The sequence below is a fragment of the Astyanax mexicanus genome, chromosome 12, assembly GCF_023375975.1.
Source record: "Astyanax mexicanus isolate ESR-SI-001 chromosome 12, AstMex3_surface, whole genome shotgun sequence".
Lineage (NCBI taxonomy): Eukaryota > Metazoa > Chordata > Actinopteri > Characiformes > Acestrorhamphidae > Astyanax > Astyanax mexicanus.
In genome coordinates this window covers 5,769,626-5,893,248 of record NC_064419.1, presented here as the reverse complement: position 1 = coordinate 5,893,248, position 123,623 = coordinate 5,769,626, and the positions used below count along the sequence as shown (strand labels likewise).

The window sequence follows — 123,623 nt, the reverse complement described above, 5'->3', positions numbered from 1 at the left end:
CGCCTAGCAACACCCTAGCAACCACCTAGCAACCACCTAGCAACACCTTAGCAACCACCCCGGATACCATAGCAACACCTTAGCAACCGCCTAGCAACACCCTAGCAACCACCTAGCAACACCTTAGCAACCACCCCGGATACCATAGCAACACCTTAGCAACCGCCTAGCAACACCCTAGCAACCACCTAGCAACCACCTAGCAACACCTTAGCAACCACCCCGGATACCATAGCAACACCTTAGCAACCGCCTAGCAACACCCTAGCAACCACCTAGCAACCACCTAGCAACACCTTAGCAACCACCCCGGATACCATAGCAACACCTTAGCAACCGCCTAGCAACACCCTAGCAACCACCTAGCAACCACCTAGCAACACCTTAGCAACCACCCCGGATACCATAGCAACACCTTAGCAACCGCCTAGCAACACCCTAGCAACCACCTAGCAACACCTTAGCAACCACCCTGGATACCATAGCAACACCTTAGCAACCGCCTAGCAACACCCTAGCAACCACCTAGCAACCACCTAGCAACACCTTAGCAACCACCCCGGATACCATAGCAACACCTTAGCAACCGCCTAGCAACACCCTAGCAACCACCTAGCAACCACCTAGCAACACCTTAGCAACCACCCCGGATACCATAGCAACACCTTAGCAACCGCCTAGCAACACCCTAGCAACCACCTAGCAACACCTTAGCAACCACCCCGGATACCATAGCAACACCTTAGCAACCGCCTAGCAACAACTTAGCAACCACCTAGCAACCACCTAGCAACACCTTAGCAACCACCACGGATACCATAGCAACACCTTAGCAACCGCCTAGCAACACCTTAGCAACCACCTAGCAACCAGCTAGCAACACCTTAGCAACCACCCCGGATACCATAGCAACACCTTAGCAACCGCCTAGCAACACCTTAGCAACCACCTAGCAACACCTTAGCAACCACCCCAGATACCATAGCAACACCTTAGCAACCGCCTAGCAACACCTTAGCAACCACCTAGCAACCACTTAGCAACACCTTAGCAACCACCCCGGATACCATAGCCACACCTTAGCAACCACTTAGCAACACCTTAGCAACACCACAGCAGATACCAGCCAGCACTGCAATCACACTCGCAGTTTCTGTAGGAACTGCAATCTAGTTATTATTATTATTATTATTATTATTATTATTATTATTCCACCTGTTTTTTGTCCGGTTAACTAGTGCCGCAGTTTTCGAAATATCGACTTCGTTCAAAAGAGAAAACGTGCGTCCATATCGGGAATGGTGGGCTTGTATACAGCTTTCCGATCGGACTTACGTTTTTCGTAAAAACTTCGTAAGTACGCGTTTTTTTGCCCATTGAAAATGAATGGCCAGAACTTTGCACGCCCGTGGACGTCGCAATTTTTGAAATACGAAGATGAAACCAATTGAGGACCTGTAGAACTTATTGAGCTCTTTCCGAAAATATGCGTTACGAAAAGTTACGACGTACGGATTTCGTACGATTGTCGTACGAAGTGGCCCCATTGGAATGAATGGGGCCAATCGGAGGACGGCAGCTAGATCGAAGGACAGGTAGCTAGAACTCCAGTACTGTGAGTGTATGGAGCAGCTATGGGATAAAACAGCATTAGGTCAAAAGTTTGGACACCCCGGCCCCCCAGTACTGTGTGTAATGGAGCCACGGGTCAAAAGTTTGGACACCCCGGCCCCCCAGTACTGTGTGTAATGGAGCCACGGGTCAAAAGTTTGGACACCCCCGAACGGCCAGAGCAACCTAGCGTGCATAGCTGATTGATGTATTTGCACGTTGCGTAGCAACGTGCAAACACCATTTAATCTAATTTATGCATATACATCACCTAGCAACCACCTAGCAACACCTTAGCAACCACCTAGCAACACCTTAGCAACCACCCAGGATACCATAGCAACACCTTAGCAACCGCCTAGCAACACCTTAGCAACCACCTAGCAAACACCTAGCAACACCTTAGCAACCACCCTGGATACCATAGCAACACCTTAGCAACCGCCTAGCAACACCTTAGCAACCACCTAGCAACCACCTAGCAACACCTTAGCAACCACCCCGGATACCATAGCAACACCTTAGCAACCGCCTAGCAACACCTTAGCAACCACCTAGCAACCACCTAGCAACACCTTAGCAACCACCCCGGATACCATAGCAACACCTTAGCAACCACCTAGCAACACCCTAGCAACCACCTAGCAACCACCTAGCAACACCTTAGCAACCACCCCGGATACCATAGCAACACCTTAGCAACCGCCTAGCAACACCCTAGCAACCACCTAGCAACCACCTAGCAACACCTTAGCAACCACCCCGGATACCATAGCAACACCTTAGCAACCGCCTAGCAACACCTTAGCAACCACCTAGCAACCACCTAGCAACACCCTAGCAACCACCCCGGATACCATAGCAACACCTTAGCAACCGCCTAGCAACACCTTAGCAACCACCTAGCAACCACCTAGCAACACCTTAGCAACCACCCCGGATACCATAGCAACACCTTAGCAACCGCCTAGCAACACCTTAGCAACCACCTAGCAACCAACTAGCAACACCTTAGCAACCACCCCGGATACCATAGCAACACCTTAGCAACCGCCTAGCAACACCCTAGCAACCACCTAGCAACCACCTAGCAACACCTTAGCAACCACCCCGGATACCATAGCAACACCTTAGCAACCGCCTAGCAACACCCTAGCAACCACCTAGCAACCACCTAGCAACACCTTAGCAACCACCCCGGATACCATAGCAACACCTTAGCAACCGCCTAGCAACACCTTAGCAACCACCTAGCAACCACCTAGCAACCACCTAGCAACACCTTAGCAACCACCCCAAATACCATAGCAACACCTTAGCAACCGCCTAGCAACACCTTAGCAACCACCTAGCAACACCTTCGCAACCACCTAGTAACCACCTAGCAACACCTTAGCAACCACCCCAGATACCATAGCAACACCTTAGCAACCGCCTAGCAACAGCTTAGCAACCACCTAGCAACATCTTAGCAACCACCCCGGATACCATAGCAACACCTTAGCAACACCTTAGCAGATACCAGCCAGCACTGCAATCACACTCGCAGTTTCTGCAGGAACTGCAATCTAGTTATTAGTGTGATTGCAGTAATGCAATCACAGTATTGATCTTCTTAAGTCTGTTTCTTATTATTATTCCACCTGTTTTTTGTCCGGTTAACTAGTGCCGCAGTTTTCGAAATATCGACTTCGTTCAAAAGAGAAAACGTGCGTCCATATCGGGAATGGTGGGCTTGTATACAGCTTTCCGATCGGACTTACGTTTTTCGTAAAAACTTCGTAAGTACGCGTTTTTTTGCCCATTGAAAATGAATGGGCAGAACTTTGGACGCCAGTGGACGTCGCAATTTTTGAAATACGAAGATGAAACCAATTGAGGACCTGTAGAACTTATTGAGCTCTTTCCGAAAATATGCGTTACGAAAAGTTACGTCGTACGGATTTCGTACGATTGTCGTACGAAGTGGCCCCATTGGAATGAATGGGGCAAATCGGAGGACGGCAGCTAGATCGAAGGACAGGTAGCTAGAACTCCAGTACTGTGAGTGTATGGAGCAGCTATGGGATAAAACAGCATTAGGTCAAAAGTTTGGACACCCCGGCTCCCCTGTACTGTGTGTAATGGAGCCATGGGTCAAAAGTTTGGACACCCCGGCCCCCCAGCACTGTGTGTAATGGAGCCACGGGTCAAAAGTTTGGACACCCCAGAGCCCCAGTACTGTGTGTAATGGAGCTATCGGTCAAAAGTTTGGACACCCCAGAGCCCCAGTACTGTGTGTAATGGAGCCAAGGGTCAAAAGTTTGGACACCCCAGAGCCCCAGTACTGTGTGTAATGGAGCCACGGGTCAAAAGTTTGGACACCCCAGAGCCCCAGTACTGTGTGTAATGGAGCCAAGGGTCAAAAGTTTGGACACCCCAGAGCCCCAGTACTGTGTGTAATGGAGCCACGGGTCAAAAGTTTGGACACCCCAGAGCCCCAGCACTGTGTGTAATGGAGCCACGGGTCAAAAGTTTGGACACCCCAGAGCCCCAGTACTGTGTAATGGAGCCACGGGTCAAAAGTTTGGACACCCCAGAGCTCCAGTACTGTGTGTAATGGAGCCAAGGGTCAAAAGTTTGGACACCCCAGAGCCCCAGTACTGTGTGTAATGGAGCAACTGGTCAAAAGTTTGGGTACCCCGGTCAGCTCTGCAATCACACTCGCAGTTTCTGTAGGAACTGCAATCTAGTTATTATTATTAGTGTGATTGCAGTAATGCAATCACAGTATTGTTCTTCTTAAGTCTTATTCTTATTATTATTATTATTATTATTATTAGTGTGATTGCAGTAATGCAATCACAGTATTGTTCTTCTTAAGTCTTATTCTTATTATTATTATTATTATTATTATTATTATTATTCCACCTGTTTTTTGTCCGGTTAACTAGTGCCGCAGTTTTCGAAATATCGACTTCGTTCAAAAGAGAAAACGTGCGTCCATATCGGGAATGGTGGGCTTGTATACAGCTTTCCGATCGGACTTACGTTTTTCGTAAAAACTTCGTAAGTACGCGTTTTTTTGACCATTGAAAATGAATGGGCAGAACTTTGCACGCCCGTGGACGTCGCAATTTTTGAAATACGAAGATGAAACCAATTGAGGACCTGTAGAACTTATTGAGCTCTTTCCGAAAATATGCGTTACGAAAAGTTACGTCGTACGGATTTCGTACGATTGTCGTACGAAGTGGCCCCATTGGAATGAATGGGGCCAATCGGAGGACGGCAGCTAGATCGAAGGACAGGTAGCTAGAACTCCAGTACTGTGTGTAATGGAGCAGCTATGGGATAAAACAGCATTAGGTCAAAAGTTTGGACACCCCGGCCCCCCAGGACTGTGTGTAATGGAGCCACGGGTCAAAAGTTTGGACACCCCGGCCCCCCAGTACTGTGTGTAATGGAGCCACGGGTCAAAAGTTTGGACACCCCCGAACGTCCAGAGCAACCTAGCGTGCATAGCTGATTGATGTATTTGCACGTTGCGTAGCAACGTGCAAACACCATTTAATCAAATTTATGCATATACATCACCTAGCAACCACCTAGAAACACCATAGCAACCACCCCGGATACCATAGCAACACCTTAACAACCACCTAGCAACTGCTTACATCACCTAGCAACCACCTAGCAACACCTTAGCAACCACCTAGCAACCACCTAGCAACACCTTAGCAACCACCCCGGATACCATAGCAACACCTTAGCAACCGCCTAGCAACACCTTAGCAACCACCTAGCAAACACCTAGCAACAACTTAGCAACCACCCCGGATACCATAGCAACACCTTAGCAACACCTTAGCAACCACCTAGCAACCACCTAGCAACACCTTAGCAACCACCCCGGATACCATAGCAACACCTTAGCAACCGCCTAGCAACCACCTAGCAACACCTTAGCAACCACCCCGGATACCATAGCAACACCTTAGCAACCGCCTAGCAACACCCTAGCAACCACCTAGAAACCACCTAGCAACACCTTAGCAACCACCCAGGATACCATAGCAACACCTTAGCAACCGCCTAGCAACACCCTAGCAACCACCTAGCAACACCTTAGCAACCACCCCGGATACCATAGCAACACCTTAGCAACCGCCTAGCAACACCCTAGCAACCACCTAGCAACCACCTAGCAACACCTTAGCAACCACCCAAGATACCATAGCAACACCTTAGCAACCGCCTAGCAACACCCTAGCAACCACCTAGCAACCACCTAGCAACACCTTAGCAACCACCCCGGATACCATAGCAACACCTTAGCAACCGCCTAGCAACACCTTAGCAACCACCTAGCAACCACCTAGCAACCACCTAGCAACACCTTAGCAACCACCCCAAATACCATAGCAACACCTTAGCAACCGCCTAGCAACACCTTAGCAACCGCCTAGCAACACCTTAGCAACCACCTAGCAACCACCTAGCAACACCTTAGCAACCACCCCGGATACCATAGCAACACCTTAGCAACCGCCTAGCAACCACCTAGCAACCACCTAGCAACACCTTAGCAACCACCCCGGATACCATAGCAACACCTTAGCAACCGCCTAGCAACACCCTAGCAACCACCTAGCAACACCTTAGCAACCACCCCGGATACCATAGCAACACCTTAGCAACTGCCTAGCAACACCCTAGCAACCACCTAGCAACCACCTAGGAACACCTTAGCAACCACCCCGGATACCATAGCAACACCTTAGCAACCGCCTAGCAACACCTTAGCAACCACCTAGCAACCACCTAGCAACACCTTAGCAACCACCCCGGATACCATAGCAACACCTTAGCAACCGCCTAGCAACAACTTAGCCACCACCTAGCAACCACCTAGCAACACCTTAGCAACCACCCCGGATACCATAGCAACACCTTAGCAACCGCCTAGCAACAACTTAGCCACCACCTAGCAACCACCTAGCAACACCTTAGCAACCACCCCGGATACCATAGCAACACCTTAGCAACCGCCTAGCAACACCCTAGCAACCACCTAGCAACACCTTAGCAACCACCCCGGATACCATAGCAACACCTTAGCAACCACTTAGCAACACCTTGGCAACACCATAGCAGATACCAGCCAGCACTGCAATCACACTCGCAGTTTCTGTAGGAACTGCAATCTAGTTATTATTATTATTATTATTATTATTCCACCTGTTTTTTGTCCGGTTAACTAGTGCCGCAGTTTTCGAAATATCGACTTCGTTCAAAAGAGAAAACGTGCGTCCATATCGGGAATGGTGGGCTTGTATACAGCTTTCCGATCGGACTTACGTTTTTCGTAAAAACTTCGTAAGTACGCGTTTTTTTGCCCATTGAAAATGAATGGTCAGAACTTTGCACGCCCGTGGACGTCGCAATTTTTGAAATACGAAGATGAAACCAATTGAGGACCTGTAGAACTTATTGAGCTCTTTCCGAAAATATGCGTTACGAAAAGTTACGTCGTACGGATTTCGTACGATTGTCGTACGAAGTGGCCCCATTGGAATGAATGGGGCCAATCGGAGGACGGCAGCTAGATCGAAGGACAGGTAGCTAGAACTCCAGTACTGTGAGTGTATGGAGCAGCTATGGGATAAAACAGCATTAGGTCAAAAGTTTGGACACCCCGGCCCCCCAGTACTGTGTGTAATGGAGCCACGGGTCAAAAGTTTGGACACCCCGGCCCCCCAGTACTGTGTGTAATGGAGCCACGGGTCAAAAGTTTGGACACCCCAGAGCCCCAGTACTGTGTGTAATGGAGCCACGGGTCAAAAGTTTGGACACCCCAGAGCCCCAGTACTGTGTGTAATGGAGCCACGGGTCAAAAGTTTGGACACCCCGGCCCCCCAGTACTGTGTGTAATGGAGCCACGGGTCAAAAGTTTGGACACCCCCGAACGGCCAGAGCAACCTAGCGTGCATAGCTGATTGATGTATTTGCACGTTGCGTAGCAACGTGCAAACACCATTTAATCTAATTGATGCATATACATCACCTAGCAACCACCTAGAAACACCATAGCAACCACCCCGGATACCATAGCAACACCTTAGCAACCGCCTAGCAACACCCTAGCAACCACCTAGCAACCACCTAGCAACACCTTGGCAACCATCCCGGATACCATAGCAACACCTTAGCAACCGCCTAGCAACACCCTAGCAACCACCTAGCAACCACCTAGCAACACCTTAGCAACCACCCCAGATACCATAGCAACACCTTAGCAACCGCCTGGCAACACCTTAGCAACCACCTAGCAACCACCTAGCAACACCTTTGTAACCACCCCAGATACCATAGCAACACCTTAGCAACCGCCTAGCAACACCTTAGCAACCACCTACCAACCACTTAGCAACACCTTAGCAACCCATCTGGATACCATAGCAACACCTTAGCAACCGCCTAGCAACACCCTAGCAACCACCTAGCAACCACCTAGCAACACCTTAGCAACCACCCCGGATACCATAGCAACACCTTAGCAACCACCTAGCAACCGCCTAGCAACACCCTAGCAACCACCTAGCAACCACCTAGCAACACCTTAGCAACCACCCCGGATACCATAGCAACACCTTAGCAACCGCCTAGCAACACCCTAGCAACCACCTAGCAACCACCTAGCAACACCTTAGCAACCACCCCGGATACCATAGCAACACCTTAGCAACCGCCTAGCAACACCCTAGCAACCGCCTAGCAACCACCTAGCAACACCTTAGCAACCACCCCGGATACCATAGCAACACCTTAGCAACCGCCTAGCAACACCCTAGCAACCACCTAGCAACCACCTAGCAACACCTTAGCAAACACCCCGGATACCATAGCAACACCTTAGCAACCGCCTAGCAACACCCTAGCAACCACCTAGCAACCACCTAGCAACACCTTAGCAACCACCCCGGATACAATAGCAACACCTTAGCAACCGCCTAGCAACACCCTAGCAACCACCTAGCAACCACCTAGCAACACCTTAGCAACCACCCCGGATACCATAGCAACACCTTAGCAACCGCCTAGCAACACCCTAGCAACCACCTAGCAACCACCTAGCAACACCTTAGCAACCACCCCGGATACCATAGCAACACCTTAGCAACCGCCTAGCAACACCCTAGCAACCACCTAGCAACACCTTAGCAACCACCCCGGATACCATAGCAACACCTTAGCAACCGCCTAGCAACACCCTAGCAACCACCTAGCAACACCTTAGCAACCACCCCGGATACCATAGCAACACCTTAGCAACCGCCTAGCAACACCTTAGCAACCACCTAGCAACACCTTAGCAACCACCCCGGATACCATAGCAACACCTTAGCAACCGCCTAGCAACACCTTAGCAACCACCTAGCAACACCTTAGCAACCACCCCGGATACCATAGCAACACCTTAGCAACCGCCTAGCAACACCCTAGCAACCACCTAGCAACCACCTAGCAACACCTTAGCAACCACCCCGGATACCATAGCAACACCTTAGCAACCGCCTAGCAACACCCTAGCAACCACCTATCAACACCTTAGCAACCACCCCGGATACCATAGCAACACCTTAGCAACCGCCTAGCAACACCTTAGCAACCACCTAGCAACACCTTAGCAACCACCCCGGATACCATAGCAACACCTTAGCAACCGCCTAGCAACACCTTAGCAACCACCTAGCAACACCTTAGCAACCATCCCGGATACCATAGCAACACCTTAGCAACCGCCTAGCAACACCCTAGCAACCACCTAGCAACCACCTAGCAACACCTTAGCAACCACCCCGGATACCATAGCAACACCCTAGCAACCACCTAGCAACACCTTAGCAACCACCCCGGATACCATAGCAACACCTTAGCAACCGCCTAGCAACACCTTAGCAACCACCTAGCAACCACCTAGCAACACCTTAGCAACCACCCCGGATACCATAGCAACACCTTAGCAACCGCCTAGCAACACCTTAGCAACCACCTAGCAACCACCTAGCAACACCTTAGCAACCACCCTGGATACCATAGCAACACCTTAGCAACCGCCTAGCAACACCTTAGCAACCACCTAGCAACACCTTAGCAACCACCCCAGATACCATAGCAACACCTTAGCAACCGCCTAGCAACACCTTAGCAACCACCTAGCAACCACTTAGCAACACCTTAGCAACCACCCCGGATACCATAGCCACACCTTAGCAACCACTTAGCAACACCTTAGCAACACCACAGCAGATACCAGCCAGCACTGCAATCACACTCGCAGTTTCTGTAGGAACTGCAATCTAGTTATCATTATCATTATTAATAATACATTATTAATGTATTATTAATTTTCCAATACCAATGTGACGTGAGCCTCTCTGATACATCAGTGAAGTGTGCAGTGTCCTGCTGGTCCATGGCTGGGTTTTGAGGACACATACGCTGATGGTCCTCATCTGTTCACTGTTTCTCACCTGGTTCTAACTGTGTATAACAGGTAATGCTTCAAACTCATGAAAGCATTTTGCATTTTTTGCATTTGGGGAAATTTCAGTATCATAAGCTTTATAACTCTAGTACAGTCTGTCAGTCTTTTTCTCATACTGTAGAATATTGTTTCTGACTGTTTTTTGGTTCTGGGTGAATTACTTGCCATGATCTTGCCGTTAGCTGTCGTGAGTCTTCAGAGGCAGGGGTGGATAAAGTACAAAACTCCAGTACTTAAATATAGACATGAAAATACTTAAATATAGACATACAGTGAGACAGATCCCTTTATTTCTGCTGTAGACTAAAAACACTTGGGTTTGACATTAAAAGATTAGGTAGCACTTTAAAATAAGGCTCCTTTACAATTTACGATTTATAAATAGTGGGAGTATATGGGGAATGTATTAATGGTTATTAATTAAGTTGTAAATAATTTATAAACCATTAATAAGTAGTTACAACACATAAAACCTATCCTATTTTTATTTTATTTTATTAGTCAGCATTAACATATCCAATAAAATATAGAAAGTCAGTTTAGTTCTTTTTGTTATATTATGTTAATATATATTTTTGGATAAATGAACAATCTGGGCAGGTAAAGTTAACAACAGATATGTTAATGCTAAATGATAAAACAGACAAAGTAAGATAAGCTTCAAAAATGATCTGAAGTTTAACAGTATAAAAGAAGGTGAAACTGCTTATTAATAATTTTTATGTATATAATAATATATATAATTATTATTTATTATAATAAATATAATATAATTTATGTTTATATACTATTTATAATCTAATTAATAACATTAATTAATTCCTTTATAAACTATTTACAACCCTTTTTATAAAGGAGCCTTATTTTAAAGTGGTACCAATATTAATATGAGACTAAAAAAACAACATTCCAGTTTTTATTTCCAGAGATATACATCTGGATCTGATACACAGTTCAAAAGATAGCATTTTCTATCTGAACCCACACATTTTAGGTAATACTTAACTAAAGGCATAAAATAAACGTTTTGAGTTGTTTATTCAAGAACAAATTCAGATCGAGGACTTTTACTTTGTTACTTTATCCACCTCTGATTAATAAAATAATGAGCAGAGACTGAGAGCAGTTTAGTGTTGTTTATGGAACTGATCGGAAATGCTGAAATGGTTCATAATAAATGAAATTATTATAGTCTGTCTGGTGCAGCAGTGAGTCAGTCAGTCCATCACTTTGCCCTGTTTAATCCTCCTTTGTTCAGTAACATAATGATGCGCAGTTGTAGGTGGGGCTTTCATATTGAATCAGCATACAGCAGACAGACAGAGAGACGCCTTGTTGTCAATCATCAAAGCCTGGATGGTTTATCAGATATTTCATATCAGCAAGAAAAGCAGATCATAAAATGTCATTTGTTTTGGCAGATTCTGAGTAAACTTTGGGCTTCCCCCGAATCAGGCTTTATGTGAAGCCTACCCACATACAAGCTTTATCCTGTATATTATTATTAAATAAGATATGTTTTTGGGAAGGGGCTCTAAACTAAAGTGACAGAGAAATACTGTTTATCACTTCTATGGCACAGAGTACCACATATATTTCAGACTTTAGTACAGAAACACTCAAAAAACACTTAATAGAGCCTAAAGATTAGAACCGTTTTAAAATTATTGTTTTAGATTAAAGAATACTGTTTTTTGGTGTCATAAATAGCAGCACGTACAAATTCAGAGACAGACAGTTAGTACTGGATTATACAAACGTACATCAATCTTATGATCAATAGATTAACATTTGGTCTAGATTACAATTATTGAATGATTATTATAGTGAGTTTTACATGCTTCTGGATTGGGCAAAATCATGCGACCACATATCATAATTTGTTTAGTAAAAAAACTATATTATCAATATGAGCAGGATAGATTTGGTTAGAAGTTTTAATTATTTTATTTGTATTATTTTTATTATTTAATTCTGCATTTATTTGGTTTATCAATGTGTGAATGAGCATTTCTGATTGAGTTTGCTGTATTAATATCTCCACGTTAGCAGTAGCTCTTGTATCAGCACCATTAGCAGTGCCTTAATTGCCTAGCTGACCAGCAAAACATGTTGTGGTCAGAAAAACTCCCTGGAAGATCTTCCAGACACATTTTTTGTAACTTGGTTTTTAAGTTTACACCCACATTAGTCTACTTAAGTTTTCTCCTATACTAAATAACTAAATAACAGTGCATTTACCTATACTTTGGCACTTAAAGCAACATTATGTGAGAATTGTTTTTTTTTTCCTCTGCATTTCTGGACAAGCTGAGAGATCCAGAAGCAGAAGAAAGCATGTGAATTGAATCAATAATATTAAAGTAATTTTGTAGAAATTTACACTAATATGCAGTGTTACACAGTGCTGGAAGCTCCGCATTGCAGTCAGTGGCGTATCAACATGATTCTGAAGCTGCTGTTTTAAAGCAGCATTATGTAGCATTTTTACCCTAGAATTTCAGCTTTAGTATCTTGCTGATTCTCCATTGATTGCAGTAGAAAATAAGGCTATGCTATTGTTGCTAATTCATGCTCAGCACACTATGTTACTTTGGTGAAGCTGGCTGGAAAGATCCTGTATTATTACTGTGTTATTAATTCTTGCATAATGCTGCTTTAAAGTACAAATTTTAGCTAATCTTGCTTTAAGTATAATTGGTATTTCATAGTGAATACTTTAACATCCACTTCTTTTCACATACAAAAATCAGAGTAAATGCTGTTCTGTGTGATGCAGACACGTTAACAGTGTTATAGTGTTATAATAATTGTTTTGCACGTTTTTTTTCCCTATTGCTTAAATTTAGTGGTTTTGCTTGCCATTTTAAGCCAAACAATTTTGGTTGCTGGATAGTCTGTTCATTCCTACTACATTTAAGTGTTTGTCACTTTAGTTTAAGACCCCTTTCTGTCAATTTAGTTCAGAGTACTTAAAATACTATAAAATAAACAAGTGTATTGGCATAGCTGTTCATACGTTATCAAATATTCAAGTCCTCTACTTACCGCAAGTCAGTCTCTGTATACTAGGAGATGGTGTTGGTGGTTATTGTTGATCACCTGAGATACACAAGTAAAAAAGTTATAGGAGAACTTTCTGAAACATTTACATTTATGATATTTAGCTAACACTCTTTCTCAGAGTGACTTACAAGGTTATTCTCATTACAGACAAGAGCCAATGTAGTGTTAGGAGTCTTGCCCAAGGACTCCTATTGGTGTAGCGTTGCATTCAGTCACCCAGGGCGGGAATTGAACCGCAGTCTCTCACGCAATGTGGTAGTTAGCTCACCGGCAGGCAGTGGTGGTGTTATCCACTATGCCACACCAACCACTGATTGAAACTCCATGTGTTGATTGGTCAGTTCCAGAAAGTGGCCATCTGATGCTTATTGCGATATGTTAGATAACGTTAGTTTTTAAGGAATTGTGGTGGTCTGTCATTGGTGCTTTGGAATGGTGCTATGTCTTCCTTTTCTCTCATAATCTCAAAATGTAGTACTTTTATTTTTATCAAAACTTGCTTGAGATAAGGATTAATATGAGAGCTAAACACAACAGAATTACAGAAATACAGAATTCTATGGTATGTATGGAATTATTGAGGCATATTTTTGATGGGGGGGGTGGGAATGGATATATAATCAAACCTTGGTAGAGCTGAAACACGAACGTGTTGTTATTTTTGATGTGACCTTTATTATTATTTGTATTATTGTGGTTATTATTGTTGTTGTTGTTATTAACTATGATTTCTGTTGTGCTTAACATGTTACACTTGAAGTGTGCTGAATTATCTGAGCAGTTTAACCGTTATTGTTGTTGTGTGTAAGCGCTATGGAAATAACATTGTGTACTGTAATAATGTGCATCTGATGGAATATATGTCCCTGAGTTTTTATTTAGAGCAAACGTTATGAAAATTATACGATGAATAAAGAAGTGGTGCGGGAGAACAGGAGAAAGTTGGGCCTTGTCTTGCTTGCTTTTCTTTAATTGTCATCTTGATAAAAACTTTCTTAACTCATAATAAATGTCAATGTAGATTAATGAAATAACTTTGGAGCATTTCTATTGGTCCATTCATAATATGTTGGTTATAGAGGTGACCAACTTGGTAGCATAAAGGGCAAATATGTGTACTGGGGGGGTTACTTGCTGTAGCTAGCACTTGGCTAGTAAAACTGTGTATAAGCTTATTTTATGTCGGTCACTATTTTGAAAATTAAAAAAAAAATCCTGCACGAAATTGAGGCTTTGGTGGTAAGAATCCTGAAAGTGCTGTAATTCTTATCAAAGGCGAGAAATTAATACATATTTAAGCCTTAGAATAAAATTTCAATAACTAAGGATATATTTACAAAATTCAATATATAATTCAGCTATCCTTCCAGCTGCAATACATTCTGTCCTGACGGAATACAAACCAGAATATGTCTTAATTAAATAAAGCTCAACATCATGGAAATATTCTCTTTTATAACTATAGGCTAATAGTTCTGTCAATTAATTACTTTGCTGATCTAGTAAAATATTTCTAGATGTGTAAACTCCTTCTATGATGTATTAAGTGATAAATGAACAGAACAAACTTGAACTTGGAACTTTATACAAACACAAACACAGTTTTCTAACATTTTGTGTCACTTTCTCTAAATGACTGAGACAACCTGACCATCACAACACAGCCTGCCTCACTTGTTCTGACTGGAAAAAAAATAGAATATTAGCTTTAAAATAACCCAATGTTGTTGTCAATATTTTACCTAACAGCTAAAGCAATTATCATTACAAAGTGCTTGTACATTATCCTAACATTTAGGCTATATAACAACAATTTATCCCATTTGCTGCTAAATGTATTTTAATGTTTGGAAATGCTAGCTAACTAGCTAGCTTTAGCTGTTTTAGCTAATAGAGGCTGCTAAAACATTACCTTACCTTATTTTTTACGGACAATAAGACGCACTTAAAATCCTTTAATTTTCCCCAAAAAGCCACTCTGCTAAAATACAGAGTTATACAGGAGTTTCCGTGTTTCTCCAGCACTGAGACTGGAGCAGTATTAGCATTAGCTGCTAACCACGCTAAGCTCTAACTCTTTCGCTGCTCAGAGGAGAGTATTATTTTACTCACCTTTACTTAGAACCTGAAAAGAGGACCGTTTTTGGAAAATAGAAGAGGTCTGGTCAGCCTTCTGAATTTGAAAGAGAAATGTTATTTAAGAATGACATTTTTAAATCAAAACTTACAGCCGGAAAATAGTAATTCACTAGTTTTATGTACAATGTGTTTAAACTTCTAAAACGGAAAGCATTTTTAACTGAAGAAGACTGAAGCAAACGCAGCCTCAGAGGAAAACATTTCCATTTAAAGCTTCTGCTGATGATGTTCTTTTCTCTACTTCTGCCCCCAGGTGTTTAACGTATGAGTATGACGCACAAGTGATGAGTTGAAGATGGGGTCATATTCAAAGCAGAATTGAAACAGGGCTCAGATCTTCAGAATGTGGCATTTTACATTGAGAGTAGTAAAAGCAGTAGTATTATACAGTTTATTTTCACTTCTATCTACAGTATGTCACAAAATATTTTCATGGGACAAACTGAAGATATGACTGTTACTTTGATACAATATAAAGTAGTCAGTGTTTAGTATAACAGTATAAATGTATTGTGCCCTCAAAATATCTTAACACACAGCCAATAATGTCTAAACCACTGGCAACAAAAGTGAGTACACCCCTAAATGAAAGTGGCCAAATTGTGTTTAATTATCAATTTACCCTTTTTTCACAGTGTCATGTGACTCATTAGTGTTACTATGTCTCAGGTGTGAATGGGGAGCAAGCCTATTACATTTTGTGTTTTGATTAATTCTTTTATACTGGTCACTGGATATCCAACATGGCACCTCATGGCCGGGTTCAAGGTGCCATGTTGACAAGAACAGGCCTCCCCGAGGTCGCCCAAAGAAGTTGAGACCACCTAATATCAAGTCAGCCTAATATCAAGAGGAGGCTTTAAAATAAATAGGCATATGAGTGCTGCCAGTATTGCTGCAGAGCTTGAAGAAGTGGGAGGTAAGCCTGCAGTGCTCAGACCATACAAAACACACTGCATCTGTTCTGTCTGCATGATGTAGTCCTAAAATAAAGCCTCTTCTGAAGCTGATGCACAAGAAAACCGGCAAAAGGTTTTGGTTTTTTGAAGACAACGGCGTGGGCACATGGCGTGAAAAATAGACTGTTGATGGGGTGTAAGATAGCAATGAGCATCACATGCATCTGTTGTGCAGGATGTACATGTTGTGTATGATACAGTGCTTTAACATTAAAAGCTGTGTTGAGTTATTTTAAAAGCACAGCCAATGTATATACTGTTATACAAAGTGTTATATCTTCATAGCTGCTTTATTAATGTTTAAAATGTCCTGCTTTATTAATGTTTAAAATATTGATACAGCTGATAAATAATGTCGCTTTAACTGAGTAGGTTATCAATGCTCGTAATTGATTGATCATATATGTCAGAGATTTACCGACCTAGGTATTGTTACAGGTCCTCAGCTTCAGGTGTGAAACTGCTTGCTTTTGATCTTAACCGAAAGTGGTGAAAGAGTGGAGTGTATGTTGGGCGGAGCCTCTGTGGTTGCAACCGCCGGTAGGAGTGGTCCTGCTGCCGGGCCTACGCTCTCGCAGCTTCACCCTCCTACAGCTGTACGCTGATCTGAGGTCAGCCTGGTGCTTTCCACTCTGTTTAAACACACCTAAAAAGAACACCACAGCTTCTGCTCTCGCTTCCTCTTTCTGTTTTCTAGCTCTCCAGACTACTGAAGTTCTGAATTAAATACCTCAGTAAGGTTCTGCTTAGATCCAGCCGGCATTTCAACGTTTATTAACAGCAGAATCAACATTGAATTATATTTTGATTCTGAAAAATGAATCAACTTTGATGTCATCATTGTTTCAATACCTTATTTTCAACATTTTATAAACTGTAGATCATTACACTATCTTTTTCATCCCATATTTAACCCTCCTAAAAAGCATGTTTTTTTCAAGGGTTAATGATTAAGATCATGGGTTAAATGGTATATAAAATATATATATATATATATATATATATATATATATATATATATATATATATATATATATATATATATAATTGATTATTGTTCTTTATTTTATGTGTGATTGTATGACTACTGGGCTTTAGTTATCATGAGTGGTCTTATGATCAAAATATAATAAAATGCTAATAAAATCACAATACTAATGATATTTAGAAGAAAAATACATTGTGTTGATTTCAAGTAAAAATGTTAACATTGACTTTAAGTATTTTATTAACCTTTTTACAGGTATAAAACAAAATTCTCCTGATCTATTCATCATGATATTTAGATGGAATTGCCAGATTTGCCTTAAATCACAAAGTGAAAAAAAAACTGAACAAAACTAAAATGTAGATACAAGGTTTTTGTATGACAGTTCCAATATTGCCATATTTGGAATTGCTTACACAGATGTATAAACAGTCTATTTTCACACCTTGCACCCACGGCATTAAAATAGCTTTGGAGTTTAGGAATAAATCTACATTGAAGGGTGTGACGGTCTGGAATTGAGGTGTGTTCAGGTAAATATCTGGCGGAAATGTGCAAAGATATCAAAGGTATTCCCATTCCTGCTATGTTCGTATATAAACCAATAGGGTGTCAGAATGGTATATGTTTATACTTCTCTACATCCAATCACAATCAGATTCACTCTATCTGGATGGAGAGATTTATCTGGATAGGGTTTTTTTTATGAATGGTGAGAAGCCAAATTTTAAACAAGCTAAAATAAAAAAATAATCATTTAATTATTTATTTTAAATTGAAGGAATAGAAATTTCAGATAATTGTTTAAAAAATGTAAGAAGTAGAAGAAAAAAGTAATCTGAAAAATAATCACTCCAGTAAAGTATAGACAACTAAAATTTCTACTTAAGTTAGATGTTAAGTAACAATGTTTTTGTACTTCACTGCTTGACACCTCTGGAAATGTGTGTGCTTTAAAGCAGCTGAGCTCAGTAATTCAGAAACTCTGCTGTTACTCTATTAGTCGACGTCCTGAATGCAAGAGTAAACAACAAGTCATGTTCTCACACTCGTTGCTCTCTCTGGGTGTGTATCTGTGTGTGTATCGTTGTGTGAGAGATCAGTTGCAGTTCTTTTTTGATGTATGCATGGGGGGAGTATGAGGAAGTCGTGGTGTGAGAGCTTGCCGGAGTTTGATTTGCTTCACTGAGACAGTGACAGTTTGGTTAAATGGTCTGCTGATGATGGAGACCTGCTGACTGCTGGTGTTTGTTGGATTTTTTTCCCATGCACAAACACACACAGCTACACACGCACACACACGCGTACCGTTCCGTCCATAGGGAGGACCCTTAGGGGTGCGGAAGAGGAAAGTCTACAGGGGACCACCTCAATCCTGGCACAATGGTAAGTGCACCTCCATCATTAGCTTCCTTTGTCACTGGTCCTTTAGTTCAAGATGTGCTGTGTGTAGTTCCTGCAACTGTTACATTCTGAGTACCTTTCCTTGTAATTTAGCAGCGAAGATGGTACCTTAATATACGGTAATGTATGGACTGGATGGTGGTCCCAAAATTGGTTGTCTCATTGATTCTCATTCTAATTGTTGCATAGCTATTTTATTTCATCAACTACTAAATCTAGTAGTATTTGCAGTCTCAACAATAAGTCTAATAAGAATAAACCCAATAATTAGCTTAATAACTGTATTAATAAATGATACAAATACATTGATAAAGTATCTAGGTTCAAAAACCTTATCTGAATTCATTTACCTGATTGTCTTACACAGAAAAACTGAAATTCACCAGAATATTCAGATTATCTCTCAGTCATCTGAAGCCTAGCAACACTTTTTCGTAGCATGCGACACATGCATATGGGCACAGCCCACTGATGCTATCAAAGATAATCTGACTAATCCTGTAAACATCCGAAAGTCGTTCACTTTCATCCAATGTAAGTGCAGCATAAGGTCCGTGAATTTTATCGTAGGTAAAACCATCTCAAAGTGGTCAAGTCTTCCTAAAATGTAAAATGTTTAAGGAAATGGTCAATTACGAAAAAACAGAAGTGTTGAAGACTGTGGACTGTGGAGGAGGTGGAACCTGCCTGCAATTCCTTAAATGGAAGAGTCGTAATATTTTTCTTTCCTGTTTTTGGTTCTCTACCGGAAGAGATGCAGCTGAGGACCTCTGGTGGGTCACTAATGCAGGTATAGGCGTAGGGTGTAGAACGCAGAATCGAATCATATTTGAGTCCACATTTAAAACACAATCGTCAAGTACGTTTTTTTGGTTATTATAGACTAAGAGCTTTTTGCCTGGTAAAAGCTGGGCCTGTTTTGGGCTTGGACCTAGTTTAGTTAATCTTAAGCCAGGATGTGTCCTGGGACTGGGCCATACCTGGTTAAAGCAAGGCCTGCTCCAGATATGGGCCATGTCCGATTCACCTTAAGGCAGGCTATGTCATGGGACTGGGCCATGCCTGGTTGCCTTGATTTGGGCCTTTTTTGATTCGCCTTGATTCAGCAGAATATGTCTGTAGATTAAAGCATGTCTTCTTTAGGCAGGATTTGTCCTGGTTTTGGAGATGTGTTTGGTTGATCTAAAGCCAGAGTTTGTTCTGGATTTGGACTGTGCCTGGTTTAGGGCAGGCTTAATCTTGGGACTGAGCTGTGTCTGTGTGAAGTCATGGCAGTTTGTCCTCAGTTTGTGCAATATTTAGTAGACTTTAAGGTGGAGTTTTCCTGGGTTTGGGCCATATTTGGTAGACTTTAAGGTGGGGTTTTCCTGAGTTTGGACCATATTTTGTAGACTTTAACGCTGGGTTTGTCCTGGTTTTGGAGCTGTGTTTGGTTGACCTTAAGCCAGAGTTTCTTCTGGATTTGGACTGAGTCTGGTTTTGGGCAGGCTTAATCTTGGGACTGGGCTGTGTCTGTGTAAAGTCATGGCAGTTTGTCCTCAGTTTGGGCCATATTTGGTAGACTTTAAGGCAGGGTTTTTCCTGGTTTTGGGGAGGTGTTTTGGGCAGGTTTAATCCTGGGATTGGGCTGTGTCTGTGTAAAGTCATGGCAGTTTGTCCTCAGTTTGTGCAATATTTAGTAATATTTAAGGTGGAGTTTTCCTGGGTTTGAGCTATATGTTTGGTAGACTTTAAGACAGGGTTTGTCATAGGTTTGGGTCACATCTGTCTGTAAAGGTAAAGATGTTGTTTGTCTAGAGTTTGGGCTGTATCTAGACTCAGTTTGAAAGAAGGGTGAGGGAGGGCAGGTACTGAAAAGGATGTGTGCATGCTTGCATTTGAGGTGCTTTAAGGTTTGTGAGGGAATTTCGAAACAGCAGCCTGGTAATGCGAGGAGGGAAGTAGAGATGTGTGTCAGAGGGGGCTGCGGTTTATATCTTTACACTTCCTCACCACATGTGTATTCTAGAGCTGCTCTGCACAACATTAGCAGACAACCAACCGCCATTGGAGACCTTCGTCTTCTGTACTAGAGGCCAATAAGGCCAACATCTTAGCTGAACCCAGGTAACTTAAACATGTGGAGGCTGTATGGTCCATGGTTCCCTGTGGCTCCCACATATGGGCCCCATCAGGGTCAGTGGTGGGCCCCATCAGGGTTAGTGATGGGACCAGAAAGGGTTAAACATGGGTCCCATCTGGATTGTGCACTGCATATGGGGCCTAGATTGAAACTCTGTGAGATTAAGGTGGAATGTAATGATTCGGGAAGTCCAACTGTGTCACTGTGCCCAACAATAACAACACCTGGTCAACCCCCTTCAGAATCCATGCCCACTTGAAACCCACCTAGCCAAAGTTTCATCCATGTGAGCCCAACATTAACACGATTGCTGGGAAGCTTTATTGTTGGGATCAAGATGGGCCTGATTAAGGTTAAGGCGAGGTTTGTCCTGAGAGTCATAATTTGTACTGGGATTAGGCTGTGTCTCATTATCTTTAAGGCATGGATTATCTTGGGTTTGGACCATTGTTTGGTTAATGTTAAGGCAGTGATTGTTCTGGGATACTCATGTCTCATTATCTTTAAGGCATGGGTTGTCCTGAGAGTCATAATTTGTACTGGGAAAAGGCTGTGTCTCTTTATCTTTATGGCATGGATTGTCAAAGGTTTGGGCCACTGTTTGGTTGGTAATAAGGCAGGGATTGTCCTGGGATACTTACTGTATTTAGTCCTGGGATTAAGGGCTGTGTCTCGTTATTTTTAAGGCATTAAATGTCCTGGGCCATCGTTTGGTGATGTTAAGGCAGGGATTGTCCTGGGATACTCACTGTATTTTTTTCTGTGTTTAGACTATGTCTCATTATATTTAAGGCATGGATTTTCCTGAAGGTCTAAATTTTTCCTGGGATTAGGCTGTCTCATTATCTTTAAGGCATGGATTATCTTGTTATTGGACCATTGTTTGATTAATGTTAAGGCAGTGATTGTCCTGGGATACTTAATGTAATTAGTCCTGGGATTAGACTGTGTCTCGTTATCTTTAAGCCATGGATTGTCCTTGGTTTGTGCCATAGTTTGGTTGATGTTAAGGCAGAGATTGTCCTGGCATACTTCATGTAATTAGTCCTGGGATTAAACTGCGTCTTTTTATCTTTGAGGCGTGGATTATCCTGGGTCTGGGCCATTGTTTGATTGATGTTAGGGCAGATTGGGTTTTAGAATACTTAATCTGTCTTGAGTTAAGACAGTGTCTTCTTGTGGACAAGGCAGGGTTTGTCCTGGGTAGAATTAACCCTGTTTAGTTGTTTTTAAAACAGTGTTTGTCCTGGGATACTTAATTTGTCCTGGGATAAGGCTGTGCCTGTTTGAGGTATTTTTCTTGCAGTTGGGTCATGTTCGGATAATGCAAAGACAGAGTTTGTCCTGGGAAAAGCGTACTAATTTTGTCCTGGGATTAAGAAATGTCTCATAATGGTTAAAGTAATAGATATAATTGATTTTGATTAAGTGCAGATCAAATTTACCAGTGTTAAATCAATTCTAGTAGTGTCATCACTCATGACAAGTGAAAGTAGACAAGATAAATGTGCATCGTAAGGATTTGGATAAATATAATATCTGAATCATTCGCTCTTTGACCTCAAACACACGTTTTCCATTCCAAAACCGCTTACACATCCATAGTTTCACTACCAGCAGGGATGACTGAGCGGATAGTCATCTACTGAACCAAAATAATGCAAGCTCAAACTCTTTATATTCCACTGCATGTTTATTTCTGCAGTCTTCTGCATTACTGATCAGCCAAATATACCAAATATGGGCAATAATAAAAGAGCATGCAGCTGAAACTGTGATGCAAGTGTGCACATGGAGGCTTAAAAGCATCATGTACACATGTTGTTTTCTTTTCCGCCCTGTTCACACATATGAGGTCATTTCTTTTATATATTTTCCTGTTTAGACCACAGTGTAAAACTGGTCTCTCACACATCTTAGGCCTAGTTTCACCTATACATGTCTTGTTGTTCTCTGTCTTCGCTCATAAAAACACACATTCAATCATTTTTTAACTATTTTGTTGCATTTCTAGTCTACTTAAAACAAAGCCTACAGGAAGCTTTTGCACAAAGTAGCATCACTTTTTATTTTACAGACGACTTTTTACTACTACTTCTTACATTTTGTCACAATTATCTGTACTTCCTACTTCTTACATTTAAAAAATGGCACCTAAATATTACTCCTATTTTATTTCAGCTTGTTTTCATTCCGGCTATTCATTGTTTAATAGAACCCCCATCTAGATAAATCTCTCCATCCAGATAGAGTGAATCTGATTGTGGTTGGATGTAGAGAAGTTTAAGCATATACCATTCAGACTTACTATTGGTTTATACTGTGATCCATTACACTTGCACACGTCATGCCCACACTTCAGTTTCTGATACTCACCATCAGTGTGTAGTCATTCCCCCCGGGGCTACCTTTGATAAACTTGTAGATCATACAGTAAATTATGATTAACTGTCTGGCCTCTAAATTCTAAATTAAATTCAAAGGAAAAGTAAAAAGAAATCATATTTACATATTTATTTGGAACACAAGATACTAAATAGAATTTTTGGGCAAACGAATTGGTATAACAAAAATAAAAAAGTTAGATCACCTTTCCTTTTGGTTGTAATAACTTGATGTTTTAATTTATGCTAAGTTAAGTTTTCATTACTTATTACTTTATGAAGTTTTTTTTAAGGCCATTGAAACCAGTTTGCTCAATTATTTGAAATAAATTACAGTGTAAAAGTTAAAGTAAGTATAAAAAAAAATCCAATTTGATTTAACTTAAACCTTTAATGTTTAACGTTTCTAATTTGAACATGCTTATATTGTTTTACGGTGTAGCTAATATATGTCTGCAGTTTAGTAGGTGTAGTGAATATGAGTTATGAATAAAATGCAAAAAATTCAGAATGAGTTAGTGTGGGATAAAGTGTGAGGATCGTCCAATAGGTGCAGTGTACTGTGAGACAAGCTGTGTAGGTGCATTTGCACATCTTTGGCAGCAATTGGTGCAATGTAAAGTAGCTGAATATAGCATTCAGTAAAAGAGGAATCCTGTGGAAAGTAACATATTGCCAAAAATATGACATTGCATTAAATTGCATGTAAGAAAAGTAAATAAATTATAAATTCTTTCTTTATCAATCTGTCAAAAATATTTGTGTATAAAATATGCAGAATATTATTTATATATATGTTATATATATATGTTTGTTTCCTGTAGGAGATTCATTCACTTATTTAATCCTACAAAAACATCAACGTGTGTCATATGACCAGTTGTGCCCAAACGTTTGTGTAATACTCTATACACATTTCCTGAAATTGGAAGATGGAAGAACGATCATAATTGGAATTTGAAACATCATGACAGTGTGTACTATTTTCCGCGTGAGTATTTGTCAGTGTGACAATAATAAAGTCATGAGTGAGGTTTCGAGCCACTGCCATCAGCATCTGACAGAGACAGCGGACAGTGACGTAACTTTCCTGTGTTTCCTGTGCTGATGACCACTGGCATGGTGGTGGTGTATGACGTGTTAGTGTGTGTTGTGCTTATATAATATCAGACACAGCAGTGCTGCTGGAGTTTTTAAATACCAAATTGTTGGACAGAGAACAGACCACTGAATAGAAATATGCAGCTAACAGCTTTTTGTTGGCAGTGTCCTGTGGGTAGTATTCTGTGAGCAGCGTCCTGTGGGTAGTGTACTGTGGGAAGCTTCCTGTGGGCAGTGTCCTGTGGGTAGTATCCTGTGAGCAGTGTCCTGTGAGTAGTGTACTGTGGGAAGCGTCCTGTGGGCAGTTTTACTGTTGGCAGTGTCCTGTTGGCAGCGTCCTGTTGGCTAGTGTCCTTTGGCTAGTGTCTTGTTGCCAGCATCCTGTGAGGTGTGTCCTGTGAGCAGCATCCTGTGGGCAGCATCCTGAGGGCAGCGTCCTGTGAGTAGAGTCCTTTGGTTAGTGTCTTGTTGCCAGCATCCTGTGGGTGGTGTCCTGTGGGTGGTGTCCTGTGGGCAGCGTTCTGTGGGCAGCATCCTGTGGGCAGTGTCCTGTTGGCAGTGTCCTGCAGGCAGCAGTATTATACTGTAGGCAGCGTATTGTGGGCAGGATTCTGTAAGCAGCATTCTGTAAGCAGTGTCCTGTTGGCAGTGTCCTGTAGGCAATGTCCTTTGGAAAATGTCCTTTGAGCAACGTTCTTTGGGCAGGGTCCTTAAGAAGCGTCCTGTTGACAGTGTCCTGTGGGCAGCGTCTCGTGGGCAATGTTTTGTAGGCAGTGTAATAACAAAGTTTGCAGAGAAACAGATACAGGACTACAGTCTGTAATTATAGAACTACAAATTTCAACCATATAAGATCAGTAGAGTTGATAATAACGATAGATCATTTGTGTAGGTATAAAAAAGTGGTTTTAATGTTATGGCTGATCAAACATTTCATATTTTACACTTTTTTTGTGCCAATGCTACCATATATTACACAATTTATGCCTCTCAGAAAGTCCTAAGCAGAACTTTAACTGTATGCAGGTCTCAGTTCAGTATTTCGGAGGGCCTCTTCTTTGCATGTACCCACTAGTGGCTCAGTGTGGCTGAAAATACATCCGCCTTCGACAAAAGAGGAACCACACGCTGTGTTTGTCCACTTCTCTCTGTCCGCTTCTTCAGACGACCGTCAGAGCGCTCACAATCTCTGAGCGTTTTGTAACTTTCTCCTCTGGTTTAGCAACACAGGGCATGTTTAACTTCCTTTAGGCGCTTTACAGCCAACTGCTCTCAGATGCTTCGTCTAGGAAGCTAATGAAGGCCACATCAGCAGTGCGCTATGCGTGAGTTTATATAGTTAAATAACATGTGATATGCAGACAGGTCTTGCTAATGGAGTAATGAAATAGGTGTAACTGAATTGTGGGCGGAGGAACATGGGAGGAACAGGTCTGAGACTCCTCCTCCTGTTAACCTAATGTTATATAAGGCCCATCTCTGCCTTTAGTGCCTTTTTTAATAATTTGAATTCAATTTTTTTTACCCCATTTTCTCCCCAAATTTGCATTGCCAATTACCCAACCCACTAAACCCATTAGGACTCCACCTATCACTAGTGATGCCCCAATGCCTGCTCCAATACATGTGAAGTCAGCCACCGCCTCTTTTTAAAAGTCTTACAGAGGAAAGCGCAGCAACTCGATTCTGATACATCAGCTCACAGATGCCTTGTGCTGATCCTCATCACCCTTTGGAGTGATGTGGGGAGAGAGCGACATCTACCCACCCAGAGAGAGCAAGGCCAATTGTGCCCTCTCAGGTCTCTAGTAGTTAATGGCAAGCTGCATGACTGGGATTCAAACAGGCAATCTCCCGATCATAGTTTTTTAGGGTAAAATTATTGCTAATCTTCTTTCAATTTCACAAACACAAACAAGTACACTACTGATATTCCAATAAAGTGATCACCAGTGATCACTCGATAACTTTACGCACCTTAACGTTTACAGGACGGTGTGCAGCCATGAGTCACATATTGTATCTGATTGAAGCAGGTCTGCTACATGGTGATGGAGGGGAAGTATGCTGTATTAAGTAAAGTACTTAATTAAAGTAACATCATCAACATGAGGAAGCCGAATATGACTCAAGTGGTCTTAAATAGAGATTTCAGTAATTAAATCGGGAGGGTGAAGAACCGCATTTATTTGTAGAATGAAGCCCCTACATGTCAAGGTAAACGCTAAAGCTCTCTCTGAGACACATCAGTATCAAAATACTGTGCTTTATGACTCTCAAAATATAAATTTTTTTTAGATCCTTTTCCTTTCGGACACACCTTCTCATTCTATGTTTTTTGTTGTTTCTTTATTTAATTTATTTTCTACATTGTAGATTAATATTAAAGACATGAAAACAATTAAGGGATACATATGTATCCCTTAAGTAAACATAGTAAACAGTAAAAAAAGAAGTGTTAGTCCTCCACGTGATCCAGTCCCCTGATCTAAACCTGATAAACTGAGATGGTGATTTGAGGTGATTTAATTCACAGCGTGAAGGAAAAGCAGCAACTATTGTTCAGCACCTCCAGAAACTCCTAAACTCCTTCAAGACGCTGAGAAAACCATTCCAGGTGACTCTCCCTCATGAAGACACTGAGATTAAAATCTCACCAAGAGCGTGCAGATCAGTCCTAAAAGCTACCATCAAAAATATGCTTAGAAGAATCCAAAGTATAAAAAATATTCTGATTCTGCTTGAATTGTGCACCAGGAGTAAAGGCATAAAGTTATTCAAAAGCAGTGTGTAAGACTGGTGGAGGAGAAAATTATGCCAAGATGCATGAAAACTGTGATTAAAAACCAGGGTTATTCCACCAAATATTGATTTCTGAACTCTGAACTTTATGAATATGAACTTTTTTTTTGCATTATTTGAGGTCTGAAAGCTCTGCATCTTTTTTGTTATTTCAGCCATTTTTCATTTTCTACAAATAAATGCTCTAAATAACAATATTTTTATTCAGAATTTGGGAGAAATGTTGTCTGTAGTTTATAGAATAAAATAACCATGTTCATTTTACTCAAACATAAACCTATAAATAGCAAAATCAGAAAAAAAAAAGATTCAGAAACTGAGGTGATCTCTTAATTTTTTCCGGAGCTGTGTGTGAGAATCTATTGACAAAAGAGATGATGTATTAGGTATTACTGTGTTAAAGATATTTATAGTATTAGTTTGATCATGGGCAGTAGATGGTCTAAAAGGATTGAGAATCACTGCCAGAGAAGAATTACTTTTGGTTCCCTAAAGAACCATTTTAAAGAGATTTTTAAAGAGTGTGAAGAAGTGGAGTAAAGAACTTCTTCCAAAAAACCTTCACTTTTTAGGTATTTTTGGTTACCAATTTATACATTATTTCATTATTCACACCATCACTCACACAGCTCTCCCAGCCGACATGTTCATGTGGGGCTCACATGGGGGAAACGTGGGCTAAGGGGGGTTTCAGGTGGGCATGAGCTCTGCGTGGGTTTGTACATGTGTCAATAATGGGACCCATTAGCACTTCACAAATGGGTCCTGTCATCAGTGCCCACATTAAACTCATATGGGCCCCATCTAGGCCCTATCTTAGCTTCCCTTGCAGTGTACCAATCACTCTGGGTCCCATCACTGACCATGATTCTGAGACCTAGCTAGGCTACCCATACAGGTCTCACATGGGTATGTAAGCTGGGCTATTACAAATTCTCCTCTTCTACAGCTTTTATATCAGAACTAATTTCCATTTCTCCACAGGCCAGTAAATACCACTGGCAGAGTCAGAATGTCAAGCAGAGCGGAGTGGATGATATGGTGCTCCTGTCCAAGATCACTGAGGACGCCATCGTGGAGAACCTCAAGAAGAGATACATGGACGACTACATCTTTGTATCCTTTCACTTCAGGATACCCAATTACTACAAAACCCTTTACATCCCATAGTCTCATAGTTTTAGTTGGTATTTTCGGGTCACTGGGTTGATAATGTTGGCTGAGGTTGGTTCAATCCATGTTCAGAACTAGCTGAGGGTGCTTTCACACCTGCCTTGTTTGGCCCGGGTCTTCTGACTCTTCAGTTTCGTCCAAACCAACATAACAGCATAGGAGATGCCGTCTGACCAAAAGTGGGGTTTCTCAATCTGGATTAACTAAGATGAGGTTTGGTTGATCTGCAGCTTGAAAACACTTCTTTTTTTGGAAAGTTCAGACTTTTAGAATACGTTGAGGCAGACCATCATCACAATAAACATAAGGGGAAAAAAGGGGGTTGTGCCGAAATCTGATTTCCTTTGGTGAGTACAACAGATTTGGCTGCCCTGCTAAAAAAATCCTGTTCAAGACCAAAGTCAGTGCAGTGTTTTCCTGGAAAATCTTACAGCACTTCATGCTTCCCTCTGCTGATAACTTTTATGAAGATGCGGATTTCATTTTCCAGCAGGACTTGGCACACTGCCCACACTGCCAAAAGTACCAATTGGGCTATAATATTCTAATTTTCTGAGACACTGATTTTTGAGTTTTCATTGGCTGTAAGGCAAAATCAGCAATGCTAAAAATTAAAAATTAAACACCTAAAATAGATCATTCTGTGTGTAATACATCTATATAATATATGAGTTTCACATTTTATAATCTTCTCCCTACACTGCATTGTAAAACCAAAACTAACTGAAGCAAATAAAGCAATGTATCAAACACAGGAACCTTTGTCTGGATCCTCAGAATACCATAAGTTTTCTGCACTGCATTTGATTATATTGGTCCTTCTAATGAAAATGTAGTGCTTAAGGTACTGAGAAGATACCCAGAGAAACGTTCTTCCTCAAAACACTGAACATGCCACCATTCATTATTAGCCACATTAGCATTTCTGACCAAACTACCTCTTTAAATTTTCACTTCCTGTCAGCTCAATACCAGTGTTCAAAAATACTGAACAGCTTCAGGATCTTCCAAGTAACAAAGTAAAAATACTTTCTTACCTCACTTAAGTAGAAATGTTGGTTATCTATACTTTACTAGATTAATTTATTTTTTAGACGACTTTTTACATCTACTTCTCACATTTTCACACAATTATCTGAACTTTCTACTTCTTACATTTTAAAAAATAGTCTTGTTACTCCTATTTCATTTCAGTTCGTTTTCATTCCGGCTTCTCATTCAATAAAAATACTATCAAGATAAATCTCTCCTCCATCCAGATAGAGTGAATCTGATTGTGATTGGATGTAGAGAAGTATAAACATATACCATTCCGACTCCCAATTGGTTTATACTGTGATCCATCACACCTGCACACGCCCCACCCCCTCCAACACTCCCCCAAGAACATAGCAGACATATGTAGCCTAGTATGAAGATAATTCATGCAGAGACTCAAGAGACAAACTCCAGTTTTACAAACGTCCAACTAAGCTTCTTTAATTTATTTACATTCTACTAAAATACATTCATTTTTAATGGGCATAAATGCAGCTGAAACAGAGAGGAGCCTAGTGCATCCCAAATAATATTTATCAACATTAACATTTTAATAATAGAACATTATAGTCATTATAGCGTTTAGAAAAATGTGTTTTGGGAAGGGAGTTAGTGCACTATAGCACTCTGTGACGTGGCCTTAGCTTTTGTCCTTAATAGTGTAATATATGCAGTTAATTATTAATATCAACGCTTTGTTTAAAACATTTAAGTTGTGATTAAACAAAAAAAATCGAATTATCGAAATTGGATATTTTGCTGTACATTTTCATTAAACCCTAAGTTAATTTTTTGCTTAAACTCACATGTAAGGAACCCAGAAATTTAGAAATTAATTTAAATCAAATTCAAATCATAAAATAAAAGATTACATGTTACTTATATGTATATACTTATTTAACGTATTAATTAGTTAACAAATTCTCATTAAACTAAATCATCAAAAAAAAAAAAAAATTCCAATTAAAGTCAAATTTCAATTAAAAAACATCCCACTGTATCCCGTTGCAGGAAATGCAGCTAAATTTAAATATGTTAATTACATTCAGTTTTAAAGATATCTTAATCTATTAATTGTATACTGAATTACTAACTAATTAGTCATTATTTAAACTTAATTACACTTCATTCTCACTGGTTCACACAGCCAGCGGATCAGGAGATGAGAGCGGTTCCTCTTTCCTGTCCACAGCATGTCTCAACATCCAGCACTGAGCAACACACACTTCCCCCTTTCACTCTGCTCACGCCTGTCACAGCTCACTACTGAAAACTCAGAGCTCAGCCTGGCTTTCCTTATCAATCAGAGATGAGTTAATTAAAGGCAACCAAATCCATCTAAAGGAAAAGGACTTTTTTTTTTGGAACTAAAAAAAGTGCTCAGATTGTTTTCCCTATAAACAGAGATTTAAATTGTGAATTTGAAATACACTGATCTTTTAAAGACAAAGAAATCTGGTTGTAATTTTAATATAATATTATTTTATGTATTTTAATTTAATTTAAATTTCCACAACCATGAAATTTAGGTTCAAACTCGGATAATTTATTTCATTTTTTATTCAAATTTGGCCATTAATATAGGTTAAAAGTGAACATTTCTAAACCAAAGTATTCAATTGTAAAAAAAAAAAAAAAAAAGGAAAAGGAAAAAAGTAAATATAATAAAATCATAAAGTCTGACTGTGAACTGCCTGTGATTTTACTTTATTCTTTTTTAAATAAAAAAAATATATATTAATTCAAAATCAGACAATGCACACAATGACTAGAAAATAAAAACTGTGAAATTAATAAATATAAAAAACACGAGAAATACCCTTCAAGTCAATGATTTAACATTTTTAACCCCAAAAATATGTCCATATAATTAAAATAAAATTAATAAAGAAACCTGGCTGTGATGAAACTAAAAATAAAACAGAAATGTGGATAGACATTTATGGCTCTTGTTTTAAGTAAAATGTTCAAAAACAAAAACAAAAATAGCATTATTATTTTAAATACATTTAAATTCATAAAATCCAGAAACATATTATTTAGTGTTTAAGAATATAAATATTGGCTTTAATGAAAATATGCTGAATGATAGTAGAGATACTGTACTGAATTTAATCAGTTTTATTCCCTGACTCTGTTCTGAAGACCTACATTGGATCTGTGTTGATATCAGTCAATCCATTCAAGCAGATGCCGTATTTTACTGACCGTGAGATCGAGCTTTACCAAGGAGCCGTAAGTCACTCACTGATCACATGACCATGATATAACTTACCAAACATACTGGACACAACATGCTGCACTTTATGCATTGTTACACATTGTATACATTGTATATTATAATTAAAACAGTAGTATAATAAAAATACAAATACAGTATTTCACAAAAGTGAATACACCACTCACATGTTTGTAAATAATAAATGTTTTTGAGCAGATTTTACTGAGCATCTGTGGGGCATCCTCAAGTGAAACGTGGAAGAGCACAAGGTCTTTATTATCCACCAGCTCTGTTAACACAGTGCTAAAAAATTATGGTGGCCACCAGAAAATATTGATACTTTGTGCACAGTTGGGCATTTGAAAACCACTTTAAAATAAGGCTCCTTTATAAAGGGTTTATCAATAGTTTATAAAGAAGTGAAATAAATATTATTAATTAAGTTGTAAATCCTTTAAAAACATTAATAAGCACTTACAACACATACATATAAAGAAAAACAGGGACAATTACTTTTTAAACATATCTAATAGTTTAGTTATTTAATATGTTATTAGAGTTTAATGAATAAAGTTATTAACCGATATGTTAATGATGACTGATGGAAAAGATGAAGTAAGATTAGTATCTACTAAAATCTGAGGTTTAACAGTATAAACAAATGTATGTGTTGTAACTACTTATTATTGGTTTATAACCAACTAATAATTAAAAACATTAATAAACTCCTTTATAACCTATTTATAAACCCTTTGACAAAAAAGCCTATGACATCATAGATTCACATATAGTTATTTGTGTTTACCCTTATTTTTGGACAATAAGGAGCACCTAACATCTTTTAATGTTAAAAAATGTTAAAAAATAGCAGTGTGCCTTAAAATCTGGTGCGCCTTATGTATGAATTCTACCAGTCAGGCATTAAGGAGCAGTAAAGCCACTCCAATAAAGTACAGTGATGTAAGTGTGCGTTTTCAGTGAAGTTTCTCCAGCACTAAGGCTGGGTGCAGCAGCATTAGCATTAGCCGCTAACCGCAGTGCTAGTTCTTTTGCTAGTTCAGAGGCGAGTATATCAGACTGTAATCTGCATGTTGGCAGAGCTAAAACAAGAAACCTGGGGCAAACCGCTAGCTGATAGCACCCTGGGTTACCGAAACACTCAGGGTTCCTCAGTCTAGTGCTATCGGGCAGCTTTTACATCCCTTTAGGGCTGTGGTTAGCGGCTAATGCTAATGCTGCTGCACCCAGCCTTAGTGCTGGAGAAACTTCATTGAGAACTCACTTTTAGACAAAGTACTTGAAATCTAAGCTTACTGTAAATAAACAGAAGCACGTTACTCACCCAAATAAATAGTTTTTAGGAGAGAAATCTGTGTAGATTAACATCCAGAGCTCGTTTGACTTTGAAATATATATTTTTTAAGAATTACAGTTTTGTTTTCTTTGTTTACGCTTCCCCCAGCTTCCCCATTAGAAGGGAAACATGGTGACACCCTTGCTCACTTCGAAGTAGGCATCCTTACTAGTGTCGCTTAATATGCCTTATAATCCAGTGTGCCTTATGTATGAAAATAGACCAAAAAATAAACTCAATAGAGTTCACATCCTCTTAAAACTTACTAAACTCACACACTCACTACAATCTCTCACCATCTCACCTTTGTGTGTCATCTTTTTTTTACTGTTGTCTTTCTCTCTCTCTCTCTTTCTCTCTCTCTCTCTCTCTCTGCAGGCCCAGTATGAAAATCCTCCTCACATCTATGCTCTAACAGACAACATGTACAGAAACATGATGATCGACAGTGAGAATCAGTGTGTCATTATCAGGTGATTTCCTTCGATTCAGCACTGATTGATGATTGATTGATTGATTGAGTCTGGATGGATTGTTGTTCCTTTGTTTTGACACACCAGTGGTAAGTTATCTAAAATCACAGAAGACTAGTCTCCAATCCAATGTTTGAATTTTAACATTTTAACAACATAAAATTACTGATGAATTCAGACAAAAATCGCATGAACAGTCTCAGTGTTTGGCTTAATAGCTCACAAAAAACAACATTTTCAGCTCAGCATGGCTATTGCGCTTGCGCAGATTTCCACATAGAGAGGGGCTCACAATATTTAAGCACCACTTCTAACAATTAGCGGTGACCCTATTTTGGTTATTTCAAACAAAAACTGCTTATGTTGGAAAATGTCAACTTTACAGGAGACGGAAAAAATAACCTTTTTACCTTAATAACAAAACAATGTATTCAATTATTTGCTGTAATTTTTAGTAATCGTTTAATAATACAATGAAATGATGTCAAAACCTACACTATATTGCCAAATGTTTTGGTAATTTAATGTAAAAATATCACCTTAAACCAACTGCCCTGTAATTTGCTAAAGTAAAATTCATTTGTAAAATTTGGTGGCTGGCAATTAATTTGTCATAAATATCACAATGTGATGCAACAACATAAGGAGGGTAAAGACCAGCACATGCCTCCTTCCACACATGTAAAGTCAGACTCCACCTCTTTTCAAACTGCTCCTGAAGATGCAACATTTCCAAGTAGCATCACAGCATGCTTGGAGGAAAGCGCAGCAACTCATTTCCGATACATCAGCTCACAGGCGCCTTGTGCTGATTGACAAGCATTGATAAGCAGAAAGAGCGCCATCTATCCACCCAGAAAGAGCAAGACCAATTGTACTCTCTCAGGGCTCCAGCAGTTGATGGCAAGCTACATGACTGGGATTCAAACCAACTTTTTTTTTTGTTTGACATATTATTAACTTTTAATGCAATGCAAAGTGTGACTAAGGTTTTTAAATGGGGTAGGTATGGGTTAAAGATTAGAGATGGGCATGGTAACAGACAGGTGTTGGTACAATGTCCAAGACTGGCATCCATTGAACATGCCCACTGCTTGGGTGTATGTGCTCACCACCTTGAACTGTTCTTGAGTGTTTTCACTATCATAGATGGAGTTAAATTCTGTATTATTGGAGGCAGTGATATAAACACAGAGCAGAACTGACTCAGAGTTTAGTTCACTTTCATTATTATGTATGATATGAGCACTTCCGGCTTCAGAACTAGTGCTTCGTCCACCAGGCTGGGTTTTCTTTTGGTTTCTGAGAAGCGCTGAGGAACTAAGTCTAAGCATCATTTCCTGTCTGATTAGCAGAACTGCTAAGCCTTTTGCTCACCACAGCTCAGTGCTGAAAGTCCACTGCTTCACTTAGCATAAATATGTAGAGTGACCTATGGAGAGTGACCTCTGACCCTTAAAGACCATCTAACAGGATGATGCTGAGTCATTATAGGTCTGACAGGTGGAATCTACACGATTTGAACCTCTGCCCTAACTTTCTGTAACTCTGTAACAGTAAAGCAATACCACATATAGACCACGGTGTGTGTGTGTGTGTGTGTGTTTGTGTGTGTGTGTGTGTGTGTGTGTATGCATGTGCGTGCATGCGTGCCTGTCTGAGAGGTGCACATATGACCAAGAATAGGCATATAGAAATGACTGTAACAATACCCCAAAGTGTTTGATTCATAAGAAAAGAAACTGCTGAAGCAGAACCGCATATCTCCAAAAAAACAATTATTTTTAATCAACTTTTAATAGAAGTCAGTGTAAAAAATTCATGTTATTTTTGTCATTTTGTCACATCCTTGCCCTGTTTCCCTGTTGTTCCCCCTGTTGTTTCGCTTCCTGCGTTTTTCTTTGTTAGTTTACCTTTTCCTCCGCCATCCCTGTCATTTCTCCACATGGCACTGTGTGTTCCTCCCATGTCTTTATATTAAATGTTTTTACTTGTGTTCATTTGTAGCTCCGCCCTCTCATTATCAGTCCCCAGGTGTTACTTGTTTCCTTTCCTGCCTTGTGTGTGTATATATGTTACCTTGTTGGTTCTTGTACGTTGTTTGTGTCTGTGATGATGCCAGGTGGGTTCTATGCACGTTTCAATTGCTTCAATGAGCCATTTGGATGGATCCCTTACTGTGACACCACAATAAGGAAACCTGCATAAAATCATATTGTATGTTTAGCTGGATGCCATTGACCTTCCATTAATGTGTGTGTTTGCAGTGGAGAAAGTGGAGCAGGGAAGACGGTGGCAGCTAAATACATCATGGGCTACATTTCCAAAGTGTCTGGTGGTGGACCCAAAGTTCAGGTATTTAAAAAACTCAAAAAGCTCCAGAATGATCTGATCAGGTTTACAGGGAGCTAGAACAACAAGAAAAGCAAATTATGGACCCTATTTTAGTGATCTATAGCGCTCTGTTGAAGTGTGTATCGTGCAGTTGGATTTAGGGCATGTCGGTGTGTCTTTGGTATCAAGAAAACACAAAAAATACACCTTGTGCAGCTCAAAATACGTACAAAAGACATGCATTATTCTCTTAATTATGGGTGTGTTCTGGGCGTAACGTAAAATAAACCAATAAATCAGTGTGTCAGTAGTCATTCCCTCTAAGAGCCAGGTGAGCTCTGACTTTGGCATGTTAATATCTTAACAGCGTGACGTTTTGTGCATCTCAGTAAAGGATACTGACCTGTGCATTTACACTGTGAGCAGTGAAGGTACACCATAGCTCACCATAGCTCATTTAAGGGAATAGCAATGTTGTAACTTTATTCTTTATTCTGTTTATTGTTGAGTTAAAAGTTGATTTTGCGCTCTGCAGTGCGTCCGTGTGTGTGAAGGTGTACACAGCGCGCTGAGAGCACGTATAGGAATGTACTCTGACGATTAACTGTTGTCAGGGTTTTAAGAAATTGACCTGAACACACCTCACTTCCAGACCACCACACCCATCAGTGTAGATTTATTACAACGAAGCTACTTTAAAGGCTTGGGTACATGGCATGAAAATAGACTGTTGGTGGGGTGTAACATAGCAATGAGCATCGTGACACGCTTTACGCAGGGTATAATGTTGGGTCCTATGAGTATTGGCAAATTTGCTGTGTAGTGTTACACATTCAAGCATTACACTAACTGAGATACTACATAGAAGGTGAGACATTTAAATAATTGAATGAACCGCCACTAATCAGTATCACATCAAGTTCAAACAGTGCTAGACTCAAATGTGTTTTCTTGTTTTTTTTCAGCATGTGAAAGACATCATCCTGCAGTCTAACCCTCTGCTGGAGGCCTTTGGCAACGCCAAGACTGTCCGTAACAACAACTCCAGCCGATTTGTAAGCTTCTAATTCATAACTGTCAAATTTTTACCATTTTCTAATTGTCTCAAATGTAATCAGTCAGTCAGTAAGACATCTTGATCTTGGTTCACTTCTTTAACATTGCACTGAAGCTACAAGGCTAATGTAGTGTTGGTACAAGGCTAATTAAATAGCATGGCTCTCAACAGCACAGAGAGATCTGGCTTTACTAATAGACATGTTAATGTGGTTTCTGCCACAGTTTGACTTTATCTATCTATTAATATCTATAAACATGCACTTCTGTAGAAACATCTGACTGTTAGCCACTAGCAGTACACAGATTCGTACATAGATATGTAAGGCCTGATATGCCAGTGTACGTTATTCAGTAGGTATAACACAATGCCGCTGACTCTCATACCGTAGAAGCGTATTGCTGCCAAATACAATAAAGCTAAATATCATTCATCATATTATTATTACGACATACTTCAGAAATATGAATAAACATAATGAGAACAATTATGAGAAATTCTCGTAATTATGGAAATGTATCTAATTATTTGTTTTTCCTGAAAACAAGATATCATGGCATATAATTAGATCTAATGTTGTAATTATTAAATGAACATCTCATTCTTATGAGATATTGTGTCATAAAACACGATCTTATGTTGTGATACTAAAATGAACATCTCATAATTATATGATATTGTGTCATAAAACAAGGTCTTATGTTCTATTTATGAAAAAACACCTCTAAATAAAGAGATTGTGCCATAAAACAAGATCTTATGTTGTTATAAAATAAACACCTCGCAATTATGATATATATATATATGTATATATATATACATATACACTCTAAAAAACAGAGGTACGATATGAGTACTTTTTTGTACTGAAGGGTACATTCTTCATAATTGTACCCTCAAAGGTACAATATTGGTCTTTACAGGGTCAGATTTGTTCCCTCTGAAGTACAAAGTCATTCCGAACAGCAATAAGTACAAAATTGTACCATTTATTCGGCCAAAAGGTACATTCAGTATTCTGTATCACTGCACTAATACACAATATATATTTTAATTGCACATTTTTTATTTAAAAACCAGACAATTTTGGATCATCAAGTTCTCGACACATATTTAGTTGATGATAATGTTTATAATTTTTATAATCTTTATTGGCACAAAAACCATGGGTACAAAAAAGGACTTTCACTGAAAGGTACTTTTTTGTACCTCAATATAAGGTACAGCCCCAGCGACAAGCTTTGTACTCTTTTAAGTACAAATCTGTACTTATATTTCTTAGAGTGTATATATATATATATATCATAAAGTGAAATCCTATGTGGTAGTTAAATAAAGAAAAATAGTTAAATAAAGACCTGGTTATAATGATATAATGAGTCATAAAACAACGATCGTATGTTGTAATTATAAAACTATGCCATAAAATAAGATCTTATGCTGTAATTATAAACAAACATCTTGTAATTATGATTATGATATTATTATGTCATAAAATCAAATCCTATGTGATAATTACAAAAAACATTTCCTAATTTTGAGAAAGTATCTCCTAATAATGACATCATAAAAACAAAATATGTTGAAATTTTTCATAATGCTTATGCTTATGAAAAACTTTGTGTTTCATTTTTACAACATAATATTTTTATGATAAGGTGTCTATTGCACATTTAAAGCAGACATGCTGAATATTTTTGGATTATACCTGGTGTAAAGAAAGAATACTAACTAAAATATATCCATATGGATACCTGATAAATGCATACATGTCATATATGTATATATATATATATATGGACAAAAGGAGCCCTACTCATTCACTGTCTGAAATAAAGGGTATTTAAATAAGTTTATTCTGCTTTTGTTGGAGTATCAGTCTCCACTGTTTTCACAAGGCTTTCTATTAGGTTTGAAGCAGCCTTTGTTGTTAGAATTTGATTGCATTCAGCAACAAGTGACAAGTTAGTGATTGTGACAAAGGTTGTTGGATGATCACCACTAAGAAACCTTAACATCCACAACTCCCCAACTCATCCAAACTGTGCTGGATGGAGCTATGTCATTCTAGAGAACACAGTTTGTACCCCTCTACGCCTGGCATTAGATTAAGCATTGTACCATATCTTTATATTTATCTTTTAGCGAGAGTTTATCTTTCTGTTCTATTGGCAACAGTTCTCTACAGGCACTGGACAAGCTGTGTGTATCAGAAATAAGAGCAACTTGCATTCATTCAATTAGCCAAATGCATGTATGTGGACATTATTACTGCAAGTATTTGCTTGGTTTCAACAGTCTGGTGTTCATTAACAGGGAAAATACTTTGAGATCCAGTTCAGCCGAGGAGGAGAACCTGACGGAGGCAAAATTTCCAACTTCCTGCTGGAGAAATCTCGAGTCGTGAGCCAGAACGAGAACGAGAGGAACTTCCACGTTTTCTACCAGGTCAGAGAGAGACTCAGAGTTATAGTTAGAACAGAAAAAAGAGAGTAAAGTTAAACGGGGTTTTCACACTGGACTAAAATAAACCCACAGCTTGTGAAGAGTTCGTAGCAGGATGTGAGCAGTGGACCAGCTCTTCACTCTGATGCCTGCAGATCAAACAGACTGACAGCATCTCACAGTAGAAGACAAGTAAAAAAAGAGAGAAAGAGAGAGTCTTCTGAAAGTGTTCGTGGCTTTCAGTCACACCTTTACCAACTGATGTTTTGTAGTTGTCTTTATGCTCACAGTATTTCACACTATAGTAGAGCACCTACCTGCCGGCCTGCTTTCATCCAGAACACTTTTATTCATAACTATCTGCTCCCAAAAGTATTTAGTGGTCTTTATTTGCACATTAGAAATATTGAACATATCACTGGTTCGAATCCCGTTAATGTAGCTTGGCTTAGCCATCGGCTGCCAGAGCCCTAAGAGAGCACAACTGGCCTTGCTCTCTCTGTGTGGGTAGATGGGTGATGTTGATCAGCACAAGGCACCTGTGAGCTAATGTATTGGAACCTCTGAGCACGCTGTGATGTTAATCCGCAATGCTGCATCAACAAGAGGCGGCATGTGCTAGTCCTCACCCTCTAGGTAAACCATCCTAGAACAGGGTCAATAAGGTAAAGAACGAGGGAGGTACAGCTGTCTAGAACAGTCAGGAATTAGGTAAAGTATTGTAGAAAATTGTAAATGAGATTTACCAGTCTAGAACAGTGTGCCTGAGGAAGCGCATTCTAGAACACTATGAAATAAGTAAAGCTCAAAAACCATGTGAATGAGGTAGAGGATCCTAGAACAGTGTGAAGGAAATCGATCATTCTAGAATGGTGTATATGAGGTAGAACAATCAAGAACAGTTTGAATGAGACAAAGTGAAGTAGAGCTTTCTAGAACAGTCAGAAATGAGGTAAAGCATTGTAAAGATTGTGAATGAGGTAGACCAGTTTAGAGTATTCTAGAACAGTTTGAATGAGGTACAGAACTCTAGAAGGGTGTTATGGAGATAAACCTTTCTAGAAAAGTGCTAATTGTGTGACTAGAACATTGTGAAAGAGTTATACCATTCTAGAGCAGTGTAAATGAAGTAGATCATTCTAGAATGGTGTGAATGATGTACACCATTCTCGAAAAGTGCGAAAAACCATTCTAGAATGGCGTGAATGAGATATATCATTCTACAATGGTGTGTATGAGGTAGACCGTTCTAGAATGGTGTCAACAGATCATTCTAGAACAGTGTGAAGTAGAATGGTGTGAATGTTTTAGAACAGTGTAAATGAAATAGACCATTCTAGAAGAGTGTAGACGAGATAGATCAGTCTAGAACAATGTGATTGAGGTACATAATTCTAGAACAGTGTTAACGAGATAAAGCATAGTAGAATTGTGTGACTAATGTAACGCATTCTAGAGCACTGTGAAAGAAGTAAAGCTCAACAATCGTGTGAATAAGGTAGAGGATCTTAGAATAGCGTAAATGAGGTTGACCACTCTAGAACAGTGTGACTGAGGTAAAACATTCTTGAATGGTGTGCATTAAAGCAGACCCTTCTAGAATTGTGTGAATAAGGTAGCCCATTCTAGAACATTGTAAATGAGATGAGAGGCTGTTCTAGAAAGGTGCGAATGATGTAACCCATTCTGGAATGATGTGTATGATGAAGACCATTCTAGAATGGTGTGAATATACCATTCTAGAACAGTGTAAATGAAGCAGACTCTTCTAAAATTATGTAAATGAGGTAGACCATTCTAGAATTGTGTGAATTGACCATTCTAATACATTGTGAATGAGATAGAATGGTGTGTATGAGGGAGAACATTCTAGAATGGTATAAATGAGATTAACTATTCTAGAATGGTGTGTATAAGGGAGACATTCTAGAACGGTGTGAATAAGGCAGACCATTCTACAATGGTGTGAATTAAGTAGACCATTCTAGAACAATGTGAATAAGGCAGAACATTCTAGACCAGTGTGGCTGAGATAGAACATTCTAGAACAGTATAAATGTGGAAATCTTTGTAGAATAATATGAGATAGTGGAAAACATTGCAGAACATTGTACATTTTTAGAGCATTTTCTGATTTAAGGACCATTTTCTAGAACTCTGGCTGAGTACGGTAATTAATTACGGTCTTCTGCTCTTGGTCACAGGTGATCGAGGGCTCATCGGCTCAGCAGAAAGAAGCTCTGGGGATCATGACTCCTGACTACTACAACTTCTTGAACCAGTCAGGCACCTACAAAGTGGACGGCACCAATGACAGCAAAGATTTTCAGGAGACGATGGTACGAATCGCCTTGGTTTTTTGTGGTTTATCTTGATTACTGAAGTGGGAAATTCCTCACTGAGGCTTTGTATTACAGGAAGCCATGCAGGTGATCGGCATTCCAGGAGACTGTCAGACGCAGGGCCTGCAGATAGTGGCGGGAATTTTACACCTGGGCAACATCAGCTTCATTGAGGCTGGCAACTACAGCCAAGTGGAAAGCACAGACTGTGAGTGTGGAAATCCAGTGATAATACTGGTTGAATGTCCTTGTGTCTTATTGGGTGGTTGTTTTCAACAGTCTGCTCAAGGTAGAGCATTCTAGAACAATGAAGCAATTCTAGGGGTATCTAGACACGCCTTGTTCTTTATGGTTGACCAACCTGGTCTTACTAGTCATCCTGGCCAAAACCAACCAGTTTGGTGCTACTGGTCATGGCCAGCTTAGTTTTGCTGGAAGACAATTTTGTTGGTCACGTTGGTCAACCATATTATACACCAGCCAAACCATCATACTCAAGTGGAAGCTGAGTTGTTCAGCTTGCCCACTTTAAGCTAGTCATGCCGTGTTTTTAGCAGGGTAGAATTTGTTGTGGTCACAGGATGTCAGAAGTTCTAGAAATACTCAAACCAGCTGCCCTCAAACCCACCATCACACCAGGTACATGAGTGAGGTACCAGGTAAATTTTACAGAAACAGCAATGTTACTTTTTTTTGTATTCATATGTTTTTATGCATAGCTAAGAAAAGTCTGGAAGGCGGTTGACAGTTGTCGTGGTTTAAATCAGTTAGTGGTGCACCTATTGTTTCTGCAGCCAAGATCAGCAATACACCATATATTTCACTTTCACCTCATTTCCATTAACATTATTGTTCTATTCTATAAACTGCAGACAACATTTCTCCCAAATTCCAAATGGAAATATTGTTTTAGAGCATTTATTTGCAGAAAATGAGAAATGGCCGAAATAACAAAAAAGATGCTAAGCTCTCAGGCCCTGGATAATGCAAAGAAAACAAGTTCATATTCATAAAGTTTTATAGTGGAGCAATCAATATTTGCTGGATTAACCCTGGTTTTTAATTACAGTAATTACAGTTTTCATGCATCGTGGCATCATGTTCTTCTCCGCCAGTCTTACACACTGCTTTTGGATAACTTTATGCTTTTACTCCTGGTGCAAAAATTCAAGCAGTTCGGCTTGATTATATCCCAGAGGTTTCCAATTTGGTAAAATCAAAGAAACGCAACTCTTATTTTTTTCCAGAGTCGTATATCGCTAACCTCTGTCACTACCGACATGACAATAGACAAGTCTAATTTCAAGTTTCTTTCTAGAGCTTCTGCAGGACTGTGATTTTTTTAACACATGCAAACCAAAGTTTTCTACCCTTGGTGCTACACAGACATGCATTACATAGACTCTGCAGTATATCCTGTCAATACCTTTATCTCTTATTTAATTACATGGAACTCATTTAACTCATTTGTTGCTTTGCGAACGCAGCATTTCCTTCAGGAAGTGTGTATCTAGCTGTTGTGTGAAAACCGCAGAAGCAGATTGAATGAGGTCATTTCCATCAGCCTAACCTCCCACTCACCCCTTCCATCAAATAGCATCATTACTTTTTAGACTGGAGCCACTGCCGCATGCTAATCATTTATTTTGCATACATCTAATTATTGAATTATATAATATTGATTATATCAGTTGTTAAATTGAGCAGTGTTTGCAGCCAGTTAGCTAGGACTGATAACAGAAAGCTAAGCTAAGGTCTAGCCTGTAGCTGGCTAGCTAGTGTGTTCCAATGTACAGCCAAACAGTTCCCTGGGCTGGTTATGATAGGGTTGCATCACTTAAATTCACGTTCTTCATCTGAAAAATCATATTAACTCTACTTTAATCTAACTCCAAATTACTAATTCTCAACCAGTGTCCCTGTTTGGACACACCTCTTTTTCAATGCATTTTCTTTATTTTCATGACTATTTACATTGTAGATTCTCACTGAAGCATCAAAACTATGAATGAACACATGTGGAGTTATGTACTTTAAAAAATGTTATATTCTAGTTTCTTCAAAATAGCCACCCTTTGCTCTGATTACTGCTTTGCACACTCTTGGCATCTTTCTCTCAATGAGCTTCAAGAAGTGGTCACCTGAAATTAAAAGTTTTCCAACAGTCTTGAAGGAAGGAAGGAGTTCCCAGAGGTGTTTATTAGCACTTGTTGCTCTTTTGCCTTCTTCACTCTGTGCTCCAGCTCACCTCAAACCATCTGGATTGGGTTCAGGTCTGGTGACTGTGGAGGTTCAGCTCATTTTTCGTTAAGTGCATAAAACTCCACATGTGTTCATTCATAGTTTTGATGCCTTCAGTGAGAATAATCTACAATGTAAATAGTCCTGAACATAAAGAAAACACATTGAATGAGAAGGAGTGGAAGTATAAGACATTAGGGGTTTCTAATAAAGTGGCCAGTGAGTGGAAGTATAAGACAGTAGGGGTTTCTAATAAAGTGGCCAGTGAGTGGAAGTATAAGATAATAGGGGTTTCTAATAAAGTGGCCAGTGAGTGGAAGTATAAGACAGTAGGGGTTTCTAATATAGAGGCCAGTAAGTGTAAGTATAAGACAGTAGGGGTTTCTAATAAAGTGGCCAGTGAGTGGAAGTATAAGACAGTAGGGGTTTCTAATAAAGTGGCCAGTGAGTGGAATTATAAGATAATAGGTGAATATTTAGCATTAATCTCTGTTCTCTTGCTGTTGGTCAGTGTTGGCTTTTCCTGCGTACCTGCTGGGTATCGATCAGAGCCGACTCCAGGAGAAGCTGACCAGCCGGAAGATGGACTCCAAGTGGGGCGGCAAGTCCGAGTCCATCAACGTGACCCTGAACCAGGAGCAGGCCTGCTACACCCGCGACGCCCTGGCCAAGGCCCTCTACGCCCGACTCTTCGACTACCTGGTGGAGGTGAGGGTGTGATTAATGACTGTTATTACTGTGCATTTCCTGTGGAACTGTATTCAAATTTTAAATAATGACCATTTTTTCCTTTTTTACAGGCCATAAATAAAGCCATGCAGAAGCCTATTGAGGAATTCAGCATTGGAGTGCTAGATATTTATGGATTTGAGATTTTTCAGGTAAGCTGATTGATTTATTACTTTTGGAAGTACTTATCGTAATTGTTTTATATTGAAAACATCCTAAAATAATCACCTAGCTATAATTTTTTTCCACACAAAAACATATGACAGTTGTTATGAATATTTAAAAATTTATGTATCATACAGTCAAGCAGTAATTTAATTTAATTTAACATTTTGAAAATATTGATTGAACAGACAAAAAAACCATTACATTTTAACATTTTAATAGTCACAAATTGTAGATCATTTCTAGCTAGCTTTATGGACTTAGCTAAAGGACTAAAATACTCAATAATTATAATAATAATAACTCAATAATGAGACTAAACAATTATGCAATTATGCAAAGTCTTTATTAATAAAAAGTAAACTTAAACTATAGTAAAATCTCATCACTTACCGATTGGGCACAAGCCCTAAATGGTGGAAATTAGTTCAGTGAAAGTAGTCGTCATCTTGGAAAGATAATAAAGAGTAACTAAACCCCCTGATTTTAGCTGACTCCACACTCATCTCAGATTTGAAAAATGGGAGGGGTACTGGGTGATGTATGGGTTTAGGGGTGGGGCAGAAGGGAGAGCTGATTGGGCTGAGCAGTGTGCCTCTGATAGCAGTGAGATGCATGCATGACTATAGCACAGTTGAACCTGAGAGGGTGCTGCAGAGGCAGAAATAAATGCAATAAAAACGTTTTTTAACGGTTAGGAAGTGTGAAGTCACACTCTTGATATACTAAAGGGGTAGAATCAAATGATCTGATCAGCTGAGGGTGCTGGCGATGTTACCACAGGTGGCCAAGCAGCATCAGGACAAGATGATTTAGGATCTTATTTAAGATAGGATGACATTCAAGTGATCCTGACTGGTGCTATGTGCCTCTCTCTTTCTCTCTTCAGAGGAATGGCTTTGAGCAGTTCTGTATAAACTTTGTAAATGAAAAGCTGCAGCAGATCTTTATCGAGCTGACTCTAAAGGCAGAGCAGGTAAGAAATATTGATGTGATTTCTATTATTATGTAACAGACAGTTCAATCAAAAAATGAGCTAATGAGATTTTCTCATATAAGCAAATAATGGCTACAGGCAACTGGATGCTGTAAATATCAGATATTTCCCATGTATTTACCTAACAGTTAAGTAAGTGAACGTTTAGGGTTTCTGATTGTCTAAGGTGAGTGTTTCTAATAAAGTGGCCAGTGAGTGAAAGTATAAGGCAGGAATTTCTGATTAAGTGTCCAGAGAGTAGAAGCTTAAGGTCAGTGTTTCTAATAAAGTGGCCAAGGTAGGTATTTCTAAAGTGGCCAGCTGAGTGGCAGCTTAAGGTAGGTGCAAATAAAGTGAACCTTAAGAATTTATGTCATCATTAGTGCTGCCGCATGCTGATGTAAAGGAAGTGTCGAAATATACAATATACATATTTATTATTCTATTTCTATATGTTACACTAAAGATTGGTTTCCTGGATAAGGATTAAGTCTAGTACTATGCTATATTCACTTTTCAATGTGAAATCTCTGTTCAAAATGTTGTTTAGTATAAGATTAGGCTTGATCCCTGTCTGGAAAACAGAATGTGCCTATATATATCTCAATATTAATTAATAACTTAGCATTTTAACAGACTAGTTAACCTAAACCTAACAGTGCACTTCAGTGTTTCATTTAGGTCTTGTTGTTTATTATTTTTATAGCACTTTTGGTCATGCTAAAGTCTCTGTGTATTTCTAACAGGAAGAATATGTTCAGGAGGGGATCAAGTGGACGCCTATCGAATACTTCAATAATAAAATAGTGTGTGACCTCATTGAAAATAAACTGGTAAGCTCACACATTGCTCATTGCTTTACTCTCCTGTCCATCAAAGCATCATTTGAGGATTTAGATTACTCAAACGCTCACACATCAGACACTACGTTCTCAGTCTCAGTGCAGGTTTTTAAACAGATCACAGGAAGTAGAGCAAAAATCGTCTCATAACTTTGACCCATTTTCTCTCTTCCTTCCCCAGAACCCTCCAGGTATAATGAGTGTGCTGGATGACGTTTGTGCCACCATGCACGCCACGAGTGACGGGGCAGACGATAAACTACTGCAGAAGCTGCAGGCGGCAGTGGGAACTCATGAACACTTCAACAGCTGGAACTCAGGCTTTGTTATCCATCACTATGCAGGCAAGGTGGGGCATTTAAACATGGCCGATCTTTTTAACTTCAAAGAAAGTAGTATGTGAACCCTTTGGGATTACTTGGATTTCTGCATAAATTGGTCATTAAATGTGTTCTAATGTTGATCTAAGGCTTGATCATCTTGTAAAGATGACTGCAAGAGCACAGCGCAGAATGATCAATGAGGTGAGGAAGAATCCTAGAATGTCAGCTAAAGACTTAAATAAATCTCTGGTACATGCTTACATTTTTGTTGACAAATCTACAACAAGGAAAACATTAAACAAGAATGGAGTTCATGGGAGGACACCATGGAATAAACCACTGCTGTCCAAAAAAAACACAGCTGCACGTTTAAAGTTTGCATTTGCAAAAGAGCACCTGTATGTTCCACAGCAGTACTGGCTAAATATGCTGAGGACAGATGAAACCAAAATAGAGTTAATTGGAAGGAACACACAACGCTATGTTTAAAGAAAAACAGGCACAGCTCACCATAAATAAAACCTCATCCAAACTGTGAAATATGGTGGAGGGTGCATCATGGTTTAGGGCCGCTTTGTTGCCTCAGGGTCTGGACGTATTTTACTGTCCTTAAAAGGAAAAATGAATTCCCAAGATAACTAAGACATTTTGCAGGAAAACTTAAGACCTTCTGTCCGCCAATGTTGTGTACCAAATAAAACCATGCAAACATATATATTTTTGTGTGTTATTAGTTTCAGCAGACTGTGTTTGTCTATTGTTGTGACTTAGATGAAAATCAGAACACATTTAAAGATTAATTTGTGCAGAAATCAAAGTAATCCCAAAGGGTTCAGATACTTTTTCTTGCAATTGTAGTTAAACCCTTGGCGTATGCATACACAGGAAGCCACTAGGAAGGTGTTTCAGTCTTCAGTATTGGAAATATTTTGAGTAAAAGGTGTTAGTGAAATTATTACCTGTGGTTTTCCTTCTCGCCCCAAATTAGGTCTCATATGACATCAATGGCTTTTGTGAAAGAAACCGAGACGTTCTTTTTCCTGACCTCATTGAGCTGATGCAGAGCAGCGAGCAGTGAGTATTCTTCTTCATTTAACCCACACCCAGACCTCACATTCTTTTAGGTACTGTACCTTCTCTAAACTACAGCAGACAGACCATCACTGATTGGTGGAAACTTCACACTAGACCTCAAGCAGTTTGGACTGTGTTTCTCCACTCTTCCTCCAGACTCTGATCCCTTAATTTATAAATGAAATGTAAAATTTACTGATGATCAGTGATGGTTTGGAGAGACATGTCTCAACATCTGCTGGTGTTGATCCACTGTGTTTTATTATCAAGTCTAAAGTCAGTGCAGTTTTGTTTTCCCACACAATCTTACAGCAGTTAATGCTTCCCTCTGCTACTGACAACTTTTATGGAGATGCGGATTTCATTTTCCAGCAGGACACTGGCACTCTGCCCAAGTACCAAAGTACCAATTGGTATTATATAATATTATAATTTTCTGAGACAATGATTTTTGGGTTTTCATTGTCTGTGAGCCATAATCATCAACAATAAAAATAAATAAACACTTAAAATAGATCACTCTGTGGTGTGCAATACATCTATATATTATATAATAGTTTCACATTTTGAACTAAATTACTGAAATAAAGTAACTTTTCAATGATATTCTATTTTTTTGAGATGCACTGGTACTCTAGTGCACTATTCCAACAGGACAATGCTCGTCCACAGACTTCTCAAGAACTTGCCTTGAAGACACAGATACTATGCCATGGATACACTCATCAGCAGACCTCTCCCTGATTGAAAATGTGTGGAATGCTATTGGTAATATTGATAATTGTCAAGCTGCATAGGATGGATTATAACAGGACACCATTAGGAAGATCTGGAACTCCATTTAGAGATGTCTGGAATGTGTCGTTACACAAACGTTACACACTACTTGTGTGTGTATGTGGAGTTCAATAAATAATTATTGCCCATATCAGTCTAAATGTTGAATTATTTAATCGTTTTTCATGGTAACTTCCTTTTGAATAACATTGCTATCCAACACTTCCTTCACTGGGTGTAACTTAAGTTTATAAAAAATGAAAAATGAAAGAAAGAAAAATATTTTTCACACAATATCATAACCGACACACAATAATATGAACGTATATTAAAATCAAAGGCATTTCTAATGAACCGTTACTCTAAAACACTTACTCTAAAAAAAATGCCACTTTCTGATTACAGGTAGGCCTACGACTTTTTTATCAGATTCGTGTGGTTTACAACTGGCTTTATATAGTGCAAAAATAAAACCTCACCCTTCCATTGAGGTACAAAAACCCAACAGTTCTATCGAAGATCTGTACAAAAGTCTCAGTGATGCATCTTTTCTCTTTCTAGTTCCTTCATCCGCAGCCTCTTCCCTGAAAACCTCAACACTGACAAGAAAGGAAGACCCACCACAGCTGGAAGTAAGATCAAAGTAAGTCAACCAATTGTAGGGATTATTCTGATCTGTTTTGTCATTTTCTGTTTTCACCTACACTTATTTTTACAAATAAGGTGCTTTGGGTTCTTGAGTGGTTTTGCAAACTAAGTTGCTAAAACAATGGCCCAAGGATCTAAGGAAGCATGCCCTTGTCCTCAGTGACTTAATGTTGGAAACTGGTGGGTGGGTTCATTGTCTGAGCTAAATCTGGGAGAAATTTGGGTAAAAAGAAAAATGGATGGATGGATGGATGATAGATAGATACTCTATTTATCCCGAAGGAAATTTAGGCATCCAGCAGCAACAACACAATACAATAAGAAACATATTCAGTAACAGTAACAGTCAAAAGTTGGACAAACATCAAATTGAGCGGTGTTATTTAGAAAACAAAAATGGCTTTCAGTTAGCGCTGCGGTTAGTGGCTAATGCTAATGCTGCTGCACCCAGCCTTAATGCTGGAGAAACTTCACTGAAAAATCTAAGCTTACTGTAGGTAAATGGAAGTGCTTTACTCGCCCAAATAAACAGTTTTAGGAGAGAAATCTGTGTAGATCAACATCCAGGAAAGCAGGCATGAGTTATTCCACAGATTTACTGACCCAGTTGCTCTACTCCGCAGAGGCAGGCTAATGAACTGGTGGACACACTGATGAAATGTACTCCTCACTATATCCGCTGCATCAAACCCAACGAGACCAAGAGACCCAGAGACTGGGAGGAGAGCCGGTGAGTTACAGCCAACCCTGCTTCAAAACCCACTTTCTCTTACTGTTCAACGTCTAATGATCATGCTATTGAAATATATAAGGTCTGGACTCTGTGGTGACCAATCAATCTATGAACATGATGCTCATGCTTCCTGAACCCTCTGCACTTTTTCACAATCTGAGCCCCATGAATCCTGGCATTGTCATCTTGGAATATGGACGTCCCATTAGGAAAGAAAAAATCCATTGATGGAATAACCTGGTCTATATTCAGTATATTCAGGTAGTCAACTGACCTCATTCTTTCAGCACATACTGTTGCTGAACCTAAACCTGCAGACCAACTGCAGCATCAACCAACCCCACATCATAGAACTGCTCCCACAGACTTGTACAATAGGCAGTTGGTATGATGGATGCATGGATGCATCACTTCAACCGCCTCCCTTCTTACCCTGATGTGCCTATAACTCTGGAACAGGGTAGTCCAAAATTTATGCTCCCTACCAATTTGAGGCAGTTTTTGCTGTTTAACCTCACTTATTAGTGGTTTTCCTAAGGCTACAAAGCTGTTTAATCACAATCACTTAAGTTCCTTTTACATTGTGCATGTGGAAATGCTCTTACTTTCACTATTAACCATATCCCTGAGTTCTAGAGTTTTTTTTTTAGATCCTAGTAATCACAGATCACGATCATTCAAGTTTTTTTTTCAGACCAAATTCCTCTCACATTCCTAACATCTTTTCCACAATGCAGGACGTGTCTTTCCAAATGGTTGTTTAACAAATTAGAAGCTACTCACTGCATCAGTTAGGGTTAAAAAACTGTGTTGCCAGCTAAAATATAATCACCTGTGCCATGCAGTAATCATCCAATGGGATATATATCTTATCTGTTTGCTTAGTTAAATCGAGGTGGTGACCTTTGGATAAGTAGTGTATAAAAAATTGGATAACAGGACAGTTATCCCATATCATTGCTTTTTGATACAGGGCGAAACATCAGGTGGAATATTTGGGTCTAAAGGAGAACATCCGAGTACGCCGTGCCGGCTTCGCCTTCCGCAGGATTTTCCAGAAGTTTCTACAGAGGTGAGTAAAACTGAGAGGAGGAGACTTAAATTTACCTGCCTCCTCCTCAGGTAAATTAAATGCAGGTGCTTTTCTCAGGTACGCCATCCTGACTCCAGAAACGTACCCATACTGGCGCGGACAGGAACAGCAGGGGGTCCTGCATCTCCTGCGCTCTGTGAACATGGACACGGACCAGTACCAGTTGGGCCGAACCAAAGTCTTTGTGAAGAACCCAGAGTCGGTAAGACCACACTTTTCACACATTAAGAAACATAAGCACAAATTTGTACTAAAAATAGTATAAAGCTTGTCGCTGTGGCTGTACCTTATTTTGAGGTACAACAGAGTACCTTTCAGACCTTTCAGTCTGTTTTTTCTCATGTTTTTGTACCAGTAAAGATTATAAATATTATAAACAGTATTATCAACTGGATATGTGTCATGAACATTATGATATAATTAGAATATATATTCTTTATTAGTACAGTGATACAGAATTCTAATGGACCTTTTGGCTGGTTAAATGGTACAAATCTGTTCTTCCTTCTGTTAGCAAAGACAAGTATGAAAAATGTACTTTCAAGTACAGAAAAAAAGTACTTATATCGTACCTCTGTTTTTTAATGTGTGTCAAAATATTTTTTGTGGAAATCTGTGGAAAATTAAACTCGTACTGCTCATAAAAGATGCATTTATTTAAAGGGACAACGTCATGGCTAACTGAACCTAATAATATTCAAAATGACCATTTACATGTTCATGCATCCATGGAAACTAAGATTTAAAATAGCTCATTTTACAGCCAGTTTGTGTGATGTCACAACAAACCTAACACATTTGCATGTATCTACTTATTCTATATTTCATCTATATGTCCATTCCCTTTTTTTTGGACAAATTAAGCTTAATTAGTGTTATTCATTAGTGTTAATACAGAGTTATATTTTTTTGTGGTCATTGTACATATATTAGAGATATAATAATATAAGCAAAATAACAAGCAAAAAAGGGGGGAGAAAAAAACCCTTTAAAAAAAACAAAGGGAATACCAAAATAGGCTGGAGGAAAAAAAAGACAAAATAAAAAAAGACAAACAGTTAGGAACAACAACAAAGAGAGCAGAAAAGCTACAAAAAAAGAAAAGAGACATTAATAAATATTTTTTGTGCCTTCTATATGGAGTTAAATAGAGAGAAAAGCGAGAAAATGGATAGAAAAAGAGAGGGAATAAAGATAAGTATCTGCCCAATCTGTGTGAGGCCTGCGAGGTATTTTAGAAATAGAATGAAAGTTGGCCCGCTGTTAAGCAGGTTTTTATAATGTGAGATTCAAAGTTTAAACGCTAGGTGTCAGAAACGGGCCAAAGAGTCTAAAAGTGGCGAGCGTTAAGTTCCAGCGCAGAAAAACGGGCCAAAGAGTCCAAAAGCAGAGAGGGTGCGCATTTCTAGCTCAGAAAAACGGGCCAAAGAGTCTAAAAGTGGCAAGAGTGTTAATTTGTAGCGCAGAAAAACGGACCAAAGAGTCTAAAAGCGGAGAGTGTGCAGTTATAGCACAGAAAAACAGGCCAAAGAGTCTAAAAGTTGCCGTAAGTAAGGAGTTTAATACTAAGAGACATCATGAAATGAAACATCAATTTGAAAAATCTTAGTTTATACAACACTGTCAAATTAGATAAAGACGGTGAGTCAAGTAAAATGGTGTGTACATAAAAATAATCAAGAAAAAGTATTATTTAAAGTAGTAAATTTCATTATTTGTTTTATTAAAGAGTCTGTGGCCCCTGACTTCAAAAATATTTCTCCTTCTGGCCCCCAACAAAAAATGTTTGGACACCCCTGTGCTAGGTGTATGGGATATTACCAGTATAATGGTTGTGTTAGTGCCCTGCCTTTTCCTGTTTGAAGGCATGTTTAGTAGAATTGGACCATGCAACATGACAACAAGTCAAAAGACTGGATCCTAATCCTGTTGGCTGACTGTATGGTTCTAACTATTCTAGCCTAACTTCCACTCACTCTCTCATTTGCAGCTGTTTCTGCTGGAGGAGATGAGGGAGAGAAAGTTCGACACGTTTGCTAGAACCATTCAGAAGGCCTGGAGGAAGTACATCGCCAGGAGGAAGTACGAACAGATGAGAGAGGAGGGTAAGAGAGCTTGCTTGTGCATTATAGATAGAGAGAGCATCAGAGAACTGATACTGTATTTAAGAGCATCATTAAAGATCATGACTAATAACAGACAACACAGTGCACAGTTACTTCCCCAGGACATACCTCATTTGCATACTGCAGAGGTGCAGGTTTGGGGGTCTCAGTGGTATCAGTTTGCCACAGTTCAGTGCTGCTCAGACCTATTTATATCATTACTGAAAGCTTCGAGAGTTAGTCAGGAATCATGGCCCCCAGCAGTGACACTGTGGTGTTCAAAAACTCCAGCAGCACTTCTGTACCTGATTCACTCATACCAGCACATATCATACCATACCATACACAATAATATTGCCAACATTTTTGAATATCATGAACGATATAATACCCTGCCATATGACCCACCCCAAATTATCACATCAGGGTACCAATTTTTTGCTGTTTTAGTAAAAGAAAACTTCACACTGTTCTCATTTCTCATTATATATCTACTAGAGACAGATTATATATGCCCAGTATCATTTATTTTACTTTCATCCTTTATACAGCTCTGGAAAAAAGAATAGACCACTTCAGTTTCTGAATCAGTTTCTCTGATTTTGTTATTTATAGGTTTATGTTTGAGTAAAATTAACATGGTTCTTTTATTCTATAAACTACAGACAAAATGTATCCCAAATTCCAAATAAAAATATTGTCATTTATTTGCAGAAAATGAGAAATAGCAGAGATAACAAAAAAGATTCAGAGCTTTCAGACCTCAAATAATGCAAAGACAATTTCATACTCATAACGTTTTAAGAGTACAGAAATCAATATTTGGTGGAATAACCCTGGTTTTTAATCACAGTTTTCATGCACCTTGGCATCATGTTCTCCTCCACCAGTCTTACACACTGCTTTTGGATCATTTTATGCTGCTTTACTCCTGGTGCAAAAATTCAAGCAGTTCAGTTTGGTTTGATGGCTTGTGATCCATCCATCTTCCTCTTGATTATATTCCAGACGTTTTCAATTTGGTAAAATCAAAGAAACTCTTCAATTTTATGTGGTCTCTTATTTTTTTCCAGAGCTACAAACAACATTTTACTCATTTTACTCAAACATGAACATATAAATAGCAAAATCAGAGAAACTGAAACTGAAGTGGTATCTTATTTTTTTCCAGAGCTGTATGATTACAGACTGAATAACCATAATCTGTTTTTATTTTTTCTAACTGTCTTTCTGTGTTTTTTATTCCAGCCTCGGATATTCTCTACAACTCTAAGGAGCGGCGCAGGAACAGCATTAATAGGAACTTTGTTGGTGATTATCTGGGAATGGAGGAACGACCTGAACTGCGTCAGTTTCTGGCCAAGAGAGAGCGAGTGGATTTTGCAGACTCTGTCAACAAGTACGACCGCAGGTTTAAGGTACAGTCTTCTTATAGCGAGCTAAACTGTGCAGCCTATTGGAAAAGCAGATAGGCCTTATGTGTTTCACCATGATTACACAATAACCGCTTTTAAAAGATTTGAGAATTAATGAGGGTTTATTCCACCAAATGTTGATTCTGAACTCTTAAAACTTTATGAATATGAACTTTTTTTATATTATTATTTGAGGTCTGAAAGCTCTGCATCTTTAGTTTTTAGAATAAAACAACAATGTTCATTTTATTTAAACATATAATTAAAAATAGCAAAATAAAACAAAAATGTTTTTTTGAGCATTTTTTAACATGCACAGACTAAGAAATCCCAGACTAATTAATTAACAGTATACATGCACTAAGAAATACCATTTCTGAGCTAAAATCCAGCTCTCTGATCTAAAATAAATTTTAGAGAGTGCTGTCAATTAAATAATCTGGTAACTTTGACTGCAACAGGGTAAGCACACTCATTATTAGCATTGTTCCATGTTAGCATTATGCAGCATTTTGTACATCCAAACAGTTTAGAAACATGCCTACAGATAGAAGTTGGACAGTACTACGAGTATGACTGACTCAATGAGACACAAACAGATAGAAATGCTAACAGTGTATTTTTTACATTATAAGGCACACTCAAAATTCTTTATTTTTATAAAAATCGACAGTAATATAATCTAATGCTTACAATTATGTATGGATTATTACCAGTCAGGTTATAAGGACAGTAAAGCCACTCCGCTGAAGCACAGCATCATACAGGAGTTTCAGTTTTAGCATTAGCTGCTAACCACAGCGCTAGTTCTTTCGCTGTTCAGAGGTGAATATATCAGACTTTAGTCTTTAGTGTTTACCGTATTTAAACAAGATACGTGGGACAAACCGCTAGCTAATAGCACCCTAGCTTACCAGAACACTCAGGGTTCCTCAGTGTAGTGCTGTCAGACGGCATTTACTAGCGCTAAGCGCAGCTGCTAACCACTAAAATAACCAAGCTAAAATACTGAAAATGTATGCTTACTGTAAGTCAATGGAAGGAAAAGCTTTAATCACAAAAATAAACAGTTTTCAGGAGAGAAATCTGTGTAGATTAACATCCAGCACTCGTTTGAGTTTAAAATATATATTTTTAAGAATTACTGTTTTGTTTACTTAAGTGCCCCCAGCAGCAAGACCTGCTGAATTAGAAAAAAATCATGATAACACCATTGTTCCTTACTATTGTCGCTTAAAATGCGCCTTATAATCCAATGTGCCTTATGTATTAAAATAGAACAGAAAATAGACGTTTATTGATAGTGCGTCTTATAGTATGGTGTGCCTTATAGTCCGTAAAATATGGTAAACTGTACAAGACAACTGCTTCTGATGACTACTGTTGATGAGTGGGGCAGCCATTTTGGATTTTGAACCGACTTGTGGAGAGTGTTCCAATTTGAATTGTCTATTCGATCTTTGAAATTGAGTATTCAAACGAATTTTCTTCACTGTGGTCCTTTTATATAATGCAAATATTTGCTAATATTAATGTATTTACATGTATTGCTTAGGGTTTTTTTTTTACTAAGCCTCAATTTATAGATAAAACCAGGAAAGATGAGGTCCATGTTCTTCCTTTCTTTTCACAGTCAATCAAGAGGGATCTGATCCTGACGCCCAAAGGCATCTACCTGATTGGTCGTGAGAAGATAAAGAAGGGTCCAGAAAAAGGACAGATCAAAGAAGTGCTGAAGAGAAAGCTGGACATCGGGAGCATACGCTCGGTTTCGCTGAGGTTAGGCACTTCCTGTATTAATATGTCAAGCTTACTCATTTCTTCACACTCCCACCATCAGTGCCTGGCCACATCAGCAACCACTTGGTGGGCTTGCAGGCAGGGTAAGCGTGTGAGAATTGATGCAGTACATGGTACTCATAACAGGAACTTGGTTAGATGATCTGCAGCGCTGCTGACTAACATGCACACGCTCTGGCTTGTCTGGTTCCTGTAAAAAAGTATTGCCAATAGCCAATAGACTTCCTGAAACACACAAACTAACTAACATGAGTCTACTGGCATCGTGTCTAATACCAGGTATGTGCAAGAGCAGTATAAAAAAGCCCCCTGAGCAGTGTATAGTGAAAGAACTGCTTTCTCTGGAATGATGGAGCTCCATTCAAAACTTTTGGATGGTATGAGTTGGGGAGTTGAGAAGTTGGGAATAATAAGGTGGGGTGGTCATCACACCAATGCTCCAGAATCTAATAAAACCCTTACATGGACACTAGAGACAGTTACTCCAATAAGTTAACTGTAAACTGCACTGTGTTGAGATTAAGTTAAGTCCATTTTTGAATCAATACTGTAGTACTGAAGATTACTGGCCTAAGACCAAGTCTATCTCTTTCTCCTCTCCCTGCAGCACAAGACAAGACGACTTCTTCGTCCTCCACGAGGCTCAATACGACAGCCTGCTGGAGTCCATGTTTAAGACGGAGTTCCTGAGTCTGCTGTGTAAACGCTTTGAAGAGCAGACCAAGAGCAAGCTACCCCTGAGCTTCAATGACAGGTACTCACAGACACAGAGCTAAAACAAAGTCTTAAAGAGTCTTAAAGGAGACATCTGGTGTGAAATGGACTTGGGTTGTAGTGAAACATGATAATGGGTATAAACTTTTGTCCAAAATCTCACCTTTATTCTCCCTTAGCATTCTGAAATACAGAGCTTCAAGCGGATGCTCTCAACAGACTTACAATGCTAGTGATTGGGGCATAGCATTGCCCATTTAAAGAAATCCCTATTTTACCCCATTATCAAGCTCAAAGTAGCTCCACGCTTAAGTGGTAGAATTGTGAGAACTCTGACATTTAAAACACTTGGGGCACTGAGAGTGCAAAAGTAGGTTTTTAAAAAACACTGTTTACACACACAGTACATTCAGTTAGATCTCTAGATGCCGCCATCTTGAAATTACATAGGTAGAATAGGGGAACAGATTGAAATGAATTCCAGCTTTTGCTGAAAATATCTTTATAATATTTATTCAGTTGCCACTTTATTAGAAACACTTACTGTATGCTTCCACTCAATAGTCACCTTATTAGCAAATCCTACTATCTTATACTTCTTCTCACTGGTCATTTTATTAGAAATCCTTACCGTATACTTCCAGTCACTGGCCGTTTTAATAGAAACACCTATATCTTATATTTCCACTCATTGGCCACTTTATTAGAAACACCTACTATTTTAAACTTCCACTCACTGGCCACTCACCAGTTTAATAGAAGCACCTGTATTATACCATTATATACTGGCCACTTTATTAGAAACACTTTACTACCTTACTTCAGTTTCTTGCGCTGTTCTGAATATTAATGCATTTTTGCTACAGGCTGGAGTTCCGTCTAAAGAAGGAAGGTTGGGGTGGTGGAGGAACACGGACACTGATGTTCCAGAGGGGACAGGGAGACACGGTCCAGGTCAAACCCGGAGGGAAGACCCTCACCATCTCTATAGGAGACGGAATGCCGAAGACCTCCAGTGGGTGTTCATAGATAAAGACATGTTCCTGAAGACACAATTAATATCACAATTAATCAGAATTTTCCTTTTTCTTAACATATTTAATAGTGAATATTTAAATACAAACAAAGGAAGCAATATTACATTGGCTAAATGAAATGATATTGATATTAGTGATGCCAATTTCTTTACAAATAATTGGAATTGTTGATCACAATATCTTTCTGTGATCAAACATGATAACAATTATGATTAAAAGATGTTCTCTGGCACATGTGAAGTTAGACTCCACCTCTTTTCCAACTGCTGCTGATGCAGCATTGCCGAGCGCAGTGACTCGGTTCTGATACATCAGCTCACAGACGTAGCCTTGTGCTGATCCACATCACCCTAGGAGTGATGAAGAGAAAGAGCACCATCTACTGTACCTACCCAGAGAGAGCAATGCCAATTGTGCTCTCTCAGGGCTCTTGCAGCTGAAGGCAAGCTGCATGACTGGGATTCAAACTAGCAATCCCGATCATAGTGCCAGCGCTTTAGCCCCTTTTTTTTAACTCGGCGGCCAAAGAAGAAGAAATTACTTTCAATCATAAGTTGTAAAATGTAATAAACAAAAATGTTTATTTCTTGTAGGCAAACTGTTATGACACCTTCCCATTTATTACTATTACTAAAATACTAAATACTAAAATGTATTATTATTACCCATCTGGTTTCCTGTTATATGTTTTTTTTTTTGGAAACTTGCAATTAGAGTTACGTCAGCCAATTGGGTGCCCTAACCTTTTTCTAGACTAAATTAATATTTCTGTATATAACATTTTACAACTGTTTAAAAGTATGTTTTCAGTTTTATTTGTTCAGTTATATTAAACAATATTGTTTTAAAAAAGCACAAATGTCCATATATTTTTTAAAAGATTAAGTTTTTATGGATTTTATTTTTTTATTTTTTTTATTTGTCATTATTGCTTAAAATGTATTCATATGCTCTGCTCCTTTCAGAACCATCCAGAAAGAGTGCTCAGCCAACCCAAGGAGGCAGAAGTCAGGCTCCCAATAGAGGTATGGTATATTTGTATGTCCCTTTTTTATATTTTGCTCTTTGTGGGAAGCACATTGGGTATGAAGTGATATTATTACTAAGATCCACTAATGCACAGAATAACTAAGCGGAGTATACATTTTTTAACAAGGTTACCAGAACGGAGCGGCCCAGTTCTCCCGTGGACCCTCTCGACCGCAGGAGCAGATGTATTCAACCCCAGAAAAGCGCACACGGCCGCCCAGCGCCGCCCTGCCCAAACTGGGCTCGCAAAAGGGCCGGAGGGGTGGACCTGCACCCCAAACACAAACACAGACCTCTAACCTGGACTTCCTCAACGTACCTGAACAGGGCATGTCAGGGTGAGACATACATACACAGCATACACACAACATATACAAACATATACGATCTAAAAATAGGTTTTAAGCTCATCCAGGATTGTAGATTGTTCTGATATTTGTTGTTTCTCATAGCAAAACAGTTTTAACAGAGATACCAACACCATTCCAGCTTTGGCTTTTTAATCAGAATTTGTATTATATTGTTCACACAATAAATACAATGCTTGTGTACCTTTCTTATGTCTTGATAATGCATGTCACCACAGTTGTACCCTTGTGATCTATATACATAACCAATTAAAGGTTTGAACATACCTTATTATTCAGTATTTTTTTTTTTACTGAACATTAAAATTAAGTAAATAATATTGAAGTGAACCAGATATGAAGGAACACATAAGGAATAAGGTAGTAACTTAAAAGTGTTAAACAAACAAAAATACTATCGCAGTCCTGATGAGAGCCAGTTTCATCGTAACGCTTTTAATGCCACTGCGCTTGAGGATATTTTTAGTATATTTTTTAGTTAAGAAGTTCTTCTCATAATATGAATTAGAACATTACTCAAATAGAGCTATTTACTGTATACCTGTAACTCTACCTCTTTGAAAACTTTACAACTGATGCTCTCAAACACATTAAGAGGCAAGAAATTAAAAATGCCAAAATGTGCAAAGCTGTTATGTAAATAAAGATATTTTGAGACTGTTAGAAAACCTTTTAGAAATCATCATCATTTTACTACAGTTACAGGTCAAAAAAAACTTTTCACTCTACCAAAGAACCTCTCAGCACTATAATATGTTAATTATTTATTTAAAGAGTCTAACTGTGGGGCGCCGAGTGGTCCAGCGTTCTAAAGCGCTGCCACTATGAGCGGGAGGTCGCGAGTTGAACCCCCGCTCATGCAGCTTTGCCATCAAGCTGCCGGCGCTCAGAGGGAGCAAAATTGGCCCTGCTCCCTCCGGGTGGGTAGATGGCGCTCTCTCCCCACATCACTCTTGGGTGATGTCCACAGCACAGGGCGTCTGTGAGCTGATGTATCAGAACCGAGCCGCTGCGCTTTCCTCCGAGCTCGCTGGCTGCTCTGCAATGCTGCATCAGCAGCAGCTCAAAAAGAAGCGGAGTCTGACTTCACATGTATCAGAGGAAGCATGTGTTAGTCTTCACCCTCCTGGTGTTTTTGGGCATCACTAGTGATAGGGGGAGTCCTAATGAGTGGGTTGGGTAATTGGCCGTGTAAATTGAAAAAAAAAAAGTCTAATTGTACTCCAACATTGTGGAGCTTCACAAAATCAAAGGTGTTTCTAATAAACTGGTCAGTGAGTATGTATTTATTTAGTGTGCCTCACTCTTCTATTTTCTTATTAACATCATTTTCTATTTGTCTTTTAAGAATGCAGAGGAAGAGGAGCATCAGCCAGCGTCCCCCGCCGGCCCCCAGCAGCCGGCCCAAAGCTCAGCCTCGCTCTCAGGGCCCTCGCTGCCGGTCACTGTATCAGTACGTGGGCCAGGATGTGGATGAGCTCAGTTTCGAGGCCAATGAGGTCATAGATCTGATTAAAGAAGGTGAGTTATGAATACCAGGCAAAAATAACTGGATTGGTCTGCATTTTTTTTCTTACGTTTAGTCCACTTTTAGTCCACTTTAAGAGAGAGTTTCCTGCAATTAAGACTTCAATTTAAATAAATCATATATAAATAAATCATTTTTTCTGATTAGGTTACTTGTCATTCAGAGCACTGTGAATAGAAGATTAGTGTGTATGTGGGTTAATTGGCTAATTTGCTAAACTAGTGAGAAATTTGGATTAAAAAAATAGTGATAGGAAAAAGGGGTGTGCCATTTCATATTGTTCTACTTTTTTGCTGTTTTAGCAAAAAGTTAAAATAAAATTCACACATTTTCCTTATTTCCCATTATATCTATATCTACTAGAGACAGATTATATCTGTCCAGTATCATTTATTTTACTTTAATCCTGGATATATGGAGATATTTGGAGTGCATTATTGTTATTGGTAGTATCATGACATTCTGGATCGTTGACTTTTGTTACAAATCTGATATTTATTTATTTTATTTATTTTTAATATCTCAGTTAGGGGTGTGCCACATCATATTGTATGCGATAATTAAAAATTATATTCTTTCGTTGCAGTAGTGTATTCTAGAAATATATATATATTTTAAAATTCAGTGTTTTGTCATATCGCCAAGCGTATAGTTTTCGCACAAATAGCGGAAAAAAGTGATATTATTTTAGGAGAAATATGATAGGAGAAATATGATTTGTTACCTTAATTCAAGCTAATTTCAAGTCTAATTTAAAGACAATACAGGACTAGAACTGTACTGAATAGCACCAAATTGGGATGTTATTGCTTGTTTCAAGAAATGGCCTCCTCTTATGGTATTTTACTTTATTTAAAAAATTATAATAATAAAAACAGCACAATTCTCAGAATCAGAGAATTTGAATGGTAATGTTTTTGGTTTTGTTTTCCTTTAGATCCGTCCGGATGGTGGACGGGCCGACTGCGTGGGAAAGAGGGTTTATTCCCAGGGAATTACGTGGAGAAAATCTGAGACACTTTCTCTTCCTGCTCTAAAGTAGATCTCCGCAGCTCTGAATGCTCTGAATGTGACCTTTTGACCTCTAAACCTCTCAGGACACCCACATGGACGGTAATGATGAGTCAAAGGGGTCATTCAGGGCCAAAGACAATATCTAAAGGGGAAGAGTTATTGACGGTGAAATTGTAACATATGTAGAGTTCATTTTCTCAACACACAAGCATTTTTACAGTTTTTTTTTTTTTTTTACACAAATAACGATGGGGTGCACAACAGTTTATCAGTATTATGAACAGTTTATCAGTATTATGAACAGTTTATCAGTATTATGAACAGTTTATCAGTATTATGGCTGGCAGTCTGGGTTAAACCCTAAACCCTGCAGAGATGCTGAACTAACACACAACAACCACACGATGGCACTGTTCTCATTACAGGTTACATTACAGTATTTTTTTGCACAGCAGACGTTATGCACAGTTATGCAGTCTTGAGTGAATGAAAGGGTAAATGTTTGTGTTTGTAAGTTGAAATAATATCCTCATAATTTCCTCTGAAATATATTTAGTTAATGAGTTTTTATTTTTAATCTAATGAAGCCGGTGCAGGTGTGTACCTCTGTTCTGTCTATGTGTGCACAAAAAACTGCAGCTGATTGATTGATTGATAGATTTGATTTATATATACACGGCATGCCTTTGAAAGTATTAACTAACAGTTTTGAGGTAGGTGGCTGCACATGTCTAATGCTTTTGCCTTAAAAGTGTACGGACTGGAAGTGTACACGATCAAGGCTTATTTTTGAGTAAATATGTGAATAAAAGTGATTCCTCCCCCAAATCATGCTTGTTTTTCAGTTAAATATTGTATCTGTAAATTTCATGTCATAAAAAAAACTTCTTACATAAGCGGTGTAGTTCATAGACTGCAAGCGTAGGGTGGAGTGAACTAAAATGGATTATCATGCAAGATAGGTCAAAAAGAGGATTGGAGCATCATAGCTCTTTAAAAATAAAAGATAAAAAAATATTGTTGCAACAACACAACTTGATGTAACAATAATTAAGATTATTTTGAAGTTGCTAATTTTGGAATTTTAAAAATGCTTTGATTTTTGTTAAAATATCTTTTTAGGTTCTGGCCTGGAAAAAAAACTGTTGTTACTCGAACTCATAAATCCAAAACAATTATACCTTTTTTTTTTTTTTACAATGTCTAAACAAATATACATTTAAGAGTCCCATGTCAATTTATACAAATATCATTCGATCTCATGCAAAGCTTAAAAGTGGCCCATTTTAGCTGACTCCACCCTACAGATAATTCATAATTTTCAGTTTCCCACTACAGACAACCATTTTAAGCATCATTTCAGATTAGTAGGCCTACAAACAACAAACAACAATTGATTGATCATTTCATTCTAAAATATTATCTTCAGAATCATATTAGACTCCATTGCCTATAATGTGGGAGTTAATGGCGTCCTATTTGTTTTGGAATACTGCGACTGCACTATGTAACTTTGGTGGATCTGCACAAGAACTCTCTCCAGAACTGTGCAACGCTGCATAACAGGAGCCATATTAGTGTAAACTCCTTTAATATTACTCTACCAGCTTCAGATGCTGTTTCATGCCTCTCACCTGCACATGTACAGCTGTCCATTAGAGGGCTCTTAAAGCACAATTTGTATTTGCAGATTTTTTATTTATTTTATAATAAATACAACATACTATTGTTACTTGTGCAATTTTACACCCATTTCATGATAATGTACCCTAAATTAAGCTTTCATGCAAAATACTTACTTTTTCTTACATAATATGATTCTGACCATTGGTTTCTAGATTGGGTGAAAATTTCATGATGACTAAACAAATAGAAATGTTATAAAATTACTTTTAAAATAAACTCTTTTTACATTCATTTACTTTAAGTTAAGGATTTTTTATTCTCCTGTAAATTTGACATTTGGGAAATGCAAGATTTCATGCAATTAAACTGTGCTCTCTTAAATAATGGTGCTTACAATGGTATATCTCCATATAGTTTTGGTTCTTAGGAAGAGGTGAAGTGGAAGAACTATTATTATCACCTAATAGTGTGTAATCAAATCATCTTTAAGACTAAATTTCAAATAAAAAATCTAGTGTAAAGCCCAGTATATAAGAGGTTGTCACCGGGGCAAAGATTAAGACTAGTCATAGACTATATTTTTCTTTGAATTTAATTCTTCTATTTTAAAATGTTGAGCATAAGGCTAAGCTTAATCCCTGTTTAGGTGCCTGCAAACATTTGGACAGTTCAAGCCTACATTAGAGAACCAATCTGATCGAGCTTAAAGCTGCACGTGTAGTTATATAGTAAGTAACCAAACAAAATATTATGAATTAGAAAACATAAAATACCAGTTCCACCACATAAAACCTGGATGAATCATCTATAACTAGAAACTGATAAAGTATTTGAATATGTCTATTAATAAAAATATGTGGACTAGAGATAACTGTAGCATTCATCTCAATCCTGCATGTCCAGCTGGTTTACAATGGGTTGCCTAGCAGGTAAATCTGCTCCACTCATTGTTAGCCAAAGGTAAGAAACGGATTTCCTCAGAGCCCAAAGCTGAATTTCCAGCATGATGCTCTACCAGCATTAAAGCCGTACAGGGTGGACAGGTCCAGCAGGTGCGGTACCTCTAACTGAAACTGCATTTTCCAACAGAAGTGAGAGAAAACCTTTGATTCATTACACATGCACAACAATGCAAATGCCTAACAACCCTGTGCGCCCTGTGAGTCAACATACAGATTTAATGTTGGTCTGCTAGTTTGCATTAAAGGCGTAAAGCATTTTCCTACTGTAGGCAAGGTTCTCTAGGAAAGTGTGTTTTCATTTTAACTACGTTTCTCTCTTTTTTATCATATATTATGTTTATAAGGCCTCAAGCTCTTTGGCTAATCTGGCATAAAACACCACACCAAGCTAGGCCTATCTGTAGCTGGGAAAAAGGCCCTGTCTACCACTATTCAGATCATCTACCATCTCTATTATCTACACTTTAGGAAGGTTATGAAATAATATACAGTATTATATGTCCATACAGTGTAAACGTTTATAAGCACACATACATTTCAATAGGTTTTATGCATAGTCATGCTTATAAACCAGATATGTGATATAAAATAAAATTTAAAAATTCTACTGGGAAATATCAGAATGCTGTTAAGTGATTAAAATGTGTAACAAAGGAAAGCCAAATGATTAATCAACATAATTTTATTGTAGAATTATGTAAAATGACTCTTTTGAAAAAAAAAAAAAAATAGAAATATGTATCCACAAACTGTTCGTCACACTTTATTTGTCATTATAATGTGTAGAGAACTGTCTGAAATGCATTGTGTTGTATTGTATTTGGTTATAAACAGAATGCTAATGCTAAAGTAGCTAACAGCTAATTATCTCTAGTTAAGTAGTAGCAATTTAGGCCTTGTTTGTTTTTTGTTCTTTCTTACTTTATTTAAGCAATATTTTCATTTCTAAGGTACTAAAATACTCTAAAATACAATGCTAATGCTAATATATCTAAGACCAACTGTTAGCTAGCTTAGTTAACATTTTTGAAGGCTTTTTTCGCATATTATTTTTTTATTGAATGTGTAAAATCCAATCTTACAGTCTTTTAGCAACCTTTAGTTTCTTGTGTATAATTTCTTTTATCAATGAGATAAAAAAAAGCTTCTTTGACCAGGTTTGTTAGGCTAATAGCTAGGTTCGCTAATGCTATCATTGGGAAAATATTAGTTTACGGTTACGGCTCTTGAAATAAGTGTTTAATGCCAAATGCCAAAATTAGCATTTAGCAAAATTGAGGTTTGGTAATAGCAGTAGCACTAGCTGGAGCTTGTGCTACTGTTATCGTTAGCCAAGTTTTGGGGGCATTTATGCCTATTTTGTTTTTATTAAATAGGTAAAATTATTTACATTAACATCAGATATACAGCTATAGCTACCAAGCTCCATCTAAGATTTGCCAACAACCCCAAATGCTAAAATAAAGTAATTCAATATAAAAAAATTAAATGCTAAAGCTAAAAACAACTGTTAATGCATATTTTATTTTTGTTTGATTTTCCAAAATGTATAAAATTTGCATCATCATTAATATTGCAATTAATATCTTAATTATTTTTTTTATCAGAAACCTGACATTTACTAGCTTTGATGGACTTGAAATCACCTTTAATAATAAAAGAAAGCCCAATAAAACTTGTGTGAAGAACTATGTACATGGCCCCAAATGGTAAAATAAAGTTATTTAATATAAATAATATGGCTAAAAATAGCTGCTAATGCATCCATTTCCTTTTTGTTTTATTTATAAAAAAATGTTCATTAAAATTGCAATTAATTGTACTAGCTTTGTGGCACGTGAATTTTTTTTTAAATATTAAAAATGCCCAAATTAAGCTTTCTGAAGAAATATGTGCAATTTTGTGCAATATGTGTACTGAGTACAGTTTATTTAGCATACAGAGAACTGTCTCAAACGCTGAAATGACAAAATATAAAAAAATATAGAAAAAAATAATTCATTAAAATATTTAATTACAAAAAAAAATCTAAAGTTAAAGATAGCAGAACTGGAGCTTAATATGTTTAAATAGAATAAAAAAATTAGTCAGACTCCCAGCAGCCTCGCGGTCTACCTGCTCTACTGGCGCTACAGGCTCGGGGACATTTCAGCTACTTAAGCCTCTGAAGCTCCACACCTCCAGCAGCAGCAGCAGCAGCAGATGATCAGAGCTACCGGCAGCATGGAGACTCTCCTGAGAGGTAAGAATAGCAGGAGAGCTGAGGGCTTCAGCCAGGCTTTACTCTCACTCTCAGCTCAGACTCCGGGGGGCGAGATCAATTAATACTAATTAACAATCCGGATCCGGATCACTTTCACCTCGGGGATCAGATACAGAGAGCAGGTTGCCAAGTTAACGAGCTGCAGTTTAGTTTTACAGCTGAAGTGTGGAGGAGTGCACCGGTCATTCTCTCTCATGCTGTTAATGTTGTGTTTATACTGTGTTTATACTAAACTAAATCTAATCCGAACTGATCCAAATCTGTGATCATGTGTGAATAGCTAGAGAGCTGCTACATTTTATTATTCTATTTTTGTTTCTGTATATCTCCCAATTTACCCCCAAGTTTCTATGTTCTTACTTTGATTCATTCATTCAGTTGTTCATTCATTCGTTCTCTCTTTCCTGTATTTTTGTCTCTCTCTCTTCTGCATCGTACTCATCTTCTTTTCTATTTTTCTACTCTTCTCTCTCTCCCTTTCATTCATTCATTCATTCATTCATTAATGTATTCATTATTTTCTCTTTTTCATATCTATCTATGTATCTATCTGTCTGTCTGTCTGTCTGTCATTCTGTTTGTATTTCTGTCTTTTAATTTTAATTTCTGTCTTTCTGCTGATTTCTTTCTCTTATTCTACTTATTCCCTTCTCTCTGTCTCTTTCTCTCTCCCTCTCTCTCTCATCATTGCTGTCTATCTCTCACTTTACCCCTTCTGTTATTTTTTTCATGAATTAATACATTCATTCATTGTTTTACTTATACACTCTCTCTGTCTCTTTATTTTACCTATTCTGTTTTTCATTAATTAATTTATCAATCCATTTATCCTTCCTGTTTTATTCATTCTACTTATTCTATCCCTGCCTTCCTCCCTCTGTCTCTCTATTCAGCTTATTCACTGACTCTCTCTCTCTCTCTCTCTTTCTCTCTCTCTGTTATCATTTTTTCTCTCTGTCACTTTGTCTTATCCTACTTTCCCCATTACTCGTTCTCGTTCTCTTTCTCTCCCTTACTCCCCTCTATCTTTCATCTTGCCTGGTCTCTGTTTCTTTCATTCTCTCTCTCTCTTCTCTCTGGGGCAGTGGTGTCTCGTGGTTAGAGCACTGGGTTATTGATGGCCGGGTCAGGGGTTTGATACCTGGCTGCCAGTGTTGGGCTGCTGAGCAAGGCCCTTAACTCGGTCTGCTCCACAGGCACCACAGCAGAGAGACTGCCCACTGCCAGGGTTCACTGTCCACTGTGTGTGTGGCCACTGCATTGTTGTGTTGTGTTGTAATTTGTGGTTGTGTTTAAAAGCTCTCTCTCTCTTTTTTTCTCTCTCTTTCTCTCAGGTATCCCATCCTTTGAGAGAATGGCAGGTGCATTTTCTTACGAGAGCTCTGATGTGGACTGGTGTGAGGATAACTACAAACATTCAGACAATGTTGTGGAGTACTTCAACACAGTAAGAAAACAACACACACAAAGGCACACAGTTACACTTACATTGATGTCCAAAACTCATTGGACAGGAACTGGTATTGTGTCCCCTGACTTTTACTAGCTTTGTGGCAAAAAAAGCCCAAAAAAGCTTATGTGAAGAACTATGTTGGACTACTATGGCCAGATAATGCTGGCCACTCATTGCACTGTCCACTGAGAGTAGTAATGCCTTGGTATTCTGTGTTCTTGGTACACATGTGACTTTGTGGATCGAGGAAAAGCTTTTCTGAGTGGAGAAGGAATAAAATATTGTGTTTAATAGTACCCGCCTTTTGTGGGAGTTCTTCTTCTGGCTTTACGCACTTATGTCTCACGTACAGCCTCTAAAAAAGAAGGATCCAGCTCAGTTTTACTAAACGCGAGCGGCTGGTGGAGCAATGGAGACTTCAGAAGGGGAAACTCCGAGCTCAGTAGCTCATTTACCCATAGTAAAACCAGAGTGTGTAGTTGAAGTTGACTGAACATGACCTGGAATCGGATTCATTTGCTCTGAAGGGAGACTGCATCACCCCCACCCAGTTTGAAAGGATTCTTTCGCATACTCTGTCCAATTACTCATTTTCACTAGAGAGGGCCCTAAATCCCAAAGCTTTAAATGTCCACACAACCTCAGAAATGGAATGGGCCTCGTTCCAACTCCCATGCTGCCTTGCCATGAGCATGCTGGCCTGTGTTTTATTATCCTAAATCAGAAAAAAAAAACTCACAACCAAACCAGTCCATCAGTTCTCATTACAATAGTATTGCTAATTCATTGTCTTTGTCTGAATGGAAGTTTCCAGAACATGAATCCCTGCAGTTATCATGACCACTCACTGTCCTTCGCACTAGAGCACAGAGGGCACATACATGATCTGTTTAACACAACAACACACTTATTTATCATCAGGACATCACCATGGCCCTGCTCGTCTGACTGGTTCCAGTGGGTGTGGGCCAAATCAATCAATAATAACTAGGTTCTATTTCTCTATGTTTATTGAAAGCAGTGTCTCAGGCAGAGTTGGAGACACATCACAAATAAGTCTGTTAGGCTAAAAGTGGCCCAATTTTTTTTTTTTTTAGTTTTGGCTGTTCACACATAATAAATATTTTTAATGCAGTACATATGCTTAATAAGTGGCATGCATGGCAATGCTGTACATGAATTTCTGTTTCAGTGTGGCAAGTCCTGCTGGAAAATGAAATCCACATTTCTATAAAAGTTGTCAGCAGAGGAACAAATGAAGATTTTTTTCTGGGAAAAAAACACTTAAGACTTGATAAAACAGTAGACCAACACCAGCAGATGACATGGCTCTCCAAACCATCACTGATCATCAGTAAATTTGGCATTTCAATAATGTCTGTCTTTCTTCCTTCCAGATGAGTAGCTTCGTTTTCTTCGTCTTTGCACCCATAATGCTGTACCTGCTACACCCATACGCCAAGGAACGGAACCTGGCGGTCCACCTGGTCTGGCTCATGATGATCTTTGTAGGTGAGTGTCCACATGTGTTAACCAGTGCTACATCACACTCACTAACCTAATAACACCTACAGTAAGCCTATTTATCATCCATTCCTACACAGCCTTACTGTCCAGTTATGCATACTATATCTGCACTATACGTCCAGATATTTGTGGACACCACTTCTAATAAATGCATTATTCAGCAACTATAGGTTTCACCCATTGCTGACACTAATAAATCAATACTCATATAACTCATTTGTTAATATCTCAGAATTGGCTACCCTTAAAGCAAAAGTGTCTGATCATTTGAGTCCTTGATTGGTATTAAGTAATACCTTGATCTTTAAAGAAACAATGAATGAGCAGGTGTCCCAATACTTTTGTCCATAACACATAATGTATTATCAGTTCAAGGCAAATATAAAGGTTTTGCTTTTTGACATTTTCTATTATATATATATATATATATATATATATATATATATATATATATATATATATATATATATATATATATATATATATATATATATATAATCAAGAAATTGCAGTAACACTGGCATATATTTAAATTCTCTGCATGAGTTCATAGGTTCATCACACCATGGTTTACAGTGTTGCCAAAACATTGAACTCTGCTTATCCCTCATCATTTCAGTAATCCTCCTATACACACATACACACACACAGGCACACACAGGTAAAATGCAGTGCTGTGCAGAGGTTTTAGACACCAAACCACATTAAAATAACTGCTTCTCTCAGCAGTAAGAGATTTTATACTGTACAAAAATCCAGATGCCATTAGAACAGATAAAGCTAAACACAAATACAGTACAAAGAAGGTAAATGTGTTCAATTCCATCAGCAGCACACCTGATGTACTCTCATTAAACTCTGATTAAACAGCCAGAGACCGTTTTTCTGCTAGTAGCTGATCTTTGATGATCAAGGTTAATAAAAAAATGTAGTCATCTAGATGTAAAAAATAAATTTAGGTTTCACTTTTTACTTTTCTTTTTTTTTGAGAAAGCCACTTTTAATTTGTTAGAGAGCTTCACATCAAATGCACATGAATGAATAAGCTATTTTCGCCTGTATTGCCTAGACACAGAGCAGAGTCAGACACGCCATATCTATGAAATACTGTCCTTGTTTGGAGATTAAAATAAAAAAAAATTAATATTGCAGTATGCTTCAATGTAAGACACATTTAAAATCCTTTAATTTTCCCAAAAATCGTCAGTGTGTCATATAATCCTGTGCATCTTATGTATGAATTCTACCAATCAGGTATTAAGGAGCTGTAAAGCCACTTCTGCTGAAGTACACCATTATAAGTTTTATATAGTTTTTTAGTGAAGTTAAGGCTGGGTGCAGCAGCTTTAGCAGTAGCCGCTAACCACAGCGCCAGACTGTAGTCTGCATGTTTGCTGTGTTAAAACAAGCTACGTGGGACAAAAGCTCCCCCGGTTACCAAAACCCTCAGGGTTCCTCAGTATAGCACTGTCGAGCGGCATTTACATCCTGCTAGCACTGTGGTCAGCAGGTAATGCTTCTCCAGCCTTAGTGCTGGAGAAACTTCACTGAAAACTCACCCTTAGACAAAATATTGGAAATCTAAGCTTACTGTAAGTAAACAGTAGCGCTTTTCTCACCCAAATAAATGGTTCTCAGGAGAGAAATCTGTGTAGATTAATATCCAGCGTTTTTTTTTTTTTAAGAATTACAATTTTATTTACTTAGGCGCTTCCCTCAGCTTCCCCATTAGAAGGGGTGCTGGCCTGCCGGGGGGGTGGGCTGCTCGCTTCCTTTGGCTCTCTGGACTCTTGCTCTTTGCCATGGGGGCTTCGTCTGGAGTCTCCCCCGTCCTCATCTGGGGTGTGCGCATGGTTACCATCGGGATGTGTGGCCGCGGGTCTTCTGGGCTCCTAATGGGCTGTGGATGGTCTGGGTCCACTGGGTTCTTCCCTATCTGCCTCTGGATCGCAGGGGCATGGTGGCGGTTTCTTGCCTCCATTGTGGTAGGCATTTCATGACATAATCCGTAACACATGACATATTTTTGCAAAAAACAATAGAATAGAAGTAACTGTGCGTGTGTGTGTATGTATTTATGTGTATGTATTAATATGTATGTATATTTATGTATGTGTGTATATGTATAAGCATATGTATAGTTAGATATGTGAGTATGTGTATGTATGTATGTTTGTTTATTTTATGTTTATTTTATTTTATTATTATTTTTTTTTGTTTGTTTGTTTGTTTTTTGTTTAGTTTGTTTTTTTTCTTTTCTTTTTCTTCTTCTTGTACCCCCCTCCTGTACCTCACACTCCGATCCTTCCAACCCTGAACTCCCACAACTATATCCACACAAAATATATATATATAAAAAAAATATATAATAATAATAATAATAAAATATATATTAAAAAAAAAAAAAAAAAAATAATAATAATAATAATAATAATAATAATAAAAAATAAAATAAATAAATAAAAATAAAGTATTAATTGTCCTCCGAAGAGGTGGTTGGGCCAAAAAAAAAAAATGGCGACACCCTTGCTCACTTCAGTGCAGGCGTCCTTACTATTGTTGCTTAATGTGCTTTATGATCAGGTAGATCTTATGTATAAAAAAAGACCAGAAAATAGACGTTTATTGAGAGTGCACTTTATAATCTGGTGCGCCTTATAGTCCAAAAAATATGGTACAACCTTAAGTCATAGTAGTAGTATTATATTAGTAATTGGCCAAACTGCTTATTCTCTCTCTCTCTCTCTCTCTTTCTCTCTCTTTCTCAGGCCTCTTCTCCATGTATTTCCACATGACCCTCAGCTTCATGGGGCAGATGCTGGATGAGCTGTCCATCCTGTGGGTGCTGGCCCTCGGCTACTCGCTCTGGTTTCCTCGCATGTACTTCCCATCTTTCGTTAAAGACAGGTAACTCCTCACTGCACCTCACCTTTCCTAACCACACCCTTCTGCACACTGAGCACTGGGCAGGAACCCGGCAGTTGGTGGGATAAGGCCATGTGTGATCGACTGTTGGGAGTATCTGTAATATTCTCTCCAGTTCACGCTGGTTCGTTTGCACGCTTATCAGTTCTTTTTATTCCCGAATCATTTGTCATCTTTGACGGATCAGTGTTTGGTCAGTGGTGAAAGGCTCGTATGCAAATATATTCACAATGGAAAGAAAAACACACCTTACAGCTCCCATAGGGTGTTGCCTATAGAGCTGCAGAAGTGCTGTACTATAACTACAGTGCTGTAAGGCTAATATTTGCACATATAGCACATGTATGCGATCCCGGTCATTGCCAAGGAAGGTTTCTTTATTTATTAATTCATTTATTAGTTGATCTGTATATTGTAGTGCAGGGGTTCTGACCTGGTCTCAGCCCGGGACCCACATTTTCTTATCTCGCAACCCACTTTTATACCCATTTAAACATACATATGCATGAAAAGTGAATTTTTAAGAGCATTATTTAAGAAACTGAGGAGGAACATGACAACTACATGTATAAAAGATACTACAATAAAATTTAATATTAAAACTGCACAAAATAGATATGGCCACAAACTTAGATATTTCACTGCATTCAGAGTAAGTTATAAGAATCTCTCTCTGTCTAATTTTTTTTTTTTTTTACAAGCTGTCTGCGACCCACCCAGAAAGCGTCCGTGACACACTTTTTGGTCCTGACCCTCCAGTTGAGAATCACTACTCTAGTGTACCATCGCTTCGTCGAGTGGCATTTACTAGAAATCCGTGTAGAGTAACATCCAGTGCTTGTTTGACTTTGACAGAAATGATTATAATTATTTTTTTTATTACAGTTTTATTTACTTAGGTGCTTCCCTCAGCTTCCCCATTAGAAGGGAACCATGGCAACACCCTTGCTCACTTCAATGCTTATATTTTAGTTGCTTATATATGCTTATATATTACAGTTTTGTTTATTTATTTATTTATTTAATTCAGCAAGATCTGCTGAATTAGAAGGGGAAAATGGTGGCACCCTTGTTCCTTACTATTGTCACTTAAAATGTGCCTTATAATCCGGTGCAACATGTGTATGAAAATAGACCAGAAAATAGACGTTTATTGATAGAGCACCTTATAATCCAATAAAAAAAAAAAAAAAAAAAAAAAAACACTAATTCTGGCCCCTGACACAAATCACAGTATGGCTTCACTGTTTTTAGTAGATTTCTTTAGCTATGAGTGAGGTTTTTTTTATTGCCTTGTATTGATTACAGACCTTTTGGTTTATTAAAAAAATCAATAAGCTCCTTTTATTGTTGAACATTCCCATTCATTTCTCAACCACTGACCTCTCTCCTCCTCTAATATCGTCTCTGTTATCAGTCACGGCTCTTGGGAGGGACTAAATAAACAGAACTGATATCGTTTGATTGTAGACCGAAGGAAGCTACAGGTGCTAGACTTCTGTTTTTGGGTCATTAAGTGTAAAATCAAAGGTTAAAGCTTGAGATTGACATTTTCCTCTGCAAATACCAAAGTGCATCTTGTGAAAAAAAATAATATATATATATATATTTTAACTTAACAATAGTTTACTTGATTAGTTTTTTTTCTCTTTTATACTTAATTTTTTACCTATGTAATCTTTACTACGTATCATGATAAAACTATGCTTTTACAAAATGCATTAAATTGAGGGTTTTTTTTTCTTCTTCGAGAATGTAACCATTATGAAGATGATTATTTTTGTGTGACAACAAAAAATATATTAGTCTAAATAATAATTATTTTTAATTAAAAGTATAAGTATAAGTATCTAAAGCACTGCCATTATGATCGGGAGATTGCTGGTTCGAATCCCGGTTATGCAGCTTGCCATCAGCTGCCAGAGCCCTGAGAGAGCACAATTGGCCTTGCTCTCTCTGGGTAAGTAGATGGCACTCTTTCCCCTCATCACTCCTGGGGTGATGTAGATCAGCACAAGGCTGCATCTGTGAGCTGATGTATCGGAACCGAGTTGCTGCGCTTTCCTCAGAGTGCGCTGTGATGCTACTCGGCAATGCTGTATCAGCAGCATTTGGAAAAGAGGCGGTTATTGGCTTCACACCTATTGGAGGAGGCTTGAGCTTGTCTTCGCCCTCCTTGTGTTAAGGCATCACTAGTGAGTGAAAAATGAGAGAAAATTTGAAATAAAAAAAATAATAAAATTGGCAGTATATGACTAAAATGCCAAAATCTTTAAATACACCTAGTGCAGTTAAAGGACACTGTCATACATTCTCAAGCTTATAAATTAGTATACAAAAACCTTATGGTAAATATGTAATACATGTTTGACTAGTATAAATATATAAAGATACTACTTATATGCTGTGACTACATAATATACAAGATATTATATACTAGTATATGTATTAAAATAATACTTTAAACACGTTTTAATGAGGTTTTAGTATTTAAATGGGCAGCTCACACTAAACATATTTAAAATGTATTTTAAAAGTGTGGCAAAAGCAACACATGACCTCTTTAACAAATATATATTAAGTGTAGAAGTGATTTGTTGAAAATAGTGTTCTGAACATATACATCTTATACATTTACATTTATTAATATTGACGCTATATATTGTGATGCTAGAAATGCTAACAGGCTAAAAGCTAGTGTGTGTCGGGATTCTTTAACCCTGTGTGTAACAGTAACCTGCCGTAGCTCTGAGCTCGGTGTGAGAGAAGACCTCCAGGACTTTGTCAATGAGGCCTCACCAGATACCACATTAATATTTAAGAGTAGAATGGGAAAGGGTGAAATATTAATGAGAACGCCTGCACCGAAGCCCTGTAAAGACAGTATGGGTGTTTTACAAGACCCTGCAGGCCAGAACCAGCCTCTGCTGTTAAAAGGGTCAATGGAAAGTTTGGCACGCATCACTTTCATCCCTGTCAAAGAGTATCAGATGATTAATCCAGGACTCATGCATGTCTACTAATAGACACATTACAAAGATTCTAGTACGGCTGTTAGAAACAAAAAAATATTGTTTTTTTTATTGTTGAACACATTGTGAATAACCGACAACTCAAATTGTTTTATCCGCATGAAGCAACAGAAGGAGCTCTTCACACTATAGACCAGGGGTGTCCAAACTTTTTTTGTTGGGGGCCAGAAGGAGAAATATATTTGAAGTCACGGGCCACAGACTCTGTAATAAAACAAATCATGAAATATACCACTTTAAATAATACTTTTTTCCTGATTATTTCATTTACACACTTTACTTGACATACTATCTTTATCTTTGACAGTTTTGTGTAAACTGAGATTTTTCAAATTGATGTTTAATTTCATGATGTCTCTTAATATTAAACTCTAGACGCTAGAAATGCGCACCCTCTCCGCTTTTCGACAGTTTAGCCTGTTTTTCTGTGCTAGAAATGTGCACCCTCTCCGCTTTTAGACTCTTTGGCCCGTTTCTAACACCTAGCGTTCAAACTTTGAATCTCACATTATAAAAACCTGCTTAACAGCGGGACAACTTTCATTCTATTTCTAAAATACCTCACGTAGTTTGGACACCCCTGCTATAGACTGTGCTAACATATGCTAATTTGACCTAAGCGGGTTAAAGGAGAACTCTGGTGTAAAATGTTCTTTTGTTGTAGTAAAACATGATAAAAAGTACTTAGCTTTGATGAATAGCACACCTCCGTTCTCCCACAGCGTTCTGAGATCCAGAAATTTTAACAGTTTGTCCAAAAACCCTTCAGACTTGGTGATACAGGGCATAATTTCCATAGATAAATCACCTTTTCCACAGTTTTCCAGGCTCAAAGTAGCTCCACACCTCCTTGCTAGAATCCGGAGATCCCTGACATTTAAAACAAGGCATTAATAACTTTTTTAACTTTTTAAAAATTAATAAACGTGGCATTAAAGTGCACAAGAAGCTTATTAAAACCACTGAATACATCCCATAAAGCTAGCTTACCTCTGAGTGCCGCCATCACTGAACTGATAATAACATAGACATTTAAATACATAGACTCCGCATAGCGTAGCAGCGATAAATTAAATGTTAACCAAGCGGGTACATTCATATGGAGCTAAATTAGTGCGCAAATAAAACTATGCAAATAAAGAAAATGTATTCTGTAAATATTATACTACTTGCAAACAAACACAATATGTTAAAGAAAAAATAAAAATGGTAAAAAAAAATATTCTTTGATTATTTTTAACTGAAAACCTCTGGAATCTAATCTACAATTCTTTGCATTATTTGAGGTCTAATGCAAAGGTCTAATAGCTTTGCATGTTTTTTTGTTATTTCAGCCAATTCTCGATTTCTGCAAATAAATGCTATTAATGACAATATTTCTGTCTTTTTTTAAGAGTAGTATTTCAGCATATTGTCATTAAGAGCATTTATTTGCAGAAATTTGCAGCGTTAAGTTAAATATTAACCAAGCTGGTACATTCATATGGATGTAAAACATTCAGGCTGGGTTAGGTTTTGTTGTCCTGTTGGCTATGATGTTGTTTGCTAAGCTAAAAACACTAGAATTCTTGTTTTTAAACACTAAGGAACCCATAAAGTTTGGAAAAGCAGAATGTAAGAATGTCTGTTGTGGATTTGGATACTCCCGACTGAACGTAAAATGTACATTTTAAAGCAGATATTTTTCAGGTTGTGTGAATTAATTTTCTCTCTTTTTCCCCTGTAGGAGATCTTTCGCTCGCATGGTGCTGGTCATCACCGTCATAACCACAGTATCTTCGTTTGTCAAACCCACGGCTAACGCTTACGCCCTCAACTGCTTCGGCCTGCATGTCCTCTACTCCCTCTATTTAGAGCTGAAGAGGTACAGAGCACATCTCACATGTTAACTTATATATCTTGCTCCTGGGCTCCACCTACAGTTTAGAAGCAGAATTTGTGCTTAGAGCTACTCATAACTGACACTTTTTACACGTACATTTATAGACAAGCCGAGAGATCCAGAAGCATCACCTTGAATTGGAATAATATTACCAAAAAGGCTTCACTGCCTCACTAAAGTTACAGTGTGCAGTTTGCATCAGACTGAGCCCAAAGTGGAAATAACCTAGACATTATTCTACCCATTTCAAGTCAATAGAGCATCACAATACAAATAATTTTGTGTAAATAATGTCATTTATACTAAAAATGCTATGTAATTGTGCTTAATTGTTGATTTAACTGGTGCTCTCTTGACCTCTTTTTTGCAGCTGTACAGATAAGCGAGTGCTACGTCTGGCCTGGGCCTCCACTGGTCTTTGGGTGCTGGCCATTTCCTGCTGGATCAGCGATCGCTTTGGCTGCAGCTTCTGGCAAAAGCTCAACTTCTGCTATTTGCACGGCATCTGGTGAGAACAACCATGATAATACAAATGATATCTGCAATTATATATACATTTATATATATAATTACAAATTAATTCGATTTTCTGCCTTTGTTTAATGTGTTGAGTGCATACACACAACACCCAATAGCACAAATGCACACATGCAGCTTGTTTAGTCCCTGTATAGAAATATTGCAGATAAATAATGAGGCATTTACTCCAACAAAAGCAGGATAAACTTTTTTATTTTTCCCTTGATTTTGAAAGAAACCTATAATGTATGTAATAGAGAGGCCGGAGATATGTTAGCTGTTGTGACTGTGATTCTACATATAGAGTGATAGTGCTGAAATCCAGCAGAGACTTACCGTATTTTTTGGACTATAAGGCGCACTTAATATTATTTCATTTTCCCAAAAAATTTCAGTGCGCATTATAATCCGGTGCGCCTTATGTATAAATTCTACCAGTCAGGTATTAAGGAGCAGTTAAGCCACTTATTAGCATTATTAGCATTAGCCGCTAATCATGCTAATCGCTAGCTCTTTCGCCGTTTAGAGGTCTTTTTTTTTTTTTTTTTTTTAAGTATTACAATTTGTTTACTGTGCTTATCTTTACTTAATTTAGTTACCTCCCCACCACCACCCAGTGGTGAAACCAGGCGAAACATGGCAACATCCCTGTTCCTTACTAGTGTCTCATGATGTGCCTTATAATCTGGTGCAATTTATGTATGAAAATAGACCACAATATAGACATTCATTGATAATGCGCCTTATAATCCGGTGCATAAAAGTCTAAGGTATTAGACTTTGGGAAGATATTTATAAGAAATACATTGTACATTATATCAGAGGAAACACGAGGAGCCAATTTAACCTAAAAGGAAATTAACCTCACCTGTCTCTAAATAAAAATGATGTACAATTAAGTCTCAACTCAGCTCCATCATGTGAAGATGATTCTGATCACTTTCCTGACCTGCTTGTCTCTTTTCTCTCTGAAGGCACATCCTGATTGTGGTGGCCACGGCTTATGGCAGCACTCTGATCGCTTACCTGGACGCCAGCCGAGAGATTCCCTACTCGCTTCCTGACCTGCAGTACTGGCCTCGGGACAACTGGGCCTTGGGCCTGCCCTACATAGTCCTCAAGGGTTCTGCCAAGACACATAAGCGATGCTAGAGAATTGGATGGGACTGGATTTGGTCGGGAAGAAATATCTTCATCAGGATCCGTGCACTGTTTTGCACTGAACAGTTATCCTGCTCTAACCCATGCACTCAGTATAGGAGCAAGGAAAATGCTAAACATATGTGGGATATGGAGGATTTCATAAAATAGGGTTTCTTTATGAAAAAAAATGGACAGTTTAAGCCCAAAAATGAGGATTTCCCTATTGAAATGATAATATAGTACATTCTAGTGGACTGGTTTGACAGGCTCATGTGTAGCTGTACACATAACTCATATAAAGCTAAGATCTCATGTCTACTTATAATTGTCTCCTAGAGAGAAGCGTAAAGCCCTCAGCGTTGTTCTAAAGAGCAATGATCCAACATCTAATGTAAATCCTTCCCAGTAGAGTAGAGGCTGTTCTGAAGCTAAAGGAGGACAAACCTACTATTAATAATCTTCATTTCAGAAGAGAAGCATGAGAAAAACAGGTGTCCCAATACTTTTGGCCATAGTGTATCTGGCTAACTAAGAAGAGTGATAAACAGAGATGTAAAGATGGGGTCTTTGCAACCCCAGACAGACAGATACTTAATACAGATACTAATCTTAATATAATTCTTAATCCTGAGGAAACTTGACCTTTATAATACATTCAATTATTATATTCAATCCATAATTCCACTCAGGATTGTGTGTTTTTTTTTATGTATACAATATATCAGCAATAACATTAAATCCACTTACTGGTTAAGTGAATAACATTTAATGATCTGGCTTCAGTAGCTCCAGTCTAGCCTAATCTAGTCAGTTTTTGAAGTTGATGATGTCATAGTGACGTCTAGACGACTGGGTCCGAACATCTCCAGAACTTTAGGCAGGTTTGGTAGGGTGTTCCTGGTATGCAGCGCTCAGTGCCTACCAAAAGTGCCTCAGTTTGTGTTTTATACATATTTGTATTTAACATATATTTATGTATGTACACAGGATTGTGAGGATTGTTTTTGGTCAATTTACCTCTTATAAAAATGTATTTTACAGAAATATTTAAGAATTGGGAGCCTTATTGCGCCCCAATTGCTGAATCACTCAAATAGGAATGTGTGTGTGTGTGTGTGTGTGTGTGTGTGTGTGTGTGTGTGTGTGTGTGTGTGTGTGTGTGTGTGTGTATGTGTGTGTGTATGTGTGTGTGTATGTGTGTGTGTATGTGTGTGTGTATGTGTATGTGTATGTGTATGTGTATGTGTATGTGTATGTGTGTATGTGTATGTGTATGTGTATGTGTATGTGTATGTGTATGTGTATGTGTATGTGTGTGTGTGTGTGTGTGTGTGTGTGTGTGTGTGTATGTGTGTGTGTATGTGTGTGTGTATGTGTGTGTGTATGTGTGTGTGTATGTGTGTGTGTATGTGTGTGTGTATGTGTGTGTGTATGTGTGTTTGTGTGTGTGTGTGTGTGTGTGTGTGTGTGTGTGTGAATTAAGCCTAGTCTTGGACTATACAGTCTTTGAATGAAAAATAGACTTAATTCCTCTCTAGGAAACTGACCCATTGTTTATTGGGACTACTGTAATTTTTACAGTGTATTTTATGCAATGAAATAAATATCTATATTTTTAACTAAATTATTATTACATATGCAATAATTACGTATTAAATTGAAAGGTCCATGATTTTAACTGTGTACTGGTACTGTATACTTTACTGTAAGGACAATCCTTGATCGTGTTTGATACTTTTTCCCCTGATAACAGCACCACCTAGTGTAGTTGTGTGGTGTTGCATCACTTTTTGTATACTGTTTATTAATAAAGAAAAGCACAGATTTGTCCACTTTTTATGTATTTCCAGTTACTTTGTATGGCTTTAAAATGTGTTTAGGCACATGTAAGTTTATTTATAAATAGATACTCATATTATATAGATGTATTACACACAGAGTGATGTATTTTAAGTGTTTATTTGTTTTGTCCACAACTTTTGTGGAGATGCGGATTTCATTTTCCAGCAGGACTTGGCACACTGCCCACACTGCCGAAAGTACCAATTGGTCTTATATAATATTCAAATTTTCTGGGACACTGATTTTTAGGTTTTCATTGGCTGTAAGCCAAAATCATCAACAATAATAGAAATAAATGCATAAAATAAAATCACTCTGTGTGCAATACATCTCTATAATGAGTTTTACATTTTTAATTTAATTGCTGAAATAAAGTAACTTTTTAATGATTTAAACTTTTAAACTTTTGACTGGTACTGTATATACAATATAATCTGTACATATTGCCTGTGGAGTCATGGGCATGCTGGGAATAAAGGGGTTATTAAACACAACAGTGGGAATCAAACCAGCAGGAGAGAAAGAGAGAGAGAGAGAGAGCCAAACCCCTCTTCACTCTGTCCTCCTGTCACAGAGAGGAGATCTGCTGCTAATCACACACCATCTTCCACAGAATACACACACACACACACACACTCATACTCACACAGTGAATACAGACAGACTCCAGCAGTGACAGGAACCTCCGAGCCGCCCTGCTTGAACCCGCTGCTGCAGACAGGCTGTGAGGAGCAGGCCACGGGCCTAAGCGGATTTCTCGCCCGCAGGACTCGAGGCATTGTGTGCATTCAGACAGCTTTGATTTGGGTGCCAGGGGTCAGAGTGTGGGTCCAGTGCTCCATCTGCTCCAGCCTGAAGCCTCTGCGGCTCTTTTAATTTTACTCTCATTTAACAACAAGCATTTCAATAACAATAGCAGCTTTCCCTTCTCTCTTTAAACTAAGCCTGTTTTACAATGTTACAGCTAATCATGGGGAATAATAATTAATTACATTAAAGACACAGTATATGTGATTACAGATCTCGTCACACAGGAACTATCCAAAATCCAATACACCAATTTTACAGAAAGAGGAAATTTTAATGTAATCACATAAAACAAATATATTGTATATACCATACAAGTCCAAGATTTGGAACCCTTAAATTAGTGTTTTTTTTTTTCATTATTTTAAAACTTTCTGCATTGCTGAATAATACTAGTCATTCAAACTATGAAGAAAAACATATGCAAGTAGTAATTTAGTAAACAAAATAAACAAGATTTTGTGAAGTAGCACCTCTACTTAGATTTGAACATCTTGGCTGGATTTTCTTAGTCAGCTTTATGAGGTAGTGTCACTTAGAATTCAGGCTTTTCTGCCTCTTAATGTGTTTAAGAGTATCAGTTGTTGTAAAGTAATGAAGAGGTAGAGTTACAAGTATACAGTGAATAGCTCTATTTGAGTAACATTCTAATCCATATTATGAAAAGTAAGAACTACTCAACTAAGTAAAGAAAAGAATTACCGTAATATCAAATAAATATCAAAATAAAATCTGAAAAATTTCAAGGACTTTGAAAGTATCCTAAAGTGCAGTCACACAGACTGACATTATGATGAAACTGGCTCGCTTTAAAAAACTAGGCAGAACACAACTACACTACACTAACACATCTTTTCAAGCTGTGAAACATAAGCTTACAGAAAAAAATCAAACAGATAAATTAAAAAACATACATTAATGCATCTCATAACAAAAGTTAGTTGGATAATACTATTGCAAAATGAAAAAAAACTAGAAAATTGAGAGATGTTTTAACGTTTTTTTTTCTGACATTAAAATTTGATTAAAATATTTTTAAATGGAAAAAAAAATAATAATAACGTTTTACACCCAATTTTCTTATTTCAAATTTTAAAGATGAAAAAATGAACAAAGTAAAGTTTTTTCCCCCTTAATTGTGAAAAGTGGAAGAAAATCCTATTCTTCTTCAATATACTAGGTTTTACATCCATTTTCAAATGACAACAATAGAATGAATATTGAGTAAATATTTTTCATTTTTCTATTAAATGTTGAAAAACATAAGTTTAAATGTTTTACTATACCAAAAGGGAAAATGCAATAATGAAGCTTATAGACAACTGAATTGAAAAAAAAGTAAACATCTGATAGTGATATATGTTACACACTGACCCCCTAAAGCTACATTCCGGACTGTTCCTCTGATCCCACAGAAATCACCACCACCCGTGGGAAGTCCCGCCCCTCTAGCGCTGTGATTGGCAAACCGGAAGTAGGATTTCCCCCTCGGCGATCTCTGATTGGCTGAGTGAGGTGCCCGTCTCGGTTCGTGCCAGCGGTCTGGAAGGGGAGGGGCGGCGCCTGGGTTTCCGGTGTTACACCGTTTTCTGTGACCGTCGGGTTTTGTGACCACAGAGGGCGCTACTTCACAGTTTCTGTTCACGGGCACGAGCGCGCTGCGTAGACTGCGTAAGCTACGCGGACTCGCTTTATTTTCTCTTTCTGCTGCTGTCGAACGATGAAAAAAGGGTGTTTACATTTTTATGTTGTCTATAAATAAAATAAATGATCTTGAACATGAACGTTTCATTATTAATTCTCTGCATTTTCACGTCGTATGAAGAAAGTAGGGGGGGGGGGGGGTGCACTGCAAAATACAAGCTTTTTCCCTAAACAAACCAAAACGTCAGAACCAGTAAAATATTAGATAAAACAGAAAACTGAGTAACACTAAGAAAATGTTTACTTTTATCCAATTACTTTTATGTTGAGTAGTATTGCAAAACAGAAGAAAATAGATTATCTCATACTTTACACCTGTTCTATTATGCTAAACATACATTAGATAATGTGTATCATATTTAAACTGATCTAAAAATTATTCAAATGGTAGTTATAATGCCCTATCCGATGTTAAAAGATTCCATTTTAATTCCATTTATTAAAAGGGTTAGGTTATTTTTTCATTGTTTTCTGTTATTTTGGAGACAAAATGGGCTGATACTTGATTCAACTGTAAAAATGTGCCTTTGTCAGGTCCTATCTTAAACATGAGTTATAAAGTTTTTTTTGTGAGAGTGAGGCAATCACTGGCCTTTACTCAAACTCTGACATCTGACATCAGAATATGTGACACTATTCATCTCCGTGTAAAACCAACCAAATCTTCACTCACTATTCCTTCACATTTTCAGCTTTACAAAACATTTATTACTGGACTTGATCGTAATGCTTTAGAATAGGGGTCATACTTTCTGACAGCTGGTATCAAAATATGTGACCCTATACCATCTTTATTAAATATAGTTTAAAACTTACCACATTTTCTCAGATTACTCACCATTCCTTCACCTTTTCAGCTACACAAAACATTAGTTACTGGACTTGACCATAATGCCTTAGAATAGGGGTCACACTTTCTGACAGCTGGTATCAGAATATGTGACCCTATACCATCTCTATTAAATATAGTGCAAAACCAACCAAATACTGTCAGATTACTCACTATTACTTCACCTTTTCAGCTATACAAAATATTTATTACTGGACTTGACCATAATGATTTAGAATAGGGGTCACACTTTCTGACAGCTGGTATCAGAATATGTGACCCTATACCATCTCCACATACAATAGTGTAAAACCAATAAAATCTTCTCAGATTACTCACTATTACTTCACCTTTTCAGCTATACAAAACATTTATTACTGGACTTGACCATAATGCTTTAGAATAGGGGTCACACTTTCTGACAGCTGGTATCAGAATATGTGACCCTATACCATCTCCACATACAATAGTGTAAAACCAATAAAATCTTCTCAGATTACTCACTATTACTTCACCTTTTCAGCTATACAAAACATTTATTACTGGAATTGACCATAATGCTTTAGAATAGGGGTCACACTTTCTGACAGCTGGTATCAAAATATGTGACCCTATGCCATCTTTATTAAATATAGTGTAAAACTAACCAAATCTTCTCAGATTACTCACTATTCCTTCACCTTTTCAGCTACACAAAACATTTATTACTGGACTTGACCATAATGATTTAGAATAGGGGTCACACTTTCTGACAGCTGGTATCAGAATATGTGACCCTATACCATCTCTATTAAATATAGTGCAAAACCAACCAAATACTGTCAGATTACTCACTATTACTTCACCTTTTCAGCTATACAAAATATTTATTACTGGACTTGACCATAATGATTTAGAATAGGGGTCACACTTTCTGACAGCTGGTATCAGAATATGTGACCCTATACCATCTCTATTAAATATAGTGCAAAACCAACCAAATACTGTCAGATTACTCACTATTACTTCACCTTTTCAGCTACACAAAACATTTATTACTGGACTTGACCATAATGCTTTAGAATAGGGGTCACACTTTCTGACAGCTGGTATCAGAATATGTGACCCTATACCATCTCCACATACAATAGTGTAAAACCAACCAAATACTGTCAGATTACTCACTATTACTTCACCTTTTCAGCTACACAAAACATTTATTACTGGACTTGACCATAATGATTTAGAATAGGGGTCACACTTTCTGACAGCTGGTATCAGAATATGTGACCCTATACCATCTCTATTAAATATAGTGCAAAACCAACCAAATACTGTCAGATTACTCACTATTACTTCACCTTTTCAGCTACACAAAACATTTATTACTGGACTTGACCATAATGCTTTAGAATAGGGGTCACACTTTCTGACAGCTGGTATCAAAATATGTGACCCTATACCATCTCTATTAAATATAGTGCAAAACCAACCAAATACTGTCAGATTACTCACTATTACTTCACCTTTTCAGCTATACAAAATATTTATTACTGGACTTGACCATAATGATTTAGAATAGGGGTCACACTTTCTGACAGCTGGTATCAGAATATGTGACCCTATACCATCTCTATTAAATATAGTGCAAAACCAACCAAATACTGTCAGATTACTCACTATTACTTCACCTTTTCAGCTACACAAAACATTTATTACTGGACTTGACCATAATGCTTTAGAATAGGGGTCACACTTTCTGACAGCTGGTATCAAAATATGTGACCCTATACCATCTCCACATACAATAGTGTAAAACCAACCAAATACTGTCAGATTACTCACTATTACTTCACCTTTTCAGCTACACAAAACATTTATTACTGGACTTGACCATAATGATTTAGAATAGGGGTCACACTTTCTGACAGCTGGTATCAGAATATGTGACCCTATACCATCTCTATTAAATATAGTGCAAAACCAACCAAATACTGTCAGATTACTCACTATTACTTCACCTTTTCAGCTACACAAAACATTTATTACTGGACTTGACCATAATGCTTTAGAATAGGGGTCACACTTTCTGACAGCTGGTATCAAAATATGTGACCCTATGCCATCTTTATTAAATATAGTGTAAAACTAACCAAATCTTCTCAGATTACTCACTATTCCTTCACCTTTTCAGCTACACAAAACATTTATTACTGGACTTGACCATAATGATTTAGAATAGGGGTCACACTTTCTGACAGCTGGTATCAGAATATGTGACCCTATACCATCTCTATTAAATATAGTGCAAAACCAACCAAATACTGTCAGATTACTCACTATTACTTCACCTTTTCAGCTATACAAAATATTTATTACTGGACTTGACCATAATGATTTAGAATAGGGGTCACACTTTCTGACAGCTGGTATCAGAATATGTGACCCTATACCATCTCTATTTAAAACTGTGTAAAGCTAACCACATTTTCTCAGATTACTCACTATTCCTTAACCTTTTCAGCTTCACAAAATATTTATTACTGGACTTGACCATAATGATTTAGAATAGGGGTCACACTTTCTGACAGCTGGTATCAGAATATGTGACCCTATACCATCTCTATTAAATATAGTGCAAAACCAACCAAATACTGTCAGATTACTCACCATTCCTTCACCTTTTCTGCTACACAAAACATTTATTACTGGACTTGACCATAATGATTTAGAATAGGGGTCACTGATTCTGACAGCTGGTATCAGAATTTGTGACTCTATTCAAAAATCAAATCTTCTCAGATTACTCACTATTCCTTTACCTTTTCAGTAAAGCAATAATTATTGCAAAGGAGTGTATTCAGGCTAGGCACATATATTTTAATTCAAAAAGTGAGGCACTGTTGAAAATACTTATTTATTGCAAAGTCTACATAATAATCAAGCTCAAATAATGGGAAAACATGCAAAAGATACATACACATAAACACAAACCTTTCTGTCAAAACAAAACATAGTGATGGCCTCCGAGTGGTCCAGCAGGCTTTGCACTGCCTCTATGACCAGGAGCTCGCCGGTTCAAATCCTGTTTATGTAGTTGCCATTAGCTACCGGAACCCTCAGGCAGCAAAATTGGCCTTGCTCTCTCTGGGTGGGTACATGGCACTCTTTCCCCTCATCACTCCAAAGGATGATTTCGATCAGCACAAGGCGTCTGTGAGCTGATGATGCTACTTGGCAATGCTGCATCAGCAGCTGTTCAAAAATAGGCAGAGTCTGACTTCACCTGTCAGAGAAAGGGGGGGGTTGGTCTTCATCCTCCTGGTGTGTTGGGGCATCACTAGTATTAGGGGGAGTCCTAATGAGTGGGTTGGGTAACTGACCGTGTAAAATTGGGAGAAAATGGGAAAAAAAATGGAAATAAAATTATATATATATATAAAAAAAAAAAATAGTGATCTCTTTGTAAGATAGCTCTCTTGCTATTGGCATGCAGCACAGCTGTAGCTCTCATTTATGTTGGGTTTCCCCACACAATTTAGGTGAAACCACCTAGTGCAGTCATCACACTGGATCTGTAATCAATCACATGCATATTTTTATATATTATATATTAATTGGATTTTCCATACTATACTATACTACTGTATACTATATTAAATTATGCTATACTATACCTATATATTGTTTAATTTTATTTTTATTAATGAAAAACATCTTACCCAGACAGTATTGCATGCTTGCCCTTTCTTTTTTTTCCCACGTTTGCTTTTTTCTGTTTCTCCACTTTTTTCTCCACAGTAGTGGCACACATCTTCGAGATTATCTGATTAAAATACAATAGTAATTGCAGATTGTGATGATCAGATTTTCATTACACATACTTACTTTATCAAAAATAGAATTATTGGTCAACACAAGAATTTTACCTGTCTCCTTGAGCAAAGTCATTGCCACCTCCCATCTGTAAGTCTGAACAGCTGATTTTGAATTAGTAAATGTCAGTGGCTCCTCTGCCAGAATATTCTCACCGTACTAAGGAATGAAGAAATTAAAATCAACTGCCATATAAAAACACTTTCATATATAACTGTTAATTCATAGCGCTTGAAATGTTCTAAAACTGAATTTGGAACCCAACAATTCTTATGTCCAAAAATATCCCAAAACATCTATTTTGAATCTATGGTGTATATATTCAAATATGTATAATCTTTACAGTTATTGACTGGGCCATACATATATTTTTTTACTAAACAATTTAGCTTTATGAAAAACATCAAACAGTTCTTCAGTTCAAAATGGACACTTAAATCAACTTACTTTCAGCACAAACACTCCACATGACACAGCATCTGTCTGTAATGCATGAGGAACCGTTTCTGTTGTCCATGTGGACACCTCACACCCTCGCTTTCTCATGAATGCTCTAAAAAGAAACAAAGATTATTGTATATATTGTTCCTTGGCCTTCATAATAGACCATTTTTCATTATCATGAAAAGAGTACCTTGCTGTCCTTTCACATGTGACTAATTTTGTGGAGGCGTTTCCAAGAGAATCAAGCACCAAACTCCTTTTTTGTTGTGGAAAAAATGCCTATATAGGTGTAGAAATATTTGTATATCAGTCACATATAGTCACAGCAAAAAACACATAATATTACAGATACATTACAGTATCATTACAATTTACAAAATATCGTATTCTTACTGTCAGTATCCAGTGGTTTGGCTCGTTTACAGCTCCCAGAATCACTTGAAAGTTATTGGGGTCACACTTAAAAAAGGTTCAAAAATTATAAAATTATAACAAGACTTTAGAAAATCCATATAATACAGCATTATTAAAATGCAAAACAGTAATTTGCCTACCTTCAGTTTTGTGTTCTTCCCCTGCCACATACCAGTCATTTCAAAAGAATCAATGTATAGTGCCTGTTTGCCTCCATGTTCTTGATTTTTCTTGTGAACAATATGCTTCAGATAAGCATTGATCACCTATGAGGAAGAAAATAATGTAAATATCAATTCATATACATCACTTATGATGTTCTGTGATGTCACAGGTTGATAAAACGTAACGTAAAACGTAAAATATGTATCTTACCTCACTTTCAACCTGTTGATTGGGTGCTAGGTTGGCGATGTCCCAATAAAACAATTTGTATGGTCCAATTTTTGACAGAAGGACATGAACATTTTTTCCTTCCCAAGCCTCTTTCACACCTAAAGAAACAATTAATACAAATTGTAGAAAGGTCTTTCAATAAAGTGTAAAAAATCTGCAGCATATTGTGTTTTCTTGTTGCAATTTTCAAAATAACACACAGCTATTAATGTCTAAACTGTTGGCACCAAAATTAGATTCCTGTAGCAACCTGTGAAGCTCTAGTAAACTCCATGCCCAAGAGGGTTAAGACAGGGCTAGATAATAATTGTGGTCACAAAAAATATTGCCACTTTCCGCACAATTTGGCCATTTTCACTTAGGGGTGTACTCACTTGCCAGCAGTTCAGACATTAATGTGTGTTGAGTTGTATGAAGGCACAGCTAATTTTCTTTGTTATACAAGCTGTACACTGATTATATTACATTGTATTAAAGTGTCATATCTTCAGTGTTCAGATGAAAAGATATTTAAAAAAATATGTGAGGTGTGTACCTACTTTTGTGAGACAGTGTAATGAAGCTTTGTTGAAAGTGTTAAATGCCAACTGAAAATTTGTACTCAAAGAAACAAATGTAGTTTCTTGTGTATTTCTGGTGTATGTACTATACTGATGGTTTAATTTAATCTGCTCATGTATACATACATTTTTCTAAGGAGGAGACAGATGTTTGAGCAAAGATGGTTCCAGAAGGTGGAGAGGAGATGACAGGAGGTGGAGAGGATGTGACTGGAACTGGTAGAGAAGAGGTGGAAGTAGGTGGGGAGGTGGTAACAGCAGGTTGAACAGCAGGTTGAACAGTGGATAATGGAGAAGAGATGACAGAAGGGTGGAGGTTGGCAGTGGCTGGTGGAGAGGAGATGACAGTGGCTGGTGGAGAGGAGATGACAGTGGCTGGTGGAGAGGAGATGACAGTGGCTGGTGGAGAGGAGATGACAGTGGCTGGTGGAGAGGAGATGACAGTGGCTGGTGGAGAGGAGATGACAGTGGCTGGTGGAGAGGAAGTGACAGTGGCTGGTGGAGAGGAGATGACAGTGGCTGGTGGAGAGGAAGTGACTGAGGGAGGAGCGATACTGAATACATCATGATGCCCTTTTAACTTTTGTGGTATCCTCGGGGTCTGTTCATTGTACAGTTTTAAATGATCAATGTTAACCTTGTGGATGGCTTTTCCATTGGAGTCAACAAGGTCAATGCTTTTTCCTGCTACTTTGGTGATAGTAAAGGGGCCGAGGAATTCTGGGTCAAGCTTTCCTCCTTTTCGTTGCTGGCTGCGGATATTCTTTCTCAGAACTACATCCCCCACCTGAAGATTTTGCTGAGGGAGTTTTGACTGCAGCCTTTTTCTTGTTCTCTCCTGAACTCCTTCCACATTCTCCTGGACAATGTTCAGGATTCTGTCATGCCTCTCAATGTCAATTGCCACCAATTCTTCAGAAAGCACATTCTCAACAGTAGCATCAACCTGTAACAATGTATGGCAATAAACAAATAAAAATGTGTACTTACAGTACAGTACAACATCTGTTGGCTACATCAAGAGAAAATAACTGAACTAATATAAATAATGTGTGATCAAATAATGCAGACCTCATACAGCAAGCACACTCTTTGTCCTGCACAGATTTTATCTGCTAGATAATACATACTTTTATCTTTATTCATTGGTTAGTTACTATGCATTAAATGTTGTTTCTATGCATTTATGTTATTTCTGGTATAATGCAGTAATGTAGTTTTTGTCCTTTCACAGTAAAACAAAAAGGTCAGTTCAACCTTGAAAGTATTTGACGTGGTATTTATTTTATTAATTTCATTCATTTTAACTAGTTTTTAATCAGATTACTCAAAACTAAAAGCCAACACAGTAATACCAATAACTTACTTAAAACAAAAATGAGCAAATTTCTCTTTTCTACCTTATAATGTATTGTACAACAGTTATTGTTCATTAACTTGAACATAATTTAAATACTTCTTTAAAAAGTTACATAAAATATACATGAAACAAGGAGCCATAGTCTGAATACACCAGTTAGCAATGTCATTAATACGCCACCCATTTCACAACCCTCATGGCAGATTACCAGAAAAACTAGGCCTCTATGTGGAAAAACATATTCTACAGATAGAAGCCATTCCTCATTCTACAAGGAAGGAAAAAACTTGAGATATATATACTTAGTATCTCAATAAGAGCAATTTCTTAATCTTGCATTAATAATTTCTGTATAGACACAACAAAATCTTTATTGGGAACAACTTATTTCTACACTCACTGTCTCCTCTGATCATATAGGTCACTTTGTAGTTTATAATGCATATATAATACAGTAATTCCTGACTGTAGTCCTGTATCTGTTTCTCTGCATATAATTATCCTCCTTTCACCCTATTCTACAATCTGGATCAGGATCACTACTGGAGAGACCACCACAGAGCAGCTATTATTATTTGCGTGATGGGTGGTTATCCTCAGCATTGCAGTGATTAGCACTGATTAGCATGGTGGTGTATGAGGTGTTAGTGTGTGTTTTGCTGGTACAAGTGGATCAGATACAGCAGTACTGCTGGAGTTTTTAAACGTTCACTCATTGTCTATCACTCTACTAGTCACTCCTATCTACAGCTGCTCCACCTTGTAAAAGAGACATAAGCTCTGAATCTTTTGCAGCACTGTTTGTGTTGGTCACCTCTAGTCCTTTATCAGTGCTTACAGGATGCTACCAACAAGACAATGCCCAAAATAATGTTGCCCACAGGACGCCACCCATAAGATGCTTTTGGTGGACTATTTTTAGTCCAGCAAGGACACTGCAGCTCAACACATGCAAAAACACCATCACCATGTCAGTGTCACTGCAATGCTGAGAATGTCCCATCACCCAAATAATAGCTGCTCATTGTATGTGTATCCTCTTAAAAGAACACATTTTACTTAACCTGATAGTCCTCTGGCACCTCAGCAGGATAACGTGCTTCTCTCCCGAACATCAAAAAGAATGGGGAGAACCGTGTGGTTAACTGCTTTTTTGTGCGCAGTCCAAACATTACTGCATCCAGGTACAGATCCCAGTTGTTAGGTTTCTCATCCACCATCTTGCCAAGAGCTCTAAACATGACAAACACATACACAATTTGACATATACATACACAAGTAGCCATAATATTTATAAACATCATTATCTAAATCATTATATGAAAAGCAACACTTTTTAGTAGCTTAACGAAGAATGTAATGACAGCCTTAACAGTCTTTGTTTTACCTTTGTATAGTTCCGTTCAGTCTCTCCACCAACCCATTAGTTTGAGGATGATATGGGGCACAGAGACTTCTTCTAATGCCAAGTACTTCACACACTTGTGAGTTAATCTACAGAATAAGAAAAAAATAATAAAACATATTGGAAATATATGTGTATTGACATAGACTTTTGCTTTACCCCAAGAAACAGTAGATATTTTTTCCATTCATAAAGGTAAACATGAAAAGCAATTATATTGTAAAGAAACATTCTATTTAAAATGTGAGTATGATTCACTGAAGTACAACCCCAATTCAAGTTGGGATGTTGTGTAAAAAAAGAATATGATGATGTGCAAATGCTTTTCAAGCTATATTTAATTGAATACACTAAAAGGACAAGATATTTAATGTTCAAACGGATAAACTTTATTGTTTTTTTTTGCAAATATTCACTCACTTTGAATTTGATGCAACACGTTCCAAAAAAGTTGGGACAGGGGCAACAAAAGAGTGGTGAAGTTTAGGAATGCTCAAGAAAACACTTGTTTGGAACATCCCACAGATGAACAGGTTAATTGGAAACAGGTAAGGGTCATGACTGTTGTCGGGAAAGGCCGCACTACCCCTTACAGCGCCGTTTCCAGTGCGTTTCCCCCTGAGTTCTTTTAAATGGTTGAGATGAGTAGAGAAGTCAAGAAGAGTCAGGATACCAAAGTCTTCAGCTAATTTAACAGTTTATTTCAGAAGATCTTCCGGGAACAATGCTCCGCTCAGAGAGTCGAGGAGAATGTTCGAAAACCAAAAGACATACACAAGATTATATAGATCATCCCACTATGGTGTGAGTGAAGAAGGTTGAACAGCCCCCCCCTTTGGTCCCATAAACTGTATCCTATCTTGACATGACCCCGTGCCTGCCTGACACCTACGTCTTCAGTATAATAAATCTATTGTCCTCCCGCCTGGTTCTGACAACATAAATAATAAAAAATAAATAATAAAATAAAGTTTATCTGTTGGAACATTAACTATCTTGTATTGTGTTAATGAATATCGGTTGAAAAGGATTTACAACACACATTAGACAGATTGGCAGACAGAACTATCAGAGCACTGCGCTTTGTCAGTTTAAGGCCATCCTTTAATTGGCCTTTGCCAATGTAGGGCCAGGATTGATCATATGTGGCCCTTATTTTATCTGAAACATACCAAAAAAATTTCCTTCATTGCTAAAAGGCACAATTCTACTAATATTTATCCAAAATATCTAATAGAAATGTATAAAATCGGATTCTCAGGTCTGGACAACTGCTTTAACTAATTTGAATTTAAGGAGATATGAAGTGAACTAATGGCTAGATGTTTAGGATGGAGGGGTAGGACAGTCCAGCACAGTAAAGTATAATATATTGCGATCTACATGACAGCAGACAGCTGTACAAAATCATTTGCAATTGCACTCCAAAGCATTTGCTGTTTCTGTAAAATTATGACAAATGGTTTCTGTGATGAGCACAATTGATTAGATGATGTGAAAATTAATTAATATTTTTGAGAAATTAAATGTTAATCTGCTCTAAAGGGACAGAGAAAAACTGTAAAATAATCATAAAGGAATAAAAATACTCACAGCATTGACAAATTCTCTACCTTGGTCAGTCAGAATCCGTTTTGGCACTTCAAATTGGTAGACAAATTTCAAAATGCTCTGTGTGACCTCTTCTGCAGACTTTGATTTTAGTGCATATGCCTGAGTCCACCTAGTACAATAGTCAATTATGACACATATGTACTGGTGGTTTTGCTCTGTCTTCACAAGCTTGCCGATGAGATCCATTCCCACCAATTCAAATGGAACTTTGGTCTGTCAAAAAAGGCAAAAACATACATATATACATTTATAATATTCATTGTAGGAAAAGAACAGAAACTAGTAAAAACCTGACCATAATAATACATACAAACATACATACAGATTTAAATTCCAGCATTGATTATTGAATCAATCAGGAATAAGAACAAATATTTAGCATTTTTGATAGTGACAAAATTGATTTATTTAACAATCAATAGATTTATGAAACCTACAGTCAGTATGGTATCTTTTTAGTAAGTATAAACATCAGTATATGTATCAGTATATATATCTTTGGTAATTGTGTGCAGACTCTTTTACAACCTATGATTAATAATAATAAAAAAATGTCACAAGTGATTTGCAAAAATTGTATTTTACAACACAATGCCAATGCTTCACATGTCAGGGTGAAGACAATTTAAGTAATGTGAGGAGCATATTTCGTAAATTTGTACAGTCCTGACCCTGATATGTAGCCAACAATTGTAGAAAAATCTCCTACTTCATTATGACTACTGTTACTGTATACTAGAACAAATAAAAGAGAAAAAAAAAACACATCAGAGGACTTGAGTAAATAATTTGGCTCCTTTCGTGACTGCTCAATCAGTGTCTAAATCTAACTTGACAATATAATTTAAAAAGGTATTATAGTATAGGTAGTATACTGTCACATTTGTTCATTTTATTTACTTGAAAATATATGGGCCAGAAGACTCAGTCACAACTGGGCCAAAACAAAGGCAAGGATGAGGCCCACAAGTGTGCCAGATAAAAAAGGGGTATTTTAAGTACTCACAAGGATTAAATATGCAAGTGTTATTTAGCAACTGATGTAAGTGTATACCTTGATCGGCTTGTATTCCGTGCTGGCCTTTATATCTCTCTTGTTTTTCTGGCAAACTGTGCACTGTGACACCTATTTCAAAATATGAATAGATAAACATAATACGATCCCACAGTTGATTTGCTAAAGTAAGAAGTAATTGCAACTCAACATGATTAAATATATAAACATACCCATTTCTCAATATCCCCAGACATGCCAGGCCAGTAGAATCTTTGAGAGATTGCATCCCTTGTCTTTATTTGCCCACAGTGAGCTCCGATTCCACTACTGTGAAACTCGACAAAGAGAGCATCAGCCTCTGCCGCACTACACACCACCTTCACCTTGCACTCTTTTTCGGTTCCCCTGTGTCTTATGTAGTACAGTTCGTTGTCTAAAGAAGTCAACAGAAATCATCATGACTGACGTTTCTACAACATATGCAGGCACATATTACAGACAATAATTAGTATCACTAACAAAATAACCATTTTGAAGTATGTTAATGGCCTGTATCCTTACCAGTGATGCAGAAATTGGATGCCCTCCGTCTCAGTATGTACCTCTGATGCTTATCAAAAACATCAGGGTATTTGCCAGTGAGAAGAAATTCTCTGATTTCTTTGGCAGTTTTGGAGTCCATAATAAAATCAATCCATGTACCGTATACCGTAATCCGAAACTAGCTAACTTGACCACAACTAAAAAAAAACATCAGTTACAGAGCATGATGGGGGAAAACAGCCCCTCCCCCAACCCTACGTTTAATGTCCATGCACTGCAAGTGTAAACAATCAATATATTACACATTTTCTTCTTAAATATTAGTGTTCTCACACACTTAAAAATTATTATTATTATTATTATTATTATTATTATTATTATTATTTTAATGCCTAAGAAACAGATTGAAAGGACTAAGTGAAGGAATGCTGAGTAAACTGATTTGAAAAGATTTGAAAAGATTTAATTGGTTTCACACAATTTTAAATGAAGATGGAATAGGGTCACATATTCTGATGCCCGCTGTCAGAAAGTGTGACCCCTATTCTAAATCATTATGGTCAAGTCCAGTAATAAATGTTTTGTATAGCTGAAAAGGTGAAGTAATAGTGAGTAATCTGACAGTATTTGGTTGGTTTTACACTATTGTATGTGGAGATGGTATAGGGTCACATATTCTGATACCAGCTGTCAGAAAGTGTGACCCCTATTCTAAATCATTATGGTCAAGTCCAGTAATAAATATTTTGTATAGCTGAAAAGGTGAAGTAATAGTGAGTAATCTGACAGTATTTGGTTGGTTTTGCACTATATTTAATAGAGATGGTATAGGGTCACATATTCTGATACCAGCTGTCAGAAAGTGTGACCCCTATTCTAAATCATTATGGTCAAGTCCAGTAATAAATGTTTTGTGTAGCTGAAAAGGTGAAGGAATAGTGAGTAATCTGAGAAGATTTGGTTAGTTTTACACTATATTTAATAAAGATGGCATAGGGTCACATATTTTGATACCAGCTGTCAGAAAGTGTGACCCCTATTCTAAAGCATTATGGTCAAGTCCAGTAATAAATGTTTTGTGTAGCTGAAAAGGTGAAGTAATAGTGAGTAATCTGACAGTATTTGGTTGGTTTTGCACTATATTTAATAGAGATGGTATAGGGTCACATATTCTGATACCAGCTGTCAGAAAGTGTGACCCCTATTCTAAATCATTATGGTCAAGTCCAGTAATAAATATTTTGTATAGCTGAAAAGGTGAAGTAATAGTGAGTAATCTGACAGTATTTGGTTGGTTTTGCACTATATTTAATAGAGATGGTATAGGGTCACATATTCTGATACCAGCTGTCAGAAAGTGTGACCCCTATTCTAAATCATTATGGTCAAGTCCAGTAATAAATGTTTTGTGTAGCTGAAAAGGTGAAGGAATAGTGAGTAATCTGAGAAGATTTGGTTAGTTTTACACTATATTTAATAAAGATGGCATAGGGTCACATATTTTGATACCAGCTGTCAGAAAGTGTGACCCCTATTCTAAAGCATTATGGTCAATTCCAGTAATAAATGTTTTGTATAGCTGAAAAGGTGAAGTAATAGTGAGTAATCTGAGAAGATTTTATTGGTTTTACACTATTGTATGTGGAGATGGTATAGGGTCACATATTCTGATACCAGCTGTCAGAAAGTGTGACCCCTATTCTAAAGCATTATGGTCAAGTCCAGTAATAAATGTTTTGTATAGCTGAAAAGGTGAAGTAATAGTGAGTAATCTGAGAAGATTTTATTGGTTTTACACTATTGTATGTGGAGATGGTATAGGGTCACATATTCTGATACCAGCTGTCAGAAAGTGTGACCCCTATTCTAAATCATTATGGTCAAGTCCAGTAATAAATATTTTGTATAGCTGAAAAGGTGAAGTAATAGTGAGTAATCTGACAGTATTTGGTTGGTTTTGCACTATATTTAATAGAGATGGTATAGGGTCACATATTCTGATACCAGCTGTCAGAAAGTGTGACCCCTATTCTAAGGCATTATGGTCAAGTCCAGTAACTAATGTTTTGTGTAGCTGAAAAGGTGAAGGAATGGTGAGTAATCTGAGAAAATGTGGTAAGTTTTAAACTATATTTAATAAAGATGGTATAGGGTCACATATTTTGATACCAGCTGTCAGAAAGTATGACCCCTATTCTAAAGCATTACGATCAAGTCCAGTAATAAATGTTTTGTAAAGCTGAAAATGTGAAGGAATAGTGAGTGAAGATTTGGTTGGTTTTACACGGAGATGAATAGTGTCACATATTCTGATGTCAGATGTCAGAGTTTGAGTAAAGGCCAGTGATTGCCTCACTCTCACAAAAAAAACTTTATAACTCATGTTTAAGATAGGACCTGACAAAGGCACATTTTTACAGTTGAATCAAGTATCAGCCCATTTTGTCTCCAAAATAACAGAAAACAATGAAAAAATAACCTAACCCTTTTAATAAATGGAATTAAAATGGAATCTTTTAACATCGGATAGGGCATTATAACTACCATTTGAATAATTTTTAGATCAGTTTAAATATGATACACATTATCTAATGTATGTTTAGCATAATAGAACAGGTGTAAAGTATGAGATAATCTATTTTCTTCTGTTTTGCAATACTACTCAACATAAAAGTAATTGGATAAAAGTAAACATTTTCTTAGTGTTACTCAGTTTTCTGTTTTATCTAATATTTTACTGGTTCTGACGTTTTGGTTTGTTTAGGGAAAAAGCTTGTATTTTGCAGTGCACCCCCCCCCCCCCCCCCCTACTTTCTTCATACGACGTGAAAATGCAGAGAATTAATAATGAAACGTTCATGTTCAAGATCATTTATTTTATTTATAGACAACATAAAAATGTAAACACCCTTTTTTCATCGTTCGACAGCAGCAGAAAGAGAAAATAAAGCGAGTCCGCGTAGCTTACGCAGTCTACGCAGCGCGCTCGTGCCCGTGAACAGAAACTGTGAAGTAGCGCCCTCTGTGGTCACAAAACCCGACGGTCACAGAAAACGGTGTAACACCGGTACTCGGCCGAAAGTGCCACACAATGAGCGGGGCAGGTCCGGAACAAACCCGCCGGTGAACGGACAGAGTGCCGCCGGGACCCGGAGCACCATGGAGGACCAGGTACCGTTAACCCGGCCGTGTTTACCCGCCGGTTCGACAGTGGCCGGAGCGCGCGCGGGATTGGGCAGAGCGCCACCACGTCGGCATTCCAGCGCGAGCTGGGGCTAATCTGAGGCTAATGCTAATGCTAACAGCACATTACACAAAGGAGCCGGGACTAGTTTCCCTTTAATTTATTAGCTTTATTAATAACCAGCCCGCTCGCGCCGGATCCGTACACACACACAGCGCGCGGGAGTGTGTAACGACCAAACGTTACGTGTTGTTTTTTGAATGTTTGTGTGTGTGTGTGTGTGTGTGCGCGCGTGAGTGTATGTATGTGTGTGTGGGCGAGCGAGCGAACGAGTGCGCGCGTGCGTGGTTAGTCTGCAAACCTATAGCAATAGCCTGCTGTGTGTTAAAGGGGTTATGTTATGTTTCGCGCGCTCTGTCTCTGTCTGCGTGTATATTTGTGTGTGCATTTGTGCACGCGCCTGCGCACGGGAGGGTGCAGGGTTTGTTGACCAGGCGTGCACGAGCGGTTGTAGTAACGGCGCCGGTTTGAGGGGTTGCACGATCAGGCGGAGAGAGGGGGTGAGTAGGAGGGAGGGGTCCTGAGCAGGAATCCGTCTCCATACAAGGCAAAAAAATTAAATGCATTTTTTGCAGCACGGTTGCATCACTGCTTCGTAGGACTGCAACGATTAATCGACGTGAACGAGAGAAAAAAGCTACAAATTTCAGTGTTGATTAATCGTAAAATTTGTTTTATTTGAAATCCGTTGCATTAGATGCTGGGTAGAGTAACACAGTAGGGAAGGTGTACGGACAGTTTGTTCTGTTCACACTCAAATAGGGCTGCAACTAATGATTATTTTGGTAGATGACTAATCTGTTGAGTATTTTTCCGATTAGTCAACTATTCCTCCTGTTCTAATGCACGTGTGCCGCACCTGTCACCCTGTTGTTCAGTCTCTGCTTTTTCCATCACTTCAAAAACGACAAAAACACACAACGTTTAGGTTAAATGTTATTTTACATGCCCAGAAGTGCAACATTTAGTGTGCAACATGCTGACATTTAGTGAGTAAATATGTAATCTGTTATGTTTGGACATATTTGAGTGTGGAATAGGATGAACAACCCTTACCCTCTCCACTACATGTAGCAATGCATTACTGTACTATGTAGGTGTCTAAACTCTGGCTTTGGGGCCAAACATTTTATTGGCTCTTGGCTTTATAAGGGGCTCACTGGCACATTGCTATGTTTTCTTTCAGCTGACAGTGGCAGCAGTATGCCCATGAATTTAGTAATGAATACAGAGTTGCATCTCTGTGTTGTGGAACTTAACTAGCTAAACTTTCTCAAGGCATTAATTTCTCGATTCAGTAAATTTCTCACTAGACCTTCTAATTAATTAACAGACTTAAGAAGACTTGTGTAGACAGATCTTCTCTGTTATGAACTTCACAACTACAGCTGTCAAACAAGACCTAATGCATACAGTGCAAATGAGGTCAACACCAACCATACACTAGTTTATACTGGTCTGTAAAAAAAAAAAGAAAACAAAATATTCACTCTACATAATATGCTGTGATATTTTTTCAGTTATTGCACAAATTCGTGTTTAAATAATTTAATTCTTAATTGTTCTGTTTGTTTGTTTGTTTGTTACTTTTCATATTTTAATACTAAGTTTAAACCAGCCCTTCTACAGGCATTTTGCTTTAGTCCAATCTAGCCCCCTTTATAAAAAAGTGCTCTACTAGATCCAAAGGTCCAAAAGAATCCGGACCTCCCTTATAGTGTTTTAGGCCCATTAACTGCTGACACATGCATACATCTGGAAGAGAGTCTTAAGGTCAGAGTATAACCTACCCCAACCCCCCAGCTTTGAGTATTAGGCAGCTCCAGCCAGTACCTTTGGGAGTCGTTAGAGTGGCAGAACTAATCATCCAGCATCAGTGCAGTGCCTGACCATGCTGATGCTCTCTCTAATGGCTGATCCTCCTCATCCTCCTCCTCCTCCTCACAGCAATGCTCCTATATATCTAGTGTAAAGACTAGAGGGCCGGGGTTGAACTTTGCTAATACCCTTGATATCATATAAGAAGCATATAAGTAGATCTGTATGACGCTTTAAACCTGTATAGGCTGTATAATCCAGGCATGGATTATGTTATTTATACTCACCAACAATAATAGGCTACATTTACATTAGCAGGCAGAAGTGAATCAGATCTGATTTATTGCTTTAATGTGACTCAGCTAGGATTGTTACACAGCAGAGCAAGCATTTTAAATATCCCTTTGATGTTGACTCACTGCCACTGTTGTATATGATCCTAGATTGGTTACTTATCTGATTCATGGGTATGCAACTAGGGCTGCAACGATTAGTCGATAGTAGGGGTGGGCGGTATGGCCCTAAAATAATATCACGATATTTTATGGTATTTTTGTGATAACGATACGCTTGGCGATATGACAAAACTCTTTTTAAAAAAACAATTTCAGAAATACACTATACACTGCAAGAAAAAAAAATATTTTTATTTACATACAATATAATACTGCACACCCCTTAGTGAGATATTAAAAAATACAAGAATTTTATCAGATTTGTAACAGATATATAATGGGAAATGGGATGGGTGATACGGCACGATATTTTAGGGTATAGTATCGTTCACAATATTTAAATTTATTTTACAATATTATTGTGTACGATACGATATGGCACATCCCTAGTCGATGTAAACAATAATGTTGATTATTTAAATTTGTCAACTACAAATTTCATTGTGGACTAATCGTTAATTTGTATCTGTACCACATTACACAAGTGCTAGGGACAGAATCACAGTGGGAGATGGTTAAATGGCTCACTCACACAGTTTACACTCAACTCAAAAAGTGCCCAGACATAACAGATTAAATATTTACTCACAAAATATCAGTACTTTCCACATTTAAACGACATCTAGACATTTAAATGGCTTTTAAATCGTATGTTCAGCTGTTTTTATCATTTTTAAAGATGGAGAATGTGGCAGAAATAATCGCTGACTAATCGACTTATTCGAAAAAATAAATAAAATCATCAGGTTAGTCGACTTCCAAAAGAATCATTAGTTGCATGAATGTGAAAGCCTGTTTCAGTCTTTTTGCCAGTACACATGCAACAGATTTGAACTCCTCACCATAATCCGACATAATTCTTTTGTGTGCATGTGTGTAATGCAGTTATAAATACTACAGTTCCTTGTGATTTATGTCGCTTGAATCTTACCTTAAATCTTCCCTATAAGATTTCCTTCTCGACAAACAATATGATGAGTGTCAAATTTTGAAAGGGGATTGGCAGGGCTTATGATGACTGCACTTAGCACAGGTGTACAGGCAAAAAAAAAACAAGCATATGAAATCTGACATGACTATTCACATTCATGTTGCATCTTATATGAGGCTAAATAACCTGTAAAATGTTTATTTAACAATTAACATGTCTAGCATTCAAGCAGACAGCAAAGCACAGTATAACATGTGGAAGAATAATTATTACTATTATAATTAATAGTAGTATTATATGGACATTTCATTCTGTTTATTCTACATCAGTGTGGCAGCAACTGTCAATGACAGCTGCATCATCAAGACTCCAAAGTCCGATTCATCGTTACAGTATAAGTATGTGGTTATTCGTGGCTGTGATCCAGTTGACCCTGCCACTGCTTCTACCAGGTCCAGTCCTCTCATGAACATGACTGTGAGTGCTGGTTAAAGATCAGCAGAAGCTTGTTTCTTCTTTAGTTTATTCATAGCTGTCTTTTTGTATAGTCAGGAACTGTATCATATGCAAGCATTTCTGAGTGGGCATTGGTTGTTAGTCACACTTTTGGGAAGGCGACAGTCAGTCATGTGTAGAGTTCAGTGCCATCATGACATCAGTCTCTCCAAAACAAATTCAACAACCCAAAATCACAGTATTTACTTATTCTACCCCACAAAGCAATTAGAATAACCAAAAACATGTTTGGATGTCGAATGTGCATGTGATGCATGGTTATTGCAGCGTGCACATGTGTGATAGTTTCTATGCAATGTTTTTTAATTTTTTACTGCTTGACACACAGCCTTAGATACACATACTGTGTTGTTATTAGGGTAAGAGGTCAACAATATTGCCCTGAAATAAAATCACAATATTTTAGGGTATTTTTGCGATAAGGACATGACATCACATTGATTAAAAAAAAAAAAAAATCTCAAGAATATATCACTGCAGCTAAATAAATACTACAGTTTTATTTAACAAAGATGTAGGTGTTTTATACATTCAGCAGTAATTTAGTGCATGCATATAAACGGCAAAGAAACAAATAATAGTAAATATAGTTTTTTATTAATGTGCGTACAATATGATTTGGCATATCTCTAGTTGGGATGCACTAAATATTCGACAACCAAAAATATTTATGTGAAAATGGCAGTAAAACAACCCTTTTGTGTTTGGTGGATTGTATATAAGGTTACAGAAACAACACTTCAGACAATTTATTTTTCAGACAATTTATTTTAATGTTTTAAGTATAATGTAATGATATATCACTTCATAACCGCTTGTTATATCTGGGGGAAATCCCTGTATTTTTTGCTATCCCAGTATACATCGCAAAATAACGAAATATCACAATGTAAGATTTATAAGAATATTTTTTAGCTCTAGTTCAAACTTTAATGACTAGACGACTGGGTCAGGACGTCATGAAAACATCAGGCAGGTCCAGTGGGTTAAATCAGTACAGACCGTCTCTTTGCTCTCTCGCTTTTGTTGTTGTTGCTCCTGTTTTGTGAAAGCCTGCATTCTCGTGTCCGTAATGACAGTGCTTTAAGGGGTTTGTGTCGTTGGTATTTGTTTGATCTTCTCCCTTTTAATCTCATCTCCTGCACAGGAGACGCTGTGATCTTTTCTTTTTATCCTCTTCATGAGGATTACGCCTGTGTTGATGTTGGAATGCAGGTGTCGCGTGGACACGACAGCAACTTGTTGATCTGTTTGGGTTTCCGTGCATGTGATGGGCTTTGTGCTGGCTGTGTTCTTGTCTGGCACTTCTCTTCAGGCCTGTGATTAAAGTGATAGTCTGTAGGTTTTGGCGGGTTAGAGACCCCTCTGGTGGGATTGTGTAATTGCAGAGTGGAAGAGTACTTTTAAAATGTGCTTTGTGTTGTGGTGCCGTCTTCTGTCACAGTGGATGAATCTGGTGATTTTAGCGAAGACTCTGTAACGCTTTCTTTTTGAAGACTGATCTTGTCATACCGATATCTCTATGTTTCAGTAGCTCTTGTACCAGCATCATTAGCAGTGCTGTGGCTGCTCTGGTAATTGGGAAAAGCTGTCATGGCCAGAAAAACTCCTGTGGAAACCTACCAGACCACTCTGATTTTCAAATGAATATATTTGATGTTGCAGGGATGGAAGCAAAAGCACACTGATGTCATTCATTGAAATACAGCTCTGGAAAAAAATAAGAGACCACTTCAGTTTCTGAATCAGTTTCTTTGATTTTGCTATTTCTAGGTTTATGTTTGGGTAAAATTAACATTCTATAAACTACAGACAACATTTCTCCCAAATTCCAAATAAAATAGTGTCACATAGGGCATTTTATTTGCAGAAAATGAGAAATGGCTGAAATAACAAAAAAGATGCAGAGCATGGTGGAATAACCCGTGTTTTTAATCACAGTTTTTTATCTTGGCATCATGTTCTCCTCCACCAGTCTTACACAATGCTTTTGGATAACTTTTTGATTATATTCCAGTGGTTTTCAATTTGATAAAATCAAAGAAACTCATCATTTTTTGAGTGGTCTTTTATTTTTTTTCCAGAGCTTATTTTCCCCCCTCCCCTCTCAGGAATATGAATTTACAGGAAGTTAAGGCAAAGCAAACCAGAAGAAAAAGGTGTTGTGCTGAAACTTGACTCCCCTCGACTTGAAGTTGCATCGTGCAGCAGGACACAAATAAAATTATATGACCACTGCAGTACACCACAGCACTGCGTGTTGCTGGTGTAAATCCTAACATTGTAAAATGAAAACAATATAAACAATGATATCAATAACCGAAATATAACCAAAAGTTAATTTTCGTCATCATTGCGATGTGCGCACGCGCAATAGTCACGTAGCAATGGTCACTTAAGCCAGTTAAATCAAAAACATTGTCATGCAATGTTTTGATTCTTGATGGAAGAAGTAGATACACAGCACTGTCTCTGTGTCTGTGTGAGTGACAGGCTGCTGCTGCCTGAAAAGCGTGAGGGGGGTGGCAGGAGTAAACAGGTGGTAACCACACGGCCTCCGTTTAACGCACGTGTCGACAGCTGTGCAGCTCAGTACAGCACAGTTTTGTGCAGATATTTCCAGTTACAGCTGAAGTCACGCTTTTAATCCAAGAAAACGCTCTTATTTACAGCCATTTAAATGCCTGGTTAAAGGGCAGATTTCTGTAGTTTTGCTGACTCTGCTCTTGATCCGATTAACTCATTCCCACGCCTTAACAAGTCGTGGCCACGGCTTATTGATCTTATTCCCATGCCTTAATTATCTTGTTCACAAACATTAGTATCTTGTTCCAACGCCTTAACTGTCTCGTTCCCATGCATAAGTATCTCGTTCCCATGCCTTAATGATCTTGTTCCCACACCTTAGAATCTCGTTCCCACGCATTTTTTTTTTTTGTACATGATCAATAACTGAAATATAAATATAATATATATATATATATATATATATATATATATATATATATATATATATATATATATATATATATATATATATATATTAGGGGCTCTGTAGTAAATCATTCTGATTCATGCCTGAATTCAGATTGAAACGTGGTGTAGTTTGAGAGTTAACGATGCAGTGAAGTGAATTGATTCCTAATGGTATTAAATCATAACAGTATTAAATCGCTGTGTCTTGGATTTACATCTCTGCCTGCAGGTGTAGAATAGGGCTTGTACTGGATACTTTGGTGCCAGACAGTGGGAGCTGAGCGTGAGTGGGCTCCAGTGTGTCTGTGTGTCTGAAGGGTGGGTGTGGTGGAGAGTGTCTGAGGCTTTAAGGGCATTACAGAGACCGAGTGGATAGGACTGAAGCCACTGAGAGGATTTCTCTCTCTCTCTCTCTCTCTCTCTCTCTCTCTCCTCCTGTAATCCTGTTGTTGTCTCCCTCTCTCTGGCTCAGTGTGGAGTAAAGAAAGGCTAAAGAAGCTGCTGGACAGGGACGAGCTTGTCTGAGGCTTGTCTGACACCTCCCTTCCTCATGTTCACTCACTCCTCAACTCTGTTATTTCTGGCTTTATATTTCTTGTAGGCATGTCACGATAGCACTATTTTTTTTAAACAATACATTGTCCCTAAACTTACTGTAATAAGCTACATTATTGTCATTTTAAGACCATATTATGTCACTTATACAGCCCTGGAACAAATAGAGATCAGTTTCTCTGATTTTGCTTTTATTTTGTTTATAGGTTTATGTTTGAGTAAAATGAACATTGTTGTTTTATTCTATAAACTACGAACAATTTCTCCCAAATTCCAAATACAAGTACTATCATTTAGAGCATTTATTTACAGAAAATAAGAAATGAGAACTTTCATACCTCAAATAATGCAAAACAATCAAGTTCATATTCATAAAGATTTAAGAGTTTAGAAATCAATATTTGGTGGAATAACCCTGGTTTTGAATCACAGTTTTTTATGCATCTTGGCATCATGTTCTCCTCCACCAGTCTTACACACTGTTTTTGGATAACTTTATGCTGCTTTACTCCTGGTGCATAAAATCCAAGCAGTTCAGTTTGGTTTGGTAGCTTGAGATCATCCATCTTCCTCTTGAGGTTTTCAGTTTGGTAGAATCCAAAAACCTCATAATTTTTAAGTGGTCTTTTTTCCAGAGCTGTATATTAAAAAATATTTAATGCAATTTTACTCCATTTAAAGAACAATTAACTTTTAATGATTAAGAACATACATTCACTGACATTGGAAAATGAACATTTTTGAAAATTCTAGATAAATAACACTTAGAGATAAGAGTTTTGTTGTTTATTTTGTCTTGACTGATTTTCAGAAGTTTTTTTTTTCAGATTCTAAAGATTCAGCCTGTTAAACAGTCCTTTCTCTCTCTCTCTCAGTGCACGGTGCAGGTGAAGTTGGAGCTGGGCCACCGCGCTCAGCTGCGGAAAAAGGTCACGTCCGAGGGCTTCACTCACGACTGGATGGTGTTCGTGCGAGGGCCGGAGAACAGCGACATCCAGCACTTTGTGGATAAAGTCATCTTCCGCCTGCACGACAGCTTTCCCAAGCCCAAAAGAGGTACATCTAATACTGTCATTTTATGGACAAAATAGAAATAATGAAATAATGGCAACAAATGTTATTGTTATTTATTACCACTGATATAATGCTGCTGTAATAGCAGAGTAATGCAATTACACTTTTTAAAGGAGCAGAAAAGGTGTAACTATTAGAAGTACATTGAAACTAGAATATATTAAATGTTTTGGGCAAAACAATGGTTAGTATCAAAGTTAGCGAAAATTCTATAGGGTCATGTTCATAGAGGCCTGGGCAACACGGTAATAGCAAAATAAAATGATATTTAAAACTTTTTGGGCTGCAACTAACGTGTTTATAAATGGCTACAATGAAAAGTAAATTAGGTCTCACTAAATTAAGTGTTTTTCTTGAAGTAGGCTACTGTGTTGATTCTCACAACCCTGTTGGCTACCTAGCCATATGTTAATTCTGTAAATACAAATGAATAAATATAAATAAATATGCTAAATTCTGAAATAAATAAAGTTGTGTGTGTTAATGCTGTATTGTCTTTTGCAGTGTGTAAGGAGCCGCCGTACAAGGTGGAAGAATCGGGCTATGCTGGATTTCTAATGCCCATAGAGGTCTACTTTAAAAACAAGGTGAGTGCACCTGATCTAGTTCTCTGTCTCTCTCTCTCTCTCTCTTTCTCTCTATCTCTCAAATACAACATATAACATACAATTAACCTCTGAGACCCCTCTTTACATGTTAACTAATAATAAATATTATGAATTAAAATATTTTTTTTAATCAGTTGAGTATTGGAAAGCAAAATATTGTGATACGATAATGATACTGGCTCACACTGCTATGATTTAGTGGTTTAAAGCTCTCCCTCTCTCTCTCCCTTCCTTTTTTTCTTTCTCCCTCTCTTTCCCTCTCCTGTAGCGCTCACTCTCCTTCTTTTCTCTCATTTTTGGCTTTCTCCATTTCTTTCTCTCTCCTTTCTAGCGCTCTCACTCTCTCCTCTCTAGTGCTCTCACTCTCTCCTCTCTAGCTCTTTTCCTCTCTCACTCTCTCCTCTCTAGCGCTCTCTCTCTCCTCTCTAGTGCTCTCTCTCTCTCCTCTCTAGCGCTCTCACTCTCTCCTCTCTAGTGCTCTCACTCTCTCCTCTCTAGTGCTCTCACTCTCTCCTCTCTAGTGCTCTCACTCTCTCCTCTCTAGCGCTCTCTCTCTCTCTCCTCTCTAGTGCTCTCTCTCTCTCCTCTCTAGCTTTCTAGCGCTCTCACTCTCTCCTCTCTAGCGCTCTCACTCTCTCCTCTCTAGCGCTCTCTCTCTCTCTCCTCTCTAGTGCTCTCTCTCTCTCCTCTCTAGCTTTCTAGCGCTCTCACTCTCTCCTCTCTAGCGCTCTCTCTCTCTCTCCTCTCTAGCGCTCTCTCTCTCTGCTCTCTAGCGCTCTCACTCTCTCCTCTCTAGCGCTCTCACTCTCTCCTCTCTAGCGCTCTCACTCTCTCCTCTCTAGTGCTCTCACTCTCTCCTCTCTAGCGCTCTCACTCTCTCCTCTCTAGCGCTCTCTCTCTCCTCTCTAGCTCTCTAGCACTCTCACTCTCTCCTCTCTAGTGCTCTCTCCTCTCTAGCTCTCTAGCGCTCTCACTCTCTCCTCTCTAGCGCTCTCACTCTCTCCTCTCTAGTGCTCTCACTCTCTCCTCTCTAGTGCTCTCACTCTCTCCTCTCTAGTGCTCTCACTCTCTCCTCTCTAGTGCTCTCTCTCTCTCCTCTCTAGTGCTCTCTCTCTCCTCTCTAGCTCTCTAGCACTCTCACTCTCTCCTCTCTAGCTCTCTCACTCTCTCCTCTTTAGCTCTCTCACTCTTTCCTCTCTAGCGCTCTCACTCTCTCCTCTCTAGTGCTCTCTCTCTCCTCTCTAGCGCTCTCACTCTCTCCTCTCTAGTGCTCTCACTCTCTCCTCTCTAGTGCTCTCTCTCTCTCTCCTCTCTAGTGCTCTCTCCTCTCTAGCTCTCTAGCGCTCTCACTCTCTCCTCTCTAGCGCTCTCACTCTCTCCTCTCTAGCGCTCTCACTCTCTCCTCTCTAGCGCTCTCACTCTCTCCTCTCTAGCGCTCTCACTCTCTCCTCTCTAGTGCTCTCACTCTCTCCTCTCTAGCGCTCTCACTCTCTCCTTTCTAGCTCTCTTCCTCTCACTCTCTCCTCTCTAGCTCCCTTGTTCTCCATCTCTAACTCTCTCCTCTCTAGCTCTTCCTCTCTCTCCCCCTCCCTTTCTTTCTCTCACTCGCTCACTCGCTCGCTCACTCACTCACTCACTCATGCTGCAGTAGCTTTAGTTTAGTGGTGTGTATGTGGAGGACTCCTATAGATGTAACACACAGACATCCATTCATAGTGTGCTGCATAGCTGGAGGCTACTTGTGTATGTAGGCAGATGGCACTGGCTGATAAACTGGGTGTACTGGGTGGTCTAAAACAAGCCCTCCGCTCTGTTTCAACATGCCACTCCGTTTCCCCCAGCATACCTTATCTGCTGTGTAGCGGTATCGGTTACGCTTGGTTTAAAAAGAAAGTTCCGGCAGCCCTGATCTGCTTTAACAGCCTACAGATCTTCGCAGATACATCCATTTGGTTATTCTAGACTTACCATTTCCACGCCTTATCTAATATGCATCTTTCTTTTCCTATGCTTTGCTGCTTTATGATTTTCTTTAACTAGTTCACAGTTTTATCTGATCAATAAATATATAATGAATAATTAGCAAAGTTAACAAGATCCTTTTACATGAGTGCTGTTATTCGCTGAGAAAAGAATACCTTACATCCTGCTTTTCACAATATGGATTTGTCCAGTCATTTTTAAGAAAGATGCCACTTTTACTACAGTAAATATACATTTACTCTGGTTACTGTACACACTTTGGTGTAAAGCGTGTTTTTTTTTTTACTGCATTTTACTGTGTTGACTCAACATGAACATGAATCTCTGCAGGAGGAACCGAAGAAGGTACTCTTTAACTACGACCTTTTCCTGAATCTGGAGGGAAACCCACCTGTCAATCACCTGCGCTGCGAAAAACTCACCTTCAACAACCCCACCAGAGACTTCCGTCGCAAACTGGTCAAAGCTGGCGGGGTGAGTGAAAAAAACTCCAGTCCCCACAATCCCTCAGAGATGAAATATGGCAACAGAGTAACAGCTCAGCTCAATTCTATCTTATGAATAGAAACTGATGGAATGAAATTGATGGAAATCCTCTTATGATGCATGTAGTCGATAACTAGTTAAGTTCTTTAGTTTAATCAGTTGTTTCTGGTTGTTATTACCTGTTCTGTCATCATTTGATCCCTCAGTATTGTGAGAGTAGGTCACAATCGTAAACATATTAACTGTTTTCTAATTAAAGGTGTTCAGTTATATGTAACCATACACACTTTACTCTGATGATTATTTCACACAGAAATCTAAATTCTTTCTCTGTATGTCTTTCATTTCCCGTTCTCCCTGTATTTTAACAGATCATTGTGGTGCCGGAGGGAGCGGAGGCCGTGTCCAGGCCGAGTCCAGATTACCCCATGCTACCCACCATCCCACTATCAGCCTTCTCTGACCCCAAGAAGAGTAAAGGCTCCCAAGCCCCCAAGGTCTGGATTAAAACAAGCTTTACAAACATTACATGTAGAGGTGTGACTATGACGCACATACTCAAGATATCTGCACATTGTATATATTCAGTCGTATTGTATCATACATCTACAGTGCAATACCGTATGAATATAGTGTACGTTATTGTGTATATTGTTTAAGTTAATTGTATATTTTCTATTTTATTTTACTTATTACTTATATTTTATGTCGTAAATATTGTTTTCTGCATATTAGTTGGAACCTGCACCCATGGTTTTCCCTTACCTGAACACCAGTACTCTGATGTGACAATAAATCTGATTTGTTTTAGTTTTATTTCTGACGAGATATTACGAGATCTCGTCAGATTAAATTGGCACAATATTTCTTGTCAGGTGTTCTCGCTCTCTGTTCTGAAAGCAAGTAAGCTGCTGTGTGCGCACACACTTCTGACTTTAATATGTTGTTCCGTGGTATTAAACTTACCAAAATGTCTATATTATAAAATAAATAGTTTACTACTCACCATGTGAGACAAGTTCAAGGAAAGAAACACTGAGAACATGCAGAACTGCAGCCTGTACTCAGTCATAGGTTGCCAGGTCAAGGGGGATTGCCACAACTCTCACTGGAGGGATTGTGACAATAGTTTTAAGGTCTTAAGAGACTCATGTGAGATCATACAGGATTTTGATTAAAAAGATTTATTGATTAAACAAGCTGAATTAGGTTTGCTGCTGCTTGTTTGTAAGGAAAACCTAAGGACACACCCCTTTTATAGATTTTATGCTCCATGCATTTGCTTAATTGCTTAATTATTACAAAGTTTAATACCAAACAATCGAATGATTAATTAAATAATCATCAGATTAATCCATAATCAAAACAGTCAATAGTTGCATATAAAAAAGTTCAAAAGAGCTTCACCTTTTCTTTTTTTTTTCATTTTCTTTTTTAATTTTTATATTTTGTATAATTGTTATAACAATAACAATAATAAAGATAACAGCAACAAAAGAGAGAATATAATATCCCATGGTATAGTAGAACTGTAATATTTTGGTTGACACTTAAAACATTTAATACTGTTGCAACGCTGCCCCTGTCATAGAACAGCAACTTGCGAAGAACCTTTTTAAACAGGCAAACCATAATTACCTCTAATGACGGTTCTTTACATCTTTAGATCTAGGTTCTCAGAAGCCTCTCTATTAAAACATGGTTTCTTTATGAAACCAAAGGTGGTTCTTGCGAACCTGCAAATGAAATTGTGTTTTCACTGAAGCAGAGGGCGTTTTGTTATAGTAGAAAATAGCAGCCGCTGCTCGAACCCTACTGTTCCACCCATTCTACTGCAGAACTAATCCATCATTCCTCCAGTTCATTAGAGGGGCTTTGTTTTGAAGTTTGAAGGTTTGAAGGCGTTTTAACGCGCTTATACCGCAGTTCCTACACCTAACGAATTAAAGTACGATGGGTGGTGAGTCTTTGTGTTTGAAGACACTAATATAAATGCAGCTTGCGTTGTGGTATTCGTTGACCAGTGGAGGATGGAATTAAAGCTGTTAATGCTCTTCCTCTCTCCTTCTCTCTCTCTCTTGCTTTCTCTTGCTCTCGCTTGCCCTCTCTCACTGTGCAGGAGCTCACTAAAGATAACAGCGGAAGCTCTAAAGCCCCAAAACCTCACAAACTCGCCAAGGAGCATCGGGAACGGCCCCGAAAAGACTCAGAGAGCAAAGCCACGTCCAAAGGAGAAGGAGACAGAGACGGCAGCAGCAAAAGCAGCCGAGAAACTTCGTCATTCCCTTCGTCGTCATCGTCATCCTCGTCAAAGAAGCCAGAGATCAAAGTTAAAGAGGAGAGCAAAGCCCCGCCGAAAGCTGCCTTCAAAGAGCCGAAGCTGACGCTGAAGGAGTCCAAAATGGAGGGGATGTCTCCTAAAGGGGGCGGTCCAGGAGCAGGAGGGGGAGGCGTGGCTTCGGCCGACGGAAAATCGGCCAGCAAGCGGCCCTCCAACGCAGACTCGCCCAAACCTAGTGTCAAGAAGCCCAAAAAAGGCGTGACTGAAGGGCAGAAGAGTTCCAGCAGCGGGGGCTTCCCCAGCACCTCCCCACGCGTCTCGTCCTCCTCCGCACCATCAGGGTACCCAGACAAAAAGGGCTCCAAGGACAAAGGCCGCTGGGTAAAGAGCAAGGTGGACACCCAGGAGGTCAAAGAGCCGAAGAAACCGCCAGAATCTGACGAGTCCAACTCTGACGACGAGGTTTCGTCCAAATCCGAGGTAAGAAAGAGATTAATGCTTTGTAATGGTGGTGTTGTTATGCAATAGTCTGAAGGTGATCAAGTTTAGGATGTTTTAATGGACTATAATTTATTTTTTAATAGCAAAACACACTGACATTAAAAATCATGTGTCACAAACTAGAATTGTGGGATACGTGTGTCTATAGCTCTGCATTAAATGTGGATTTGATTTTTGCCACAGTCACTTGCCTTTTCACACAATCTAGAATCCAAATGCTGGGATTCACTATCATTATCACGCACTGCACTGTCCACTGTGGGGTTTTATTTTTAGCTACTGTGTAAATAGTGTCTGAATCATACCAAAAGAGTGTAGTTGATTTTAAGAGACGCCAACTTATCCCTAAAATATGTTTGTTAATAGGCATCTTTCAATAAAGCTGCATTGAGTCGTTTACTAAAGATGCTTTGAATCGTTTACCAAAAAATTATTTGAATCATTTACTAAAAAAAAATTAGAATAATTTATTACAGCTGCATTGAGTCGTTTACTAAAGATGCTTTGAATCGTTTACTAAAAATGATTTGAATCATTTACTAAAAAATAATTAGAATAATTTACTACAGCTGCATTGAGTCGTTTACTAAAGATGCTTTGAATTATTTACTAAAAATGCTTTAAATCATTTACTACAGCTGCATTGAGTTGTTTACTAAAGTAACATTGAATCATTTACTAAAGATGCTTTTAATTGAATAATTTACTAAAGCTGCATTGAGTCATTTATTAAAGATCCTTAAAATTGTTGATTGAAGATGCTGTGAATCATTTTCGACAGCTGCATTATGTTGCTTACTAAAGATACATTTAATCATTTTCTGAAGATGCTTTGATTTTTATTTTATTATTATTATTTTTTTTTTACTAAAGATGCATTGAATTATTTACTGAAGATACAATAAATACTTTTCTAATGATGCTTTGAACTGTGTGGTAAATATCATTTTATTTTCCTAAAAATGCATTTTATTATTTCAGAGAGGTTGAAATATGAGGTTAGAGTATTATACGTCTACTGCTTTGCTTCTTTTGTGTAGAATTTGTTTGTGATTTCACAGTTTCCACTTAAAACTCTTCAAGTGTAATGTCTTCATGGTTAAATTTCCCTCCCCTTTTTCCCTCTTTCTCTCTCTCTCTCTCTCTCAGCAATCAGCCCCTTCCAGTCCCTCAAACTCCAGCTCCAGTTCAGAGTCCAGTTCCGACTCTGACTTTGAGCCGCAGCAGAAAGCAGGCCAAGGTAGGACCCTTCCCAGACTCCTCTCTGATACTCAATGTATTACCTTTCACACCCCCCTCACACCATCCCTCCCCTGATAACAGCAGCAGTGTCGCTTACAAAGAACGTGTGGACAATGTTTAACCGCTGCACTGCCTGTGGAATGTAGGTCATGTTTGGTTTGTAGATGCTTTATGTGTGTTATCTGTGCCTTCTGTAGTATTTATGAAATATGAAAGAAGCCGGTTATGATTTTAGTCACAGGCGATATTAAGAATATATATATATATATATATATATATATATATATATATATATATATATATATATTATATATAGGATATATATATAGGATATCATAAGAAAAAAAAGAATAACTTTCACTAAGTAGGCAGGAAATTAGGAAATATATATATATATATATATATATTTTTTTTTTTTTTTTGATATTTTTGTAAAAAAAAAAAAATATGTATGCACTGAAATGGTATTTTGACCAAAAACTCACAAAATAAATTATTTGATTATTTGGCCAAACTTATTTGCATGTTTTTAGTTATTTTACTGTATGTATGTATATATTTTTGTTATTTATTTATTATATGTTACTTTTATGTATTTATGTTACTTATATGTATTTATTTATTTATGTACCGTATTATGTTAAATTGATTTATTTTTTTATATTTTACTTTTATTAATTTATTATATGTTACTTTTATTTATTTATTATATGTTACTTATGTTTTATTGTCAGATCAGGGCTTTTATAGCCCTTTTTTGATAAATTAATCTCATTGCCAAATATATGGTGCACCCCCCCAAAAAATATATAAATATATATATTTTATAACTAAAATATATATTTTTTTAACTATAAAAACACACAATTGAAAATTACTTGTTAATTCTGTCCAGGTTCTCGATAAAAAAAAATTAATAAATGAAGAATGATTTTATTTTATATTATTTGTTCAAATTAACTAATTAATCAAAGTACATTACCATCCTCACTGTGTCCCTGCAGGGCCGCTGCGCTCCATGGTGGAGGACCTGCAGTCAGAGGAGTCAGATGAAGATGACAGCAGCTCAGACGAGGGGACGCCTGTCAAAAACAACCCACCCAACCGTGACTCCAGGTCTGTGCCCTGTTCTCTCTTCTCTTCTTTTATTATCTGTCTCTTTCTCTGTGCTGTCATTTCCTCCTGTCTATTTATCTACTCAGATTCTTTCTTTGCTACAATCTCATTAAACTCTATTATACTTTGTTTAATCTAAGTAAACATAGAGCCACACCTCTTCAGCAGTGACCTTTAACCCTGTTCCTCTACAGACTGAGCTTAGACAGCGAGAGTGACAGCAGTGACGGTCAGCACCGGCCCAGCCGGGACCCCCCACCCCCACCCCAGAAACACACCTCCTCCAATAACAAGGTGAGAACGGAAAGAGTGGTTACTTGATGTAATGATGAATTGTGTGTGTATAAAAAAAAATACCATGATCCTGTTTGAGCAGGCAAAACACTGTAAACTGTAAAGCAGTGTTTGAGTAATAGAGTTGTCAAATAACTGTGTTATTTTTTTTAATTCATTTAAAATCGCATAAACAGTTTTTGGCTGTTAACTAGCATTAAACTGATAGCTGCATTCCAGTGTTTTAAGAACAATAATTAACGACTTAAGTAAACTATAGAACCTAGGGCTGGTCAGTTTAGATAAAAAAAAAAATCTTGATATTTTTTATTTTACTGAATGATGATATACAATATATATAAAGAAACATTTTTTCATCACATATGGTAGTGACAAAAAGACACTTTTTTAAGACAAAGCTACGCTACACTAATTAATTATAAACAACATAATCTTCAAATAACATTTTTTCCCAAGTAGTATAAAACCAAAGGACAAAAAAATAGTGTTTTTTTTTTTTTTTTTTTTGGGAAAAAGTGCATCTTAAAAAGGGCTTAAGAAAAAGTAAATGAAAGTGCAGACAGAAGAGAAAAGTGAACTGTCGGAGCTAATTGAAATGCAGTATAGTCTTTATGTTATATCTTTATGCACTATATTTTCTCATCTTATATCTTTAAAAAAAAACTTGATACATCTACTAGAGCCATAATCCACACATTATATTAAACCACAGGACCTACTCAATCTAACCAACACAGTGCCATCAAAAAAATAGCTAGTAATTCTGCTTAAAAAATATTGCTAGTTATGGCTAATCTGCCATTTTGGGCTTCATAATAAAAGCCCCCAAGGCCAGTTCGTGTTCATTTAAATATGCTTACTGTAAATAAACAGAAGCACTTTACTCACCCAAATAAACAGAAGAAGTTTTCAGAAGAGAAATTAGATTTAGTGTAGATTAACATCCAGCGCTCGTTTGACTTTTTTTTTTTTAGGAATTAGAGTTGGGTTTCCTTACCCATTAGAAGGGAAACATGGCGATACCTTTGTTCCTTACTATTGTCACTTTAAATGTGCTTTATAATTTGGTGCGACTTATGTAGAAAAATAGACCAGAAAATAGATGATTGAGTGCTATATATATATATATATATATATATATATATATATATATATATATATATATATATATATATATATATATATATATATATATATATAATTTTTTATTATTTATATATATATATATATATATATATATATATATATATACTCTGTACCCTGTAGATCAGGATACGCAGTCACCAGACTAGCTTTGCACTCATTTATTTGCACAGTGTCAGTTATGATGTGATTTATAAAAAAAAAAAATGATACATCTCACTCTTAACCAACAGGGCATTTCATTTCAGTGACTTTCAATACAGTGAACAATGCAGTTGCTCAGTGTAAACGTTAACCGTTCGTTAACCGCTGTTTCAGGTCAGTTTCAGAGATTAGAGGCACTTTGTTCCCCTTGTTAGCGTGTCAAGTTGAAAAATGATCGACAGGTGGCTGGAGGTTTTACTGGATTACATTCCACAGAGAGTGTAAATGAGTGGGTGTAAGGGCGCTTCGGATCGCGGGCCAGAGGAATGTGGCACAACTGGCTGCTACTGGTTAGATGACTGGAGTCTGGATCCAGGCCCAGTGACAGCAGCATATGTGTGATAGAGCTGGAAACACAAGGATGTGATATTAATCCTGAACTAATCCACAGATATTTCTATTCCTTTCAGGTGACGGGTAGGAAAAGCCCAGACCCGTGCCTGAGACAGGAGAAGGCCCTGAAGAAGGTTTACGACAAGGTAGGAAGGGTAAATCAAGCTTTTTCTTTCAGCACCTTAACACCTTATACACATACTGTATATATATGTATATATATGTATATATATTTTTAGCAGATATATTATTTTATAGAAGAGCTGCACAATATAGTGTTCATTACTCATTACAGAAGTACTGGTCACTGCAGTAGATCAGTCACATCAAAGGAATAAATACACACTAATCATCGAAAAGAAATGTTTCAATCAATCAACCTTTATTTTCACTCTGGAAAACATTGAGGGTGACTCTCATCCACAATGCAGCCGAGCATTTACAGTATAAAAAGGATTGAACATATTTAATAAGAAATTAGAAATATTTGGGAATAAAAGAGTAAAAATAAATAATAAATAAAATAAATATATTTTTTAATCAATGTTTATATAGATACATAAAATATGTATGTAAAAATGATCTAAAATAGGACATTCTGAAAAGACCATTAAAGACCAAAAAAAATAGTTAATAGTATAGATCATATAGATCATAATAGTAATAGAGAAGTAAAATTATAAGAATGATAAGAAATGATAAAATAAATAATGATGAACTAATAATCAAAATAAAACATAAGAATAAAAAAAACTAACTGAATAAATAAAAAAAAAATTAAATAAAATTTAAAAAGTTTAAAAAATAAAAGATAAACTCATTAAAAAAATAATTTAGAATGAAATGAGTAACTTATAGGTAAATCCATATTTGTTGAGCATCACATAACGAAGTATTGTTTAAAGCATTTGTGTAACATCTGTCTGTAATGCTAGACATCGCAGCATGGAGTTATAGAGGTTTTTAATAGAGTATTTTGGTTTTAACACTTAAGTTAATACATGATTTCTTATGTGTTCCTTCATAGTCTGAATAACTTTTTAGTATTTATTTAGAATGTATGAAAAAATAAAGTATAAAAACATTGAAAAACAATGATTTCTCTCTGCAGTAAGGGAATTTATTTTGAAGAAAAAAAAAAACACTTTTACTAGACTTACTTGTTTTGCCTTCATTAAACTCTGATTCATCAAAGCAGCTGTTGGATGATGCACTAAATGTCCATTCAGCTACTGTTCACATGCAGCTTGTCTAGGCCCTGTAGAGAAGAAGTATTGCCAATAGAATAAGACACCAAAGGTAGAGAACACCCTGTTCTTCTGAATGTGTTCTTATAGGTCTCTCTCTCTCTCTGGTTGTTTCAGGCTTACACAGAGGAGTTAGTGGACCTTCATCGCAGACTAATGGCACTGAGAGAGCGTAATGTACTACAGCAGGTATGTGTGTGTGTGTGCTTAGTTAACTGGTAGCGGAAGAAGAGTGTCACACTTTGAAAGTGTGTGAAATGGTACGACAGGGTTGTGTGCTTCTGATTCTGTGTAAATGTACAGAAGTTGAAGCCACAGAAAAGTCATTGTCTTATTCAGACAGCAGTATTTGTTGAGATCTCCACATTCACCAGCATTTAGTAGCGCTAACCACAGCTAGCGCTAGCAGTTTGCCGTTAACACTAATGCTGCTGCACCCAGCCTTAGTGGAAATCTGGAAATAAATGGAAATCGCTTTATTCACCCAAATACACAGTTTTCAGTAGAGAAATTTACTTAGTTACCCGCCACCACCACCACTCAGACCTGCTAAATTAGAAGGAAAAAATGGCGGCACCCCTGTTCCATCCTAGTGTCGCATAATGTTTAGGTTATCAATGTTTATTTTATCAATATTAGTTACATAATAACTGTTTTATTGCAGTCATATTGCACTCTCAGAATGGTTCTAATGGAGATCTTCACAAAGATCTGACCAATTAGACAAAACCTGTTTAAATTATGATGAATTCGAAAATAAAATTATATTAATTCACAATTTATGTAATCAGTACTGTTTTCTGCTCTTTCAGATCGTCAACCTCATTGAAGAAACTGGCCACTTCAACGTCACCAACACCACCTTTGACTTTGACCTTTTCTCACTGGACGAGTCGACCGTCCGTAAACTGCAGAGTTACCTTGACCCCACCGCCACGTGACAGGAAGTGGGGCTTTAATTTAGGGGCCAGGCTTGCCCTCGTTTGCCCTCGTTTGGTTCGAAGATGGAGCTGGAGAACAATGACAATGACAACAAATTAATGAGGATGAAGAGGCGAATGGACGTAATGAGCGAAAAAGGAACAGGATCACGTGAACGTGTCGGGATTGAAGATGACGAGGCACAGAGAAAGAGAGGCAGGCGGGCGGGCGAGTGGATTCACTGAGATGCTCTGCTGCTGGATTTGGATTTTGAAGCCTGGAAGCAGCTATAAGCCACTTTCCGTTTGAGTTGCGCTGTAGGCTGGTTCTGGGGGGCTGGTGGGGTCGAGGTTTGTTCTGCGAGCTTCTTCAGTAAAACTGAAGCATGGAATTGGGCGAGTGCCCACCCCTTCCCATCCGTTTCAGTTTTCAGCCTTCGCAAAGCTAGCGTTAAAAAAAAAAATCAACCCACCCACCCCCACTACGACTCCGAGGTAACCACGACTCCAGCGTAACCACCACAGCATGCTGCTTCTCTGCTTAACGTTCATCTTCTCACATTGGTCTGTGCGGATGTGCCTCTCTCGCTGGCTGTGAAAACCACTTGCTGATACACTTGTGAAGGCCTGAGAGCTGCTGGTGTGCAGGCGTGTGTGTGTGTGTATGCGTGTATGCGTGTGTGTGTGTGTGTGTGTGTGTGTGTGTGTTTAAGTATGTGTGCGTTTTTATCTGTAGATATCTCCTGTCCTTTTGAGCTTCTTCCTCTTCCTCTTCTTCTGGCATTGAAGCGTCCGGATTCGCCTTGGAAGCGTCTCTAAAGTAGCCATACTCACACATGGGGTGGGGGTGGACTTGGGCTTGGGGGGAGGGGGCAGGGCGCCACCTTTTTGATATTTTATTTTTGTACAGATGTTTCTGAAGTATTTTTGATGGAGGGAAGCGTGTGAGATATGAATGTATTTGCTGTTTGTCGTCTAGGGCTAGCGCTTAGTGCCTTTACCAACCAGCCAACTGCCTGCGTTTGGAAGGAGTGTTTAAAAAGTGTCGTGGTGCCCCTCTGTGATGCTAGCGAAGCACAAAAAAATACAAATCCCGCCCCTTTTCTCCATGTGTGATGCCTAGAAAGCTAGCGTTTCGTTCCGGGTGCGTTCTCTCCGATCTGAATCCGCGAGTCCCCCACTTTCACCGGTATGTATTAATTACTGTGTTGCCAAATAGGCCTTTTAGAAACCCTTGGGTATTGTGCGTAGGTAGTGCAATGTATGCAAGTATTTGGGGATCATCTAATATTTTTAGGTCCTTTGTGTTATATGAAGTCTGGAGGAGGCTAACCAGAGCGGGAAAGAAGTGGAGAGAGTGAGTCGGAGATTCCTAATAATTCCTAATAAAAAAGATCGGCTCACGTAGGGGTGGGTGATATGGAAAATACATGATTATATTTTATCGTATTGTGATGAATTTAATTATTGCATTGTCAATATGCTTTTTTTGAGGATATATTGAGGATATCGCAAGTGCTTAACGAACACTGACCCAACTAAACATACTATTATAGAGAGTATTAAAAAAGCGTGCTATGCATGAAAAAGTATTTAAATATGTTTTAGGAATAAGCCACAGTTGATGCACTGTGTCTTAAATATTGCGAGTATATGTAAAAAAAAGTCACAATATTTAAAGATATTTTATATATATATTGCAGTATTGTAACGCAAGCAGACAAAATGCTTCAGTAACAGTAACTGATTATTAATTGCTGTTGTTCAGACACTTGACTTTTATATTCAAATTATGTTTGTCCAGTTAACAGCCCTAGTTTCTCTTTTTCATCAAATATTCAAATATTCAGTGTATTTTAAAGCAGCAGTCTCTAAAAAGTGTTAGCCGTAGTATTCCTGAGTTGCGGGGGATTATTATAATATAATTAAATAATTAAATATTCTAGTTAATAGAGATTTGTTGGATGTAATTGCTCTGTACATTTTACAGTATTTCATAAATTAACAAAATGAATGAAACAACATGCTAAAAACAACAGAATTTCATGCAGCAATTTGTTTAGAATAACATAGCATTTAAAAGTGCTCTTTAACAAGCTCTGTGTAATTACACATTCTCACCAGAGAGGTCTCTAAATCCCCAAATACTAAAATCTTACGGACTGTCGCTTTAAGCACTGATGATATCCATGATATACTCAGAAACTTATATCATGTAATGCAACAACAAAATTTATCACAAAACGATAAAATATTGCTCACTATTTTGTCTTATTGCCCACCCCTTGGCTCATACCCCCTTTTGTTCCCCACAAAGCAGGATTTCTCAAATAGTCTGAAGATTTGAGCCTAAAGTCAAATCTATCGGTTTCTGTAGTATTATACTTACACTTATATTTGGGCTTATATTTGAGCAGATCACACGGTGGAGTTTTACATTTTATGTTTTATTTTATTTTATTTTATTTTTTTAATGAAGCTAATTCCAAACGATAAACTGTTTTTATTATTATTTGAGATTATTGCAGTTGTACAGTATTGCTGCACATTGCCAATAATATTAAATATATTTTTAAAAAAGCATGTCACACTCTTAAAAATAAAAGGTGCTACATTGTTTTCTTTGAGCAATGAAATAAAAGAACCATTTTAGAGATTTAACAAAGATTTTTAAAAAAATCAGCTTAAGTGTTCTGTATCAGTTTAACTCCTTAAACCCTAAGTAAGTAAGCCCACACTTCAGTGAACTACATTCATATCAGAAATTACTAAGGCCTTAAAAAAAGAGCCCTGTGAGACTCCACAAGTATGGGCTAATAACAGAATACGACATATCTGTGGTTTAAGATGGCCTAAATGTTCTTTACACAGCTTCTGTTCAAAAACTGCTTCTTTTATGGCACCTCTTGAAGAAACCTTTATAGCACAATTTTGTTTTAAGAGTGCAGTGAAGCTCCGCCTGATTCAGAGAGGTTTAGGATAGCCTGCATTACACTACTGTACAACAGACTTATATCCCAAAGCTATTTTCTATTTTAGTTTGTTTTCTTTGTTTAATCTGCAGTTTGTTATTTTACAGGTCTGTTATATAAATCATACTGTAAGTCATGTATATTTGTCAGGTTAGCGTTTAGTCTCTGGATTTGAACACAAGGCTATCAGGGTACTGGTTATTTTTTTTTTAGCACTTCATTCACATTATTCTTCACCTTTCTCAGTGATTCATCTTTCTGATAGCTTCAGATTCCCACTAATCCTTTTAAAATCGTGTTTTTATTCTAAAACAAGCTACTTTTATTTGATTAAAACTGGGATTCAAAATGCTATGGTGGTGGACCAGATTGGATTAGTCCTGTTGTTTTTTTTTTCCCCATTTTCTCCCAATTTAAATGGCCAATTACCCAACCCACTCATTAGGACTCCCCCTATCACTGGTAATG

The 123,623-nt window shown here is 38.0% G+C and overlaps 3 protein-coding genes and 1 long non-coding RNA gene across 6 annotated transcripts in view; 3 read left to right on the top strand and 1 right to left on the bottom strand.

Moving 5' to 3' along the window:
• The first annotated feature begins 18,354 nt into the window (after positions 1–18,354).
• Positions 18,355–62,982, top strand: myo1f (myosin IF). The gene is made up of 28 exons (XM_007245791.4): positions 18,355–18,679; positions 28,091–28,222; positions 31,463–31,552; positions 33,271–33,365; positions 35,633–35,720; positions 36,665–36,754; positions 39,073–39,204; positions 41,406–41,540; positions 41,619–41,751; positions 44,296–44,492; positions 44,585–44,665; positions 45,568–45,654; positions 46,401–46,487; positions 46,678–46,845; positions 47,808–47,893; positions 49,232–49,313; positions 49,942–50,048; positions 51,025–51,123; positions 51,202–51,346; positions 53,135–53,249; positions 54,498–54,667; positions 56,298–56,443; positions 57,072–57,218; positions 58,045–58,193; positions 59,181–59,240; positions 59,372–59,582; positions 60,961–61,133; positions 62,078–62,982. Exons 1-28 carry the CDS (start codon positions 18,677–18,679, stop codon positions 62,152–62,154), a joined length of 3,285 nt encoding a protein of 1,094 aa, XP_007245853.3. The 5' UTR covers positions 18,355–18,676; the 3' UTR covers positions 62,155–62,982.
• Positions 62,983–66,889: 3,907 nt separating this feature from the next.
• On the top strand, positions 66,890–81,320 carry acer1 (alkaline ceramidase 1). The gene is made up of 7 exons (XM_007245792.4): positions 66,890–66,984; positions 68,340–68,452; positions 69,856–69,970; positions 72,754–72,892; positions 77,669–77,806; positions 78,195–78,332; positions 79,318–81,320. Exons 1-7 carry the CDS (start codon positions 66,945–66,947, stop codon positions 79,493–79,495), a joined length of 861 nt encoding a protein of 286 aa, XP_007245854.3. The 5' UTR covers positions 66,890–66,944; the 3' UTR covers positions 79,496–81,320.
• Positions 81,321–87,550: 6,230 nt separating this feature from the next.
• On the bottom strand, positions 87,551–88,674 carry LOC125806201 (uncharacterized). Of its 2 annotated transcripts, none has more exons than XR_007441491.1 (3): positions 88,577–88,674; positions 88,370–88,473; positions 87,551–88,025 (listed from the first exon to the last, which is right to left on the bottom strand). It is a non-coding gene; the product is annotated as an uncharacterized LOC125806201 (long non-coding RNA). The 2 variants fall into 2 exon arrangements; XR_007441492.1 differs by lacking the exon at positions 87,551–88,025 and adding an exon at positions 88,103–88,222.
• Positions 88,675–99,326: 10,652 nt separating this feature from the next.
• The window catches only part of mllt1a (MLLT1 super elongation complex subunit a), a 27,001-nt gene continuing 2,704 nt past the window's right edge, over positions 99,327–123,623 (top strand). The window contains exons 1-12 of one of the 2 annotated variants that reach the window (XM_007245794.4): positions 99,327–99,427; positions 107,627–107,807; positions 108,330–108,412; positions 110,747–110,890; positions 111,274–111,399; positions 113,022–113,663; positions 114,834–114,924; positions 115,931–116,042; positions 116,237–116,336; positions 118,094–118,162; positions 119,381–119,452; positions 120,076–123,623. The exon at positions 120,076–123,623 is cut by the window's right edge and continues 2,704 nt beyond it. In XM_007245794.4, coding sequence (XP_007245856.3) covers positions 99,416–99,427; positions 107,627–107,807; positions 108,330–108,412; positions 110,747–110,890; positions 111,274–111,399; positions 113,022–113,663; positions 114,834–114,924; positions 115,931–116,042; positions 116,237–116,336; positions 118,094–118,162; positions 119,381–119,452; positions 120,076–120,204 — 1,761 coding nt within the window. In that variant the 5' untranslated portion in view covers positions 99,327–99,415 and the 3' untranslated portion in view covers positions 120,205–123,623. Of the gene's footprint in view, positions 99,428–107,626; positions 107,808–108,329; positions 108,413–110,746; positions 110,891–111,273; positions 111,400–113,021; positions 113,664–114,833; positions 114,925–115,930; positions 116,043–116,236; positions 116,337–118,093; positions 118,172–119,380; positions 119,453–120,075 lie in introns of both variants that reach the window. The other variant, XM_049485874.1, reaches the window with a different exon arrangement.

Excerpts from the sequence above, each read along its gene's own strand:
- myo1f (XM_007245791.4), top strand. Across the intron at positions 50,049-51,024 it reads AGAGACTGGGAGGAGAGCCG|GGCGAAACATCAGGTGGAAT; the intron begins GTGAGTTACAGC and ends TTTTTGATACAG. Across the intron at positions 57,219-58,044 it reads CCCCTGAGCTTCAATGACAG|GCTGGAGTTCCGTCTAAAGA; the intron begins GTACTCACAGAC and ends TTTTTGCTACAG.
- acer1 (XM_007245792.4), top strand. The coding sequence starts at position 66,945 with ATGATCAGAGCTACCGGCAGCATGGAGACTCTCCTGAGAG. Across the intron at positions 66,985-68,339 it reads CATGGAGACTCTCCTGAGAG|GTATCCCATCCTTTGAGAGA; the intron begins GTAAGAATAGCA and ends TCTTTCTCTCAG. Across the intron at positions 72,893-77,668 it reads CCATCTTTCGTTAAAGACAG|GAGATCTTTCGCTCGCATGG; the intron begins GTAACTCCTCAC and ends TTTCCCCTGTAG.